The sequence below is a fragment of the Sesamum indicum genome, linkage group LG6 (genome assembly GCF_026168435.1).
Source record: "Sesamum indicum cultivar Baizhima isolate 11 linkage group LG6, ASM2616843v1, whole genome shotgun sequence".
Taxonomy (NCBI): Eukaryota; Viridiplantae; Streptophyta; class Magnoliopsida; order Lamiales; family Pedaliaceae; genus Sesamum; species Sesamum indicum.
The window spans coordinates 14,787,546-14,931,724 of NC_142662.1; the positions used below are offsets into that span (position 1 = coordinate 14,787,546).

At 35.6% G+C, this 144,179-nt stretch overlaps 5 protein-coding genes, 1 long non-coding RNA gene and 1 pseudogene across 17 annotated transcripts; 3 read left to right on the forward strand and 4 right to left on the reverse strand.

Moving 5' to 3' along the window:
• The first annotated feature begins 13,168 nt into the window (after nt 1-13,168).
• On the forward strand, nt 13,169-18,985 carry LOC105155515 (NAD(P)-binding Rossmann-fold superfamily protein). Of its 4 annotated transcripts, none has more exons than XM_011071403.3 (7): nt 13,169-13,467; nt 14,617-14,707; nt 14,806-14,894; nt 15,057-15,112; nt 17,379-17,525; nt 18,052-18,177; nt 18,436-18,985. In XM_011071403.3, the coding sequence occupies exons 1-7, from the start codon at nt 13,355-13,357 to the stop codon at nt 18,714-18,716; spliced, it is 903 nt and encodes a 300-aa protein (XP_011069705.1). In that variant the 5' UTR covers nt 13,169-13,354; the 3' UTR covers nt 18,717-18,985. The 4 variants fall into 4 exon arrangements, with proteins under 4 accessions (XP_011069705.1, XP_088738356.1, XP_011069704.1 ...); XM_088882230.1 differs by having other exon boundaries at nt 13,171-13,467; nt 14,608-14,717; XM_011071402.3 differs by having other exon boundaries at nt 13,171-13,467; nt 14,608-14,707.
• A 15,868-nt stretch (nt 18,986-34,853) lies between these two features.
• Nucleotides 34,854-40,419, reverse strand: LOC105155514 (uncharacterized). Its single transcript, XM_011071399.3, has 5 exons — nt 40,251-40,419; nt 40,060-40,175; nt 38,875-39,485; nt 36,154-36,268; nt 34,854-35,308 (listed from the first exon to the last, which is right to left on the reverse strand). The coding sequence occupies exons 1-5, from the start codon at nt 40,323-40,325 to the stop codon at nt 35,257-35,259; spliced, it is 969 nt and encodes a 322-aa protein (XP_011069701.1). The 5' UTR covers nt 40,326-40,419; the 3' UTR covers nt 34,854-35,256.
• A 12,945-nt stretch (nt 40,420-53,364) lies between these two features.
• Nucleotides 53,365-59,431, reverse strand: SKL2 (shikimate kinase like 2). 2 transcript variants are annotated; one of them, XM_020699228.2, is made up of 9 exons: nt 59,123-59,262; nt 58,503-58,681; nt 57,863-58,050; nt 57,592-57,786; nt 57,139-57,200; nt 56,035-56,101; nt 55,793-55,911; nt 54,098-54,274; nt 53,365-53,641 (listed from the first exon to the last, which is right to left on the reverse strand). In XM_020699228.2, exons 2-9 carry the CDS (start codon nt 58,503-58,505, stop codon nt 53,541-53,543), a joined length of 912 nt encoding a protein of 303 aa, XP_020554887.1. In that variant the 5' UTR covers nt 58,506-58,681; nt 59,123-59,262; the 3' UTR covers nt 53,365-53,540. The 2 variants fall into 2 exon arrangements, with proteins under 2 accessions (XP_020554887.1, XP_011069700.1); XM_011071398.3 differs by lacking the exon at nt 58,503-58,681 and having other exon boundaries at nt 59,123-59,431.
• A 2,840-nt stretch (nt 59,432-62,271) lies between these two features.
• Nucleotides 62,272-71,161, forward strand: LOC105155547 (uncharacterized; annotated as a pseudogene).
• Nucleotides 71,162-82,596: 11,435 nt separating this feature from the next.
• Nucleotides 82,597-90,522, forward strand: RCD1 (WWE protein-protein interaction domain protein family). Of its 7 annotated transcripts, none has more exons than XM_088881705.1 (8): nt 82,597-82,761; nt 82,837-82,984; nt 86,143-87,359; nt 87,794-88,035; nt 88,600-88,673; nt 89,450-89,584; nt 89,671-89,766; nt 90,231-90,522. In XM_088881705.1, the coding sequence occupies exons 3-8, from the start codon at nt 86,269-86,271 to the stop codon at nt 90,273-90,275; spliced, it is 1,683 nt and encodes a 560-aa protein (XP_088737831.1). In that variant the 5' UTR covers nt 82,597-82,761; nt 82,837-82,984; nt 86,143-86,268; the 3' UTR covers nt 90,276-90,522. The 7 variants fall into 7 exon arrangements, with proteins under 7 accessions (XP_088737831.1, XP_011069697.1, XP_011069696.1 ...); XM_011071395.3 differs by lacking the exon at nt 82,837-82,984 and adding an exon at nt 83,436-83,558; XM_011071394.3 differs by lacking the exon at nt 82,837-82,984 and adding an exon at nt 83,436-83,545.
• An 8,841-nt stretch (nt 90,523-99,363) lies between these two features.
• Nucleotides 99,364-100,950, reverse strand: LOC148787840 (uncharacterized). Its single transcript, XR_016066175.1, has 2 exons — nt 100,662-100,950; nt 99,364-99,715 (listed from the first exon to the last, which is right to left on the reverse strand). It is a non-coding gene; the product is annotated as an uncharacterized LOC148787840 (long non-coding RNA).
• A 19,859-nt stretch (nt 100,951-120,809) lies between these two features.
• KAN2 (Homeodomain-like superfamily protein) lies at nt 120,810-129,034 on the reverse strand. Of its 2 annotated transcripts, none has more exons than XM_020698591.2 (6): nt 128,033-129,034; nt 127,613-127,689; nt 126,345-126,390; nt 126,045-126,213; nt 123,662-123,728; nt 120,810-121,496 (listed from the first exon to the last, which is right to left on the reverse strand). In XM_020698591.2, exons 1-6 carry the CDS (start codon nt 128,634-128,636, stop codon nt 121,362-121,364), a joined length of 1,098 nt encoding a protein of 365 aa, XP_020554250.1. In that variant the 5' UTR covers nt 128,637-129,034; the 3' UTR covers nt 120,810-121,361. The 2 variants fall into 2 exon arrangements, with proteins under 2 accessions (XP_020554250.1, XP_011069693.1); XM_011071391.3 differs by having other exon boundaries at nt 123,662-123,731.
• Nucleotides 129,035-144,179: the final 15,145 nt, after the last annotated feature.

The following is a 144,179-nucleotide window of genomic DNA, read 5'->3' on the forward strand; positions in this document are numbered from 1 at the left end:
ATTGACGACTGTATCGACATCGGAAGAATAGGTGTGTGTGTGTCTCCACCTCATCCTCATCACATAATACACATCTACCTAAGTGATATAACCATGGTTTGTTCGTCATAGGTAGTTTCTCCAATATAGCAAGCCATAAGATAAACATGTGGCGAGGTATCTTTAAAGCGCCTGAAAGTAGTAAAGCCCAACCTACTTTCAAGCCTGGTGGATCAAATAATCGATATAGAGCCTGGATCGTGGGGATTCCACCGGCAAATCTCCAAATAATTCGATCATTATCCCCATGAATCGGTGGAAGCGTGTGAGTAATCTCCAAGTACTCTATGTTGGTAATGAGAGGCCACTGCCACTGACCTCCCTGGATGATAGAGCTAAGTCTGATGGATTCATGAAGACCAAGGGTGATCGACCCCCTCGGGAATCTCTCCATAAGAGGACCGAGATGATGCCATGGGTCCTTTCAGAGATAAAAGTCACCTCCATCTCCAATATGGTATTCCACCATTGGTCACAGCCACATTCACAAACGGACCATTTTCTTCCAACCCCACGAGCCTCTATGATCAGGGATAGTCCATATTGAAGCATCACGTAGTCGCTCCTGGTATAGCCAATCAACCCAAATGGAAGTCCTATCACACCAGATGACATCACATAATTTTTTGCATATGAGAGCACGGTTCATTGTGCTAATATCCCTCAGCCCTTGTCCTCCCTAAACCAGTGGTTTACAAACCTCCTTCCACGCCACTTTGGTGTAACCACTGCTCCCTTTTCCTTTCCATAAGAAAGTCCGCAGACGCTTCTCAATGTTCTTAATAACCCCTTTTGGTAATATGAATGCCGAAGCTCAGTAAACACTCAGAGCTGTGAGTACTGATTTAATAATTTGCACCCTCCCTGCATATGAGAGTGTCAAGCCCTCCCAACCAGCAATACGTTCATCAATTTTTTTCAGTAAAGGTTGACAGTTAGAAATAGACAGTCTAGATGAGATCAAGGGAAGGCCTAAGTACCTCATCGGTAGAAGCCCCTCCTAAAATCCAAGCACCACTAACATTTGCTCTTTCAGTCCTTGTGCAGATCGGGAGATAATAAGATGACTCTTCTCCACATTAAGTTGTAGTCCTGACCACATCCCAAACTGATCCAATCCTTCTTTGAATACTCTAATGGAGTCAATGTTAGCACGTCAGAACAATAAGAGATCATCAGCGAACCCCAACTGAAAAAGACGAGAAGGCTCACATTTCCAATGGAAGGTAAAGCCCCCGTCTTGGTCAATCATCTATAAGAATACCAGGTGCATCACCTCCATCACAAGTACAAATAGGTATGGCGAGAGTGGATTGCCCTGTTGAAGACCCCGGGCACCTGCCAAAAAACCATGCGATTTTTCGTTCATCCCCACCGAGAATGAGGTAGTGGTGACACACTCCTCAATCCAGTAGTGATGTGGTATTGACCATGGGTGGCCCGATCTTTACGGCGTAGGCTAGAAATGGATAAAGTAGTTCGTGACCTGAGGAATGTAAATAGTCAACCACGTAATATGAACGTGACCTACTACTTAGAACATTCAACCAACCACGAGCACGAGTAAACCAATCCACACAACGACACACTTGGGTCGAGCACGAATTGGAGGCTATGTGAATTTGAATCACCAATCTAATAGACTAGATTGACAAAGCAAAGGTTTCACAAAAGCTAAAACAAGTGTATAACTCTCCAAAGTAAGAGAACACTCAATATTTTATAAACTAGATCAATTCTTGAATATTTCGATTGTCTCCCGCATGCATGGCTGGTATGTGCCTTTTATAGGCCTAAAACACTTCCAAATTAACCTTTCATATCCCCAAGTGACTCCTTGGTGGACGTACATTCAATACTTGGTCAAAAATAACTAAAAACTATGCATTCTTGGTCATAACCGAGTAAAACCCATGCATGACCATGTGAATCCGTGAATTGGTGTATAAATGCACTTTGAATGTAGTTGAAAGGTCTCTTTTGACCACATGGCTGCACTTGGACGAATTGGGCTCCTATTGTGGGCTTCCTTGGGCTTGAATTAATGAAATTAAGCTCACATGTTGGGCCTCCGATTGTGACTTGATCCCATTAGCAAGGACTAAGTTGGATTGGGCTTGAATTACTTCTTGCATTCTCTTCAACCTTTCTCTTGTCATTGGCCCACTTCCAATGGTTAAATCTTGGTCCATTGGATCTTGAATTTCTTTTGCTTGTTGGACGCCCTCGATATTCCTATCAAGTAGTACCACTTATTTTACCCTTAAGCAAGATGGTCGGTGGAATCTAGGTTATATATTGGGTGCTCACCGATCGGTGGGAAAGGAAAATTCCGTTCCTATGATATTGCATGGTCCAAGACACAGGCATCGACCGCACTTCCTTTTCACCCAGCATACACATAAGTAAAACTCATATCGAAATCATATATTGCTAGTATGTTCTGTGCTAGGCGGCTTTTCTGCAACCGATATCGATTTTGGTCAACTCAAGGGACCCAGGCAGGTACCAACGTCCCGTCCATCGTTACATGCATGAAATAGTACAGGGAACCAACTTGCATTAATTGGACATACAGAAGCACAATCTGCAACAAGTATCTCTGTGAGAATACTAATTGGAGACAAGAACATCCAATTACAAATTCACTAACACTAAATGCTATTTTTGTTTAGTATTCGATCCACACATCTTAATCCAATTCAAGGTCATTCTCAACTTCCAAGTAATTGGAAGCACATTGTATCATCATTAAACCATCATGTCGACAAGCCTCAAAGATGTTAAAATTTTCAATTTATGACAAATAGAGTAGACACTACTGAAAAACATCTCAATAGAAAATTTCAATTTTTTTTGGTATAAAAAGCTAACTTCTTAAAGCAAATTGCACCGATTATCACGAACAATAAAGGAAAAATCAACACGACCAATAAACCAAAAATTCTAGTTTCGCGTTACCTTGTTGAGATTGAGATTAGCAGGCCAATCATTAAGAAGCTTATAGAAATAATCAAACATGTCAACAGAAGATTGGAATGTCTTTGGGTTGATGGTGGCTCCACCCGCTTCTTCCCCACGTAGTTACTAACTTCATTGCACAGATTTTCTACACACACACACACACACTATCACCAGTGTCAAATATGAAAGTTTGAATGCAGTATTTCTATCACATTCTATATATGAGATATATCAAGTGTATAACGTCACAAATTGTTGCAGATTTAAACATGTTCCATTGTGCAACGTGTGAATCAATAGAAACCTTAGGAAAATTCAAAATCGTCCAATAATTCATTGAAAAACTTAGCTGTGCAACAAGTGAAAGAATAGAAACATCAGAAAAAATTCATTGCAGTATAATAATTTACTGAAAAAAATTACTGTTGAATCGTACATACTTTTCAGTATACTATACTGAAAAAATTTCTCAATAATTGTACTACATCCATACCCACTTCTCAAAATTTTAGAAAATTCACTATATGCAATTTAATAAAAAAAAGTGGGAATTAAATTAAAAGACCACGAAAGAAATTCTCAGTAAAATTTACAGACTCAAATTCGCCTTTTTCTTTTTGCTCGACGCAGCGTATGGAACGGGGACTAAGCGGTGCGTGAGACAGAGATTCCAATAGCCCATGGCCAACTATTGACGCAATTGGTGAGCGACGATGGAGTCTGACAAAATGTGTAGCGAGTTCATCTTGACGGTAGGGGGGGCAAGTTCATCCTAACGGCAGGGGGGAGTCTAACGCGCGGTGATGACAATTCTGGGTGCTGGGGTTGCTAACCGAAAAACATGCCTTCCGTCTCGGCCGGTGCTGGCGATGCTCAAATCAGTAGAGTGAATGGGTGGGGAGAGAAGGGACTCAACTAGCGATTGAGAGGAGAGGAAAATCTGCAAAAGTGAAATTAGGGAATAAATTAATGGGCTATGGGCCTATAACAAATAAAAAAAATAGGTTCAGTCCACAAATATTGTGTTTTTACACCCAGTCAAGGTGTAAAAATATAAAATCAAATATTTATAATATTTCGGCCAATCTCGGGAATGGGCCAAAATACAAATCCAAACACAGTGCTTGATCTTTGCTTAAGTTCTACTTATTTGTTTACCATTTCAAAATTGATCAAATGATTGATTTTGATTCATTCCTCAAAATATATGGAGAGTGAAATTAATATTACTATTTGTCAACTTTTTCAGTGGATTGTGAATTGACTTCAGAAGTACGTGTTAAATCTTTCTTTGAGCTTTTTTGAAGTTTCATTGAGTTTCAGGTTTGACAGAATTATTACCTTTTTTAATTTTATGATTTACATGTACTCTTTGTTAGGGGGATATATATTTTTTCTTTTCTTTTGGGTACAATTTAGGGGCTTCTGATATAGTATATTGTCCATTATTTAGTTGGTGTCAAGTTACATAGATTTACATATCCGATCCATAATTTGCTTGATATGCTATGCAAGTATATGGATATATATTTAAGTTATTGTTGTCAAAATCCCTAAATGCCTTAGACCTACTTTCACAAGTAGAAAATAGAAAAATCAAAACCATCAATGCACAACTTAGTAGCTCATCTGTTGAAGTTGAACGTAAAAGAGAAAAATGCGGAACTCATGCAAGAGACAGAAGAAAATCAATGAGTACTGGCGAGCGGCAAAATTATCTTACAAGAAATCACTAATAGGCTATTGATGCTTTATTAATATTATAGATTTACATTTTTTTATAATTTCTATATTATTGGTAGAAATTAGTAATTATTTAACATGTTCTTTATTTTGTTAAATTTTTAATTTTGGAATAGATATTTTGTTTCATAGGCAACAATCCTATTTGAATTAGGCAATAAAAGTATAAGTGAATTTTACATTAAAAAAAGACTATGTGATTGAATAGTTGCATCATTAATTTCACAGTTGTATCTAACTATCCCGTTTCAATGTGAATTAGTGGTGCTACTTTGAAAAGTAGCAACATCTACACATTCGATATGTTTGCTTAATTTTTTAAATTTAGCATCATAAACTAGCACTTCACCCACACGTGATGTATGAACAAATAAAAAAATTTACGATAAAAATGTTAGAAAAAAAAATATTAACATCCCCTAGACTAGGCCAAACTATACGAACACTCTTCTTTTTGCAAAATTTCAGCTACACCCCCTAAGGTTATAGTTGTAATTACAACTAACTCGCTATTCAAATCTAAAACTTACACAAAGACTCATTGAAAAATATTACACTGACACACTAACACTCCTTAGGGGGTGCTTGTGCAAATTGGCCTAACCTTGAAGGGTGTCGATGTAATTTACCTAAAATGCTAATATACATTAATCAATGTGTTTAAATTACATATTTTGGTCAATTATAATACATTATAGCATCAAGTGAAAATGACACAAAGTGTGAGTTAGGGAAAAAGAAAGAAATTTATGAGAAAAAAAAAATAGCGGTAAGGTGAGAGAAAAAATAATTGTAATTGTAGATTTATTAAATATATAAAAATTTTTGGGTTATAATAGTATAGATACAGATAGACATAGATAACTATCAAATTTATTATGAAATAATTTTGTTAGTTTCCTAAGTAAAAATAAAATCATTATGAACAGTTAAAAGTAAAATAAATGATAGATGGGAAAATAACAACTTAAACAAAAAAAAAAAAAATTGAGATAAAAGATAAGGGAGGAAAAAAAGAATAAATAGTGGAAAAAATGAAAAGAAAAACAAAAAAAGAGAGAGCGACATTGATTTCATTTTATCTTTTTAAATAGAAGAAATTTTGTCAATATATATATATAAAAGCACACCTATATATTATTGATGCTTTATTAATACTATAAGTTTGATAAAGAGATCATTTTAGTTAATTAGCTACTTTTATATGCCCGTTGAACTAAATTCACATGACCTAGTGCTTGAAACTCAATTATTATAGGAGGAAACATAAGTAATGGAAGCAGAACCACTAATGCAAGATTTATCAGTTGCATCTGTTGAATCTGAACGTAGAAGAGAAAGACATCGAGTTTGTTATAGAGAGAGATGGCAATCAATGAGTGTTCAAGAGTAAGAAAATTTTCTACCAAGAAGACGTCAATATTATCAGATACAAAGAGCAAGTACTAGAACACTTGGAGGTGAAGAAATTTGAAATGGTGTCTCTTAAATCATTAGTTTGTGTAAAAAAAAGATTATGAACATAAGATTAGAACACTTTTTTTATTTTGAATAATCATTATTGGAACTCAAGAGATTAAAAATGAACATAATAAATACAAATTAAAATGTTTACAGCTTATTTGAGGGATATATATAATGATTTTTTCTAATTCAAGCACGTGTGAAGTTACAATAACAATAATGCACATGTCAACGATGATTGTCGACATGTGGACAAAAAGGCCATTTGACTATCTCAAATATACTTTCCCTTAAAATCAATTAAATTTTAAAATCTCTTTATAAGTCTCAATTTTGTTTGGATAAATTGCATGTGATGCGTGTCTAGATAATATTACTATCGTTAAAAAGTAACATTAAGTGTATTATTAATCTTTATATGATTCTATCTTTACAAGTTAGTATGTATTTCATAGCCAACAAAACATTATGTGCATTAGTAATTCTTACTTTCAAGTATTTGTTTGTCTTACAGCTAGAGGGAGAAGTCGTCTGACTCCTTTGAACTATACAATATTTCTTTCCAATATGGATCCAACTAACCAATATATAGGGTCTACTTCCGGCGCTCTTACTTCACTCAGACAAGGTACATACAATTATTAGTTAAACAAACTAATAAAATTGTTAATTTAAATTATCACATGTTTATATCTTTAAACTATTATATTAAGACCTTATAAAATTTTATTTTTCAATTTAATTTTTTGAATACTTTTTTGACATTGAAAATTGACGGAACTTCCCTAACACAGGTCTTCATAGAGTTGTTGGAACTAATTAATATATAAACAAATCTTGGTTGTATTAACAAACGTGATAACTTGAGCCATGATTTTAGTCGTAGATCAAGACTTAATTGTGCAAGAGATTTTCATAAAAGGCAACAAAATCCTCAATTATTGCTTCAAACTCCTATAATTTGCCATCATCGTCAGGCAAAGTTATTTGGTGAAGAGACACAAAATTTTTATTGTAATGGAGAGACACCGATGCCTTTAGAGCTCAATCTCTTTACCGATCAATCTGTTGAGGATTGGATATTTAGACAAAACATCCGGGCATTTAATCATGTCTTTTCATTTACTTCATTGGGTGCTAAGTTGGATGAAAATGTAGCTGGGTCGCCAAGGTGTTTTTGCCTTCAGAATTCCATGGTACTATATATCACAAGATTGGTACATTATTGCCCGTTCCCCTGAGACAAGACCAAGATATACTCAAATATTTATCTATGACAAGGAGCATGAGACTAAAAATCGATTATTGGAGAATGATAGTTTGGAAAGAGAATTAGTTGATAAGATTAAGCGCACACTTGATGCATATAATCCTTTTGTCCAAACATTATGCCAGCTTGCTCAACGTGATGATACACTTGACTTTAAGTTACTGATCAAGGAAAGACCTTTTGCACATAGTCAATACGCACTTCCAACTGCATCACAGGTTGCAGCTATTATAGTTGGTGGTGATGAAGTAGCTGTAGCTAAGAGGGATATAATTGTTCAAACTTCAAATAATTGGGGGTCAGCTAATGAATATCAATAATTTTCAAGCTATTATGATCCTTTGTAATATCCCCTACTACTTCCTTATGGAACATATGGATGGGACAATGACTTTCGTACATCTAATGGTACTAGAGTCACTTGTTGCGATTATTATGCATATATGTTGCAATAAATATTTAATATTAGTCATTTTTCATAGTTATTAGTAACAAATTTTAGTTCTCAAATTTTGTTATGAATTACATTAGTCAATTTTGTTGTGAATATTGAAACTCAAAAGCTTAAATTTATAAGAACACATCAACAAGAAATTAGAGTTGAATTATATCAAGGTCTTCAAGATTGCTTAAATGTTGGAGAAGAAGATGCTAGTTAATTAGATGAGTTTTTTTGTCATATAGTATATTTACTTTATTATAGGATGAATTTTCATTCTTCAATAAAACTGATTTAAGAAATGTACGCCGTACAATTTTGCCGTCATCATTCATTCAAAGTCCTCAAGATATGAATCATTGATACCAACATGCAATGTTAGTGGTTCAAAATTTTGGTAAACCAAATGTGTTTATTATGATGACATGCAATCTATCATGGGAAGAAATACAGAATGAGCTTAAGCCTAGACAAACACCTCAAGATCGGCACAATTTGTTGATTAGGATTTTTTGAGCCAAATTTGAAGAACTAAAGAAAGATATCTATACTAGAGGTGTTTTTGGAAAAGTTGTAGCACATGTTCATGTAATTGAGTTTCAAAAAAGAGGCTTATCTCATGCTCATGTGTTGGTTATCCTAAATGAAAATGACAAGTTGAATACACCAGATAATTATGATTGCATAGTTTGAGCAGGGATACTTGAAAAGGATGAGGGACCTATGTTGTATGAAGCTGTTATACATCACATAATACATCAAGTGGAGAAATGAATGTCAATGCTCCTTGCAAGAAAAATTATCCTAGATCATTTGCGCATTGCACCATATAAGGAAGTGAAAATAATTGTATGGAGAACTCGCGGAAGAATTATACATGGATCAATCTGAGGGATTTGTAGCTCATGGTAACGAGTACAAAGTTGACAAACTTGTTAATCTCTCTATGTACTTAAACAAGCACCCAAACAATGGCATGAAAAGTTTGATAAAACTATTCTTGCGTTTGGCTTCACTGTAAATGAGAGTGATAAATGTATCTATTGTAAGGTTAAAGGAGATAAAATTATTATTTTATGCCTGTATGTAGATGACATTTTGTTAATAGGATTATGTTTAGATATAACAATCGAAAAACCAAGTCATTTTCTAAAAAATAAGTTTGAAATAAAAGATATGGGTGAGGCCGATGTAATTCTTGGTATCAATTTAATTCGTTCAGCTAATGGGATAGCCATTTCTCAATGTTGACAAGGTAATTGAGAAATTTAGTTATTAGAACATTAGAATTGCTAAAACTCCATTTGATCCTTCTATGGATTTATTCATAAATGAAAGTGGTGTTCCGATAGCACAATTAAGATATACTAGTTGTCTCAAAGCTGGCTAGATACACTAGTTGTCCGGACAAAATCCATTAGGAAGCTTTGGATAGGGTATTAAGGTACCTGAAGGGCATGGTGTCACTAGCCATATATTCTGGCAAATTCCCTATTGTTCTTGAGGGATATAGTGATGCTAGCTGGATAGCAAAAAACTTCGGTAGTAATGGATGTTCAGGATATGTCTTTACCTTAGGTGGGGCGCAGTTTCCTGAAAGTCTGCAAAACAAACTTTGATTACACGATCTACCTTTAAAGTCGAGTTATATGTGTTGAATACGACTGGTACTGAGACAGAATGGTTATATGGATTATTATCACAACTTTTCATTGTAAGTCAGCCTTTTCCATCTATTATTGTACATTGTGATAGTCAAACAAAAATTGCAGAGGTTCAAAGTCGTAAATACAACCAAAAGATTGAAGTTTATAAGTTTGACATAATTTTAGACATTGGCTTTGTGGGAACAAAGGACAATGTGGTGGATCATTAGATGAAAGTATTAGATCTGTCACAAGTACAAAAGTTCAGATTGAGGATGGGACTGAAAACCCATCAGTGATATATCTACGATAGCAACCCAACCTTCTAAGTGAAGATCCCTCAATGAAGGTTCAATGTGGTATCAACAAGTCGCAAGATATATCAGAGCATAAAAAATAGACTGATACTTTGTATCTGGAGTCTATTCCCTGAAGTTTTGGAAGGTATTAATATTGCAAGTATAGTGAGAGTTTAACTCTGAATGAGGTCAAACCTATTAGACAATACGCTAGCAGTGCATCCCTAGAGATGCCCAACTAAGTGATTGCAGTTGTTTGGCTACAACTAAGGAATTGGGTTATTCTTGAAAATATTCATGAACAGAATTAGGATACATGGCCTAAGTGTCAACCCTAAAGATCAATACAAAACCGGTGGCTTGTTGTTACTGACAGATGTTGTCACATTCACAGGCTCAAATTCGAAACTTAGTTACATTTGACCTGGTGATAGCTGAGGTGAGATAACTTAGACAGTGGTTCAAACCAAAAGGTATCATTGTTGAAAGCAATCTATAGAAACTTGAGTTCAAATCTATAGATTTGTAGGGGATTGTTGTAATTTGAATAAATTTACATGTTAAATCCATAGATTAGAAGTAAGAAATTGAGAGATGTGGATATTTCATATAGGAAGATGAGGAAAATCGGAAGGACACTAATATGTATATAAGGTGAATGTGGGCGTGAGTGTTTTAACACTCAAGTTGTCCCACATTGAAAATTTATAACCAAAATAAACTCATTACATTAAGTTCAAGTCCAAGTTGTATTTGAAATGTTATGAAGACTTGAGTGAATATAGGATTGCCCCACACGCACGCGCCCCCATTGCCGCCTGCCCGTCTCGAATCCTGAATCGGGCTTTCGGGTAATGTCTCAAAATATATCATTTTGTAGCAGAAATATTTGAATTTAATTGGATATGAACAAAATCAACAGTTTTCAATCAAAATAGTTTTTAAATTGCTTTTAATACGTTGACAGGCCATTTTTTAACAATTCCACCTTTTCAGCCGTTTTTGGCCATTTTCTGGCGGATTCAACTAGAGGTTTAATGTCCGGCTTAAATCACAGAATTAATTGCTACTTTTGGTGTGCCTATATAAGGATATATCCACTCCCATTCTCAAACATATTAACACCTCAAGTCGGATTCTCTCTTCCTCTAGCTCTCGAGTTCTCTCTCTAATTCCAAGTTTTGAGCTTTAGTTTCGGCAAAAAGCTACTGAGTGTTATTCGAGGTGTTTGTCACTATAAGTGCAATACTGAACAAATTATAATCGTTTTATTCTGGAAGGAATTGCGTAATACTTGGTGCACTTTTGGACGGGACGTATAATTTCTTCAAGGCAAGCAGATTTTCTGCGATTCGATTAGTGTGTGCAATTTTCATTGGACCGAGAGTTGTCATGATACAACTCTCATTGTAAATTTTTCTTTATTTTATTGTAAAACAACATATCCAATTGTTAATTTCAAAATAAAATTATAATTGTTTATGCAATTTTCCCAACAGATTGGGCCCGATTCTAGTCTAAATAAATAGGTTGGGATTTAGGTCACAACCTTGAATAATATTTATAATTAATATATTTGGAATCATTTTTATGTGATACATGTATTTCTAGAAAAAAAAAAATAGTTTTGGTATGATAATAGTTTATTAGATATTTATACTAATTGTTTTATTTTCATTAAAAATATTATATTAAAGGTTTGACCTATTGGATCGAGAAGCAAAATACTTCACAGTCATACTATGATCAAACCTGCAGGATGAATTTCAAATTTTATAAGTAATTACTGGATTAGGGTTCACACCCAATGATACCACCCCGTATCCACCCCAAGCAGTCATAATATGCATACCACGTATCATCAATTCAGATAATGTACAATGTAGAGAGAAAAAGAGTGGAAAAAAATTCATCTTTTATCACTTAAAGAATAGTCGTCCTTCGTCTTAGGAATGTTTGCAAGTACTGAAAATAAACACTAATTAATATATATTGCTGAAAATAAGTTGAGATCAGTGTTTTATAACTTTTATTTTTGAACTGCTTAGATTAAATTAATTTTAAAAGTTATAGTGATTTATTACCGACTTCTGCAACTTATTGATAAAATTATAAATATTAAGTTATTTTCTAAAACACCCGAACTTTATTTTTTTATACACTTTTTAACTTTTGTTTTCAAACACTCTATACTCCCAACTTTTACTGTTATTTAACTAATAATTTTCTCTATACTTAGGCAATGTTTGAAAAAACTTTTACTTTTGGAGAAGTGATTTTTATAGAAAAAGTTGAAAGTTAGTGTTTGTAAAAAAGTGAAAATCAGATAAAAGCTAAACGGAATAGTCTTTGGGAAAAATCACTTCTAAAAGTAAACTTAATTGATCAAAAATCATTTTGTCCCTATGTGTTAAAAATATACTATTTTTTTTGCTTATTATTTTACTTGTTATTTGTCGATGACAATTATTTTTCTGCAAAAATAATAAATTCTATTTCGATTTGTATATTTCATATTTATTTTTAAAGTATTATAAAAAATGTGTTTAATCAAATAATAATATGTGAATGGAATAATATAATTAGATTATATAGCAAATAAAATATAAAAATTTTAAAATATTAAATATCTGAAAGTGTAAATTTGATTATTGTCAAATTTCTATTTAAAAACTCCAACTTCAACTTTAAATATGCAATTTTAAAAATAAATTTAAAATAATGGAGCTGAATTAAAATTATTATAATAAGGGTAAAGTAGTCAAAATAAAGTTGGATTTACTTACAAAAAAATCAAAATAGCTAGAAGCACCGTGGCTTTTAGTTTAAAAGCGTTTTTCTTAGCCATTTCAAAAGTAGAAGCTGACATTCCAAATACTTTAAAAATACTTTTTGGGAGCCAGAAGCTAAAAAGCACTTTTCTAAAGTACTTACAAATACTCCCTTACCCATTATAAAAATAGAAGCTATCGCAAACACCCTTTAGTCATTAAAAAATATTAGAATTTTAAATTTTCGATGTAAGAAGTAATCCCTCAATATTAATGCCAAAAATATTGATTTATTTAACTAATTAATAAGATAATAGAAAAAAAGGGTAAAGGAAGAAATGTGAGTGAAGTGTATAATTCAGAAAGTCAAAGGGGTATTTTGCAATTTTCGTTTCTTATTTTAGTTTTATACTAAAATCTTCAGCCAAACACGAGCACAGGAGTGAGTGCACAGCACCACAAAAAGATTGTACCAAACACGTTATTTTCTGTCCAGAAAACAGAAATTTAAACAATAATAATAGCGATTTTAAGGGGAAAAAGAAAGAAAAGAAAAATAGCAATCACATGCCTGAGCCTGACTGAATGAATATTCACAGCTAACTCTAATTCATAATTGCTGCCTAAAAGAGAATTCTCTCACTCAATTCCTTTGCTTTCACAGTTAATCACACACCAGTTGGCTGTAACTTCACCAGAATTGTAAAGGGTTTGGAGGGATGGCGTCGCTTTCCTGCATCGCCTCCATTTCCGCAGCTTCTTTGCAATCCAGGAGAGCCCTCTTCTCCTCCTTTTGTAGGAACCCGCATTTGCTTAGATTCTCTCACCCTCGGTTCGTTTCCTTGTCCTTTTTCCGCTTTTTTGTTTCCGTTTTCCCGTCTGAATTTGTTTTCCAATTTAATGTGTTGTGTGAGGAGGATGATAGTGAACTAGAGGTGGGATTAAGGGAGAATGTTTCGGATTTCTATTTGTATATTGAGTTTGTGTTTGGTTGTTGTTGCTCTAATTTGGAAAAATTGCAGAAGGTGAAGGTAATGGAGTTTTATCAGTTGCTATGTTTCTTTGTTCACCTAACTTTGGTGTTTGCCTACGATTCTTGCCGATAAATGGAATTTGGAAGAGTAGGTAGCTCTTTTTAAGTTGAAGTATGCTGTTAGATTAATAATTAACTGTTTTTGTTAGTATTCTTGAAAAACAAATAATTTCTTTGGAGTAGTTCTTGTTTGTTACCTTAAATGAGTATGATTATGCCTTTCCGGGGACTTATTTGGTTGGCACTATCACAGCTCAAAATTTGAACTTCATTTGCTTGAACTTCAAGAGTTAAGTTGTTGATTAATTTGCTAGGTCAGTGTAGATATTACTGAGAACAAAACCAAATTAGAATGGTTTGTACTTGCACCATTCTTGGGATGGCAGAATATTTGATTTTTATTAGATTGATATGGGTGAGTTCTTCTACTATTGTTTTCTCACACATCTATCGGACCTATATATATGGCAGTGATGTTGTCACTATAATGATAAGAAAGAATAGTATAGCTTACCCTTTTGGGCATTTCTCCAAAGATGTAGGACAAATGGTCAGACCATGTAATTCTTTGTTTCTTCATGGCATGATGTTGATTTGTTGCATATCATTTCTTAGTTTTTATTACCCTTTAACTATAGTTCCCATGGCTTTTTCCATATTATAATCATCATGTGTCATCCTCTGTCAAGTTCCTCTGGCTGTGGATCTTTTACTATCAAAATGTATCTAAGATTTTATTGAACTCCTTCCAATTATATCAAGTTGAAAATGAACCTGCCACTAATCCCTTGTTTCTTTTTCCATGGCATGAGGATTTGTCTGTACATCTACCATGTATTTACTGTCTGGCTACTTTTCTGTTGATTTTTTGGCTGCTGGTTTCTGCTCAATGGAATCTGCAAATATCTTAATTATTTCTTAAACTTCCACTTCTTGTAGATCATGCAGGGTTGATGTCAAGTGTAGCTATGCTGACTCTAGCATTGAGAGTTCTAACGTTGGTACGATAGATGTTGTGGCTGATGTTAAGACGGAGCGAGTATTATCTTGTGATCAATCTCACTGTTATACTTCAGATTAGAACTGCAGCTCTCATAACTTTGTAAAGTAACTGTCCCTTACCTGTTTCATTATCAGATTGTAGTATTAGGAGGCAGCGGTTTTGTGGGTTCTGCAATATGCAAGGCTGCAGTATCCAAGGGTATAGAAGTCATTAGTCTTAGCAGGTGCAACAATGTCTCACCAAGAAGCTTTAAATAATTTCTCTTGTATTATGAAAGTAAAGTCAATTGTTTAGTTCCCATGCCATATTATTGTTGATTATATGGATTTGCATCTTTCTCTGTGATGACATCCATTGGCATATTCTGAATTTTATATTTCAACAGGTCCGGCCGGCCTTCTTACTCAGACTCATGGGTAGATCAGGTCACTTGGCTGACAGGCAGGTTCTTGTTTCACTTTGTATCATAAGTATTTATAGTGCATGTTAATCATTCAAAAGTACAAGACAGGTATATAACAACTCTAGATCTTACTGAAGTTCCCAAGAAATTAGTCATATGTAACTACTAATTAGGTTTTGGTGAGAGGTCTTCTTGTTATGAAGTTGTGGCAATTCATCCTATTATTTTGAGGAGCTAAATTATGACTAGAAAAGTTGTTCAACCATTAGACAATGGCTAGTTTCTCAATATCCATCTTAACTTGAATCGTTGATATCTTAAAAAGTAGAAACACTTCATAGTATTTTAAGTTTTGTTTATAAATTTCAGATAATACACTCAGAAATGATGACTGATTTTCAATTTAACATTTCTTTCTGTATGGTTTCGATTCATATTTTGTAGTTGTTGGTCTTACATACATACATGAGTCACATGATAGAGTAAGACATCTGATGCCTAGACTTCCCAATATAGCCATTGTTTTTAAAGTATTAAGCTCAAGTCAAGGTGCACATTGGGTGGGGCTGGCCTAGGACCGGCACGAACCAGTGTGGAAAAGCCCGGACTATTACTAGCCCAATACTATTCATGGTCGATCCTGTGGTGGTCCTAAGCTTTTAATTAGGCCCCAATTGGGTCCATTTTTAAATACAAGCAGATCAAGCCCGGCACACGGACCAGCCCAGTTGAGGCCCGGTCTTGGTTGGGCCTATTTTGTTTTTATGTTTTATGAAATTGAGGTATCTTTAAATACTTAAGTTTATGATTGTTCCAGTCCAGGGGCGGGCCAACCCAGCTCGGTCCACTGCGCATCTTGAAGCTCAATCTATATGACATAGACAAGTTTGAGCTTATTTTCAAAACCATTTTCACATATCATGTTATTTGCACATTCCAGTTGTTCTTTGGAAGTTGAAAAGTAGAACAGAACAACTTCATTCAAATATATACATCTCATATTTGTCTTCGTCAAAGTGCTGCCAAATTTAGGAAATACTAATTTCTTTGTTAGTGAAGGAACTAGGTTTATATAACAAGGAGTATGTTCTATAATATATGACATCCTAGTTCCCCAATACTGAAAAAATGTCAATGAAATCCATTGGTTAACAGTCGAGCATTTAGCTTTAGCATACATACTAAATCTTGGAAAAGCTTCTGTGGCTGTGCGTGTTGAGATGGTTGTGTATTAGATTGTGCTGAAAAAGTATGGCCACCTTAAATTTTATCTAGACTATACGTGAAATACAGGAAACTTCAAAGTCATAGTGTACAAATCCAGAATTAAAATTTTAGCATGTGAATCAATTAATACTTAGCTCGGGCTTGGTTGATTACAGGAGAGCATGTGTTCTCTGCAAAAATTTATAACTGTACAGAATTTTGCTGTCACGGAGGACAAGAAAAACCTCAAGCAAGTGAACAAATTGAATTATTAAACCCAAAATTAGTTTTAGTCGATCTAAAATAGACAAATATGGCCCTCGCTAACGCCCTTTACTCTAAGAACTCCAAGTATTGGTCTTGTGTCGGTGGACTTCAACTAATATCCAACTACACTATAATTTTCCATGAAGCCAGATTAACTAATGTTGGTTAATGTTGGACATGTCATGCACAACTAGTAGTTTCAGTACAATGAACTCCTAGATCTCCTCATAAGTATGGTGAAGTAATATTACATTAGAGCTGCTTCGTAAGAGTAACTACCATTGCTATAATATATGTTAACATCAATATTTTTGAGTTTTAGCTTTGAAAACACTTGATTGTTTTAGAAGAATTTCCAAGTTTGCTGGTTATTTATTGGTTAGCTTAAGTTAATATGTAACAGTTTTAATTCATATATAATATCTTGTATTTTAATTAATCAATAAAATTAATGAGAAAGAGGAATCTATAAGCCTATTTACAAGTTTGAATACTCAAAACACTCATTTCATATATCTTTGAAGAGTGAATATTTGGTTTGGGTAAAAACCAAACAAACAATAATAATAAATACTGTGACAACAACAACAGTAGTAATGGTCTGAGCAGAATTCTGATCCAATTTGCACCAGGGATTCTCTGCTACAAATATACCTCCTTTGCCTTTTCTTTGTCTCCTTTTTCTTGAAAAAATTAATAATGATAGTGGAAACCTGTTACCACTTCCCTTGACATGCGCTCTGGATAAACCATTAGGTCATGACCAACAGCCTAAAAAGCTTCCTTATAACCTTCCATCTAAATTGTCAAAGTGATCATTGAATCATGTAGGAGATGTTTTTTATGCAAACTGGGACGAGGTGCTCGCTGGTGCTACAGCAGTTGTTTCCACACTAGGAGGATTTGGTAGTGAGGAACAGATGCAAAGGATCAATGGCGAGGCTAATGTGGTGGCTGTAAATGCTGCTAAAGATTTTGGTGAGTTTGTTCATTCTCTGTCCTGTTATTTTCGGATGGTAACTCACAGGGGTTCATATAATGTTCTGCAGTTATCAACTGATTTTTGGTTCTTATAAGAAAGCATCACATTTTTGGTTCATTTAGTGAGTATTTATATATTGATTCAGCTGTTCATATATTTTATCCCCAGATAAACTGTGTTACTTTCTTGTCTGCTATGTGGGTTGGGTTTGAATCCTCTCGAATGTTGTTTCACATGCAAAACTAAGTTGTAACAGAGCAGTTATTGCAGTACTGATTTCCAGAATTGTTTCCCCTTTTCTTTAGTTTTCTTGCTTCTGATAGTCGGGCCATGCACTAGTTTCCTTTGATTTTTCCAGTTGAGGCTTATGGATAAAGTTGAATTGAAAAAGTGTTATCTTTAGTTAGCTACATCATGATGGTTTAACTTATCACCGATTTACCCTTTTTGGATGGTTTTATTAATAGAATTTTCAACTTCATAATCTATGTTACAATAGTTATCTGTGTCTGTGCTCTACAGGTATTCCCAAGTTCATATTGATCTCAGTTCATGATTATAATCTTCCATCTTTTCTACTCTCAACGGGTTACTTCACTGGGAAAAGGAAAGCTGAATCGGAGCTTCTATCCAAATATCCAACATCAGGTTCTTGAAAGTTACCTTTATTCTTTCCCACCGATTTTGCATGGATTGATAGAAAGAGTGCAACTTGCAAGTAACAGAAGTCGTGGGATAGTTAATTCTTTCATCTTGTTTATCAAATATTTGCAAGTTCACTGTAGCCATATTTCTTTCTCCCCGGCCCACATAAGATCTAATTTTTTCGATTTAGACCTTCAGTTTCTTCTCTCGATACCATCTTTCTGATACAAAATTGATGGTCCTACGGTTCAACCTCAACAGGTGTTGTCTTCAGGCCTGGATTCATATACGGGAAGAGGAAGGTTGATGGATTTGAGATCCCTCTGGACCTGATAGGGGAACCAATAGAGAAGTTTCTGAATGCTGTGGAGAACTTCACCAAACCTTTGAACTCTCTGCCTGCCTCTGATTTACTTTTGGCCCCTCCAGTCAGTGTAGACGATCTTGCATTTGCCGTGGTGCACGCTGTTGTTGACGATGATTTCTTTGGCATCTTCACAATTGAGCAAATCAAGGAGGCCGCTGCATCAGTAAAGGTGTAAAAATTTGTAAGGCTTATGAATCCACCATTGTTGGAAGTGCCTACTGATACAACTTTACTATGAACTCAACTTATATGTCAACCTTAGACTCTCTTGATTACTAGAAAGAATTACACCCATTGGCAAGTTTACTGAAGAATCAACACTATGAGTATTCTTGTTGTCTTGTTAATGGTTGTAAGTATTCCTTTTTTTATTGTAGCTAATTTCAAAATGCAATTTATGCCAAACTCTTTTATTTATTGTTGAAGAGAACCTTGATGCCTCAATTTTTTGGTCTTTCATATCCTTCTAAATATTTCACCAAATTTTTCTCTCTCTCTCATCAACTTCAACCTTCCTAAGTTCCTATTTTTGAAAAGGTCAAAGCCAGACACCCCCAATGTTTGAGGTGTTTTGTATTTTGTCCCTCAATCATCTTTTTTCACATCCGACAACCCAATCTTTGATTTTTACAGCATATTGCTCCTTTTTCACTTTTCGGAGAATAAAATGGAAATATTCAGGGAGATGAAGACACATGCTTTAGGTAGACATAGGGTGAGGTAAAAATAATTTCATGCCCTACTTTAAAGGAAAAATAAGAAAAAGATTTAAAAATAATGTCATCTTCTTCCTTCACCATTGTTGATGACCTTCATTCGCCATTGTAGCCCCCTTCAACCGTTGCACAACCATCTTCGTCCAGTTCTTTCACCTCCCAAGGCAGCTTCTGCCCACCTCCTTCACCCTCCCCTTTTCTCACGAGGCACCTTCCGCAACGCGCACCATGTGGCTAGTAGCCCGCTGACTACTTTCGCTAATCCCAACACACTCCCGCTCGGCACTAATGCAATGCGCCAACAGGAACCGCAAGAAAGGGAGGAACAATCCCACAACAACAAATTGCACACGCGATTTCAGAAAGGAACTTTTATTAATGCTGAAAAATGCATATACAGTAAACAACGATGCTAGAGCAAGGGGATCGCCTTGAGGGGGACTCTAGCACGTCACTAGACCAGGCTTCTTGTACTCATTCCCCCCTATAATAGGCTTAAAAAAATAAATTTTAGTGAACACATAGATACTAAAAAGGTTGAAAAATTCACCTCATGAGGCCTAACGTCCCCTGACCAATTTAAGCAAAACAAAACAACGTAATAAAGTAAAATACAGACCAACGCCTAAAACTCTAAGGTTGCGGTAGTCCAGCGTCTGTCGGCGAAGGTTGATTGGCCGGCCATGTAGAATGGTTGAATGGCCGAAGTGTGCGTCAAGGGTGCCCGAGTGCGTGGGAAGCCCGTGACACCCTCCCCCATTTGAGATGGCGACGCCCTCGGCGCATGGGAAGCATGGTAAGCTTCAACAAGTGGTATAAACGCCTTAAGTTTCGTCATCCGCTCCCAAGTGTTCTCCTCGCTGCTGCATCCTCTCTATTTTACCAAGTACTCCGTGTGATCTCGCTTTGCGATACTCGTAACTCGATGATTCAGGATCGCTTCAGCCACCTTCTCCTTAGTCTTCGTCAATTCAAGCTGCGGGCGGCTAGGTTGATTGCTGGTATCGTCTTCCTTGTCTGCTGAGTATTTCTTCAATTGGCTTACATGGAAGACGTTGTGGGTTTTCCGCCAAGAAGGCAACTCGATCTTGTAGGCCACCATTCCAATACGCTTGATGATAGGTAAAAGGCCAATATACTTCTGCATCAACCAAGGATCTCTTCCCCTAGCTGACTTTGCTAATCTCGGGCCAGGAACCTTCACCATCACAAGGTCTCCCGCGTTGAACTCGAGGAAGCGGCGATTCTGATCTGCATACTTCTTCATCCGATTCTGAGCTTTCTCTAGGAAACTCCTTGTTATATCAACATTCTGCTTCCATTCCTGAGAGAAACTCCGAGCAAGAGGGGATCTCACACTTTGTGGGGTGTCAAGAGTGTGAGGGAGGAGCTGATGTTGCCCAGTGACGATTTCAAAAGCGCTCTTGTTGGTGGAAGAGCTCTTTTGAGCATTGAAACACAGCTGCGCGACATCTAAGAGCTTCACCCAATCTTTTTACATACCTCGCACAAAGTGCTGAAGGTAGTCCTCCAACATCGAATTAAAGCGTTCTGTCTGACCATCGGACTGTGGATGATAGCTCAAGCTCATACAAAGTTTGGACTCGAGGATCTTGAATAGCTCGGTCCAGAAGGCGCCAGTGAAACGGGAGTCTCGGTGGCTGACGACGTCCTTCGGCAGACCTCAATACTTGACAATGTCTTGAAGAAGAGATGAGCTGTCACTTCCGCCGTAACGTGTTGTGGGGCTGCAATGAAAGTAGCATATTTGGACAGTCGGTCCACCACGACGATGATAGTGCTAAGGTCTCCCACCTTAGGCAGCAGAAACATAATCCATAGAAACGCTTTCCCATGGTCTCTTTGGGATGGAAAGTGGTTGCAGCAAACCAACTTTCTTCTGATTATCTGCCTTGTCCTGCTGACAATCAAATAGGTGCGGACATAAGTCTCGACATCGTCCCGCATCTGTGGCCAATAGTAGGCCCTCTGCACCAAAGCATACGTGCGCTCCTCTCCTTGATGTCCCGCCCAAAGGGTGTCGTGGCATTCCGAAACAAGTAATTTCCGTAGGTCCCCACCTTTCGGCACATATAGGCGGTTTCCCTTGGTCATCAATAATCTATCTTCACTCCAAAACTGTCGAGCCTTGGCCTACTCTACAAGCCGAATCAGACCTTGCGCTGCGGGATCTCTCGGTAGCAACTCCTCTCGCACGGAGGTAGCCATCGCGCTAGAGGAGAGCGCTGCTGTCGAATCCAAACTCGCCAAATCCGCCCTGCGGCTCAGAGGTCTGCCGCATGATTGCTGGAGCCGACACGATACTCCAGCACAAAGTGAAACTTTGACAACAACTCCTGCCAACGTGCTTGCCTACTGGTCAGCTTCAGCCGCGACATGAAATGACTCACTGCAGTGTTATCCGTCCTAACCACGAAGGGAGAGCTCAACAAATAATATCGCCATAGTCGAAGGCAATGAACTACGGCTAGCAACTCCTTCTTATGCACCGAGTATAGCCGCTCAACATCCTTGAGTTTCCTGCTCTCAAAGGCAACTGGGTGGCTGTCTTGCATTGGACTCCTCCTAAGGCAAGGTCTGAAGCGTCTGTCTCCACCATGAATGGTCTTGACATATCTGGTAAGGCCAACATAGGATCTGTCACCATTGCTTCCTTCAAATTTTCAAAGGTGACCTGGCATTGGGGCGTCAAATTCCAAGTCTCCGTCTTCTTCAGTAAATCCGTCAAGGGCCGTGCTATCTCGGAGTAGCCCTTCACAAAGCGCCGACAATAATTGGCGAAGCCAAGAAATGAGCTCTAGTCATGAACATCGCTCAGTGGTCTCCACTCCTCAATAGCCTGTACTTTCTTGGGGTCCATCCGAATGCGTCCTCTCTCCACAATGTGCCTCAAGAAACTGATGGTCTCCCAAGCAAATGAGCACTTCGACACCTTCGCATACAGCTCGTGCTCGTGGAGTCTTGTCAAAACCTGCCACAAATGGTCTATGTGCTCAGCCAAGGTTCCGTTGTAGACCACAATGACGTTCAAGTACACCACCACAAACTCGTCAAGAAAACCATGGAGTACCTGGTTCATCAGGGTGCTGAAGGTTGCGAGAGCATTAGTTAGGCCGAAAGGCATGACAAGAAATTCGAAAGCTCCGTACCTCGTGACAACTATCGTCTTTGCCTCATCGCCCTCCTTGATTCGGACCTGTCAATAGCCTGATCTCAAGTCTATCTTCGTAAAGTAGTTCGCCCATCTCAAACGGTCGAAGAAGTCTGCCACCAATGGTATCGGGTACTTGTTCTTCACAATGATCTTATTCAGTACCCGATAGTCAGAACACATGCGTAGGGAGCCGTCGGCCTTCTTCTAAAATAGGATTGGCACTCCATACAGCGACTTAGCGGGTTTGATGATTCCGATCTCCAGCATATCCTTCAACTGCTTCCTAAGCTCCACTAGCTCAGGTTGCGACATCCTGTACGGTGCTCTGGCGGGAGGCTTCGTGCCTGGCACCAACTCAATCTCGTGATCCACTGCCCTCTTCTGCGGTAGCTTCCAAGGCAACTCATCTGGCATCACGTCCTCAAACTCTCTCAGCAACTTCTTTATCTCGCCAGGGATGGACCCCTAACGCCTCCTCTATCTCCTCAAAGTGAAGAGTGCTCAAGTAGGATGGTTCATTCCACTTGCGACCCTTCTCAAACTGCATGGCCGTCAGATTCTTCTCTCATGTACTCCCGGCCAAGGTAGGGATGATACACGGTTTTGCTCCCATCATCATCAGTGAATCAACATGTGGTAAGATCGCTGTGCGTGTATCTCTAAAAAATTCAAGCCCGATGATAAGCTTGAAGTCGTCCATCACCACGACAGAAAGATTGGTCTTGCCCTCATAAGCACCAACCGTAATCAGCATAGATTTAGCTACACCAGCAATGGGTTGTGCAGCCGAGTTAATCGCCTTCACTCGCCAACTCCTTTCTCCAGCACGAGCCCGAGTCTCGCCACTTCGGCGCTCGCCAGGTAGTTGTGAGAGGCTCTAGTATCAATCATGGCACGGATGAGCTTGCCATGGATCTTCACATCAACGAACATCAACCCTTTCTTCCTAGGATTCCGGGGCTGAACTTCTTCTTCTGGCTGCTTCACAGTAAGAGTCGGAACAGTCTTTCTCGCAAGGGGTGGCACAACCTTCTTCGCCGCTAATGTGGACAACGTACTACACTATTGGGAAACGACGCCCAAGTTGTCCTCATCCTCCTCCTAGTCATTCCCACCACTCACAGGTGCTTGTGGCTCCACACTCTTCCCAGGCGATGCCTTGTCAGTAAAGGTTGCCAACACATTCAACAATTGTTTCTTCGGACAGTCTCAAAATCTATGTGGACCATCGCATAGGAAGCACCCACTACTCTGCAGCGCTCCCTACCTGTTTTCTTGGGGCTTGCTCCTGCTTGAACTGCCCTGTGAGTTACTCTGAGCGTGGGGCTTCTGCTCTCCCCCACCTTTGTTGGAATTACTGCTGAATGATCTCGCCCCACCCGACTTACTCTGTGCGGGGCCAGACATCGTCTGCCTATCCCTCCGAGTCTCTGGGTTGAATCTGCCAAGCGTTTGGCCGCTGTCATGGCCGAACTCAAATCGGTCACCCGTTGGCGCTGCAACTCAATTCTCGCCCACGGTTTTAAACCTTCCATGAAAATGAACAGCTTATCCTTCTCCGACATGTCTCTGATATTCAGCATCAGTGCCGAGAAAGCTTTCACATACTCTCGCATGGAACCTGTATGCTCCAGTTTCCGCAATGCTCGCCTAACATTATACTCAACGTTCTTCGGGAAAAGCTGCTCTCGGATCGCTTTACGAAGAAGGGCCTAGGTATCAAGCTGCACTTGATTGGACTGTATCTCCGCATAATTGGTACGCCACCACAACTTGGCATCACCAGTCAGGTACATGGTCGCAATCGACACTTTCCTTGTCTGGTCCTGCACATCTGCCGCAAAGAAGTACTGTTCCATGTCAAAAAGGAAGTTCTCGACGTCCTTCGCATCTCGAGCACCGCTATAGGCCTTTAGTTCGGGAATCCGAAGCCTAGCACTGAGGTCGTGAGCAACAACAGGGGCGTTACTCACTGCACGCTAGAGCAAACTAATCTGAATAGACATCTGCTCCATGTCACGCCGCATATCGGCAAAGCCATCGCCTCCAAAGGCACCGGCCATCTCTTGAATCACCTGCCGACACTCGTCCAACTCTGAATTCAGCACCGTGATCTCAGATTCCAGGGAAGAGACCTTCTCCTCCAAATTCATCACCAATTCAGTCAATCGGGAGTGTCCATCCTTCGGGTACTCAGCTCGCTCGCTGGGCGATGCTGCGTGTGCTGGCTCTCCGCTTCTTGCCCCGACACCTTCGCAGCAGGATTTGCTTGTGTCACCGCAACCCGCCTCGGCCCCATCGCGACACGAGGCTCTGATACCACTTCTCACGAGGCGCCTTCCGCAACGCGCACCGTGTGGCTAGTAGTCCGTTGACTACTTCCGCCAATCGCAACACACTCCCGCTCGGCACTAACGCAACGCGACGACAGGAACTGCAAGAAAGGGAGGAACAATCACACAACAGCAAATTGCATATGCGATTTCACAAAGAGCTTTTATTAATGCTGAAAAATGCGTATATAGTAAATAACGATGCTAGAGCAAGGGGATCGCTTTAAGAGGGACTCTAACACGTCACTAGACCAGGCTTCTTGTACTCATTCCACCCTATAATAGGCTTAAAGAAATAAATCCTAGTGAACACAGTAGATTCTAAAAAGGTTGAAACACACACCTCAGGAGGCCTAATGTCCTCTGGAGCAATCTAAGCAAAACAAAACAACGTAATAAAGTAAAATACAGACCGACACCTAAGACTTTAAGGTTGCGGTAGTCCAGCGTCTGTCGGCGAAGGTTGATTGGTCGGCCATGTAGAACGGTTGAGTGGCCGAAGTGTGCATCAAGGGTGCCGAGTGCGCGGGCAGCCCGTGACACCCCTTCGCCCAGCTACCCCAACACCTGTATTCCCCAAGATCGTCGTCGCCCTCTACAACTATTGCAGAACCACCTTCGCCCCCAAAAAAACTTTTGTTCACCTCTTTAACCCCTCATAGCTTTGTTCCTCAAGACCACCATCACTTCCTTCGCCCTCTATAGTCGTCGCTGACCCCTCCGCTCCCCAAGGTCGCGTCCACCACCTTTCCCCCCAACAGTCGCTGCCTACCACCTTTGTCCCCTCTCTAGTCGCCAATCACTACCTTCGACCCCCTTCCCCAAGATCGCAGCCACATTTACAGAAAAATAGGGTGAAAATCGGTGTGTGAAATCTACCCACACAATTTTTTATTTTTCTATTTTTTTCTTAAATTATGGTGTGAAATTACAATTTTTCCCAATACTAAATCGCTTTTGGATGTTTATTTTTCAAAAAGTTAAAAAAAAAACTACAAAGTGCTACAAAAATCAAAAGTTGGGCGGTTAAGTATAAAAAAAATGGTTGGAGGCAAAATGCAAAACACCTCAAACGTTGGTAGTCTGTATTTAACCCGTTTTGAAATTGTTTCACCAACTTTTTATTTTTCTCCCATTTTAACTTTTGTATTATTTTTTGTTTCTCAATTCTCTCAATAACTTTTTCTATATATATTTTTATTTAAATACTTAAAAATATTATTTAATTTTTAATTAATTGTAAACACTACTTCTCTTATTATTATTGAAGATCACCATTTTGGTGTCTCATTTTTTGATTTATTTTTACCTTTTAAATACTTCACTAATTTTTTAGTTTTTTTTATCTTTTTCTAACTTCTTTTCTCTCAATCATCTTTTCCTATTCTCAAAATATCTCTCAACTTTCAGATTCGGTGTTCTTCCTTTTTTCAATAATTTCCATATCTATAGACTCTGCCATCCTATCTTTAAAATTCTCAAAGTAGCCACAATCTCTATGGAGTTCAGTTTATATTGAGCTATTAATTTCAAACCAACTTGTTCTATAAATAATGTGGACACAACTTGTGGATCGTTCGCATCCTGTCTAAATATCCTCATGGTTCTTCTCTATTGCCATATGTGGTTAGCATGGCCGGATTAGCCGCATTAATTAGATGTCTACCTCCCCATTTTCTTGCAGCCCACTATACTCCTCGTGTCCAATCTATCATTGGCCGTCTCCACCAAATCTCCCTCCGAATCATAGTATTACAAGCTACTGCAAAGAGACATTGGAAAAACTATTAGTACATAAAATACAATAAGCGCCAAATTGTTGAAGCCATGGTTTATGCAACTTAGGCAGTCGTCCTTGAATAGCCATTCACAAAATGAATGAGTTCCTCGGAATGAGGTCCATGAAGCAGCACGCTCCAAAACATTGATTGACGCCGCAACAGACCTTGTCTTCACTACAATGATTGTGTTCCTCGGAATTCTGAGAGGTCTATAGAAGTAGTGAATTGCCCTGACGAGCTTCGCCAACAAACCTTGTCTTTACTACAATGAATAGATAGCAACACATCTTGAATCTCCAACTTCATCTCCGATAGCGAAGCACGCCCATCTCCAACTCCCGTTCTCAATGAAATCCGCCAATGTAGCATCTTCTTCCAAGCGAGAAACAAGAGGACCGCATGGTATCGTTGCAACAACACCCCAAAAGTATGCCACGACTCCTTCCATAATTTTATGTGAGCCCTGTATCCGGACTTGGTTCAATCAAATCTCAACCAATTAAATAAAAAATGCAATTGTTGGGTTTTCACCTTATCGTAATCAGCCCAAAAAGTACAACCAAATTCAACTATAACAATAATAAGAGTTATAACAACAGTAATATTAAAAAATAAAGCGAAAACATAAAAAATCGGAACATTATCAAAGAGACTCAAGGGGACGAAGCACACATCCTCATCGCCGACAACCCACCACCGATTGCACCGAGAAAACACGGCCACCAAGGCACAGACCCACTTCTCAGAAACCCACCAGTGTTATCTTTTCTTATTATCTTTTCTTATTCTCTTCTTTTCAAGCAATATTAATAGAAAAGAAGAATTGAAGATGAGAGAGAGGTAGAAGGTGATTTGCAAGAAACTGAGGGAGAAGAGTTGAGAAACCAGAAGACATGAGAGAGAGGAAAGAGAGATCGACTGACTTGATAAATGAGGAGGAAGGAGAAATAAACTTTAGGGCTAGGGCCTTTAAAATGGGACCGGGTCGGGTCATGGGTTGTGGGCTAGGTCGGGGCTTGAGCCATCAGGTGGTGGGTTGGGCCTACCAATACAAATTGGTCTTGGGCCAAAATCTAACAAATTCTCCCTTGGACTAGGACCCAAAATGGAACCTAGTCCAAGAACTGATCTGGCAATCATCATCGCCATTTATACCTGCAAAACAAAGATGTTAGTAACAATATTCGATTTATGGTATTTCAAGTACAAAGCATAGCACACAACATAATTAACTTTTGTACACAACAATTAGCACTAAAACCTTTTTGCACAACAAACACCTTTAATATTTGCACACAGGAAATAACACTAAGTTAATAATAACCAAGTTATAGCCCATTGTCGCCGAGGCACATTCACAAAGACTCAACCTGCCACCAAGGCTCAACAAGCCACACAGGCTCACAACCACTAAGGAGCACTTATTATACACTAAGTATAAACTTGCACACAACATCCACAAAAGAACATCCTTAATGCACTAAGCATTAATATTGCACACAACAGAATGCACATAGCGATCGTTTGCACAAAGCCAAAAATATTCTTTAATAATAATGCACTTAGCATAAAATTGGACATAGTATTCACAAAGCGAGAAAACCAAGGATTCCTAGGCCAAATCTCGACCAGATACTCGTGACCTCAAGGGTCCGGCCAGGTGAGGGATTAGCACGGAATTAAGCCTCAGTTTTAACAATATTTTAACAGTATAACAATATTTCAACAGATACACTTAGTGGAATAATGTTGCAACATATTTTGCACTAAGCAAAATAATTTCACAAAATAACAATATTATCAACAATACTCTCCAATAGTTAACTAATTTCTCAAGAAAATATTACAATAGGAATTTTTCATTGAGCAAAATTATTAGCAGATTTTTGCACTAAGCAAAAAAATAATTTCAGAAATATTTCTCACAATTTTCAGAGAATAATATCCCAAAAAATATTTCGCACAAAGCAGAGATAATAATCTAAAAATTTTCGCACCAAGCAAAAACAATACTCGAGTTAAACTTTAACAGAGATATCGTCAGAGCAATGTGGCAGTTTTTAGAGAAATATTTACAGAAAAAATTACTAAAAGTAATGGAAAAATTGCAATAAAAGAGCGAGAGTTAGAGGTTTGCTACCACGTCAGAGCTGGAAATAGAAACCACGGCTCTGATACCACTGTTGGGTTTTCACCTTATCGTGACGCGCTCAAAAAATACAACCAAATTCAACCATAATAATAATCATAGTTATAACAACAGTAATATTAAAAAATAAAGTGGAAACATAAAAAGCATAATCAAAGAGGCTTAGGAGCCAAGATCAGGGGGATGAAGCACACAGCTTCATCGCCGACAACCCACCAGCGATTGCACCAAGAAACCACAGCCACCATGGCACAGACCCACTTCTCAGAAACGCACCACTGTTATTATCTCTTTTTTTCCTCAATTGCTCATCGCCCTTTTTCTTCCGATTCGTATCTATCTTTTTTTCTTCTTCTTTTCGAGCAATATAAATAGAGAAGAAGAATTGAAGATGAGAGAAAGGTAGACGGCGATTTGCAAGAAACGAAGGGAGAAGAGATGAGAAATGAGGAGACATGAGAGAGAGAAAAGAGAGATGGACTCACTTGATAAAATGAGGGGAAAGGGGAAATAAACTTTGGGGCTAGGGCTTTTAAAATGGGAACGAGTCGGGTCATGGGTTGTGGGCTGAGTTGGGGCTTGGGCCATCAGGTGGTTGGTTGGGCCTACCTACAAAAATTGGTCCTGGGCCAAAATCAACAAATTTTTCCTTGGACCAAGACCTAAAAGAGAACCTAGTCCAAGAACTGATCTGGCAATCATCATCACCATTTATATCTGCAAAATAAAGATGTTAGTACCGGTATTCGACTTATGGTATTTCAAACACAAAGCATAGCACACAACATAATTAACTTTTGCACACAACAATTAGCACTAAGACCTTTCTGCACACAACAAGCACCTTTAACATTTTCTCACAACAAATAACACTATGTTAATAATAACCAAGCTATAGCCCATTGCAACTAAGGCATATTCACAAAGACTCAACCAGCCACACAGGCTCAACACCACAAAAGAACACTTAATATATACTAAGTATAAACTTACACACAACATCCACAAAGGAACATCTTTAATGCACTAAGCACTGATATTGCACACAACAAAATGGACATTATGATTGTTTGCACAGTGCCAAAAATATTCTTCAACAATAATGCACTTAGCGTTAAATTGCACATAGCATTCATGAAGCGAGAAAACCAAGGATTCCCAGGCCAAATCTCGACCAGATACCCGCGACCTTAAGGGTCCACCCAGGTGACGGATTAGAGGGGAATTAAGCCTCGGTTTTAACAAAATTATAACAGTACAACAATATTTCAACAGATGCACTAAGCGGAATAATATTGCAAAATATTTCGCACTAGCAAAATAATTTCATAAAAATAACAATATTGTCAACATTACTCTTCAACAGTTACCTGATTCCTCAAGGAAATATCACAATAGGAATTTTGCACTGAGCAAAATTATTAGCAGATTTTTGCACTATGTAAAAAATAATTTCAAAAATATTTCTCACAATTTTCATAGAATAATATCCAAAAAAAATATTTCACACAAAGAAGAGATAATAATGTAAAATATTTTGCACCAAACAAAGATATCGTAAGAACAATGTGGCAGTTTTAGCGAAATATTTTTAGCAAATATTTACAGAAAAAATTACCAACAGTAATGAACATTGCAATAAATGAGCGAGAGTTAGAGATTTGTTACCACGTCAAAGCCTGAAATAGAAACCACGGCTTTGATACCATTGTTAGGTTTTCACCTATCGTGATGAGCCCAAAAAATACAACCAAATTCAACATAACAATAATCAGAGTTATAACAACAGCAATATTAAAAAATAAAGCGAAAACATAAACAATCAAAACATAATAAAAAAGGCACAGGGAGCCAAGATCAGGGGATGAAGCACATAGCTTCAGCGCAGACAACCCACCACCAGTTGCACCAAGAAACAACGACCACCAAGGCACAGACCCACTTCTCATAAATCCATCACTTTTATTTTCTCTTTTTCTTCCTCAATTGCTGCAAGAAACCGATGGACAAGAGATGATAAAAGAGGAGACATGAGAGAAAAGAGAGATCGGTTGACTTGATAAAATGAGGGGGAAGGAGAAATAAACTTTGGGGTTATGACTTTTAAAATGGGATCGGGTCGGCTCATGGGTTGTGGGCTGGGTCGGGGCTTGGGCCATCAGGTGGTGGGTTGAGCCTACCAATAAAAATTGATTTTTGCCAAAATCAAACTGTAATACACTTATCATATAATTGGTGTTTTGTTCTATTATTACTAATGACGTCCCATATGTGCCTACAAGTCAAAGCCTTATTAACATCCGCCACAGGCACAATTCTAAGTCCCCCCACATCCATCGGCCTTATTAACATTGGTCGTTTTTCCAATAATTTCATATATATTTTTTTATATTTCTTTTATTTATCTAATTAAGATAAAATAATATTATTTTGAATTAATTGTGCTTGCACATTTGTGTATGCCACCCATACTAGTATTAGAAATGGACTGATAACTCTGCAATTGACATGATTTTATAGCGATTTAATCTTCCTTTTTAAGCCAAAATATTTCTAATTATGTGATTTTATTGCATATTCAGCCAAAAGGGAAGATATGAGACAAAGATAGCAAAAATCAAGCTAAAGTCGGAATTAAAGGCATCAAAAAGGAAAAAAGAGATTACAAGACAATTACTGTAGGATTGACTAAGCGTGCCCACGCTCAGTGGAGTGGTCAACTCGGGTGAAGAAGGAAAATGAGTGATTTCCGCAAGAGAAAAAGGAATGAATTACTTAGATTTGGAAATGTTTCTTTAAAACATGTTATTTGTGATTTATTTACCTTTTTAGAATTAATTATGTATTTATCCCCCCTACGTATAAATTCGTAGAGACTTTTATTATAAATAAGGGGATCTCTTCATTTTGAAAGGGGGGTTGGTTGTTCGTTGATTGGTGGAATTCAATAGAATACTTTGTTTTAGCTTATTTCATCCTCTCTCGTTATTTTTAATTTATAACCGGAGTTAATGGAATTCCACTTTTTAGTGTATTCTTCCATTAACATGTCCGGCTAAATTTCTTATTTTTTGGTTAAGGTATGGTGATTGCTTGATTCGCAATATGTTGTGAGATCTAATCTGCTCTTTGCACTTGTTAAATGAATATTCATGCTATTCTCTGTGCTTTTATTACAAACATCTGATTTTTGAATAATATGGCCAGTTGTTCATTATCAAGAAGGTTTGCTTAGCTAATTGGACATTATAAATCCGTGTAATTGTTTATTTAGTCCAATGCTTAGTAGCAACGTAGCATGATTAATATGTCATAGTAATTAGTTGTGTTATGGGAATGCATGATTTAGTTTAAACGAATTATCCTCATAGGAGTTTGTTGATTAGAATTAGGCCTTTCTAATTCTTAATACTGTTAATAGATTAAATCTTGTGAACGTTCCCAGGGTTGTCTATTAATTAGGAATCTAGTCAACAGTCATACCTTGGCTGACAAGGTAAGGAAAGGTAAGGTGTTAGGTCGTACCAACACTATAACTGATTTATTCGTTTATACATGTCTTATTCTTGCATCGATGATCAACTCACAAGAATCAAGGATGATTCTAGCCATAACCGAAAAATTCCTCTCTCGTATCTTCGACATGTAATTTCAATTGTTTTCTAGTTTATTTAGTTTTTAATTATTTTCTTTTATCATCAAATCTCCCCCCATTATTTTTCTCTTCTTAAAGAAATAACTTAAATTCAGTTTCTGTGGAATTGACCCTACTCCCACTTTCACAAGTGTTGTAGAAATTATTTTTTGTGGTCTCGACACCCATCATGGGCAAATACCCATTCAAACGGCCTAGTGTTCTATTACACAAGTAGGTAAAATTACACTTTTGGTCGGGTACTTTTAGATCATTAGTACTTTTGGTCATGTAATTTATGTTATTCACATGTTTAGTCATTTTTTTTATGATTTTGGTCATGAGCATCTTACATTTGGTCCTTTTTTAGCAAATTTAGTCCTGTATTGACAATTTTGATCCTAACGACTCATAGCTACAAGACCAAAAATGAGATCCATTTCTGTGTGAAGGGGACCAAAATTATTAACAAAGGACTAAACTTGTCAAAAAGGACCAAATGTGATATGTTCAAAACTAAATTCGTAAAAAACAGACTAAATGTATAAATAAAATAAGTTATAGGACCAAAAATACTAACGACCTAATATTACAGGATTAAAAATATAATTTACCACACAAGTATCATATGATGGTGTGTTAACAATGTGTCCATTTTAAAAATTAAATTAGTTTGTATTAAAAATGGGCCAACATACAATACATATATACATGTGATCGTACGATACCAAAGTGGAATGGAAGATTCTTAAGGAGTGAATAAGGCAATAAGAAACAAACAAAAAGTGTGATGGGTTAACATTCAAGAAGGCACATTTGGCACAAGATTTAACATCACACAAACTGAAAAATTAGAATAGGAAGATGAGCTCTCAATACAATTGTCATGCTTGTAATTGTTCTACTTATGTGTTGGGTTAATAAGTGACTAAATCTTAGCCGTTCATTTATAGGGGGGAGCAAAAAAGAAAGAGCCGATCAAATTATTAATCCCTAAACTTCAGAACTAATATAATTTCGTCAGTCTCTGGGGGCTTTTGTTTTACACTCTTTAGACCATATTGCCTTTGTGTTTTTTCCTCCTAGAAAGTCATGTTATTTGTTAAACAAAATTAATTTCATTTTGGGAATTTTTTAATACTAACGGTATGTGGCACATTTGATGTATGTGCACAAAAAATTTAAAATAATTGATCATTATTTATTAGTTTTTCTTGTGGTAGGAAAAATGATAATATGAAAATGATTATGTTTTGCACTTCACTCAAGAAACTAACACGAGAAAGCTTTACCATGCAGACCTAAAACTAAAAATAATAAGTTCTAAAATGAATAAAATGATCAATTTTGTTTTTGTTGGAATAAAATTGCTATCCATGTGTCTCATCTCATTCTTTGCTTAATAGTTATAATGCACGGACATTTTAAAAAAATATTCGATGTATTGTCAAATATATATTGGATATGGACACAGTCATTCGCGTATTCAAAAATATAATATAAAAAAAAAGGATAGGACATTAGACACGCCACGACAGACTTGCCCAACATCTTTTGAATCTTTTTTTACAATTATAAAAAGTTATGGGCTTTTTTTTAAAAAAAAATTAAGCTTAATAAAAAAGAAAAAGAATTAATTCTGTCTCTCAGACTCAAAGTTTTAAGATGGAATTGCAAAAGTTTGAGAGATAGTTATGATGATTTAATTTTGAATATTAGAAATATTTCATCGCATACTTTTAAAAACAAACTGATAATGTATGTTTTTGAAATCACATTTGGTCAAAAATATAAATGTAAGACATACTTATTTTATATTTTATTTTGATACTTTTCATATTGCAAATTTTAATTTTATGACAAATTAAGAATATATATAATAAAAATATATATTATGTATAATTGTATCAGTGTTGTATCGTGTTTTAATTTTTAAAAATTTTTCGTGTGGCCATCTCTGTATTGTATCGTGTATAGCTTAACTGTAAATAAATATTATTAGCTTCCAATAACAATACAATTTGAGACACCATAACTTCTACTCTAAGTTGAGACAGTACCATCAAATCACACTATTCCAAGACCCCAAGTGACATTCACCAAACAGTAATATAATAATAATTGCTAATTATATACATTATCACTATCATGGTTCTATAAACTTTTGGAAAGATGATTTAAATGTTGGGTAAATTACATCACCACCATTAAAGTTAAATCTAATTACACAAAATTTTTAAATATTTATAAAATTACAAACACCCTCTAAATTGTAATTCTAATTTACATCAACACCTTCTTAGAGACTAAAATTTACATAAACACCCCTGAGATTTACTTTGACACCCCAAGGACTACTCTTGTAATTTTACAGATACAAAGCTATTTTCGTAGTTATACACAATCTCATATAGTATCAATATAATTTACTCTAAAATGTCTCGTTTATTTCCCCAATGTAATAATGGATAAAATGTCAACATTTTCTTTTCTAAAAAAATAATTTTCTGGATGAAGTTTGGAGTTGCATCAGCAATAAAGAAAATTTTAACCAAACAATGCTCGTATCTTTAGAGTTTCATGGTTTTCCTGAAACCACATCACCAACTGAACTACAAGGACTAGCAGCAAGGTACCAACATTTCCCCTCAGACAGAGTGTATGTCAATATAACAAACACCATACCGAATACTTACAGTAGTGTGTTGATTCTCTAAAATTTTCCAAAATGATAGGACTGCAAAGACAATGTAGAATGGCAAATCAATGAGAATCGCATATTCTTATCTTGATATCATAGCCGCCGACCGAATTGTATTTCCTTGACTGAAAATACCAAGCTCTTCAATGGGTGAACACTTGTGATAGCTACTATATTAACAAATTTTTCCCCCAAGATGATGGCATGCCTGCTGATTATTGAAGGCTCAAGAGCAGTGAGAGTGCTTTCTCTTTTCGAAAGACTGCTCAGAAAGATACCTTGATCACAAAGCAAAAACAAACCATGTGGGTTTTGGTAAAGAAAGCAGATACATTAAGTGAAATTGCTGAAATGCAGAGAAATGCATTTTTTGGATGAAAAACCAGGGAATGCTTGCACGCACAAAGGATCAACAATTATCATAATCAATTTTACATTGTTCACTATCCATGTCGATTCAAGCTTATAAGTATCTCAAGTCAACAGTAATAATGATCACTCGTACAAAAGCCACTGACATCTATGTAGACCCTGGAAGCAACATCCATAGTTTTGCAGAAGGCGGTAAATAATCTTCATTGCTTATTTGTTTACGTGATTCAAGATTCTAGGAGCATTTCTCTTCCTTCCACGGATTTTATTTCTTTATTATTCATGTAGTTCTCCATGTCAACGAAAAATAGACATTTTCCCCTCTTTTTTAAATAAAAAATAATTAATTAATTACGATCTCTAAGACAAAAATAATCTAATAGGAGTGAAAAATAGGTGTTTCGCTAGCCACAATTGTGGGTCATAACAACTGTTCTTCACTTTGTTAAAGGTTAATAATCAGGTACTAGACTACAAGCTTCTCAATCCATGTGGTAATTAGATTCAGGAAGCCACTCTTTTGGGTTGTTGTCAATAGCAGCACTGATTAAAGATGCAAAAAATAGAGTTATATGTATAGACCATGGTATAATCAGACAAGAGAGTGTACTCATAGTCGAACGGGTATTACAAATGTGTTTTAAAGTACACAACTCTGACCCAATTTTTTCTACTTCACTTAAACAGTGGTTTGTCCAGCAAAGAAGCATTTTAAAATAATCTATAGAATATTGAGATTATTAATACTCACTTTCCGGTATAAAAGCCTGCACAATACCAAGCATTCAGAACCACATCAAGATCTGTAGTGGACTTGTTGCTTTCAGCAGAGTGGCCCATCTCCATTCCAAGTGGTTTGTCCTTCACTGAAATTCACCAAGGATAAAATGATTTACTCAGAGATCATAAAGTAAGCTTATTCATACTTTATCATTATTACTTAACTGAAACCAAAGCGACAATAATATTTGCAAGCTCGGAAAAGCATGTTAATTAGTGCATAAGCAGAAAATATTCCTAGTGATTTGGAAGGAGAAAATTATATGCTGAAGAACCTGAGCAGCCAGCTACACAACTAATAACAAGACAGCACAAATTTCTTCATAACAAGATTGCCGGGTCTTGAAACTGGATTTCTAACCAGTGTCACAGTGGCATAAAGCACATATAGAAAATCACTAGCATGTGAAATTCATATTATATTGTTTAGAAAGAGACTATGTAAGAAGGTGTGCAGAAGGATATACGTAAAGTACTTCTATTATTTTTTCCACTATTGACTTTCAGGGACATGTATTACTCAAATCGCACAAAGGCAGAGCATAAGCTTAGGTTTTGAGTGCTTAAATCGCTGTCAGGCTTATCATCCCAAACAGTATAGTAACTCCAATAAGCTATAAATTTCTTTGGAATGCACAAAGCAGAACAAAGCGCCCTTGTCAGGCAATATCCGCCTACGGATATATGTGTTGCTCAAATGGCAGAAATGTCGAGTATAAGCTTAATTCTGAGTCAGGCTTATGATCCCAACCCAGATGTAATTTGACAAGCTATCAACATTCTTTTGTATGCCAAGTCCATAATCCATTAAAGTTTCTGGCATGTGGAAGATGACAAAGAGAAAACATCTAAGAAAAATATGAAATGTAAAACAGAAAAGAACAGCTTTTGCATTTTGTAATTCTATCTTCAAGAAATATGCGGTCAAATGCAAGAAGACTATTGCCATACCGTAATTTTCATAAATCATACCAAGCAACTAAAAGAATACAGTAACTTGTGTTAAGAATCAAGATGTTATCTTTGATATTGATTACAAGAGACTATCGGTGGATGTAAACCAAATGGTAGAATAACATAATTCTTTTGTTTTCTTCTTTTATATTCACCTTTATCAGTATATCATAAACTTTAACATGGTACAAAAGCAAGTTGCCAGGTTTCTAATCCAGCTTTATCTTTGTTTCAATTTCTCATTCACAATGTCCATCCCCTCCATATCAATCTTCATGACACTTTACTAATAGCGTCTAATGGAGCTTATTATAGTGCAGAATGTGTCATTTTGTGATTATTTCTCCGTATCATGAATCTTCAGCCACAGACCTGAAGTGGATTCAGGAATTTCTTGAAGTACCTCAGGTTATTTCAAGTTGAAGACAACAATCAAAATCCAGTATTCAACTTGAGACGAATCTTAAGAATCAAGAAAAGATTGTTTGAAAATCATAACAGATATATCTAATAGATTATTAAGATTTTGATTTGATGGTGGAGCGATTTCATCTACTTGTGATAATTACATACGTGCAATTCACTTGTAAATGGGTTCAATTGAGAACAAAGATGTTACGGCCCTTTGGGTGTTTGTCCGTGGATGTAGGCCAAATGGCAGAACCACATAATAATTTTATTTTCTTCTTTTCTCTTCAACTTTATCAACATATCATATATTTTAACAAGAGATCTAGTTACAACATTAAGAATTTAAACTTAATACGAATCTCTGGATGGACTGCATAATGAAAAATATCATTGGAAGACATAAAGAACGAAAAGATAACTAAAGGAAATTCTTCATCTATCATTTCCAGTTTCGATGACAAGAAAAAATGACTAGCATCACATCTCCCTAATCTGTCTTACTATTTTATGGGGTGATTTTTTTAAAATCTCGTACTTGAAATAGAAATCCAACAACTTCTGAGGAGAAACTCCTACCAAATCTATTCCTCTTGAGCTATTAGTGATGATTGAATGATATTTTGATACTACAAGAGTAGAGAGATAAAAGTATGAAAAGGTTGAAGACCATAAACCGATGATGTTTGTAGGTCACAGATCATTATTAGAAAACACCATAGGTGATTTCTTTACGGTAATTAATAAAGTCATTTGCTGTCGGTAGGTTGAAGGGCTCTTCTATAAGGTATTGCAACTAGCCACTTGGTCTACTGAATGTTATCCGCTTGATGCATTGTCATGAAGGTAAAACTCGTCATCTTTCCAGTACTTTTCTAAAAGACATACCTACATATTTAAATGGATGATCAGCAAGCTCACCACCAGTGAATCTATTTAAGCAGATGGAGCTTTGTTTTTCAGCTGTAGCGCTTCTTCAATGTTAGGCCACAGGACCTAATAGCTGCCTCCATTCTCTTTATTTTTTAGTCTGTCTGATTTCTGTATAGCAGACTTCTTAAACAATAATCTAGCATATCCATAAGACGGGTGACTCTAGACTCTAGAGTAACTTGTGACCCAAGAGAGGAACTTGATATTTTTACTCTGCAATTTACATCCATTTAACTCTAAAACTTGCATATACCAGATATGATCATTGCTCTGTGAAGGAATTCTTTTAATACTCCACTAGTCCACTTTCTAGAGAATTTGAATCCCATAGCCAAAATTTACACCCAAAGAATTAGAATAGTTAACAAGTATATGAAAATTTGGATAGATATCTCACCTCCATTTGCTTCCTTTAAAGAAGACAATGCTTTTTCAGCAGCAACCATTGCTGTCTTAACATAATCAGAATCTTGTGGAGACATAGAATTCCTATTTTGAGAACCTTCTGGTATAGCATCACAGCTTTTATCATTACAAGCACCACCTGAACAAGAAGCAGGTAATGAATTGCATGGAACAACCCAATTTTGGCAGCCATATGGACAGTAACAGGTAACAGTGTCAAAATGTTGAGGATCAGATGCTTGATACTCTTCAGAAGTAGATGCATTGGGAATAGGGTGTTGATAATTCCAATTGCTGTATTGGTTGAGTTGCTGGAGTATCTGCTGTCGCTGACCCTCAAGCTCATAATATTTGTTCAACAACTGGCTGTATTCTTCTGGACCATTTGAATACCATGTTGCCTGATTATGACTTTGTACATTAGATGAGATCACACAATCCCCTGGGGAGCCTGCTTTTGCAGCATGCTTTTCATTGATCAGTCCATGGGTATCATTTTGAATATTGGAAGAACCTGCACATTTTGCAGAAGAACCCAACTCCAAAGGAGAATTTTCCTTGACTTGTAAAAGGTTAGCAGTCTCTCCAACATCCTGTACATGTCTTCAGCAACATAAAAAGTAATAAGAAAGTTAGCATCATTGAGTCGTAAATTACAATAGCTTTTCAGTTGAATTGTCATTTAAGGCAGGAACATTATGCTTATGCTAGTACCAAATATTTGAGAGCATAATCATGCAAAAGGGAAGAACAATAGAGTATATACACTGGGATGAGTTAAGAGCACAAACCCATGAACTGAAATCTCATTTCAAGGAGACAATGGGCGTTTCTAGTTTTTAAATTTGAAAATAAGATACTGTAATCCTTTCCTTACCAAGGAGTTGGTACTACTGTGGAACACCAACTAAATCATTTTCAAAATACAAAATTATTTTAGTTCAATGCTCTAGGTACTCACATTATATCATAAACTAGGGAAGAGCTGATCCTTCTGCTCACTTTCTACTTATCTACTTATCTACTTATCTACTTATGAAAGAACACTGCAAAATGCTTGCACTAATTAATACACTATCAACTGCTTTACAAATCCATCTAGCGAATTTCCGAAATTTTTAACAGATAACTAAGAAATAATTACGCCACAATAATATATTAGCCTTCAGGAATTTACACAGCGTGGGGGCCAAACTCATTGCTTCCATTATCAGCTTCAGCAGCTGATAAACTTTCGTCTGCATGACTCATGCTCTTCCCTTCCGTGGTCGACCCACTCATTCCATGCATCACCTGCCGAAGAATTCGATTGAAACAATGAAAGCAATACAAAATACGCAAATTGAGTATGGGAATATAGATTATTGCCTTATATTTGGTAATAGCGTGGTCGAAAGCTTTGATGAGGGCAGAATCGTCCCAAAGCTCTTCCTCTTTCCCCATTGCCGGCTTATGAATTTCTCCACTCGAAGTTGCCAAAAGCTAAAACCCCTTTCCCCTTTAGTCCGCGAATTAGGGTTCTTCTTTTTCTTCAATATTTGATCAGCCGTATATCTTTTTTTTTAAAAAAAAGAAAAAGATAAAGTTGATCAGTACTCTTATTATCCATAGAAAGTAATCCACCTGTAAAAATATATTTTTATATGATTATATAAAATTTATTAATTACTAAAAATATTAAAAATTATATAACAAGAGATTTTATACAAAAAATTAATTTAATATATAAAAATAGTGCTTTTATCTGAGAATATATTAATCATAACATCCTATAATTATATTCACTACTCTATACAAATTTTAATGTGTATATTCTTTCGATTTTATTAGTTTTTAGCGCATTCTTATATACAATATTATTCTTTCAGACGGGTGTTCACATGGTGTGTTTCGTTTCGAAACGTAGATTTGTATTTTATATTCTTTCGTATGACCTCATAGTACTGTATTTACTTTTATCAAATTTTTAATTTTTTTTAAAAAATTATAGTATATATTGTCATTGCAATTTAAATATTAAGTCTGCTTATTAGTATTATTTTAACTCCAATATATTATGGAAAACAAAGAATAAAAGTACAATCTAAAAAATGTTACCTAATACTAATATTAAAAATAAAATCAATTAGTTAACTCACTTTAAAATTTCTCAATGGATTTCTATAATAAAATTAATGATTTTTATTTGGAATTTTCTAACTTTCCAACTTTCCATTAAGAAAAATACTTTTTGCTTTGATAGAATTTGGTTCTTATAACAATTCTTATTTAGAGATAATTATATTTACACTTTGTAGCCTATGACCTGTTTATATCGATCATCTATATCTTTCGGATAATTACACATATACCATCAGAGACGTCAAAATTATTTACACAAATTATCACTGCTTTTTGCAAAATTACACATCCCCCCCCCCCCCTAAAAAATAATATCAACATCATCACACAACTATTCTTATTCTTTCATTGTTATTGGTGGTTTATGTAATTATGCAAAAGGTAGGGGTAGTTTGTGTGAACACACCATAAATTAGGAGGCATAAATGTAATTATTCCTTTAATTTATTATTGAAAAGAGAATCACAGTAAGGATATGAATGTCTTCTCATAATAGTAATAAACACTCAAGAATTCTCAATATTATATACTTAACCAAATTGCATTTAGTAGTATTATTTTATATCCAGTATATTATGGTAAAAATCAAAAGTATATTGAAGTATAATCTCAAAATAATTTTATACTACTAATATTAAAATAAAATCAATTAATAAGAAGTCACCCATGTTAAGTTTTTCGAAAGCATTTCTAATTTAATAAGATTGATTATTTTTATTTAAAATTTCATAATATTTATTCTTTCATATATATATATATATATAGTTTTTGAAGTTTATTATTTTATAATCATTTCATTGCTATTCATTTTAACTTATATTTTTCCCTAGTATAATAATAATTTTATAATATTTAAAAATATCTTCTAACTAATTAATTGCGCGGACATATTATTAGCCTATTTCTTTTAATAGGATATATTTATTATTGTCTAAGTAGTTTAAGGTATTAGAACTGTTCAATAGTCTTCCCCTAATAGAATTTTATATTTTTATAACTAGTTTTCATTTAATATTATAAAAATTACTTAAGTAAGGGTATGAATATCTTTTTACAATGATGAACAAACATATGAACGATTCACACTTTGATATATAGTATAGATATAGATTAGAAATTATGCCCCTAAAAGTTTAGTAAAAATTTGTTATTTCTTGATGAATAGTTATAATGCTGAATAATATGATATAAGAATTAAGGAGAATTTGGTTATGTAGAATATTAATTTATGAGAATTGAGCAATTCATATTGTTAGCAAAAATGAAATAAGAAAATATGAACAAGGATTAAAATCTTTGTCTTTAATCAAAATGTAACTAAAAGTTACGTCAAAATTGCGTTTCTTTCACTTGGAGTTTTATTTTTAAGCTACTTGAACTTATGCCATGATTCGGTCCAATTTTTTAAATATAAATTTCATATCCATAATTCATAATAGAAGCTTATATTTATAGAAATTTTTTTCAGAGGAATATGAACTTTAGATTCAGGTAGTACGAAACGAAACAATTGATCGAATGTAAAACAAAAATCAATATTCCTAATAAGGAATCCCTTTGAAGATTTTAGCGAAGCAAATCTTGATCACACAAATTCAAACTCAGCAAATTTCAATTATATGATAGATGATAACGTCATTCTTGGTATGAATCTGTGGTATTTAAAGAACAAAAGATAAAAACTCAACACCAGAAGGAAATTATTCATATAAAGCTGATTAACAACAAAGGAAGTGATAAGTTTATATAACATAACGGGTTCTTAGACCCCGTAACAACATCATGTCAACACTAGGAAAAGATTTAAAACTAGAAAATCACTAAGTAGCAAGTGCATGGACAAAATAGATCATCGAGGCTAACTGGTAAAAGAGGTTACCACACATGAAGCCTGAACAAAAACCTGATGAGTTATGTAGTAGCTGTTTATTTATAAATTAACAGGCGAGTTACACCTGCAAGCGCAATCACTTATGACTTTGGAGGTGAAACTAATAAACTTGTAACATCAGTTGGATCATTGCTTGATTGGAGAAGGTGTACGTCCCTTGATGTAGTAACAACATTAGAATCATTATTAATACCATTAGTTGACAAATCTGATATTTGACAAATCAATACATAAGTAAAAAGTATCCAATTATTTTAGTTTTGAAAGTTAATGAGATAGAAAATTGGTACATATCACTAACATGAGAGTGTGAAGCTGAACATTCTTCAAATGAACTTTCGGGGGCTAGTCGACATATTCTTCAATCAGTGAAGAAATATTGTAGAGATATTCGATGCCATAATGAGTGTCCATGACCTTTTTAATCTAAATAATGAATCCTCTTTCATTCAAACATTTATTTATGGCATCACAGGGCTACGTTTTGTTCTGTTTTGGAGAAAATAAACCAAACTTTATTCAAGTAAAAGAATAGCCTTAATATGAGTACTTTTATTTACTAGTAGAAACTACGTGCACTGCATGTAATATTTATTACTTTAATAAAATAATTATATTATTTGAATTAGTTTAAGTAAAAATATAAGGTATGTCATAAGTTAACAAACTTTTTAGAAAGTTAATAAGTACTTTATAAATAAAAAAGAACCTATTCATTCAACTTAACGATTTGAATTTTTTGAAATTATTATAAAAGCACTTTATCCAATGAAACATTCAAAAGCTGAATAAAAATAAAACTAAATAATTGTTATATAAATACATGGTTATGTTATTCATTTATTTGTTTGATTTTGTTGGCAGGTGAAAAATCCTCTTAATTGGTTTAATGGATTTCTTGAGTTTCCTCAATGAAATGATAAACTACCTCACCATTGCTTAGGCTTTGAATTACAATGTCATCTTTCTTATCCATTATTTACTATTTTCGTCGTCTTCTCAATACACTATATCATGTTTGTTATCGATTTGATGCATTGAATTTATTAACTTTGTTTGAAATTTTAAACTAATCAAGATTCTGGAGACATTACTAATACTGCAGATAGAGAACCAATAGAGGAACGACATGCACATCATTCACAAGTAGGCCACCAAGAAAAAATTAAAAAACATGATGGTTCAGAAACTAGTGTTGTTTGGTTGAGGTAAAATGATAAATTGGTTAAATTATTGCTTTTCAAATAAATAACTAAAATATATTGAAAATTTTTATAAACATATCAAAATAAGGAAATGCGGGGACCTATTTTCCGTTGCAAAGACCTTCAATTGGATTGATATTTCTTAGTAGCATAATAGGACATCATACTTTTAATGTATGTGGTTTGTAGTCCAACTACTGTGATAGAGTTCAAGAAATCCTAATATTGACCTTGTTGTGAAGCGTCATGGGTTTTATCGAGACTAACAAAATGTTTCAATTCACGTGAAAACTTATCTCAATCGAAATTTCAGTTATCCCATCAACACAATCATTCTTAGGCACTAAATGGATCTATTTATTACAAGTGAGGACGAGCCAAGAAAAGATCCAAACATGGAAAAATAAATTCAATCAGATCACCCAAGGATTTGTGAGACTCAACAAAAGGTAAAATCATGTTATTTGAAATTTTCTATCATCAAGAACATGAGTTTTAGTCCCATTACCCACTCATAAAAAATTCAACGAACATTGGATCATCTTTAGCACGCATATTTTCTCTTAAAAATAATAGTGCAATTTGCCTGTAATGACCACCAAAGACAACGACTTTCTCACCAAAAGGATTTCACAATTAGTTAAATCTTGTAAAATATCATCCAATGTCTCATGATCTGCTGCCTAGTCATTGAAATCTCATCCCATATTATCAACTTCGACTTAACAATGACTTTGCAAGTGTAGTTCGATTTCTTACTTACATTTTGTTTCTCATCAAGATTCATAGGTATATTAAATCATGAATGTGTTGTTTGACCTCTAGGCAACACCGCAGCTACTATGCTAGAAGCTGCTACGACAGGTGTAAGAAGGTTTTTCCACTTCAACCTGGTCCATCTATAAGTAGGTATCGCTTGAACTTGAGTAATCCTTTTTAGTGATAATTTTAAATGCACGCCTGTAATCGTCATTTAATCTCTCAATTGAAAGTAGATCGACTTCTGAAATTTCTATATTTCTCTCATGATTGTACTCTTTTGTAAATTTATCTTAATTGAAAAAGTTCATGGGCATGAAGGAAGATGGAGTTCTTTCAAAGATGTGCATAAAATTCCAAAAAATTCATTAATTCCTTCTAATGTCTTTATCTCCATTTCATGTTTAGATAAATAACCTCGCCGATAAAAATCTTCAGACATATGAGTTTTAAAATTTTCCTATAATTTCGTTGGATCTGTCATAGAAGAGTATATTAAGATTAAGGAGAATAAGTCTTCTTAAACTATAAGCTACTCAATCATATCCCTTAAAGACATATACTGATATAAGTACTGAAATAATTTCATGTTAGAACAAATCTCAACATTAATGTGGCAATCAAACTTTGCTAATGAATATGGACAATATGGCACAACCCAACAATTATCAAGTAATTTTATTCTAACTAAAGTAGCACTTTCACAACTCTGTTTCCTATAATTAGGATTTAAATTTTTCCATGGGATGTTACACCATAAAATTCGTTTGGATAATGATTTTTACGTGTACCACCTATCATGCAAACATTATTCTTATTCAACTTACCATAAAGACCATGTATCGTATGCTTGACAACCAAAGAATAAAGATAAGGATATCTTGCTTTATCAGACAATTCAACACATTTAGATTGATCATATGCATCCGGAGATTTAATTTTGTACCTATCTTTCATTCTTAATGGCCGACATGCATGGGGAAAGCTTCTTTTTTGAAATTCAATAACATTTCTATAAGTTGCAACATCTTCGAAAATTTTCTTATTTATCAATTCATCTTTTAATTCTTCAAACTTTTCCCTAAAACCTCGAGCTAATAGATCATGCATGTTATGTAGTAATTCATTATCAAGTTTTTTGTTAGTGATTTCGGTCCAATTAGATTACATGTCATTGTCAAGAAAATATTTGGCTCCCATACTTTTGAATCAATGTCGTTGCATCTACATATCTCTAACGCATAGGACCTCCTATAAATGATGCTAGAAGTATGAATCATTGTCCAATTTTACTAGGGTCATTTTTACCATATATTTCAAGACTATATACTATACCCTGAAAAGACTCATGTCTAGCAATTTTTTATCTTTGTTCATGCAAAAAATAATCAAGCCTTTGTGTCTCAACCTTAATATAAATATCATGCACATATTGTAGCAATAGTCTATTAGAGTGCGATAATAGTGATTTATCAATAATATGCATCTGTAGTCTATAGCAATAATATTCTAAAGCAGATATAGTCTCCCTTTTATGTTAATATTATTCAACACCTGCAGGCAATAAAAGATAAAAATTAAATTAAGTTAAATAACTAAAGAAAATATATGGTGTTACTCGCATGCTTTCTGCCTCGGCTTGCAACAATTGAACACCTGAAAAGACACGTGAAAGGATGGCCAGGTGTTGACCTTCACAAGATCTCATTCTTTTTTGATATCTAATTCTCTCAGAATTATATTTTTGCTTAATGCTAGCATGTCAACCAAGTTCACATAGGGGAAATAATAAAGGATGTTATAATGGATCATAGCGTCTGTAATAATACTATATCTTTTTAATTCTACCTGATTTTGGATAATATATATTGACATTGAGACTATCACACTTATCAAAGTCCTTTCATATTGCGACCACTTGATCAATAGTAGGAACGTTATATAAGCATTTATTTAACACAGGGTTAGCTCTTAGAACAACCCTACAGTCACGTAATTCAGGATTTTCTTGTAGGCAATGAAAGAAAGAAGAGTAAGGATTAACCTTTAGAAGTTCTGATAACTACGCAAATCGTCATGATTTTATAGTGATTTAATCTTCCTTTTTAATCTAAAAATATTCATAATCATGTGAATTTATTGCATATTCAGCTAAAAAGGGATGATATGGGATAAAGATGGCAAAATCAAGCTAAAACCGAAAATTAAAGGCATAAAAAAGGGAAGAAAAGATTTCAAAGCAGTTTTGCGGGATTGATTAAACGTGCCGCTTAGTGATTTAGTCAACACGGATGAATAAAAGAAAACCGTAATTTCCGCAAGAGAAAAAAGGAATGATGTGCTTAATTTGAAGGCGGATCTTGGAATTGAATAAACTACTTTATTTTCCTTAGCTTAATTCACTTTCATACTCTCTCTTTTAGTTTTGATTTGTTGTCAGGGTTAATGGAATTTCACTTCTTAGTGTGTTTCTTTCATTAACATGTCCAGCTAAATTCTTTATTTTTTGGTTAAGGTATGGTGTTTGCTTGATTTGTAACATATTGTGAGATATAATCTGCTCTTTTTACACTTGTTAAATGAATATTCATGCTATTCTCTGTGCTTTTATTACAAACGTCTAATTTTTGAATAATATGGCCAATTGTTCATTATCAAGAAGGTTTGCTTAGCTAATTGAACTTTACAAATCCGTGTAATTGTTTGTTTAGTTTAATTCTTAGTAGCAACGTAGCATGATTAATTATGTCATAGTAGTTAGTTATGTTATGGGGAATGCATGATCTAGTTTAAACGAATTATCCTCGTAGGAATTTATTTATTAGAATCTGGCCTTTCTAATTCTTAATGTTGTTAATAGATTAAATCTTATGAACGTTCCCAGGCTTGTCTGTTAATTAGGGATCTAGCCAACGGTCGTACCTTGGCTGACGAAAAGGTAAGGAAATGTGAGGTTCTTAGGTCGTACCAACAACTATAACTGATATATTTGTTTATACAAGTGTTATTTTTGCATCAATGATCAACTCATAAGAATCAAGTATGATCCCGACCTTAATCGGAAAAGCCTTCTCCCATATTCTCACTAGGTAAATTTTGACTGCTTTCTAGTTTATTAGTTTTCAATTATTTTTTTTTATCATCAAACACCCCCTCGTCCAATTATTTTCTATTTCTATTTAAATAAATCAACTTAAAACCAGTCTCTATGGAATCGACCCTACTCCCACTTTCACAAGTGTAGTAGGAATTATTTTTTGTAGCCTCGACAACCATCAAGTTTCATAATCATTTACCAACTCTTCTTTTATTTTATCATACACAATTAAACTATTATCAACCTTATTCTCAACATCATGAAATATCGCGGCAAATTGGTTAAACCAACCCTAGGATTCTAAATGTGTATTTATTTTTGTCATTACGGCAGAACTCCTTATCATAAGTGACCACGAATGAAGTGAAGGCCACAACATGTTGTATGTGCCGTAAAAAGCTAACGGATATGAGAACTACCAAAGAAAGAATCTCATAGTTCTTCAGAAACATCGAGGCTGAAAGTTTCACTTGACAATTGGAGCAATAGAAACCTGGTGGTTCTCGTTGAAATCTAATTGCACCACACTGCATACAAGTTGGTGCATCTAGCAGATTGTAGCACCCCTATAACACTATGCTTTAATACCACTAATTGTAATACACCTCCATAATTATAATCCATTTTATAAAAAATTTTCATTATAATCAATAAAGTAAATTCTGTTTTTATCAATATAATATGTCTTAAACAATAGTAGACATCGTTAACTAACTTAAAATACAAATTTAGTTAAAGACTAGTATCTCTATAATTATATAGCTAGATGTCATAGTTGATCCATCTAGTAAGACTAGTGTCACGACTTATGATCTAATTTGACTAGTCACTATAACTTATATCCTAAAATATATCTAGCAAAGAATGAGCTACCTACTCAATAAGCATATCAATTTATATATGGACACATACTCATACCCATTAGGAGAAATTCCATACAATAGATACCAACCAACAATACTTTATCATATAATTACCATAGAATTACGAAGTAACCAATACCAACAATATAAAATCGGTCTTACTGCGTATGTATATGCATATGTATATATATAAGCTAATTAGTTATACTTATTGAGTAGAAAACTCACTTTTTGCAACATATTTTTTGAGAGATAAGTCACAACAACTAGCCAAGTTGGACCATAAGTCCGATTACTGATATTACTAGACGGGTCAGCAGTGTCACCTTGATGGGATTGTAGCGATGTAGCTACAAAAATATTAGACTTTGACAGAAATTATATTTCAAAATTTATTATAACTAGAAATTTCACTTTTCTTCTTTTTATATATTCCTAAATGCTACAGTAAAATATTAATTAACAAATATTAGTGTAGTGTTTAATTTCCTAATGTCTATGTAATATATTGGTAGAAAATAGAAGTTGTCTTATTGGTTTTTATGAAAATCTCATTAAAATGAGTTTAATTATGGAAGATGTATTATAATTAGGGGTATTAAAGTGTAGTGTTGTAAGGGTGCTAAACTTACTCTCATGTGGTGGATGCAACTATTTTTCGACACTTAATTTGTCCGATAACGAAAGAAGCACTTGATATGTGTTTACTTGATGTAGTTACAACCTATTTGTATGGCTTATATAATGATATCGATATAAAACTCCTTTAAGGATTTCATTTGCCCAAAACATAAAATTCACCCTCTCAAGAATATTATTCTATCAAATTAAATAAATCCTTGTATGGGTTGAAGCAATCTGTATGAATGTGTTATAATCGTCTCAGTGATCATTTATTAAATGAAGGATATAAACTAATTCCCATTTTCAAGAGAAGATTTGGAAATGAATTTGTTGTAACTGCAGTTTATGTTGATGATTTAAACATTATTGAAACTCCAGAAGAGCTTATAAAGGTTATAAATTTCTTAAAGAAATAATTTAATATGAAAGATTTAGAAAGAACAAAATATATTGCCTTAGATTGCAAGCTGAACATTTAAAGAATGGTACTAAAGCAATTCTAAATGGACAAATCACATTCATTGAGCAACCCAATGGTCGTAAGGTCGTTAGATGACCTCGAGAAAGTGATGAAGAACTGCTTAGTCCTGAAGTACCTTACCTTAATGCAATTGGACTACTAATGTATTTTGCTAGTCATACAAGACTTGATATAGCATTTGCTATTAATTTATTAATAAGAAATAGTTCTTCACCCACACAAAAACACTGGAATAGAATTAAGCATTTACTTTGCTATCCTGGAAGTACAATGGATATGGGTTATGCAGATATTGTATATTTATTTGGTCCTCATAATAGTCGATCACAAACGGGCTATTTATTTACATGTGGCGGTACAGTAATTTCATGGCGATCTATGAAACAAACAGTAATAGCCACATCATCGAATCATGTAGAAATTATAGAAATGCATGAGGCAAGTCGAGAATGTGTTCGATTGAGATCCATGATTCAACATCCGAGGGACTTGTGGATTATTATTTGGAAATATTATCTTGACGATCTTATATGAAGATAATGCAGCATGTATTGCTCAACTGAAAGAAGGATACACCAAATGGGATAGAAAGAAACATACTTCACCAAAATTCTTCTTCACTCATGATCTTCAAAAGAATGGTGATATTGATGTTCAACAAGTGTGTTCAAGTGACAATCTAGCATATTTGTTCACCAAGACACTTCCCACTGCAATATCAAAAAAATAGTCCATAATATTGTCGTTCGTCACCTCAAAATCTCAACTGATATTTTTAATGAGGGGCAGTCCATACGCACTGCAATCTTTTTTCCCTTGACCATAGTTTTTCCCACTTGATTTTTCTGATAAGATTTTTAACGAGATAGTATATAATCGTACTGCATTAAATAATAATGTACTCTTTTTCCTTCACTAGGCTCTTGTCCCTTAGGATTTTTCTTAATAAGGCATATTATTGATTGATGAGCATATAAGAAGGTTATGAATTTAGAATTTGTAAATGTTCATCTTCATCTCCCATACTCTTTACCTTTCATAAACTATTGACTTTGGTAATTCATCTCCCCTCATCCTGATGAGATCTTTGACTGTAATTTTGGAGCCTATAAATAGGCCACTTCTTTTATATTGAAATCAAGAAAAAAAAATGATACAAGAATACTCTTCCTTCATCTTAACTCTAATTCTTATATTGTTGCAATTTTAAAAAGAATTATATTTTTTTTACCAAAACTCCTCTTGCTTGTAACTTTCAACCCGTCCTTGTTGTCAGAATTATAATTTATAAGAATCAATCGTACTTATAATATTATATTTCTTTAATTTGTAATGATTATTATAATAATTTATTTATTTTTAATTAAATATTATTATTTACCATATAATTAATTAAAATTTGATAGGGCCAATTCAAATTTCTAGCTTGGCTGCTGTTTGTAAGAACGTATCTCATAAAACAACGATGATGATAGTGATGACCATCAGTTGGTAACGTCAAAAGCTTTTTACATTTATACTTAATTATTAATTTATTTTATTTTATTTTATCCGAAGATCCACATATTTTTTTAAATAAATAAATAAATTATTATATAATTTAAAACTGTTTTTATATCTAATAATATTTTTGTATTCGGTAACATTAGTTATCTTGATTTTAAATTTTCAATAATTCATAAGTTATTTATTTATTTAAAGACATAATCTTTCCGGAGCCAAACTAGTTTGAAGAAAGATTTTCAAAATGACTCTATATCCGTATCAATATTAAATAAAATATAGTTGAAAAATAAAAATGAAGGACCCATGATCCTTTATATTTAAAATGATAAATTCAAAAAATTTATTATCAGGAACTTGAAATTCACAATTTCAAATCCATCAATTTAAATAACTCAATTAATTTTGAGTAGAAAAATATTATGAGACTTATAAAATATTAATATTGCAATTCTGTAATCAATATGATTAAATATGGAGGGGTTTGTTAAGTTTTTAAAAATAAATTGAGAACTCCTTAATTTTCTAAAGGAGTTTATAAGCTCTTACTTTTCTATGGGAGTTTTATAAGTTCATAAAGCTCATTCTCCAAAAATATTTACCAAACACTGTTTAATATTTTATAAGCTCTCAAACATGATTTGAAATAAAATGCGTTTGGTTAAACTTATTTAAAAGATCTTATAGAAAAAACTTTTAGAGCTTATAAAAGGTTAAATCTTATTTTTAAAAATAAGTTTGTGAAGTGTTTGGATAAAATAAAACTAGATACGGTGGCATGCAGAATCTGCCAGAATAAGTTTCAGTAATATTTTTATTTATTAAAACTCATAATTTAATTCTTTATATTAAAATTTGTCATTGCGTTGCAACCTCACATGCAAACAGTGTCTGCTTACTTTTTTTAAATGCAGTAATTATTAATACACATTTTACTTAAATTAAATTAAAAATTAACACTTTGTACAATATATGTTGCATTAATAACAATGGTTATATATGTTATTTCAATTTCAATTAACAATAAACTTAAATAAAATGAAAGTAAATTTAATTTGTGAGTACACGTAAATGCATGGGATTAATTTTTTAAAGGAAATTGATTGAGTAATTAATTTAACATGAGCTGAGGAGTTGAAGGGTATTTTTTGTATTAAAATAATTTAGTATCGTGGTGTCAAAACTACCACTTTGAGTTGGTAAACGCACTTCTTTTATAATAGTATAGATGAATAGAGATTGTAAGATGTCAATAATCATAAATTTATAATTAATTAGAGGAAATTTGCAAAAATCTTAAAAATAAGGGTTAATTACATTTGTCATCGGAACTATAACCGTTTTTACACTTGAGCATCTAAATTTTTTTTCGTGTCAACTTACCATCTCAACTTTACAAAATTCTGCATTTGCCATTTATAATTATGTTTTAACCAAGTTTTTTTTTTGAAAAAATCATCACATGCAATGTGCATATAATATTTAAGACTTATATAATATGATATTTGTCACATATATGTGATGTTTTTTGGTAGAAAAATCAACAAAAAAATAATCATATACGGCAAAAGGCGAATTTTGCAAAATTGAAATGGTAAGTTGATACAATAAAATTGATGACAAAATGAAAAATTAAACATAATTCGGATGGCAAAATATAATTTACCCTAAAAATAATTTGACAACTCTATTTTGTTTTGATAGAGCATATAAACTCCTAATTTTATATTTAGACCTAATAAAATTTTCAAACACTTTGTAGCATCTTATAAACTCTTAAACATTTTATAAAATATTTGAAGGAGCTCGTAAGCTTACCCAAAGAACCTCTTTGTTTATAAACTCACCCAAGCAACCTCTAAGAGTTTTTCCAAGAACTTCTCAAATCATACTTTTGCAATTTCTTCTAATATTAGCCCAGAAGACAGCACACCAAGCTGTGAAAATTGACAAATTTCTAGAAAGAATCAATTGTTATGAAATACATATACAGTATGATCCATTCCATTTCATCAAGAACATGGAGAACTTGAATCAAGAACAGCTGAATATATACGTTTAAAATGGAGGAAAGGGGAGTGTTCTCCGTTGATCTTCTTGTATTCTGTCCAGCCTTATGATGGAGGAGCAGCTCCAGTCGACGGATCCCAGCCAGGAGGTTTGATATCCGGCCAATCCCCTCGGCATCCCAGTCTTATATACAGACTTTTCCTACCTTCAAAGGAGTAAACTTTTCTCAGCAAACAGAAAATACTGCATATCAGCTAATATGAACTTGCATTTCTTGATTTTTTTTCTTGTCGTTTGCTCAGCAACATCAGAACTGAATGTAAATACAATTAAAGACGCAACATGCGCAGTCACTTTTTTGTTTATGTTTCCGCTTGTCTGCTGTTGTGAATTACATACCTATATCTACATGGGGACACATAGTCTTTATTAATATGAAACAGACAAATTTTTGACAAAAGAACCTCATTTATTGATATGTGAATAGGATATGCGATAGAAAAATGGAAGGCCTGTTATAACTCAATTTTGTTACTAATCTCCACTGCCAAATACTAGGGAGAAGAAGAGTTGCTCAAAGAAAACTTAATCAAGTGTGAAACAACATTGAAAATATTCAATAAGGATAACGGGGAAAGCAGAGACTTGAGTATCAGCACACCTGTGAGATTTTTATCAGACAAAACCAGGCGTTTAAGAGCACTTAATGATGCCTGAGCCACAGTTTTGGAGTAAGTGGCATCCCAACCTTGAAGCTTCACTACTACTTCCGAGTTAGTGTAGCCTTGAAGACCGTCTCGGATGTTCTTCTTGGCCTCTTCTTTTGCTGATTCTTCATCTGATATCACAATTAATAGCAAAAAGAATTTGTTTAACTGTCCCCAGTTTGTCTATAATGTACAATGTTCATGAAAAGAAACTATATAACTAGTGCTATGCAAGGCTTTAAGTTCATAAACTTTGGCAGGAATATGTGAATGCATAATGCTAATTGGTTAGTATATATTTCATATTTCTAACAAGTTAAACGACAAAAAGGGCAAAGAATTGTACTGTAACAATTTGACACAACCTTTAACACATAGACTTCATCAGTGTATGGATAATCATGTAGCAGTTTCTACAACTTCATCATTTTTTCTCCCCATTACTTCACAAATGACTAACATCATATGTCGACAGAGAGGTATCAATACAAAATTACAATAAAGAGAGCCTCCGCAGGTTCAAGCTAACAAAAAGAAATACATAAATTCAAAATTCCATGAGAACAAATCATGCCATGCACCCAGTAACATCACTTCTGGACTTCCAGTACATTAGCTCTGGTGAAGCTAAAGTGTAATATGGATGAACTTGGAAAAAACTGTCTGGGAAAGCATAAAAGCAAGTTATCAGGGGGAATGATATGGTACTTCATTTTCAGTACACGTCCTCCATTAACTTTATCCAACCAAAAGTGAAGTAGAGGTCCCACAGGAAGATGAAGAGCTACATCAACTCTCACCAATTTCTTGGTCATGCATATGCTTATAACTTAATGATCAAAGACCTCAAGTTCTAGTAGATAAATGAAGAACATTGGAAGATTCTTTAATTGCAAGTGACGCGTAATTATGTTGACAGACTTTGTGTCTCAATTTGGAGATGATGCTTCATCAAGTTGAAAAAAGAATAAATGTCAATTAATCTAGTGATTGTAACTAATATTAAAAAACATCCCAGATGGACAGAGATCATAAGAGCTCCTACATTAATGATTCACCAATAAACAAATTGAAGAAGGATAACTACAGTAATATGGAAGGATTAGGAAAAGCAAAGAGTTGGGAAGGATCATTTATTTAGGGTTCATCATAGGAGTTCGCTTCATAACAATATGCGGATGTCAATCTCCTGATGCAGCTTTTACATGCTTGGCTGCTTGCATCACTATCATACCATACCGTTTGAGGTGAGATCTAGTTGTCAAATACATTATTGATGTACTGATGGAAATTCTCTCCACTATGGTATTCCACCTTATCTTTTCTTCTCTTGGTTTCTCACTTGCTATAAATTATACTATATCATTTTTGCTTTCAGGTTTTCAGGTGTACTTGTGTAGATTGGCAATTTCTGCAGGTTTCCCTCCTCCCTCCTTTTCACTTCCCCCAAGAAAACTTTTAATAAGATATAATATCTCTGAGAAACTTTCATCATCATAATGGTTTCTGACAGATGGAGTATGGCTGAAATATATTCCCATGGAACCAATCAAGAAATAGAACTTACTATGCAGTTGACCCTATGCTGTCGATATAAAACGTCTACACTACTTTCACACTTAAGAACACTCAAGAGGAATAATCATCACCTGCAGCTTCAGATTGTGATAACCAAACTGTAAATCCCGCAAAAAGATGTTGCCATTTGTTGGGCCTCCTGGCGGCACCATGTTCCCCTCCTAAAGTTGCAACAACTGCTCTGGCTTGACTGGAAAACCCATCATTTACAAAACGATTAGCTTAGCAGCATGTCATCACCAAGCGAAAACTTGTCGAAGGTAAGAAGTGTATAACCAAGTAATGTGATTGGTGGATGATGTCCTGGTGTTACCTACTAAGACTTTCTAGTATAGCACCTTCTGCTTCTGCCACAGCATCCGGGCCCTCTTCAGTTATCCCTGGAATTGTTTAAACATATTAATGTAGAAAGCAAAACGCATAATCCAAGCTAATAAGGGATAACTTGACTCAGTGCAAGATCTAGAACAATTGTTTAAAGCAGTTTCCTTGAAACTTGAAAAATGTTAACAAGACATAATTCAAGTCGCAGGTGCTAAGAACAAGTCAAGAAACCTGAAAAAATGTAGAACTTTTGATGTTATCTATTCTTAAACAACTCTGACTATGGGATAGAGAAAGAAAATAGAGCTCTAGCCATTGATATATCATCTTACCTCGTCTCATTGAGAAAATGATATAGAAGTAGTTCCATTTAGATAGAGAGGATTTTTTAATATGTATTAGAATGTAAGATAAGAAGCAATAATGATTTGATGTAATGTGTAAGACAGTAATGATAAAATGTAATGATTAAGGTTGATATGATATTTCTTTTCCAAAAGTAGAAAGTGTGTTTTAAGATATGTTCCAAAACATATAACACAAGGAAACATATGCAGAAAGACATTTCAAGAAATCAATTGAGGGAAATGTGTGACAAGAAAGCACAACCCATATTTTAGCTTGATGACAGGAGAAACTTTGACACAGGATGTCAGATTCAAAAGACAACTGAAGAGAGATGAAAAAGCACTTCCACTAAACTAGTTGCATATCATTTTCATACCTTGTTGATACATGCAGAGTATTGCAAAATAATGAAGATACAACTGAAATTGGCATCTAGAAATAGACAAGAAAGGCACTTGTATGAACCTTGTTTCTATGAATCAACTCATTTGGATTATCCCTTTCTATGTCAAAGTCACACAGCTTTAATATTTTTGGCCAAAGCTTCACCTTTTTATAGCATCTTGATTCCACAATAGATGAGCCCATTTCATTCACATCTTAAACAATGTCTTTGAACACATTGTTTTCTAGTTAGAGTCATATTAGACCTCCAGGATTAATGAATTGCATCAGTAAACGACAAACATTGCATCTGCTCTGTATGTGTGTGTGCATGAGAAAGATTCACGACTCTTCTACTCACATGAATCAATTGTTTGCTTGGTGCATGCTTCCAGAAGCTCCTTTGTGCTGAGTGGAGTATAACTATCAAGATAGAAGTAGAGAACTCTTTAAGGAACATGCAGAAATCAGGCCAAGGAAGTGAGCCAACTAAGCATAATAGTTTCCCTAGTCAACAATAAATACTTCATACTGCAGATACATTATAGCAATTCAGTTGAGATTAAGGGGGAATGAAAAAACAAGTTCAATCGAATATAGAAGTCAGGCTCAATATATACATTAAATTACTTATCTTTCCTTCTTTTTTTCATTCTAAATGGAGCAAATATGATCATATTAGGACCTGGGATTCATGAACAATGCCATGTCAAACTAATAAAGCAAGAATGAATAATAGACGATTTTCATTAATTAAAGAGTTCCATTATCTCTATATATCACTTTTTAGTCCATATAAAACAGGGAACCATACCCAAGACCAACCGCTAATTCTCGAGCAATCTTGTGGTTTATTTCTGTTGATTCCCCAACTAAAAAGACTGATGTTCCTTTTAATAGCTGCATGACCCCTGTTGTTAAGGACTCCCAGGATTCCATGATGTCAGGCCATTTTAGTTCTGGATCTTGCTTCTTCAAGTTAACAACCAGCTGAGCCTCATCTATATACCTGTTAAGACTCCAATGTTCAATTCAGTGATGAAATGTTTGTTTGGTGGCTCAATTATCAAGAGCAGATATGATACCATATTGTTTCAGAAGGCTTTATCATTCCATAGAGAGTATTGCTATCCAAGAGAGTCTTTTGATATCCAGAATGCTGAACTCTAATTACCAAAGAGCTCTCCCTTGCATCTACAGAGATCTGCCCAGGACTTATGTTTTCATCCTCAAGTTCCAATCTCAACTCTACCTCAGATGAATCATCATGAAACTGCATGAAGTATCATTCTTATCTCACATCAGTCATATCCAAATTTGGTTGACAAATGCTGATTTATGGATTTAAAACTGATGCCAGGTTAAATAGGCTAACAAAATATTAATAAGTAGTCAGCAAACTTTAAAAACTCTACGAAGGACTTCATCAGAATATTTCAGGAATCCGTGGAGTCGCCTCCATCATAATATAGTAATTGGACTGCGAGCTTTTCGATTCAGCATGGAACATAATGTATTTCCTGAACTTTTTCTCGAGCTCCCAATAGTTCAGAAAGAGTTTTACAGGATAAATTATATTATGGATGAACTGAAAAATTGACTTTCATCTCAGAGCTTCCTTTCATTTATACAATTTATATATTAAAAGGTTCAGCCATCCACACATGAATGTAACAAGTAACATCTAGACATTAGTTTTGTCCGATTTTCAGAATTATCGCATACCATCTAGCTGGCCCGAGCAAAAAATTCTCTCTCTGCTTCTTAGTCAAGGTTCCGTAGCTTCTCTTTCTCCTTTTAACTTCAATGAGATGTTGTGCAATGCAAAGTTACTGAAATTCGTTTCAAAAGTTGATTCTCGATTTATCCCCAGAAACGAGGGGACCGAACGCACTAAAGGTAAGCTACACCAAGCAAAATAATATTCAAGAACCATGAGAAAATTAGATTCACGAAATAAAGACCATGAAACAGAATGTTGAAGTTTCTTCCCCAACCAGCATGGAATTCATCGTAAACACAAAAACAAAGAACCCTATGAATCCAATAATCCCAGCAAAATATCAAGAAAACTTGTAGAAATTATAACTATCTCACTTTAACAATGAACTTAAATTACTACACAACTTCCCTAACACTTGAAACACTCCAAAAGTTCAACCTTCAAACACAATTTGGAGCCAACATGTATTTTCCCAGCATTTCCTAGAAAAGCCCAATTGATAAATGAAAGCAACAATTACTATAAGCAATAAACTTGCTTCTTCTTTTTTCCTTTTTTTTTTTCACAATTAAGTTTGGTGGGCCGGTCAAATAACATAGCTTTCAGCAGTAATGTTGATTACCTCATAATGGGTTGTATTTGTGGAGACAATAGGAATGCTGCTACAAAGTAGTATGTGCTTTCGAGTCTTCTTGACTCTTGTAGAAGCCAAGGGAAGAGATGAAGGAAAATGAGTTGCGAAGAACAAGAGTCTTGGTGTATTAGAGCGAGAGAGGAAAGAAGTCTTGGGAAATGAAAGTTGAGGGTTGGTTGTGGTGGGGTTTGGAAGCATGAAGCTCAGAGTTGTGGCCATTCTCTTGTGCTGTGTGTTTGTGGGCAGTGTTCGTTCTCCCGTCAGGTCTTCTTGAGTATTTTGTAAAACTACAGATAGAATAGTGGACATAGAGACGGTTTGGATTCTATATTATAATTTTTTTTTATTTTCTAATTTTATTTAATATATATATATATATATATGTTAGAAATATGCACTTTACCTTATGTTTGGATTTATGTTTTGTTTTGTGTTTTGGAGATAGAGAAAGAAAATAGAGATAAGAAAGTGTGTCTTGAAAATAAATGATATATTTGAATTTGTGTTTTGAGATAATTTAAAATAGTTTAAAATAAGTGGTGTAGGTATGATGTTGGGATTTGGAGACAAAAATTACTGTTTATTGTCAAATCATATTATTTATATATATATATATATTATTATATATAAATATGTATATATATATTGTATGTTTAATGTTTTATTTTTTTAAGACATAAATCACTGTTTATTATTAAATTATGTCCCTTTTATATTATTAAATGTATATATATATTATATAAGAAAGTTGAAAAATAAAAAAACACACAAATAAGGTGTAAAAATACAAAAACAAACATTAAATGTATTTTATCTTATCTCAAAAAATACGAAAATATGAATCTAAATATTGCCTTAATATTTTTTATTTATAAATATAGATAAAAATGTTCAACCATCTGTTTTTTTAAACCTAAAAAAGTTTAACCATTTTGATTACCTGTTGTGTTTTTGCATCCATTGTTATTACCTTTATAATTGTTAGGCTAAATTATAGCCACCTCCTCCGAGGTTTGTACGACGATAAATATTTTTTTGAAAAAATTATAAGTACCTCTCAGTTATAATTTTATTTAATACTGAGTCCATTTTGTTAGTTTTCGTTGTATTTCTGTCTAATTTTTGTGATAAACTGGTCAAAATATTCTTTTGGATTGTGAATTATACTTTTATATATTTTTTAAATTTCTAAACTACTTTTATGGACTAATATGATTTATGAATTATTTACTTTACCAACCCTCATATTTTTTTTTATATTTTCTCAAATGTTTAGGATAAATTAGTAATTTTTACCTCATTATTTAGGAGCTACATTAATTAATTTTCATTTGAGGGGATATTTAAATTTGCCAAATAATGAAGTATAGACGTAATTATGTCAAATTTTAAGAAAGTAGTTAATATTTACATTTAAAATTGAAAACTGGGCAAAGATTTCTAATTTTTTTTCTTAATTAGGTTAAGAATTTTCAATTTTAGTATTTATTGCCCCTCCATTTATTTTAGTTTCTTCTCAATGTGGTAATGATAAGAGCCTAAAGTATCAAAGTTCAATATATAAATGTAAATGTTTGAAATGTGTCAAGAGTTTTTAAGGTTGTCTCTCTATGAGGGTTCTTCCATAGTTGATTAGGGTTCTTTTCTTCCTCCTTTGGCTTGGGAGACTTCATGAACGGGTCATATACCTTGCTAATTCGGTATTTTCAAGCACTTGGAATCGCATTTCTTCTCCTGTTCCTATTTCTCTTTTTCTGCTTTGCTTTACTATTTGGGGAAATTGCAAAATCAGTCCCGTAATTAAAGGGATGACGTTCTTGATCCTGTAATTTTAGGACTGACAATTTTAGTCCTGTGAGTTTCAAAAAGGTCACAATTTTAGTCCTTCGCATGGCTTTCTCAGCATTAAAATGAGCATTTTAGTCCATTTTTAATTATTTTGCATTCTAATGCATATATTAGCACATGCTCACCTAGAATGGTCTCAAAGCCAAGGTTTATTAAAAAAATATTTGTTTATATTGCGTTTAGATATTTTTTCCATTAACATTTTTCCCATTAACGGAGGAGACTCTTTAAGAGAATGGAACCGAACTAAAGTTTGAGTTACAACAGGGAATACTTTCAAATTCTGAAAGATCGAAGATGGAATTTTTTATGGAAATGCTAGAAAAGGAGAAAATTATCTCCAAACACCGAATAAGGGTTCGAGTGACAACAGGAGTATTTCTGGATCTTGAAAAAAAAAAACAGAGCAATAATTTCGTCCTAGGAATTCTAAAGAAGGCCATAAAGCCGGATCCTGAACCTCTTATTGAGGAGGAACAAGAAGAATTGTGGAGAATTCACTAGATCCAAAAGGCTACCAGGAAATACAGTAAAAAATATATATGCAATCGAAGTCCATGGTAGAATATCAACAAGGAGAAACATAACAGGTAATTTCCTTCACTAATACACTTCTATAGATTATGATTAAAGGAACTGATTGTAAAGAACTCGAGCCGGATACCTCGAAGATCTCCCAAGATTTGAGAGAAATTCAAACGACAGTGCAAGATTATAGACATAGGTTAACTTACATACCTATAAAAATAGAAACTTTGAGTTAAAAGGTGGACAAGATCCTTTAAGATCCTCTCAAATCTACATAAGGATCTTACAGATCTGAAGAGAGAAGTTGCAGATCTAAAGAGAAACCAAAGGGAAAGGCCTGAGACATCCAGATCTAGACAAGAGCGGAACAAGGACGCCCTTGGAATAGTATCTCTTGTACATCAGAAGGAAAAGGTGACGGAGATTCCAAAGCTAAAGACCAAAGATGATATGATCCGAGAAGTCATTAGGTCCATGAAATAATGGAAGTTACAAGGGCAAATCTATCATATTTACAAGAATTAACTGAATTCTTTTCCCAACTTGGGATTGTAGATTTAGTCAATGTTCAAACCAATGAAATCACTAGCACTACCACTGCCGGAGGGAAGTAAAAGTTTCAATGATCCTCCACAGGATTATCTAATAAGACAAAGTACAAACTTTCACACCAACGCTACACTAAATTAGTGGGAACCAGACTTAAAGAGAATCTAAGGAGAAATCCAAGAGTGCCAAAAAATACACCTTAGGCAAGGACCATGTTCCAACCCTTATATCCATATAACGTTGTACTCAACCTGGATGTTATCGACTTTCGAAACATTGAGAAGCTGATAAATGAGTGGATTGCAGCCATAAAGATAGCAGCAACTACCCTAGAACTCGACAAAAATAACTTCATAAAACTAGTAGAGTTGAGCTTGGAGGGTTCAGTAAAGATCGGATGGGACAACACCCTAGAAGATACAAAAGCCAATATCCTTGTCGGAGATTTGAAAAGTATAATAGCAGATCAGCTAGAAAGGCTTATCAAGATACACTTCATCGAAAATGGATATTTCGAAGGAAGTAGAGCAGAGAAAGCTAGAGAATATGCACAAGCTCTCTTTGGCCTTGAATTAAGGAGTATCTGCGCAGTAGATGAATATATCTATTGATTTAACAAGTATTTCTTCCACAATGAGTAGCAACAGAGGTAGCATGTCCAATTTTCTTTGCAAAGATATATAGTCCATGGAGGTAAATGTTGATCCAGTCATACAAAGTACCCACAAGACAGTTGGACTCAGTTGCAAGGAGGATATCTTTTCTTAAAGACAAACTGAGATTAGTATTATCAAGCATCCATCCAGAAAATATGAAGAGACTGAGGGGTAAGATCAAATGGACCTCTCTCTATTGTGATAACAATAATTTTCCGATAATTATATGAGAATCAAGCGAGCCAAGGAAGAGACTCCTACCCTAGGAGTTCCAGAAGAACTTGTTTCAGGTGGAGATCATGGTGGTCCAAATCAAAGGCCAGATCATACAAATTTGAAATAGAAGACTGGACCAACAAGGCTTCATCCTACGGATATACACGAACAAATACAAGATCCATAAAAAAAGAACCCCTACAATGAGTACTTTCAGAAGAGCCCATACCCGAGCCAATGATAGTTTTAAATATTGCAACTTCTGGACATGCGGAGCAAAGGGACATATATCTCCAAATTGCCCGCAGAAATGTGGTGAATTAAGAGTATTTGAAGCCACGGATGACATCTAAGACGCGTCTACTATGGTGATTTGGTACCCATGTACCAATTCAAAGATCTTCCTTCATATGAAAGTGTATATGAGGAAGAGATAGAAGCTGATTCGAATGGATCTTCAACCGAGTCAGAATAACTACAATGAGGGAGATAGACTTCAAACCTCTGAAAGCCTGTCGGGATTCTTTTCAAAGATGATGGTGTCAAGCAAAATTATGAAAGAATCATGCGTCAAGACTCCAACCTCAGCCCATATGATGGATTTAGGATTGGATGAATTGGGAGAGTCCTCAATCAGATAGGGTTGAACCAAAGGAAACATCACATACTCTACAAAGTAAGTTCAAGTAAGTTTGTTATTCCCATTGAGCTTAGGGGTAATGTAATGGAAATGCAACTTATTCCTAAAGAAGAAATTCTTGAAGAATTAAGTGAGCTTAGAGAAGAGGAAGTTGTTACTATGAAATAAATCTATATAGGAACTATTGAAATAGTAATAAAAAACAACTTTTAAGGAAGAAATTGATTCAGAAATATATATAATGGATAGAACAATCAATAACTTAACACATGGTTGTTTTGGGACAATGATAGGTAACTTGTATGCAGAAAAATTAATATTTGATATTTATCTTAAGATTGCATACAATCTAGCAGACCAAGATTTCAATAGAGTCTTGACCCTTCATTAGGATTTTAAAAAGAAAAGATCTTATGAAAGTAGGTAATAGACCATATTCTATAACTTATAGAATAACTTATGCTCTTTCCAATACACATCATTTTGATATAATTTCTTAGGAAAGAGTATATTGAGATGTCTAGAATTTTTAAGGAATTTTCCATGATAATGACACCAGACCCGATTAGGATACCTAGAATGGGTGGTGTCGACATCATAATCAAGGATCACCTAGTTTTAGATCGAACACTTAGCTTTAGAACTGAGCTTAGTAGTAGAATGTCCTTTTTGAAAGATAGGATTACACGCTACAAAGAAAAAGAGAAAGAGTTGATAAAAACATTTACTCCACAAGATGAGGGTAGATAACGTAAAATTTAGACACCCTGAATGATGGAAAGAAATACAAATTATATTTGACATCACTAAGAAGAAAAATTATTTTTCTTCTGACGACTTATATCATTTGCAGCAAGTTGTTATTGGTAAATATGAAGGCATGCTAGAATAGCAAGCCATGAGATCATGATTTGATAACTCTGCAATTGTCACGATTTTATAGCGATTTAATCTTCCTCTTTAAGCCAAAATATCCCTAATTATGTGATTTTATTGCATATTCAACAAAAAAGGAAGATATGAGGCAAAGATGGCAAAAATCAAGCTAAAATCGAAATTGAAGGCATTAAAAAGGAAAAAGGAGATTACAAGGAAATTTCTGCAAAATTGACTAAGCGTGCCCACGCTTAGTGGAGTGGTCAACTCGGGTCAAGGAGGAAAACAAGTAATTTTCGCAAAAGCTAAAGGAATGAAGTGTTTAGGTTTAGAAAGGATTCTTTAAAACTTATCTCTTGTTATTTATTTAACTTTTTAGAATTAATCACGTATTTATCCCCCCTACGTCTAGATTCATAGGAGACTTTTATTATAAATAGGGGGTTCTCTTCATTTGAAGGGAGTCAGTTATTGATTGGAACTCTATAGGATTCTTTGTTCATTCTTTCTCTTTATTTTTATTTTGTAACCGGAATTAATGGAATTCCACTTTTTAGTGTGTTCTTCCATTAACATGTCCGGCTAAATTCCTTATTTTCTGGTTAAGGTATGGTGATTGCTTGATTCGCATTATGTTGTGAGATCTAATCCGCTCTTTTTACACTTGTTAAATGAATATTCATGTTATTCTCTGTGCTTTTATTACAAACATCTGATTTATTAATGATTCGGCCGGTTGTTCATTATCAAGAAGGTTTGCTTTGCTAATTGAACTTTATAAATCTGTGTAATTGTTTATTTAGTTCATTGCTTAGTAGCAACATAGCATGATTAATTATGTCATAGTAATTAGTTGTGTTATGAGGAATGCATGATCTAGTTTAAACGAATTGTCCTCGTAGGAGTTTGTTGATTAAAATCAGGCCTTTCTAATTCTTAATGTTGTTAATAGATTAAATCTTGTGGACGTTCTCAGGGTTGTCTGTTAATTAGGGATCTAGTCAACGGTCGTACCTTGGCTGACGAAAAGGTAAGGAAAGTTGAGGTTGTTAGGTCGTACCAACAACCATAACTGATTTATTTATTTATACATGTGTTATTCTTGCATCAATGATCAACTCACAAGAATCAAGCATGATCCTAGCCTTAACTGGAAAATCTCTCTCTCGTATCTTCATTAGGTAATTTTAATTGTTTATTTATTTTTCGATTACTTATTTTTATCATCAATCTTCCCCCATTATTCTCTTTTTCTGAAAGAAATCAACTTAAAACCAATCTCTGTGGATTAACTTTTTGGTGATCTCGACACCCACCAAATTTTGGCGCCGTTGCCGGGGATTGGCGATTTTAAGTATATTTCTTTATTTTTAGTTACTTGATTTTTATCACCATTGATACCAAGGTCTTCTCGCACAGGTAAACTGGTATACGACCCCGAAATCGAGAAGACCGCACGAAGACTTCATTGGGAGACTAAGCAACAATCGGAAGGAACATCCGCTCCCTACGAAAACGAAAAAGACATAACCTTGGAGTTTGAGGAATCTCTAAGCGAATCCGAAGAAGAGATAATGGCTTTGATTCCTGAAAGATCGATCAATGACATGACGTTGCCTGATCTGAACCAGCAGCCACTGTGCATTGAGTACCCAAATTTGGAGGTAAACTTTGAATTGAAATCTGGATTAATTCATTTACTTCCCACTTTCCATGGCCTCGCAGGTGAAGATCCACACAAGCATATGAAGGAATTCCATGTGGTATGCTCTGGAATGCGACCACAAGGCATAAGCGAGGAACAAGTCAAACTGAGAGTGTTCCCCTTCTCTCTTGCCAATCAAGCGAAAGATTGGTTTATTTTCTACCTTCAGAATCCATTACAAGATGGAATGATCTCAAGAGGCAGTTTCTTGAGAAATATTTTCCTGCCTCAAGAGCCACAACAATCCGGAAGGAGATCATTGGGATTCGTCAATTCGCAGGAGAGAGTCTTTTTGAATATTGGGGAAGATTCAACCAACTAGTGGGAAATTGCCCCCATCATCAGATCCCGAACTACCTGTTGATCCAGTATTTCTACGAAGGTCTATCAAGTATGGGTAGGAAACTGATAGACGCGGCAAGTGGAGGAGCACTGTTCAATAAAACCCCCACAGAAGCGCGTAGCCTGATCTCGATTATAGCATCCAACACGCAACAATTTGGGATTAGATACGATGATCCACCAAGGAGAAGCAACGAGGTAAGTAATCTTGAAGATCGTTTAAATCAACTCACATCTATTGTTGAAAAAGTTGTTGCAGATAAACATCAACAAGTCAAAGCGTATGGTATTTGCACTTTAACAGGACACGCTACCGACATGTGCCCAACTCTTCAAGAGTCAACCACCGAGCATGCCGAATCCGTAGGAGGATTCGCCAGACAACAACAGAGAAGATATGATCCTTTCTCCAACATATACAATCCCGGATGAAGGGATCATCCGAATTTGAGTTACGGTAACCAACACCAAAACTTTCAAAAACCCCAATACAGACCACCTCCGCAGCCTAATCCCTCGCCCAGCCCTTCTCTCAAAGACATGATGAAAGTACTAGTGACCAACACACAATAGTTCCAGCAACAGACCCAGACGAGCATTCAACAATTCCAGCAACACACCCAGACCAACATTCAAAACCTAGAATCTCCAATCAGTCAACTGGCGTCGTCTGTTGGTAAGCTAGAGTCCCAAGGTAAGCTACCTTCTCAATCTGTCATTAACCCTAGACAAAATGCTGGTGCTATTATGCTTCGTAGTCGAAAAGAATTGCAGGAAAATGTGAACGAAGATGGCACTAAACCTGGGCACAATGTGAAAAGAAATTGAGGTCCAACAAGAACAAGCCAAACCCGAAGCGGACCACCTGAAGCCTTTGGTAAGCAGACCACCCTTCCCAGAAAGATTCAACAAAACAAAGAAGGAAGAGGAGGAAAAAGAGATTTTTGAGACGTTCCGCAAAGTGGAGGTAAACATCCCTTTACTCGATGCCATCAAGCAAATACCCCGATACGTGAAATTTCTCAAAGAACTATGCACTAGTAAGGGTAAACCCAAGGGAAACGAACGGGTAAGTATGAGGGAGAACGTCTCTGCAATTCTTCAATGAAAATTACCCCCAAAATGTAAGGACCCAGGTACGTTCTCTATACCTTGTAAAATTAGTATGATCGGAATAAAGAGGGCTATGTGCGACCTTGGAGCGTTTATAAATGTTATGCCCCTAACCATTTTTGAGTCCTTAAATGTTTGTCCTTTAAAGGAAATAGGGGTAGTCATCCAACTTGCAGACCGCTCTGTAGTTTACCCGGAAGGAGTCTTGGAAGATGTTCTTGTACAGGTAAATGAATTGGTGTTTCCCGCCGATTTCTACGTGTTGGATATGAGGGAAGACAACTCCCCCGATTCCACATCAATCCTGCTAAGAAGACCGTTCCTCAAGATAGCTAGAACAAAAATCGATGTGCACAGTGGAAGTCTCACTATGGAATTCGACGGTGAAATCATAAGATTCAACATCTATGAATCCATGAGGTATCCAATTGATTTACCTACTGCTCTTCTTGTAGATATCTTTGACCCTCTCGTGCAGGATTCCATAGCAATTGGCGGCGAGGACCATGTGAAGTATGCATTGGAAGAAAGCCTCACGTTAGAGAAAGCAAAGATTTTGGAGGAAACAATGATCATAGACCCAAATATCGGTGATACCGTTTTTGAACTCGAAGCCCTTCGAATTTTACCCCCCAACGTTGCTTTCATCGAATTACTGCATTATCACACTAAAATTGTTCCCTCTATATTGCAGGCACCCGCATTGAAATTAAAGGAATTACCAAAACACCTTAAGTACGCATTCTTGGGAGAGAACAAAACATTACCGGTGATCATTTCAAGCAAGCTCACTGATCTTGATGAGGAAAAACTGATCCGAGTGCTTCGCGAGTTACGAGAAGCCATTGGATGGACTATTGCCGACATTAAAGGTTTAAGTCCTTCAACTTGCATGCACAGAATACTCCTAGAGGAAGGCACAAAACCTTCAAGGGAAACACAACCCCGGTTGAATCCTTTGATGATGGAAGTGGTAAAGAAAGAGATTTTGAAACTCCTCGATGCAGGTATGACTCAAGTAAGTCCGACTCAAGTAGTATCTAAGAAAATAGGTATTACTGTAGTCGAAAATTCTGTTGGAAATTTAGTACCCACACGTGTTCAAAATGGGTGGCGAGTTTGTATTGACTATAGAACGCTTAATGTCGCCACTAGGAAAGATCATTTTCCACTTCCATTTATAGATCAAATGTTAGAAAGGTTAGCCGATCGATCTCATTATTGTTGTCTTGATGGATATTCAGGTTTCCATCAAATTCAAATGGTGCCGGAAGATCAAGAGAAACAACATTCACATGCCCATTCGGAACCTTCGCCTATAGAAGAAAGACCTTTGGTCTATGCAACGCACCCGCTACCTTCTAAAGATGTATGGTTAGTATTTTTTTTGACTTTGTTGAACACTTTATTGAAGTTTTCATGGACGATTTTACTACCTACGGAAACTCATTTGAAGATTGTTTGGAAAAATTGACTAAAGTACTTGAAAGGTGCATAGAAAAAAACCTCATTCTAAATTATGAAAAATATCATTTCATGGTAGATCAAGGTTTAATTCTAGGACATATCGTGTCTTCTAGGAGGATAGAAGTAGATAGGTCTAAAATAGAAGTCATAAAATCCTTGCCTTACACCGCTAGTGTGCGGGAGGTTCGTTCTTTCCTTGGACATGCAGGATTCTATCGACGATTTATAAAGGACTTCTCGAAAATCGCCCAACCATTGTGTGCGCTGCTGCAGAAAGACGTAACTTTTGCATTTGATGAAGATTGCATGAAAACCTTTAACAAGTTAAAGAATTCCCTAACATCAGCATTGGTGATTCGTCCCCCTGACTGGAATCACCCTTTTGAGATAATGTGTGACGCTAGTAATCACGCCATCGGGGCTGTCCTAGGCCAAAAGATTGAAAAAGATCCCCACGTGATATACTACGCCTTACGGATGTTGGACAAGGCTCAAAGCAATTACACAACAATGGAAAAATAACTTTTGGCTATTGTTTTTGCTTTAGAAAAATTTCGCCATTATTTACTTGGAACTAAATTGTTGTGAATGCAGCGTTGAGATACCTGTTGTCAAAGAAAGAGGTAAAACCACGATTGATAAGATGGATACTGTTGCTGCAAAAATTAAATCTAATGATTAAAAATAAGAAAGGGGCAGAGAACCTCGTAGCTGACCATCTTAGCCGATTGGTCACCGACGAAAACCCACCACCTCTAAATGACAAGTTCCCAGACGAACATCTTCACACCATTCAAGGAGTCACCCCATGGTACCCTGATATAGTTTATTTCTTAGACACTGGTGTTCTACCACGAGATTTGACTAGAGCAAGAAAAGATAAGATCAAAAGTGATGCCAAACACTATGTGTGGGATGAGCCTTACTTATGAAAATTTTGTTCGGAATAAATCATTCGAAGGTGCGTTCCTGAAATTGAAATCCCCTCTATTCTTGAGTTTTGCCATTCATATGCATGTGGAGGTCACTTTGGACCAAAAAGGACAGCACGAAAAGTGCAAGAATGCGGCTTGTTTTGGCCAAGTATGTATGCATATCTATTTTGTAAATTTTGTGAAAATTGCCAAAAAGTAGGGAATCTCGGCCGTCGTAATCAAATTCCCCTTTTCCCAATACTTGTGTGCGAAGTATTTGATGTGTGGGGATCTACTTTATGGGCCCCTTTCCATCTTCTTTTGGCAAGACTTACATCATTTTAGGAGTAGATTATGTGTCTAAATGGGTAGAGGCAAAGGCCACTCGTGCCGATGATGCTAAAACTGTCGTGGAATTTGTCAAGGCTAACATTTTCTCTAGGTTTGGTATGCCAAGAGCAATTATAAGCGATCGAGGGACACATTTTTGCAACAAGGTGGTCGATGATTGTTCAAGAAATACAACATCACGCATCAAATCTCAACCGCCTACCACCCTCAAACGAATGGCCAAGCGGAAGTCTCCAATCGAGAGATCAAATCCATTCTCGAGATAACGGTGAATCCTAACCGAAAAGATTGGAGTACACGCTTGGATGACCCACTTTGGGCTTATCGTATGGCATACAAAACACCGATAGGTATGTCCCCATATCGTTTGGTTTATGGTAAATCTTGTCACCTCCCTGTCGAACTTGAGCATAGGGCATATTGGGCGATCAAGCAATTCAACTCGTCAATGGATGAAGCGGGAGGGCAAAGGAAGTTTCAAATACAAGAGCTCGAAGAGTTACAAAATGATGCTTATGAGAATTCAAAAATCTACAAGGAAAAAGCCAAAGCATTCCATGATCGCACCATATCTCGGAAAGAGTTCGTTGTCGGGCAAAAAGTTCTCCTCTTTCATTCTAAACTCAAGTTGTTCCCGGGTAAGTTGCGTTCTTTGGACCTTTTATTGTTACTAATGTTTTCCCCCATGGTGCAGTCGAAATCAAGAGTCCCACAACTCAAAAGGTGTTCAAGGTGAATGGACATCGGCTCAAGCCTTTCTACGAGAACTTTCAAACACCAACAATTGAGAAAATTCAACTTGTGGATCCCGCCTTCACCTAAACGAACTTCTCTCAATCTAGCCAAAGACGTTAAAGAAAGACGCTGCATGGGAGGCAACCCATGAAATCTCTATCCTTTCCTTCTTTCATTTGATTTTAGTTTTTGTAATTTTGTTCAAAGTTTCTACTAAGCGTACCCATGCTTAATGAAGCATCCAAATCTGTTTGGATGGCTAATTGGACAGATTTGAAATTTTCACTAAGCGTGCCCACGCTTAGTCGATCTTTCAAAACTGTTTTAACTTATTTCATCAAAATAGATTGGAGTTTCCACTAAGCATGCCCATGCTTAGTCGCACTTCGTACTCTGTTATTCACTTCATTTACCTTCAAGTATTATTATTATTATTATTATTATTTTATATTTACGATTTAAAAAAAAGAAGAGAAAATTCAAAAAATCAAAAGAAAGAAGGAAATCAGTCAAATCTTTCCATCACACTTCAAAATCTTTGACCGATTGTTTTATTTATCTCTCTCAGCTCACCCACATCAACTTCAAATCTGCCAAGAACTCTCCATCTCTGTCAACAAAGCCATCTCACCGAAAAAAACTCTTTGCCGCCGTTTGTCGTCGTCGCTCACGAAGTTCTGCTGCTGTTTTGCTGTCGAAGAGAACCCAATTTCATCGTCGCCCAATCCCGCCCTCGACGTTTGCCTCCCGCTGTCGAAACACCCATTCACCACAACAAGAAGCCGTTGTTCACCGACATCATTACCGTTCGTGTCTCACCGTCGCATCGTCATTCGTCGTCGCTGTTCGCAAAGCTACTCGCCGTCTCACCTCCGACACCGAAAATCGACAACTCAAGTTGCCGTCTTCTATCTCAGTTCAGTCACCGTTCGCCATTTACCTTTCGCCGCCGCTCCGACGAAGGAAACCCAGATCCGCCGTTCCCGTTCTTTCTCTTTTCTGATAGTCACACAACCACTCGATTTCTCCCTCTCCGCCGCTAATCCGCTGCTATTTCTTATCTCCTTCATGACGCCGCAGAAACCCATCTCAACCGTTGCTCGACATGCACATCCGAGACCATCAGTGCACGGTTTTATCTATCTCTTTTATCTCATTCTTCTTCTATTATATCTTATCTTCTTCTATTTTTCTTCAGTTGATCAAAGATGAGTAGCCGAAAAAGAATCCGTGAAGAAGGAATCTCTTCCAGATCGGGACCCCGTGGCCGTAGCACGCGCTGTGCAAACACACTTCCGTCATATCTGAAGCTCTTAGCAGAATCCTCAGATTCACAACTCGTACGGAGAAGGATCGCTACGCACTACTTAGCAATCATACTATTCTACCATGCAAAATATTGAACACTGACACTCTACGTACTTTGCATGCTGTTATTAGTAGTGCCTTACAGATTGATAATATTGGTTGGAAATGTTTCTTTGATTGTACCGAACATGCATATGTTGAACCCACGAGAGAATTTTACACCACCTATAAATTCACCACTCCATCATCACTCACATTAGACACGCCAGGAGTAATCAAATTTCGTTTGATGGGGCGTCACTTTTCCATGACTTTGGCTAAGTTCAATATTGCATTGGGTTTCACTACCACTGAAAATGCACGCACTCACGAATACGTTAATTCTTTATGTGATTATCGTGAAGATTTTAATCCTATCAACGAATGCCGTAAACTGTCTACTGATCCCCTTGTCTATCACCCTAGTAGATCGAAAAGGCATTACTTGAAAAGCCCCGTGCTCAAGCTTGTTCTTCGTTTCCTAGCTTTCAATTTTTCCGGTTGTAGAGATACGTCTGGAATTTGTTCTAAAGTTGAATTGTTTTTCTTGTAGTGTATGTTACATGGAATCAAAGTAAATCTTGGATTTTGGTTGGCTACGCAATTTCAATCCTCCATTAACCGAAATCGTGCTTTAATTCTTGGTTCATACATTACTTTGATTGCGATCAATCTTGGTGTTTTTTGCCCTTCGTTCCATAACCTTCACATCGCTTGTGAATCGGAACCATTGGACATGGCCAACTTAACACGAATGGGCCTTGTCACTAGAAATGGTAGTCTTTTTGAGTTTGTGGATGCAGGACGGTCGCCCATCGGAGATACGCCCTCCACTTCAAGACTACTTCACAACAATGCACCAAACGAGGACGTAAACACCGAGAATGAAGAGAGCGATGATGGAGACGATGCGGATGAGAATGAAGGAAGTGATGAGGATGAGGATGAGGATGAAGAAAATGATGAGGAAGGCGAAGCCAACAAAGAAGCAACGGAGCAAGGAGAGGATATGAGCACAGCTAGACCACAACCGCCGCCACCGAATCCACAACAAACAACATTGGACGACATAGCTCGAAAAATCGCTCGCATAGAAGCCAATTTGATGGGCTTATTTGAACACTTCGGGCTGACACCAAGGCAACCACCCACACCATGACCTTTTCGCGACATGCACTCAGGAACGCTTCCTTAAACTCTCTCCTTTTAATTTTTCCTTGAAATGCATGTCATAGTCCACATTGAGGGCAATGTGGATTTTAAGTGTGGGGGTATTATTGTTGAGCATGCTTCTTGAATTGGGTGTTGTTGGTTGCATGTTGAAAATGGTTGTTGCTCTTGGTGATTGTTGAAACTGCTTGAAAAGATATTTTTTGTGCTTGATTTTCTTGATTAGCTTGATCAAAACTTTTGAAGATTGAGTCTTGTGGAAATTTTTTTGCTTGGTTTTGAAAAATTTTGGCATGATAAATTCCTTTCAATTTTTGGACTAATCTTGGCTTGATGATGTTATGTGCAAAAAGAATACATGTTATATGTTTGAGGATAATTCACTAGTTGAAAGCTTGTTTTTACCAAAATGACTTGAGTTAAAATCTTCTGATGTAGGATTAGTGGACTAAAACATATCTCGTGAGATTTTGAGCTTGATATGTCTATAAAAAAATCTTCATTCTTTCTTAAGAGAATAACGCTTCTATGGCTTTGTCTTCCTAGAACTTGCCTTGAACCACATCGAGGCCACACAAATGTGCATTTATCTGGATATGATAAAGGCATTAGAAACCACTTTTGGCCTTCTTTAACCACCCAACACATTTTAACTTTAGAGAATCCCTTTGAGCCTTTTGACCTATTTTGTTGAGTAACCCGTCATATACGAACCTATCCCGTCATTTGTTTAAAACCTTGATTTTGATCCCTCCAAGAACTATTAGAGCATCAAGGGAAATGGGTTTATGTTCAAAAGAACAAGTTCTCAAAATGGGGGATTTTCAAAACCTTTGTGATTTACATGCTTAAAAGATGTATCTCAAAATGAGTGTAGGGGTTCCAAATTGTGGTCCTCTTTACTTTGTGGAAGCCGACATCAATTTTCTTGTTCTATGCCTATCACAAAAAAAATGGAAAGGATAAAAAGAAAAGAAAAAAAAAAGAAAAGCAATTTTCTTGCCACCAAAAAAAAAAGAGAAGAAAAAAAAAAGTATGAACTCTCCAAAAGAAAGAAGAAAGGCATAGTTCAAGATATTGTCGAAAAAAAATCTTGAAGGTAGATGAGTAAACTTTGAGAGCTTCGCATTATTGTTCACTCAAATTTTTGGTGCTCTAATTAGTTTCTTGGAATTTAACCTCATTGTCCTTTTATCCTACCCCAAAGTAAAGCTCCATTACAACCAAAATTAAAGACCTATTGATCCATATATGTGCATATTTCAAAAGTGTTGGAGATGTAGTGTATAGGCAAGCCTATGGTGAAGCATTGTCGTAGTAAGTGTCGAGAGATACACTTGAGCTATATATACACTTGAGAGAATGGAAAGCGGAGAGAAAATAGTCCACTAGTTTTATGTGATTGATTTTGATAATGGCTATCATGTGGAAACTTGTTTGATACATGTTGAATTATCTCCTTCATAAAGTATGTCATTTACTTTGTACATGATTATAAATTGCCTTGAGTAGTTCAAAATTTGGAAGGAATTTTTGAATGAATCTTGATTTTGCTTGAGGACAAGCAAATAGCAAAGTGTGGGGGTATTTTATAACTCTACAATTGTCATGATTTTATAGCGATTTAATCTTCCTTTTTAAGCCAAAACATCCCTAATTATGTGATTTTATTGAATATTCAGCAAAAAAGGAAGATATGAGGCAAAGATGGCAAAAATCAAGCTAAAATCAAAATTGAAGGCATCAAAAAAGGAAAAAGGAGATTACATGAAAATTTCTGCAAAACTGACTAAGCGTGCCCATGCTTAGTGGAGTGGTCGACTCGGGCAAGGAGGAAAACGAGTAATTTCCGCAAAAGATAAAGGAATGAAGTGTTTAGGTTTAGAAAGGATTTTTTAAAACTTATCTCTTGTGATTTATTTACCTTTTTAGAGTTAATCACGTATTTATTCTCCCCCCTACGTCTAGATTCGTAGGAGACTTTTATTATAAATAGGGAGAGTCTCTTCATTTGAAGGGAGTCAGTTATTGATTGGAACTCTATAGAATTCTTTGTTCATTCTTTCTCTTTATTTTTATTTTGTAACCGGAATTAATGAAATTCCACTTTTTAGTGTGTTCTTCCATTAACATGTCCGGCTAAATTTCTTATTTTCTGGTTAAGGTATGGTGATTGCTTGATTTGCATTATGTTGTGAGATCTAATCCGCTCTTTTTATACTTGTTAAATGAATATTCATGTTATTCTCTGTGCTTTTATTACAAACATCTGATTTATGAATGATTCGGTCGGTTGTTCATTATCAAGAAGGTTTGCTTTGCTAATTGAACTTTATAAATCTGTGTAATTGTTTATTTAGTTTAATGCTTAGAAGCAACGTAGCATGATTAATTATGTCATAGTAATTAGTTGTGTTATGGGGAATGCATAATCTAGTTTAAACGAATTGTCCTTGTAGGAGTTTGTTAATTAGAATCAGGCCTTTCTAATTCTTAATACTGTTAATAGATTAAATCTTGTGGAAGTTCCCAGGGTTGTCTGTTAATTAGGGATCTAGTCAACGGTCGTACCTTGGCTGACGAAAAGGTAAGGAAATGTGAGGTTGTTAGGTCGTACCAACAACCATAACTGATTTATTTATTTATACATGTGTTATTCTTGCATCAATGATCAACTCACAAGAATCAAGCATGATCCTAGCCTTAACTGGAAAATCTCTCTCTCGTATCTTCATTAGGTAATTTTAATTGTTTATTTAGTTTTCGATTACTTGTTTTTATCATCAATCTTCCCCCATTATTCTCTTTTTCTGAAAGAAATCAACGTAAAACCAATCTCTGTGGATCGAAGTGTAGTAGGAATTATTTTTGGTGATCTCGACACCCACCATGATTGCAGGGGTTGCATGAAGAGAGAGCACGAATATGACTTTGGGGTTAAATTTTCTTGAAGATTATAAACCATGGGAAAGAAAAGGTAACAGAATGAAATTCAGTCTGGATGGTGTTACCATAAAAATTGAATGATCAGTCCCTTCTCTATATGCATATCTATTAGTATGTTGTATGATTAATATAAGACATAACATTTTGTAGCTATATTGATTCAGAATTAGGGATTTTCACAACAAAGCCAAGAGTTTTCCTATGGAAGCTATGAAAACCTTATCCGTTATTGCAGGTATTTTTCATAGAAAATCCTAATACTCAACAAGGGTATAAGAGAGGCCAAAATCATGATTGCACCAACATTTGGGACACCTTAGTACAGGGTGAAAACGCCTCCTATATACTTTAATGATACAGGTGCTGATATCTTGCTAGGTAATAATTTCATTCAAACATTTGCAAGATATATGCAGGATAATCAAAGAAATATGTTAATCTTTACTACTAACTGTGGTAGTGTCATACAGGTTTTGCATAGAGAAAAGGTATTTAAAAGGATAATGCCTATAAATTTGCGCAGCAAGTGTGGTGATTTGGATGCTTAAGAAAATGTAGCTTAAGAAAAAATTGGGTAAAGTTTTTCTATCGTTCAAGTAATAGAGACTCATTGATAGCGATAGCTTCTACGAGGAAACTGAGGAAGAGATTAAGAACCTAAAGAAAACATTGCAGGAGATAAAGTCGCTAGATACTAGTGAAGAAAGCAAGCTCTCTCTTGAGAACGTCAATAGATTTATCCAAAGGAACTTCAGTGAAAACCCTCTACCATGGTAGGATAGGAACAAAATTGAAGCTACTCTAAAGGTCAAGGAGGAATGCAAATATGAGTATGTTCAATACAAGCCTATTCAGATTAACATAGAGGATAACAAGGATATGCAGATGATTACTAAAGAGCATACTGGTTTTCTAGTAAGAAACCATGGTAAGATAAAAAGGCTAAACCCAGGTTGGTAATTAACTATCAAGGCATTAATAAAATATTAGAATTTGATGGTTATTATATTCCGAGTAGAGAGCACTTGATTGAATGCATTAAAGGTGCAAAAGTGTTTTCCAAATCTGATTGCAAATCTGGGTTTTATCAGATTAAGATGGAGAGTGAATCAAAGAAATTTACGGTATTCTCCACACCATAAGGACAATATATCCGGATTGTGCTTCCAATAGGTTTAGCTAATGCACCCCAGATATTCTAAAGGAAAATGGATAATCTTTTGAAAGATTATTTTGATTTCATATTCGTCTACATTAACGACATATTGATTACATCTAAAAATATGAAAGATCATATTAACCATCTTGAGATATTTTTCAATGTACGCCATAGAGAAGGTTTAGTGTTTTTTTAGAAGAAAGCTACTATAGATGTCAATAAAATTGAATTTTAGGAATTCTTATTAACGAAACAGGTATTGAGTTACAGGATTACATTATGGAAAAAAATCCGCAATTTTTCAAATGTACTCAAAGATAAAAATCTTTTGTAGAGCTTCTTGAGAGTTGTTAATTTTGCAGATATCTTTATTAAGGATCTTACAAGATACATAAAGGATTTCCGACCACTCTTGAAGGAAAACAGAAAGCTCAAAGTGGAAATGGGAAGAAATCCATACTCAAAGGGTTCGTGAGCTGAAACAGGTTTGTAGTAACCTGTCAAAGCTTGCCATACCATAAGACAAGAACGAATTGATGGTTTATACGGACGTCAATGACTATAGATGAGCAACAGTGCTCACGAAAATGACTATTACAGGGAATAACCTTGTAGAAGTCTGGCACATTAATGAGAAGGAGTTCTTTGCAGTTTGGAAGGTTTTTAAAAAATGACCTTTATTTTAACTTGCTAAAGAATTCACGTTAAAAGTTGATAATACTAAGTTAAGGCTTTCTTAAAGAATAAATTAGAATCTAAAACTGAGAAGGTTCGCATTATCAGATACCCAGTTGAATGCCAATATTATTGTTATAATATTGTCGTTATAAATTCTCATGAGAATGTTCTTGCAAATTTCCTAACTAGAGATGGAGACATTTGAAGCAAACTCCATCATGTTGAGGCCCAAGAACCTCAGAGAAAAACTTGAGGAACTTGACAAGAAGTTCGGACAGCTAGTGATAAATGCCTAAGTTGCTAGACAAATTCAAAAAACTGGTCTAGATACTGTCCAGGCAATAATTAAGGAGTTCCTTATTACCATCCACCTGGCTATGGAACGATTTATGAGAACCAATTTAGAAGGCATCACCCTCGAGGATGATTCACGAGTTGAGGGAGCATGACCCTAAATATACCCTTAGAGTATAGAGCTCTAAACTTATAGCGTCAAATTCAAGTACTGATTGCACAAGCCATCGCTAAACTTTGGTGAAACGGCAACAATTGAATCACAAGAAGTGCAAACTCTTGATGAATCAAGTCAGCTCAACACTTCTGGGGTAAAAAGAGGGAGAGATTAGCCTTAGGCCGATGATAGACACCTCAAGGGCCAGTACTAATGAGTTAATATCTTCATCCTCTTTTGCTTGGAAGGTATACTAGCGAATATGGGAAAAATTAATTTCTCGTAAAGGAGTAAATTCAAGCAAAACCATAATTGAAATATCAAGAAAATACAACAGAGTTTGGATGTTAGAAGGTTCCAAACCAGAAGATGTTCGAGAATGGTATAATTTTGGAGCCCTGAGTTCAGTTTATACTATGTTACCAAGTTTTTCAAAAATTTCAAAGCTTCCGAAATGGATTAGTGGGGCGTTTATGACTCTTGGCAAAACAACCCCCCACTTGAAAAGAGGAGATCTTATGAAGTTAAAATTCATATCAGCAGCTCCAAAAACAGTATGAAAGAGGTCTCATCCAGCTTTCCATTTCATCAAGCTGCAAAGATCAGACATGGTAGCTTTTAACAAAATTAAAGCTGCCTCAGAAGAAACTCCCCTAGTATCAACTATTAGTGAAGATGATGTCTCCACTAGAAGAGTTTGGGATTATGGGTTTGTCTTACTGAGATGGACAAAGTCAAGTATCCAATCCAAATTTTTTCAAACAAAGTGAATGGATCATTCATGTTAAACTCCATGACAGGAAAAAGTACTGAGATCGCAGAAAGTTTATTTGAAAAAAAGGATGCTGATTTGGGAAAATAAGCAACAAGGATGAAAACGTGCAATATGATGCATATTGGGCAATGGCATAACTATGTACGCCCTTGCTGCGAGAAACAAGAAAGACCCTTGTTCGGGACAAAAATTCAGGTCACCCAAAAGAAACTCGAACCAAATCAGGGCAAGGGTAAAAAGAAGAATTTCACAAAATGAAGCAAAAGTTGAAGAATGTAAAAATTCAAGAATAAAACTGTAGGTAGAAAACAACAAAGGCCAACAGTTAAAAATGCAGGTAGAAAACAACAAAGGCCAACAGTTAAAAATGCAGGAGAACCAACTAGCAATCACATGGCCGACAAGCCATCATGACCACCAACTGGAAAGAATGCAGAAATGACAAACACAATCACGTCATCCAAAAAAGACAAAATGATGATGAACACAGTGACATCATCAGAAAACAAGTTTGAAGCTCGGGTTTGAAGTCCCCAGACACTTATAAATAAGGAAGCAATAAAGCAGATAGGGATCATCAGAAAATTTCTCCAACTCTTCAAAGCATGATAGTGTAAGCTTTCAAGTCTTTGTAGTTTTAATTATCAATTTTATGGGGGTTTCCACAACGAGTCAAGTCCTCTATCATATGAAAAGTAAATAGTTGTCTCCTCCAATGGAGGAAATAATATCTATCTAATATTTCATATATTTTTTCAATAAGAGTAAGGCTTCTGTTCAATTTGTTGTCCAATATTCTATTAAGTTCCTATATTGGAGTGTCTTCTAGTCCTAAGGTAGGAAATGAAATAGGACTGCGCTATTTGTTGCTGAATGAGCCAAGTACCTGCGAACCATATGTTGTAGTAGTGGGTTGGAGAAAGTCCGTAAAACCCAGGATTTGGAATAATTGGGAACAAGGCGGTCGAAAAAAGGTATAAATTTATGAAGGCTTAATTTATGTTGGAAGTATGTTGGGCCTATCTTAGAACATGTAGTGGACTATGGTTTATTTTCACTAGAAGGAAAGAATGGTCATAAAATGGGTTGAAGGACCAAAATTGCAAAATTTGAAAGATATAGGACCAAAATTACCACCTCGAAAGATAGAGGACCAAAATTGCCAACCCTTTATAGATTCAGGATGAAAGTTGCAATATTGCCTTACTATTTTTTTCCCTTATTGAGCTTCCTTTCCCTCTTTTTGAGCTTCTTGTTTCTTGTTTTCTAACGCTTGCTGCTATTTTGCTTTCTGTGAACAGGTTGAGCGATGATTGGTAGTAGTCAGGTGGTGTTCCTTGCCCCTCAATTTTCCTGGGAAAGATGGATCAGGACATTCATTGAATAGGAAAGGCATTTAATTTGTCTAAGGATGAGGAGAATGGAATCATCGTTCCTATGGGGGTCTGGCATGGTGAAACTGAGCATCAAGGCTTCTTTCTAATGGGTCAACTCCTCAACTCTAAACCATCCACACTTATTCAATGCAGTTAGTGCTACAGGCAGTTTTCAACCTGATGCGGGGTACGGTTTTTAATGCTCATATATGATTGCAATCGGGTATTGGAATAGACTCCATGTGCGTACTGGAAATGCTTATTGATCTTAGCTAGGGTTGAGGAAAATCAAAGTCCAGGAAATATAGACTTAAATTGGTGTGGGTTTCATGTTCTAGTTCAAGGGCTGCCATTGGGGAAGATGACATGAGAGATGATAGTGTTTACCTGGATCTTGATACGAGTGATAATTGGAGTTTGTGGGGGCTCCTCGCTGCATATTCGTGTCTCTCTTAACGTACGCCCACCTCTCCGTCGTTTGCTGAAAATCCGAGTTATGGTTGGGAACGAGCGTGTGATCTACATACATCTATACTATTATAAAATAAGGTCATGTTGTCGTACCAACTTTTAAATGTAAGATTCATCTTTTAATTTATTACATCCATTCAATAAAACTTGATCATAATAGTAATTACAATATTTTTTAATGAATTTACGAAAAGATTCCTCAAACTTGCACAAACATCAAATTTTGGCACATTATATATTTTGTAGTTGCTATCTCATGACCGATAACCAACCCAGAAATAAGAAAATTAATTATTTGTGATTTTAAATGTTTTTGGACACACATCAAATATGTCGTGTACTGCTAGTAAAATAAAGGGATAATTACATTTTCATCTTCTGAGGTTTGGTATAATTATACGTAGACCCCATGTAGTTTTAAAAATTACATCTAGCACTTTGAGGTTTGCTTCCATCTAACAAATAAGTCCCCATATTAGTCAAAATTCACTGAATTTGCTAATATTAACAAAAAAAAATTATATAAAAATTGATATTTATCCTTGATTGATTAAAATTGACTTATTGCATTGCAGGTCAAATAAGATTTTTCCGACTAAACTACCCTTACAATAGTGAAGATATATCTCCTCACATACAGTAACACGTGAAGCCGTATACGGGTAATTTGGTCACAGAATATTTATTGATCTACTATAAGTCAATAATAAGTCATCGAGGGTAAAAACAGATTTTTTTCAGATATTGTTTGGTTAATATCATCAAATTTTTTTGAATTTTGGATAACGAAGGGACTTATTGTTGGATGGAAGTAAATTTCAGAGGTGATACATATAATTTTTCAAATTATAAAAAAATTATGTATAGTTACATCAAATCTTATTACAGGGTAATGTAACTATCTCTAAAATAAAACAAAACTGAAACATACTTGCCAACAATATAAAAGAAAGTAAAAAAAAAAAAGAAAAAGAAAAGGAAGGTTAAAACTGGGCTCCTCAAATTCACAACTTACCAGCAAAATTTCATTTTTACTAGAACTTAATGATGGAATAGACAAAAACACCCTTATTTTTACAGAACAACCGGAAGCATATCTGTAATCGGAGGGTCAGACTCGTAAAAGCATATTTGTCTAACAGAAATGAAAGGCGGCGGTTCCGTTTTCGCTACTCCATTATGTTATGCCTGATTCGACTTTTTATTTTTTATTTTATTTTTATCTAGGGTTTGAAAAACCAGAGCAGCAGAGAAGAAGGGGCACGAAAAAAGGAAAAGAAATTAATTCGACGACTTCTCTCTGTGTGTACCTATGTAAGTATCGTTTTTAGCTTCTTAATTTGTTTATATTTCTGTAATTGTTTGTTTGATTTTCATGGTGTTATGCAGCTTGAAACTTTTTGATGGATGTGGACTTTTGTGGATCTGTGGTTCCATGTGACTGCTTGTGGATTTTTTGTTTGAATCGTGAATTTTGTAGCATGAGGAGTGATAATTTTGATCAAAACGGAGGAAACTGATAGCACTTTCGGAGAAGGCATGTGAAAGTCAATCAGTCAAATTCCTGCTAATTTTTATATTTTTGGAGAAAATTATGTGTTTGTTAGTGATACGGGGTAATATTTGTGCTTTTGCTCGATTCTTATCCTATTTATTTGGATTTTTCTTTGAAGTTGGGGGTGATTTTATTGCATTTGTTACTTTAAAGTTTTGGCCTTTTAGTTAGATTTTCTTAACTGGAGTTTTGGTTAATTACTTGGGATTTAGAGGTGCTCGTTTTCACTTTAAAAATACAGGAGCTTTTGCCAAATTTCCTTTACTAGAGTTACGGTTGAGTTGATTAAGATTGGAAATATTCTGCATATGTCCACAATTATATTTAAATTCTGTAGAAATTATTTTGCTTGCGCGAGCAGTCGTACTTTCTTACCTCTCACATCTTTTATTGGGGAGTGGAAATTTGCAATTTAAATAAAGTGTGTTTACAGTGGCTTACGGACAATCATATTTACTTTATGCTATTTATGCGGGGAGGTATGGAACCTTGCAGAGTTGATGACTATCGAGGCCATGTGATTACAGTACCCTGAAAGATCAGGTCTCTGACAGTGGTTAGCTGCCTCTACTATGTTGTTATTGACTATTTTTATTTTTCTTTTGATGGGAGAATGCATGCAGAAAGACAGAAGGGGATAGACGGGTGGAGAGAGAGAGAGAGAGAGAGAGGGGGGGGGGGGGAAGGGAGACGGAGGGTTAAGAGACTGTTTAGCAAGCATGACTTGGTTGAATGCCCGGAGCTCTGAAAAACCAATCCACCTTGTTTGTCATAATTTATAAATCCACCTTGTCATTTACTGTAGGTGCCTCTTGATGCATTGCTGTGGGATTTGAGTTTGGTGTTTGTTTAGTTGTTAGGATTTGCCAAACAAAAAATCTCTGTCGAGAGTTCTGATTGGTGGTAAAATCCAATGAATAGAAGTATAATAGCATTATGTTACAGGCTAATTGAACGAATTAAAAATTAAATCAGCATTCTTTCAAGTGGGTTTTGGTGTGGCATTTACTAGCTTATCATTTTTCTTGGGACCATAGTTCTGATTTAATTTGTGAACAACCACCATGTGACGTGTGGAAGATGGGAGATACAACTGATGATTCCTTGCCTTACATGGGAATTAATGTGAACAATGAAAATGCATTATTCTTTCTTCTGATCCCCATTGGGTCTGTATATAGCCTCTTATGAAGTATGTTCTCCTGCTTATGATTGGAGTAGCAGATAGCAATGAAAAATGATTATGAAATTCTTGGTAATATGTCTATTTATGTTCATCATCTGCTGGCTCATTAATGTTCTCAGGGTGGCGGAGTTAAGCCCATACCATAGGTTATTATATACCAAGAAAAGCTAAAAAGAAGGATATTATTTGCAGTAAATAATGGTGATGAATATTTGGCATGCAGATGAAAATATGCTTACTTGTTGCTTATATTATCATATTCTCTCTTTGTCTTCTATGAAAATTGTGCTTCTGCGTATCTAATCTTTCTTTTTTTGGTGAATATCTAATCTTATATTCCTTCTGTCATCGCTTGAGTTTGTTTTATTCTATGTACACGCATGTTTCATTGTACATCAGAATTTGTATTACTACAAGCCGGCTACTGGGTACATGTAGGGTTGCGGTGGTGAATCTGATGTAAGGACATCGGCGGCGCAGGAGCAGAACTAGGGTTTCAAAGAGCTCTTCTCTCTTTTCTTTCTTTCTTTTTTCCATTTGAAAGGAGAAAAGAAAAAAAAAGGAGAAAAGAACAGAAAAAAGGAATGTTCATTTAAAAGACATTAGCAGAAAAATGTAGGGTTTTCTAAACCTTTTTAACTTACTTTTTTTAAACAAAGTAACAGAACAATATATAAACAAAAATAGAAAAAGAAAGAGAAAATCCCTCATTAGTTGTTTTCAATATATTTTTTTATGGTATAATGATTAATATAATTCTAGTATTTATATTTAATTACTTGTGTCATACTGATGTTAAAAGATATTAATGTATGAATATATAATTTATTTATGAAAATATGCACCGAGCTTTAAAAACCCGTTCTCCGTCATGGCTCCAAGACACCTTTACGCGGCGAGACGCCGTGCGCTTTTAAACAGCTATGGTTGTATCTATTTCCTATTATTTTGGACAAAGATTTTTGCTTTTGAAATTCTTAAGGAATTGAATAAATAACAAGTTATTTGATGAGCTCCCCCTCTTTAGTTATGCTTTATGGTAATATTATATTTCTTCTTTGTTTTTGCACTATAGATTCCTCTCTTTCATGAGGATTTTTACAGACTGTATTACTGTCTGCACCTCCACTAGATTGAAATTACTATTTGGAGAAAAAAGTATATCAAGTTTTACTTACGAACATTTGATAAGCTCTATACTACATGAAATGCCTATTTTTGACGAGAGGAATGAGTGCGGCTGATGGACAATCTGATGTCAGATCAATTTCAACATAAGCTGAATGAGTATTTGCTCGTGTATCTGTTTCTCTCATTTTGGTTTTGTTGGTGCTGTTATCTATATTTATCTTGGAATTTGGTGCCGCTTGCTTTTGCTAGAATGGTTAAGAGTTTGTTTTGCTAGAATGGGTAAGAGTTGGTTTTGCTAGGTTAGTTTCCTATAGCAGGAACGCTTTTGGCGCTATATCTCTGCTCGTTTATGCCTGTCTCCTCCACTTATATTTATTTGTATTCCAAGTCAACAAGATTTCTCTTTCAACATTGCAGGCGGAAGGGGGAACACAAAATATTGGATATATGCTTACCCATGTTGCTGAAATTGTGTTGATTGATTTGCTTGATGCTATAATGTGTGTTTGGTTAATCAAGTTAGTATCATTACATGGCTATGGACTAGAAAATGTGTAGCTAGAATCCTAGAATGTCTTTTCCTCTAATGGAGCACTTCAGTGCCAGGTTTTTCTCCTCAAAATGTGTGAGCGTTAAAGAAAGTCGCCAGTGCATTTTGTCTGCACCGCATCGGAACTGCTTTCTTGAGCTTTGTTCTATGCAATATTGTGGCTTCTGGTTGAATTGATTGTTTTGACTGTGGCAGCTGTTGTTGTTGGATTTATTCTTGTGACATCATGAGAGAGGTTTTTACCTAATCTTTTAGCCGTATTCTTATGTTCAGGCTTTCCCCAGTGGTGCTGATGGCTTTGCTTTTTTGAGGCGAAACCAAGAGTAACCCGTACAAGACTTTTTGTCTTTGAACTTTTGGCTGCCAATTGGTGGATAGGCATTGATCCATTAGGCAGACATGAACACAAAGTTAGAAAAGGTATTGGATAGTGGCCGACATGTTGTCGTTGATCTGAAGAGAAAGCGGTCAGATCGGTGCACCCTCTCTTCAGGGGGTGCCACCCAATTCCTGGTTCCTCTGCAATCCTCTCCCAGTTCGGCCATCTTCAATCTTGCCAAGCGGAGGAAACTGGGCGGATCTGAAAGCAAGCATTGCAGTTGTGCTTTTCCATCAGGGAAACGTATGCTTAAATATTATTCCAACTTCAAGAAAAGTGGGATTGTGCGCCGGTTGATGTATTATTGCAATGACGAATGGAATGATTTCTCCCAGGATATTGTTACTTTTATCAACAAAGACCTTGTGAAGAAGCCTGTCTTAGAGGTGGAGGTTAATGGAAGTAAGATCTTGTTGGATTTCTTGCATATGTTGCAGTTGGACATGGATACTGGTTCGCATCAGCCTATTGCTTGGATTGATGTCTCAGGGAAGTGTTTCTTCCCTGAAATTGTTACTGATGATGAACCTCGTGGTTGTTGCTATCAAGGAGCTGAGTCTCAGGAGTGCAATGATATCAACTTGCATTTGGAGATTGAATTGCATGGATTATATGATGAATCTAGTGGGGAGTCCAATGCTATTGTTGAGCAAGCACGAAGTCATGACAATGCTGCAAAAGATTGTGAGGATGAAATCAACAGTTGCGCTAAAGCATCATCAGATGTGGAAGTTGATGAGAAATATGACGGTAATAAACAGGTGAAGGGGAACATGATACTAGCTGTCGATCATATGCATGACTCTTTGGATTCTGATGCTGTAGAGCAGATGTTCTTTAGAGTTATTAGCTCATCTGTTGCAAAAATTGTTGACATACATCGTTGTACGAGCATTGCAATGAAAACTCGATTGGAGCTTTTTGAAAAACAGGTTGAAATTACTAAAAGGTACCGTGGGGATGCAAATGTCCAATATGCATGGCTTCCTTGTGTGGGAGGAGCAGTTCAAACCATATTAAAGTATGGGGTTGGGTATTATGAGCCATTGAAAATTGAGCGCATGCATGGTATTGGAATGCATCTAATTCCTGCAAATGGCACTCCGATCAGGTTTGGTTTTTCTACTTCTCTTTGCAATAAGATTGGCTTTAATTTTGTTTATGCTCTTCTAGTGTCAAATGATGATTGCATTAATTGTGCGAGGTTTGATACTGTTATTCTCGTGAGTAAATGCAGCTTTGATGTTTTCTTGATGAGGTAGCACGGTTGTTCTTTCTTCATCTCTTACCCTCGTCTAGTGTTTTGTTGGGTAGATCAACAAATCCATTTGGTTTTGTAGTTGCGATTTTTGGTGCACTAGATTTCTACATATTCTGTGTGCTTGATCTCTAAAGGATGTTGCTTAATTGCTTCTGATTGACAGTTCACCATTGGGCTATTTAGCATTCGTAGCTATATTGCAATGTTTCCATCTGGAATTTCGTGCTAGTGATGTATTTTTTATTCTGGATTACAACTTGTTTGGTATCTCTTGTTTCTTTCAGTATCAATTATTTTGATGTTGACGAAAATGACACACGACATTTGGTACTATGTCGTGTTATAATGGGGAACATGGAGCTAGTTCCCTTGGGATCGAGTCAGTTCCATCCTAGTAGCGAGGACTTTGATAGCGGTGTTGACAATCTTCAAAATCCAAAGCGTTATGTTGTATGGAACATGAATATGAATTCTCATATCTACCCGGAGTGTGTTGTTAGTTTCAAGATGACTTCTCATGTTGAAGGTAATAGTTTGCCCTTGCATTTAACATTCTCTTATCATGGTATGTGCTGAAATCTTCTTTTAAGGTAGTTATAGTGAGGTGATAGTTTGCCCTTGCATTTAACATTCTCTTTTTGTGGTATATGTTGAAATCTTCTTTCAGTGGCAGTTATAATGTTTCATATCATAGCACCTTACATCCTTACCTAGGACTATGTTATTTGCTTGCTCTCATGAGTTTTCAGATTCAAATCAATGACGTATTTATTACCAGAAAATTTCACATGTAGTTCTTAAGGAGGATGAAGGTTTTCGATAGATATACTCAAAGAGAAACTGTACTGTCAAGGCAATGTCTCGTAAAAATTGCTAATCTTTTCTGTCACACCTCACGCTCCCTGCCATATGAAGCAACCTTATTTCCAGAAATTGGCTTAACTTCAAATGCAAGTCAGTTGGATTTTTATCTTATTTACACTCAAAGTTCTAGTAATGATTGTGAAGATTTTTATCATTTTACTATTAACTGTTCACTTCTCCATAAAATGTATAGTGCCTTATATCTCATTCTATAATTCTTTATAAGGGACTGTTTTTGGAAAGGAGTGCAAGGTTGATATTCCTGGAACCGGTGCCTGTTATGGAGGACCTCAATCTCAGGTATGGTCTTGTTCGCAAGAGTTGGTAATTTTGTTATGTGGTTAATATATGTGGAGTTCAGACTTTATTTGTGTGTTTTCCCCTCTTTTTCTTCTTGATGTGAGTTTACCTTCTTAATATGTTATGTTTGTGTTTTATTAATCGGACACTTAATATATAGCTGTCTCATGGGAAAGGGGAAAAAAGGTGTTACGAGTCTTATGACTTTGCTTTTGATGTGGTAGTACTCATTTTCCTTTCCATCTGATAAGAGGTTAGAATCTTCGACCGTTGCTCAAAGATAATTCATGGGTTTGCTAGTATTCACTTTTTATGGAGCAAAATATTGCGGTTCATACTTAAGCCCATTATGAAGCAATATGCAGAAAGCTAAAGCTCATAGGAGCAACCCTTCAAAATTTTTATTGTTTAATTGTTGTACTTTTGAATGTATAGCTGAGGAAATTCCTCTTTCCTGAAGACACTATTACCAGATATGGCCAGTTTTTGCTTTGACAAAGTGCAAATTTGCTCAGTCACATATCCTTTTGTGGCATGAGCTACTTACCTTATTATGATTTTAGTGAGTACATGTACATTATAACTTGCTTCTCTTTTAATTCTTCTCAAAGTGTCCTGACACAATGGCTATTGGTACTTTCGAGAACCACTTTAAGCAACCTATAACTTGATCAGCTGTTTATGTTGCATGATTTTGAATTATGAGCTAAATGATGTTTCAGTTCCATTTTCTCAGATGACCCAGTCTCTATACTTAGTGAAGTTATTGTCACCAGGTACTAGGTAAAACTTTTCAAGCAAGGACTCCCAAGAGCCCTTGGATGCCATTTCCTATGCTATTTGCTGCCATTTCAAACAATATCACTTCTCAAAACATGGACCTCGTGAAAACCAACTATGCTCTGTTCAGGGTACTTGTGTTGGACACTTCAATTCTTTTCAACTGTTCTAATTTTGTAGTAAATTTCAACAGCTGTTTTTCCCTGCTGTTTGGCAGAACAAGAAGTTGAGTCGGGATGAATTTGTGAAGAAATTGAGGCTGATTGTTGGTGACAATTTGCTCAAGTCAGCAATAACAAGTCTTCAATGCAAGGTGTGTAAACCTTTATTGTAATTGGCTCAATGAATTGTGCTTTAAAATATGTGAACTATTCTGCTTCTTGCTTTAATCTCTATGTTTGCACTTGCTAGTTTGTCGTCAAATGTGTGTGTTATTCTGCTTCTTCCTTTAATCTCTATGTTTGCAGTTGCTAGTTTGTATTCTTAATGAGGTGCTGGCCTTTTATTCCTTGGCCAATCTTTTCTGCGATCTCATGAATGATCTATCTTTGTACCTTCCGCGGATGCACATAACTGTTCATGTATATGACAGCCTTGTGCCAACCTTGTCATTGTTATTTTCTCAGAGCATCTCGTTCCGGTTCTTGCATATGGATCTAACATTACATCTCGCTCCGAAGTGATCTATACTTTATAGGCTTTCCAACTATTAAAGGGTTTTGTGCTTTCAAGCTTATATCTACTTCTTTTCATATCAGTTAATGTGGCTTTCTGCAGATGTCGTCCTGCTCTGACGTTGACGTTAAAACAGCAAGCACTTGAACAGGCACCTGGTAGTGTTGAGCCCTCATAAAATGTCGGTGATGTGCAAAATGTTATAGTAGTGTATATGGTTGTTGAGATGCTTATGCTCATTGTATGCTCTAAACTCTAAACCGCACAGTGCTCTTTGCTATTTGGCCTTCACCATATAACTGTTGAAATTTGGTTTGTGGCGCCTACTATAATTGCTGGAACTGTTTTCATCTTTATATAAATGGAACTTCATATGCTCGTTGATTTTGTGAAAGGGTATATGCCACACTTAGTCGAAGGAGACATGCAACCTACTACATTAATTTATTTGATATTACCCCTTAATATTTGTATAATTTTGTGAAGGGATAAATATCAAGTATTTGTCAAGAACTAACGGTTCAATCGGTTGACACACTTTACATTGATATTTACCAGCACTTGATACATGTATATATAATACATATATATCAGAATATCAATTAAATTAATTATTAAAATACATACTTTTCTAAAACTTTTCCAGGCACAAATCGTCACAAGTACCGATCAGTACTTGGAGTCATGAAGGAAGATCCATTTGGAGATATATGATACAAGCAGCTGCAGCTGGCTGCCTTCTAATGCCCTTTTAAATGTCCCCACCAGCAGCAGCTGCAACTAGCTCCATCTTGTCCAATTCAATCTCATACTCACTCAATCCAACTGCTAATGCTGAAAATTTGGCATGCATAGCAGAAGACTACATGATTATTGTGTTGATTTTACACCAACAGTTCACACCATAAATCCAAAAAGTAATTTCATACAACAGCCGAAACAAGCAAAAAACAGCAAGCAGCAGGAGACAGATTCTAGAAAAATGATTGACTCAATAGGAAAGAGCATAGGCTACATCAAACTCCTCAAGCTACCACACTTTAGGAGGTTAATGAAAGTTTCTCTTGCTCGGGGATTTTCAACTAAAGCCAAAGCATAACAGTAGAGGGTTGGATACCAAATACTAAGGCATTTGGACCCAATTTGTCCTGTATGGTTACATAATTGATTGAGAGAGAATTGATTTTAAAAATAATTATTATTGCTTGATTTTACGGTTACATTATTATGCAAACGTAGATTGTAGTTAAATTTAAAATTAACCTCATCTGTAAGGTTAATTAAGAAATCAAAAGAAATTACTTAATGGGCATAACGAGTAATTCGATGTAATTACAGTGGGATCAGAAGTTAGCAATTGTAGCTTTTAGTACATGTAGTTTTCTGATGAAATATAATTCCAAAAGTGATTATAGAAAAATAACCGAACCGCAAAAAGAAAATTCATGTCTGCGTTGGAAAAGATATTTGATTTGTTTGATCATATGGCCGAACGAGCACTTCAAACGAGAATTTTCAATTACTTCATAACCAATATTTCTCTACACTTAAATGATTATGAGCCCAAACTTAAAGGGTGAAAAAATAATATTATGAGTATAACATAAGTATAATAATACAAAGTATAATGTGAAAATAATTAATAAGTGTAAATATGAAACGTAATTAATAAGAATAAATAAATGTAATATAAAAGTAATTAATACAAGTAAATGAATGTAATTTGAAAGTAACTAATAGAAGTTAATATTATTTTTATATTTTTATCCTTAGCAAAATAATATTATAGGATTGAATTAGTTGAATAAAAAAATTAAAGAAATTTCTAAACGCATTCATACTTTTATAGATATATAGATAGATATAGAATAGATATATGATAGATATAGATTTAATTGTTTTATTTACATATAATAGATAGAGAAATATAATTCTAAATTTGATTTTTCTATGAAAAGTTTTAAGTAAATAGATTTTTTGATTGTGTTAGTTGTTTATATTATATACGTTTGCTACCAAGTTTATTATCTTTTTTTGGGGTCACTTTATGTTAGGTGTTTATTTCTCTCTTAGTAGCTAAGTTCATGTTATAGTCTACATTTGGAGTAAATTTAATAATTTAGTAAACCAAAACATTCTCTTACTTTCAACACTATTAAGTAATTGTTATTAAAATACATAAGAAAATCTATGTCTTCTACTCAACTTTACTTCAATTTTGACTTACTCAAATTCATTTTTGTGCGTTCATTTACAATCAAATAAAACTATTTTTAAAACTTGAACAAAATCAGTTAACAATTCTTCCATTATATATTTTTATTATGTTAAAATCCAAACTTTTGAAAGAAAATCTTTAGACTCAAAAAGTGCAATTTTTTGGTAGTACTCTTTCTTTTAGAAAATTTTTAATCAATTGTATTGTTAATAGCGTATTTGGGGTTAAAAATGAGTGTATAATGCTCGCGAACAATACAAGATGGGAAGCAAGAATTGTTTATTCATGTGAGATAATGCTTGATTTCAAGGATAGCAAACCATAAATTGAGTAGAGATTCAGGAATAAAATTTCTTGAGGTTATAAGCATTCCATGGTCGAGAAAGCCTCCTACCTTCAGTGTCCTCCAACTCGTATGCGCTAAATTTGGTCATCCGAGTCACTTTGTAAGGCCCTTCCAAATTGGGAACCAATTTTTCAACTGGTTTGAGAGCCCTAGCTCGTCTGAGTACCAGGTCCTCCACCTTAAATTCTATTCTTTTTCCCCAGTTGTAGGAGTTGACCACGTTTTGCTTGTATCTTTCTATGCGATCTCGAGCTAGCTAAGGGCGACTTATATCGAAGCGTGCTCCAACTTGGGGTGACTTACATAAGTGTGCGGATCAACTGGTGGCGGTTTATCAGAGTTAGCCAGGAGGTGAAAATGTAGAAGCGTACGCCAACTAGGGGGTGCCTTATGTAAGTGTGTGCACAAGTTGGGATCTAGCTTTCCGACTAGTTTGAGAGCACTAGCTCATTTGAGCACTAGGTCTCCCACCTGAAATTCTCTTCATTTTACTCGTCGTTGTAGGCGTTGACCATCTTTAGCTTATACCTGTTTATGCGGTCTCGAGCCTCCTTTCGAACTTCTTCCACTAGGTCCTAGTTAACAAGCAATAAGTTATCATTGCTTTCCTGCTCGTACTGCTGGATTCGAAATGTTTCCAGCCTTGCTTCGACTGGAATAATGGTCTTTGGTTTTTACACCAGGTTGAAAAGTTCGATTGGGATAACGGTCTTTGATTTTTACACCAGGTTGAAAAGTGTTTCTCTCGTGGTACATCTTAGGGTGATTCTGTAAGACCACAACATGCTGCGTAGTGCATCCACCCATTGCCCTCTTACTTGGTTTAGCTTGGTTTTGATGCCTTGATCTAGGATTTGGTTCATAAGTTCTACCTACCTATTGGCTTAGGCGTAGGCAACTAATGTGAAATGGTGTTGGATGCCCAGGTTGGCACACTGATATTGGCTTTCCAACCCTGAAACTGGCGACCATTAAATAATAACATATGGTAAGCCATACTTGCAGACTACATTTTGTCAGAGGAATTTTAGCACTTCATTTTTTGCGATCTTGCCAAAGGGTTCAGCCTCCACCTACTTGCTAAAGTAATTTACTGCCACTAGGAGGAATTTCCTTGGTCCTTGCGCAGCTAGAAAAGGACCTAGAATGTCCATCCCCTACTGAAAAAATGGATAAGTTTTTGATAAGGCCTTGAATGGTTCAGTTGGAATGTGAATGACTGGGGCGTGCTTTTCGAAACTTCTACATCAAGTGCCATCCTGATGCCTACTATGAGTGCTTCGTATTCGGCTTCGTTATTTAAGGTCTTGAAGTTCAATCGTAAGGTGTACTCCAAGTCCTCTCTCTTTGGGCAGGTGAGGAAAATTTTGGCTTTGTTGCCAACAAGGGTGGAGGAGCCATCAACATATTGAAGCTATTGTCTTTCGTCCTCCTCAATATGCGTGGCCTTATTCACGAACTCAGCTAGTGCACGGGCCTCGATAGCCTATCTCGGTTGCTAGAGATTCCCATACTAGCTGAGGTCAATGCACACTTAATCAACTTACCTGAAGTTTCAGCCTAAGGGTACCATTATTTGGCCCCATGTGATACCTTGCTTAAGTAGTAGATGAATTTTTGGTCCCCTCCTCTTCTTTGATGAGCAAAGAACTTACTATATGCTACCCCATAGCTACATATGGGAATAGTGGCTACCTTGGTGCTAGCTTGGTGAGTAATGGTAGCTTGGCCAGGTAGGCCTTCAGGTCCTAGAAAGGTTGCTAGCATGTCTCATCCCAAGCAATGTTGTGGTCCTTTTGAAGACTTTGAAGAATGGCAAATTGAGCTCAGTTAAGTGGCTTATAAACCTGCTAAGGATTGCTATGAGACCAACTAGTTTTTGGACCTCATTAAGGTTGGTAGGTGGTTTCATCTATTGTATTGGTCGTATTTGTCTGGATTGACTTTGATGCCTTGTTCAATAACCATGTATCCTCGAAAATTTTCATTCATGACTCCAAACGTGCATTTAGTCAGATTTAGTTTCATATGGTACTTAGTATGTTGGATGTTTTAGCTAGGTTAGTGATGTGCTGATTGCTTGCCGGCTCTTCAACAACATATCATCGATGTACACCTCCATATTACGTCTTAGCTGCTCTAGAAAATGTGGTCTGCTAGACATTGGTAGGTAGCACCTGCATTTTTCAGCTCGAAGAGCATAATAATGTAACGATAGGTCCCCCGACGTGATGGAGCTAACTCACTTCTGGTCATCGGAGTTAAGCATAATTTTGTTATAACTTTGCGAGGCATCCACTAGACTTACCAATTCGGTGATCAGAGGTGGAATCCACCAGCTGGTCTATACAAGGTAAAGGATAAAAATCTTTACAGACATGCTTTATTAACACCTAAAAAATTCAACACACATATGCCAATTGTTACCTGGCTTGAGTACAAGTACCACATTTGACAACCACTATGGAAATTGAATTTTCTTAATGTGTCTGACTGCAATTAGGACAAAAGTATCTCTTTTTTTACTTCATACGATGGAAAGCTGGATCAAGATGCAAGTTGTGCACTGTTATGCTAGGGTCAATGCCCATGAGGTCGTGAGCTGACCATGCAAAAACATCAGCAATTTCCTGCAACAAAGTGGTTAATTGCCCTGCTAGTTTGGGACTTAGGTGGGAGGTGATTCTAGTAATCTTCGGTTCTCCCGGTATTAGTTGGATGCTCAACAGCTCTTTAGCTAGCTGTACACGGGCAGGACAATATTTTCTTATTCGTCCTATTGGATGGGCATCTTGCCTTTCTCCCCATTAGGAGGATCTATTTCCATATCCTTCTAGTTGCCCCCTCTATTTACTCTATATAGCACTTTCACGCTACATACAAGTCACTCGCAACTTCTCCTATTTCTGCTCCAGTAGGAAACTTCAACTTCATGTGGTATGAGGAGGCAACCGCCTAGAATACATTCAAAGCAAATCGGCCAAGAATAACGTTGTAGGCCGATGGCATGACCAAAATAAGAAATTGGATGATCTTGGTTTTCCTTGCGGGCTCTTTTCCTAAGGAGAGAGCAAACGAGACTTGGCCTAGGGGGTGAGGTACCATATAGCAAGGTGTCCATCAGCTCTAGTGGGGTATCGCCTAGCTCCATCTGTTGGTAAACCTTGTAGAAGAGGATATTTGGAGAACTGTCTGAGTCCACAAGTGCCTACAACTATCCTTGTGCGTCAGCAGGATCGAAGTGGATTATAGGATCCCCTGATGGCTTTTTATGATCTACATCCATGATGGTTGTGGCGACCCAGCATGAGTGCGTTTAGCTCGTCCAGAGTCCCCATCAGTAGGTCCTCCTACTATCATATGAATCACACCCTTGGAAAAGGTGTTCTCTAGGCTCTCCTCAACTGGGAGCTTCTCTTTTATGCGTTCCTATCTAGAGGAATCCTCTGCTCGCTCCTCGCTTTTGTTGGAGTTGCAGTGGTGATAGTGTTCCTCTTTTTGCTCGCGCATTTTTCCTTTGTCCTTGTAGTCGTTCAAGTTGCCATTTTGGATAAGCCTTTCTATCTCCTACGTCAGTTGGCGGCACTGGTTGCTGTTATGCCAATACTCCCTATGATACCTAGAAAATATATAGATTTTGAGGGTTGGGGACATTCCTTAAAGCCTTTCGGCCATTATACGGTAGGATGCTGGTCAATTACCATGGTCATTCTAGCCGGACTATTAATGAGCAGAGTATAGTGCTTGTTCTTTGGATCGAGGGGGTTGAAATATCCTCGAGGCTCTCGTGATTGTTTTAAGATTATGAAATATGTATCAATCATTCATACGTCAGTGCACAAAATATAACATGAATTTAACAAGGGGATACGATGACACACTAGAAAAAAATTACTAATGACTATAATAATAATTACTATGGTTAAAAATCATGATAAATTACTATTATTAACCACAGTTAAATTAAATCAATGCCAAAAATTAGTTTTTTTAACTATAAAAAATTATTTGTTACAGCTAATATAAGAATCATGGTAAAAATATTTGTCATGACTTTTAGTCACCTTGACAAAAACCACGCCAACAACAGTTGAATTATCGTGGTCAGTGATTATTTTCTGCTGCTATTTATTATTAATTATAATAATTAGTTATTAAATATTATATTTTTTGTAGTATCGGTGGAGGTCTAGTTGCCCGTCGAGGCGGTATTACAACAATTTATGTAAAGTTAACAAAATTTAATCTTTTACGTATTCTCCATGAAATCTTTAAATTTTTATATTATTAGAGTCATATAACGTTTATCAATTTGAAATCTAAATATTAGTTTGACTTTATTATTTCCAGTGGCTGTCTAGATGCAGCATTTCCACCATTATTTAAATTGAATTTTTTTACTTAGTTTTCATATGGCAACGAAAACTGTATGTTGGACTAATTCAAAGTATATGGTAATTAATAATTCAACTGGAGTGGAAATAAAATATATTCGTTTTATGTAATTTTTCTTGTATGGAAATTTGTGCATCTTGAAAAATAATTACTTATTTTATTATGTTAAGATGGTAAAGCAGTAATATTATTTACTTAATGTCAAATCTATTTGATATTCGATAGTCTATCATAATATTATTAATGAATAAATGATTGAAACAAGTGAGTGAATGAAAAATTATGTAAAAAGAATGAATATATGACTTTTGTAGTATGACGAAAATGCCGTATTAGAATTTTTGGGGAAAAAATAAAAATAAATGATATTTTTGAGGTATATTATAAATTTATCATTTTGTGTTATTCGAAATGTTTATATAAGTTTCTATGGGAAGTAAAACATCATTTTACCTCCTTGAATTTTTAAAAATGAACGAATTAACCCTTCATCAGAGAGGCAATATGCTCCTTTTTAAAAAATTCAAGAGGGTAAAATGATATTCTTATTTTTTAAAGAGACTTATGTGAATATTTAGAACATTATAGGAAGGTAATTTGCAATTTATCTAATATTTTTAGTGGGAAGAAAAGGGTAAAGCTAATGAGAATTAAATTTTAAACAGAAAATCAAAATTAACGTGTAGAAATGAGAACAAACAAGATATAAAATTATGACATATAGCAAAAACTTTTGGGGGGCAAAAATGTAAATTCAGCACCCTACAGAAAAGAAGCATTAATTTCAGCAGCTGCCCTTTTGTTTTCCTTTATATCATCTATGTATAGGGAGTGAGTACTGTTGCATGGGTGTCACTTCAACCTCAACTTTCTTCATGCATAAAGTGCCTCGAGCATTGCAAAATCCCTGAGACAAAAGTCACACACTCACAAATCACTGTCCCAAACAGGCCCTTGGCATCCCACGGTTCCTAGTCGACTGTAGGAGCCATCAAGATCGTGACACGTGTAAGGGTTCGTGGGAGGGACGAATGATAGTGTAATGATGGTGTAATAATTTTGATATTCTTGGCCTGCACTGCACTGCACTTCACCTACTGATGAGGGTCTCTGCTGTACTGCATTTGTATCAGTATCAGTCTTTTCTTTTCTGTGTCATAAGCCACATGCATTGGCTTTGGGTTTCGGGGGTGAAAAAGGAACATAAAAAATGTGAACTAGTAAAAGTTGCAAGAATTCTACAAATTCATGTTAAGTGTCTTCTGCTTAACTATGCTTTGATGAGATTGCACTCAATTGAAAGTTTTCAATTCGGATATCATTTACCTTGTTTGATTGTTTCTTGGATTTTGGAAGGTAATTACACGCAAATTTTCTGAAAAATCTGATTATAACAAAGTAATTGACAATTAAAATTGCCTATTTATGGAAATGTAATAAATACCCCATGAAAAGAGGCAGAGGAAAAACTTTTTCTCACAATGAGAGCTTCTGTCCCTCTACACGAGGCTTCTTTTGTAGTTTTTATTTTGGGTCATTTTTGCTATTGTAGGTCACCATTGCTCTTTGATGTTCGAAGGGTCCTCCTGTGTCGTTGCTTGCAGCTGATTGGGGTTTTGAGCTGTGGCCGACACTGCCCCGATCACTCATCACCATCTTTATTTTGTGCTCCTTTATAACACTACAAGAAAATAGGGCATCAGAGACGGAACTTTTCGTCTCTGAAAGTAGGATTTCCGTCTCTAAAACAAATTAGAGACGGAAAAATCCGTCGCCGAACTCCGTCGCAGAAGGCCGTGTCTTTAATAATTTAGCAACGGAAATATTCCGTCGCTAAATCTGAGACCGAAAATTCGGTCGCTAATTCTGTCGCCAAAAGAGAAGAAAATTTAACTGTAATCCATCTCTGATTTCCGTAGGTAATCCGTCTCTAATTCCGTCGACAAAGGTAAAATAATTTCCGTCTCTAATTCCGTCTCTGAACTGAAGAAAATATTCCGTCTCTAATCCATCTCTACAATCTTACAAATTTTCGTCTCTAATCCGTCGCTGATTCTGTCTCTAAATTTTCAAAGTTTTCCGTCTCTAATCCGTCTCTGATTCGGTATCTAAGTTTTCAAAATTTTCCGTCTCTAATTTTTTTTGGTTTTTTTTGGGCAGATTTTTAATTTCTGTACCCAAATTAATATCCTGCTCATTATACCATCAAATATACATTCCATCAATACCAAAATCTGAATTTCCCAAACAAGAACAACAAAAATTAACAAAAAAGATACTCAAAATACAATAAACACTAATATAATTGATGTCAACATCCAAATACTACCAAATAATATCAATGTCTACTCCCAAGTCAACAAACATATGTCAAAGTACAACCCCAATCAACATACACTAAGTGATAAACAACCAACAGAAAAAATAAACTAATTATCTTTCCTAGAATGTTGTTACTCCTGTTGTCCCGACCCACCAGCAAATTGATGGTTTGTGTATCCCACATCTTGAAGTAATTTTCGAACAAGTTCTTGTAGGTCTGCCTCCCTCTTCCGAGCCTCTTCATCTAAAAGAAACCCATTATCATCCAAGCGCCTCCACATCCAACTACGGTCAATATTCATTATTCTGCAATTTTTAGAGAAATGAGGCTAGATGAATTATAACAAATGATCTCAGATTAGGCCTAATTATAACATTTAAATACATGTGTAAATTAAAGTATCTCAATCTTAATGAAGAATAAGATAGTAATCAAAAGATTCAGGAAAAAATGATTTTTATTTGATGAAGAAACTATCACATACATGCACATGACATTGTCTATGTACTGCTAACTAGTACTATTTGAGAAATTCATACTACTAATGTTGTTGGTTAACAATTTGAAAAACAGAGGTTTCGTATTAGTTTCCCAAGTTTGTGGATAGAAGCACTAAAACGTATGGGTGGACTGGAGAATGAATAGTTGGAGGAATTGGTTCTGAAGTCTCCTTCACACTCTCAAACTATCAACCTACTATTCATAGTTACAAATGGAATATTATCCTGCTCAGCAACATGAGATTCATTGGCCTTAGAGAACAACATTTTACAAGCAATATTAATGAATAACACAACATTTTCAGTGAATCATATAGCAGAATAAAAATAAGGAAAACGGCAGGCCTGTAGTTGAGCTCAAGCATATTCATCCAATGCAGCATTTGTCATCAGAATATTTGCAATTTGCATTGATTCTTTGATCCTCATAATATAAATATGTAGGAAAAGAACTTAAAGGAAATTGGTTCAATCAATTAAAATACATCACTATTTATAAATTGCAGAAATTGCAAACTGAAACAGAGGGGAAATTGCAAACTGAAACAGAGGGAGGGAAATTGCAGAAATTGCAGAAATTTCACACAACGACTAGCATTTTCCAGAAATTCCAGAAATTTTTCAGAAATTCCAGAAATTACAACATTACATACAACATTAGATACAAAAATTTTCAGAAATTTTGCTAAAAACACACCCAAACACAAAAAAAAGAAGAATAAGTAAAATGCAACAAAGAAATAAGGATTACCTGGAGAAGCCGTACTCGTCGCCTTCCTTGTTGCCGATTTACCGTCCTTGTTGCCGTGAGTTTAGGGCTAGGGTTCTAAGAGATGGGTTTGTAGAAAAAATGAGAGGAGAAAGATGGAAGCCGTACTCGTCCCCGTCCTCGTTGCCGACGTGCCGTCCTTGTTGCCGTGAGTTTGGAGTTAGGGTTCTAAGACATGGGTTTGGGGAAGAAATGGAGATGGGTTTGGGGAAGGAATGAAGAGAGGAGAAGCTGGAATGGAAAAGAAAGAAAGAACGAGGAAGAAAGAGATGAAAAGAAAGCTGGAATGAGTTTTTGAGTTTTGACTTTTTGTATAATTATTATTATTATTATTATATTATTAATATATTATTATTATTATTATTATTATTATTACTACTACTACTACTACTGTTATTATTATTAGTATTAGTATTATTATTATTGTGACTATTATTATTACTATTATTGTTATTATATTATTATTGTTGTTGTTATTATTATTGTTAGTATTACAATAATAATAATAATAATAATAATAATAATAGTTATAATAATAATAAGAATAATAATAATAATAATTATTATTATTATTATTATTTTAAATCATGAGATCGAATCATAAAATTTTTACATAGATATAGTTGAAATTAATATATGCTCACAATCTGCAAAATTTATATATTTATAAATGTTAGTATAACATTGATATAACTATAATCATATATTGTTGAACAATATGGGTTAATCTGGCCATCAAAATTCAGATCAGACCGTTAGATATTTACAAAAAAAATACATTTGGTAAAGTTTTAGACTTATTGGATATACGGATGTCGAGATATTGTACTCGAAACATAAGAGTAATCATTCAAGAAGGTGTATCGTTGAATCAGACCATGTGATTTTAAATCATACCGTCCGATATGATCTAATGGACATAGTCTTGTATATATTTAAATTTCGTATGAATCAGGGGTCCGGATTTTAAGTTATCGTAATTATTGATTAAACTTTTTAATCTCATTATATATAAAATAAAATAATAATTAGAATTATTCAACTATCATCATCATCATTATTATTATTGTTGTTGTTATTATTATTATTATTTTTTAGATTAATTCATAGGAATTACTAAATTTTGACATAAATTTATAAATAATAAAAAATTATAAATGAATTACTTGTCAATTTAAGAAAAATATAACGTAATACAAATATATATTAAAATATAACATAAAGTTTATATATGTCATATTAATTTTAATTATAAAAAAAATATAATTTACTAAGTTGTTGATTAAATTTATTTTTATATAAAGATTAAATTTTGACATAAAAGTACCATAATTTATTATTATCCAAATATGATATTGATTAATAATTATAATATATGGTCAATTTTGATTATAAAATTTATCAAATATTAAATATAAAATAATATATATAAAAAAATTCAAAAATAAAAATATATATAAAAAAATAAAAAAATTAATAAAAAGTTTACTTTTAGTTTTGTTGTAATTAATTAAAATTAAAAATACATTATAGTTATACAAATATATATATTATCATGTCATATAATTACAACTTACTTATTATTACATAAATAAAAAAATTCTTATTTTTGTGTTTTAATCCTATTTAGACCATCAGAGACGGAAATTTCCGTGCCTAAATTAAAGAAAAAATTAGCTACGGAAACAGAGACGGAAATAACCAATTCTCAGCCATTTCGATTTTTAAGCAATAATTTAACAGTATCAGAGACGGAAATAGAGATGGAATTTCGCGAAATTATAAATTCGTCTCTAAATCCGTCTCTAAAATAAAAGTTATTAATAATTTATCATAAATAAGATTTCCGTCTCTAAATCCGTCTCTAAATCCGTCTCGGATAAAGACGGATTTTGTTCCATCTCTAAATTTTGGTCTCTGATACCCTGTTTTCTTGTAGTGTTATTAGTTTGTTAATTCTTGTCTACTCGTATGTTTAACTATCCTCTCTCTCCTTTTCATTGTAAGTTTCTCGGGCAGATCTTACTCCACCTAATAGTGTTGGTTTACTATCTTGGGTTGTCTATTCTCTAAATGCTATCATCATGTAGTCCGACTTGGATAGAATCAATAATGCTATCATAACATAGGTTTGGTTTTCTCTATCGAATTTTGGCATGTAGAAACAATGGATCAAGGCTTTTATATGGTTAGTGGAATTTTATCTTTACAGTCAATTTTTGTCAACGGCTTTTCATCTACGTTCTTTGCAACATTTAATCTAGTTCGAGCTATGGAGCTTAAACTCATCGAGGGTAACAGATTTTCTGATTAAATTTAATCACATCGATCTTAGATTAGGATAGGGCATATGACCACAACACATGGGTTTTTGCTAAGAACTTAGTTGTGTTGGCTAAGGTTGATGATAATGAGAATCCAAATCAGATCTCGGCATCACACTGAACTACTAAGACTTTCACGTCCACATGCACAAGTTTCCGATCGGGAAGATGAACAATTCTGATGGGTATAATCCTAATTTTGTCTAAAAAAGATTATTTTACCCTTTGAAGGGCTTCAAAATTGCAATTTTACCCAAAAGACGCGCATTCTCTCTACCAGGGTCGGGTCCAGCGACCCGCCTCCGATAACCCGAGATACGTGGCAGACGTCTATTGGGCAACAGAACCCCCCTTGGTATACTATAAATACTCCATGCTCAGTACATTTATGGTACGCCGTCTTGACTCACTTCTTTACTTTAGGTCGCTTAGGCTCGCTAGCTCGAAAGAGACCAGTTTATTTGTGACCTTGATACTGACTTAAGCATCCGAGGATCTTAGTTGGGGGCCACCCAACAAACCTAACGATCTGCTTTTCTTTTCTCAGGGCCCTTACTCTAATTTAGGAGAGGTAGCGACCTCGAACTGCTTAGAGGATCAATTTATCTGATCAGGGAAGTCGCATTGATTTCGACTCGGATCATTTGGCGCCATCTATGGGAATATTGAGAAAAGAACCTTTTTATTTGGTCTCAAGGTGGTCGAAAGATTCAGATCTTCAAAAAGGAGAATTCGCCATGTTAGATCCATCAAGGCAAGAGCGATGGGAACGAGTCCCTCTGCGACCAGGGGAGAATGTTGCATCTAATGACTGAAGAATTACAACGAATGGTCGAAATAACTAGCAAGAATATTATAGTAGAGTATGAAAGGAGAACGGTCACACTTGCTGTTAGGGAATCAGCAAGGAGAAGGTTGCTTGAAGAAAAGAAAAAAATGATAGCAGATGACCACGAGGGAAGGACAAGTCACACAGAGCAGAGCATAGTGCTAATACTAGAGACCAGCCAAGCGAGAGAGGTGGTGGACACGACATCTAGTAGGAGCAAGACAACGAGGGAGCCAGCGATATCGAGAGCAGAAGTAGAAAATATGGGGAAGCAGATAGAAAGATTGAGGCAATAGATAGATGACTTGAAAAAGCGAGGCAAGTTGGTGACACGGAATAGGAACTCACCTTTAGCCAATAAAATTCTAACTGAAGTCGTGGATCCAAGTTTTCGACTACTCGATCTACCCAAATACGATAGGTCGAAGGATCATGGGAGCACGTTTCTGCCTTTGAATTGGTAATGAACTTGTACGGACAAACTGATTCAATCAATGCAAAATTATTTAAAACTACTTTGACAGGGAAGGCACCAAAGTGGTTTTCTAGTTACCAGGTGGAACCATCGAATCGTATAGACAGATGGTTCAGAAGTTTGCATTTTAGTTTGCCAGTAAAAGGAAAGCGAAGAGGTCAGCTACCTACCTCTTCACAATCCGACATAAAAGTGACGAGTTCCTTAAGAGCTTCATAGGGAGGTTTAATAATGAGACACTTGAGGTACACGATCTGAGGATTGATATGTTGACGAGCATATTGATTCATGGGTTGAAGAAGGGACCGTTTGCGTCGGCATTAGCAAGGAACCCTCCTGAAGATGTAGAACAATTTATGCGATTATCTCGAAAATACATCGACGAGGAGGAGATGAATGCAATCAAGGACAAGGAATGGAGTGGAGGTCGAGATAGGCAAAAGCAACATGAAGAGGAGAGGTCTATCTAGCCGAAATACCATAGTTATACATTGTTGGTTACTTCTAGAGCTGAAACCATGATGATGGTGGAAAGAGACAATTTGCTGCAATGGCTTAGTAAAACTAGAGGAACGCCTGCGAAGAGGGATTCCAAGAAGTATTTTAAGTTCCAGAAGGATAAGGACATAATACTAAGGATTGCTATCAGTTGAAGGACGAGATCAAAAGATTGATCTAGTAGGGGATACTTCAAGGAGATCATATTGAAAGCATGAGGTAGGGATAAAAAATTCCCTAGCAGAGCAAGAAGCAGATCGTGGAGTAGGTCGCCAAGTAGGGGAAACTCGAGCAAGAAGAGCAAAAGAAGGACGATGTGACAATGGTCCTGTAAAAAGAGTTATTTGGTGAAGAAGATAGGAGTTCCAGGATACAGGTACATTAATTTGTATCCCCATTGTTTTTATATAGGGTATTAGCTTTTGCAGGAATTAATATTTTTTCTAGCATTAAAATTAAGGGATTATGTGCACACTTTTGTAATATCTCGATAAAGATCGATCGTGACTATATGTATAAGAAAACTTGCGTGAAATGAAAAGCACCTTCTAGATAACTTACATCGGAATAAAGCAGTATCGACCTAAAAGGTCATTATTTTAATAACCATATTTGATTTGAAAACGATCGTGCGTTTGGAAAGACCACGCAACTTGAAAAAGGTAATCATATGGGGAACCCTATTTGATCTGAAAAAGATCGTGCACCTGAAAAAGGCCATGCGACCTGAAAAAGGTGATCATTTCTGTGCATCTGAAAAAGGTGATCACACGACCTAAAAAAGGTGATTATTTCTGTGCGTTTGAGAAAGACCACACGACTTGAAAAAAGTGATCATTTTTCTGTGCGTCTGAAAAAGACCATGCGGCCTGAAGAAGGTGAAGATCGTGCGTCTGAGAAAGGCCAAAAGACCTAGAAAATGTAATCATTTCTGTGCGTCTAAAAAAGACCACGCGGCTTGAAAAAAGTGATTATTTTTTTGCATTAAAAAAAGACCACGCTACCTGAAAGAAGTGAAGATTGTAGGTCTAAGAAAGACAACGACATGTAAAAGGTGCCATTTGAGGAACCCGATGATCTGGAAAAGATCATGTGCATGAAAAGGACCATGCGACCTGAAAAAGGTGATCGTTTGAAGAGCCCTATTTGATCTGTGAAAGATCATATCTGGAAAAGACCATGCAACCTGAAAAAGTGACTGTTTGAAGAACCCTATTTGATCTGTGGAAGGTCGTGTGTTTGGAAAAGACCTTGCGACCTGAAAAAGGTGATTGTTTGAACAAGATCATGCATCTGGAAAAGACTTCGTGCTTCTGGAAAAGACTTCGTGACCAGAAAAAAGGTTTATCATTTGAAAGAAACCCTAACTGGTCTGAAAAAGATCATATAGACCTTTCAAGTTCGAAAATTATGACTTTATTGTTTGCAAGAAGGAGGTTGTAATCGTATCTAGGAAGAAACTGCAACATAAATTCGAAATTCGGAATTCGATTCCATTTATTATGCAAAATTATGAGTATGCAAACAGAACAGGCAATATGTTTTGTATTAAGTTGCCATACTATGACAATTGTTTGAACAAGTCAAATGGAGGTAGAGAAGAGCAGCCCTTATTACAAAAGGATGATATGATCTACATCAAAGGGCTAAATTACAAAGTCTTTACATTCATACATTGTCTTCATTTTTCATCCATCTTTTTGATCTCCTCCACCAAAACCCCGAATTCATCATCTTCATGATTTAGGGGTGGTTCTTCAGGAATGCCACAAGCTTTCCATCCGAGGTTGGATCGAGCCAGTTGGTATCGAATCCCTCCATGAAGCCTTTCAGTTTTTAGATTTGTGAGGTACATTGATCAAAGCCCTGCATCAGGAAATCGACAGACTTGATCTCCACAACGACCAGAAATGCGTAAGATTTCAAGAAATCTCTGGCACCCTGTAATCAAGTATCCAATAGGATTTTTCTATAATCATCAGATGCTAGATATTGGTCACGACCTTGATTGCGATCAGCTTTTAGTTGATGCATGTGATCTTCTGAAATGATTTAGTCCTCGTGACCTTCAAGTCGGCCGGCCTACAGAAAAGCCTTTTGCCTTAGCCGATTCCTCAGCAGTGGCGAACTTAGCTTGGAGTTTTCAATATCGTGCCTTGAGCTTGGTTTTCTCCTTCTCGCAGGTTGCAAGCTTAGCTCTCTCCTCTTTTATTAGTTTATCAACAGTCAACTTCTCATGTCGCCAGTATGTACACTTCAACGATAGTTGTAGCTGAAGGCTTCTACTTACATGTATCTAGTAGAAAAGACTTTAGTTAGTCGATAATAAGGGACAATATGCGACCTGTATTTCTTAAAAAAGGTTACTTGAGATATGGAGTGAGCTAGGTTTTGCTAGACCTGAATGTGCGATAGAGGAGTCAATAGAGCTTGGTCGCATGGTAGAAGGGTGGATTTTTGTACAATTCCCACGAATCTTGGCCTACATGGGTCTTCAGCACGGACCTTTGAGCATATATAGCCTAGTCGGATATCAACCTATCACCCTCCATTTCAGCAGATTTAAAGGAGGGAGATTGAAGTTCTACCTCAGTTTCCTTCCACCAAGCAACGAGCTCGCTGACAACTTTCAAATTCTCTTCCTCTTCAGCTCTTGCAGCAGCAACCTTAACTTTCTTGAGTGGTTAGATCAAGAGCTCTTGTGTTTTTATTTACACCCTTCAGCGACCTCCTTACCCTTGGATTTTCTCCTGAGTGGTTCAGGATCGGATTCTTCGATAGATTCTTCAACCAATGGAGAGGGGTTTTTGGTCACAAAGTCAATATCTCTGTTGGCGATCTCGATAGGACCTTCGTATAATGGACTGTGGGATCAGTGTCTGAGCTCAACCTCGAGGGAAGTGGAAGCACGATCTCCCTGTGACCCTTTGTCTATTTGGAAAAGTTCTCAACGTTCTATTTTGCTGCCCTTTTGTCTCCAATTTTGGTGTTTATAAAAAAGGGGTAAATGCAGACACCTCCAAATGTATGGGGCCATTTGCACTTTGTCCCCCAACCTTTTTTCTTTTTTTTTTTTTTTTGACAAATCACCTCCCAACCTTTGTAATATTTCCACTAGACCAAAATTTGCGATATTGCTGTATTTCTTCTCGGAATGAGGCTCCTGGCTAATCTTTAAGCTAGATGAACCCTACAAACACCATGATCAAAAAAAATCAAGTAACACAGGTACATATGTCTGCTTCTGTCCGATCTTTTTTAGGAGCGAAACTTGGAATCTAGGGTGGATATTTGCTGAAGGTTGGAGTTTTATCTTATAAGCAACCTCGCCTATCTTTTCTAAAACTTGAAAAGGTCCATAGTATTTTGGTGCTAGCTTCAGGTTCCTCCTTAGCTGTAAGGAGCTCTGTCGATAAAGTTGAAGCTTCAAATACACATAATCCCCTGCCACAAAACACTTTTCACTCCCGTGCTTGTCGTTGTATGTTTTTATTCGATTTTGTGCTTCTGTTAAATTGAGTTTAAGTAGCTCCATAAGCTTACTTTGTTCCTGCAAGTATTCCTCAACTTCAGGCTAAACTATAGGAATATATGGATCAATGGTAAGGGGCCCAAGAAAATATTCATAGAGGGCATGAAATGGAGTGAGTTTTCAACTAGTGCGGGAATTGGTGTTGTACCAATACTCTACAAGAGATAACAATTTATTCCATTGTTTGGTCCTAAGATGACACATGCAACGCAGATAATTTGCCACGCATTGGTTACCTGTTCAATTTGTTCATCAGTCTGAGGGTGGTAAGTCGTTGAAAGACTAAGTGTCGTGCCCAACAATTTGAAGAGCTCCCTCCAAAACGATCTAGTGAATATTTTGTCTGTTAAGTTGTGAAGATTGATTTGAAGAAGAAAAGGATAACCTGATTCAACTTAGAATTCCCAAGTTGAGTTGGAAAAAGGATAAGTCATGGCTATATATACTACTCTTATTAGCATTGTTTCATAGAGCAGAGTAGAATAGAGTAGAGAGAAAAGAAAGAGTTGAGACGAGGGTGAGTGTTGTCTTTCACGTGTGGTGAAGACTTGCATACAAGTGTGTGTGTGTTGTACTCCTCAATTTTCCTCCTCTTTGAGTGTTTTCTCCTGGCTTGGTATCGCCCCCAGACATAGGATTTATATCCAAACTGGGTTAACAAATTCGTGTGTCTTTTATCGCCTTCATATTCCACCTGTTATCCATCTTAACCCGATCCATTTCCTAACAACTGGTATCAGAGCCTGGTTCAAGGAGTTAAGATGGAGGGAAAGTTTCCAGTCGAACGGTTCAATGGTTCCGACTTTGGGTTTTGGCGTATGCAGATGGAGGCCTACCTGTACGGGAAGGACTTGTACGAACCACTTGCAGAGAAGTCCGAGAAGACGAGTGATGAAGAATGGAAGGTGCTCGATCGAAAGGCGATGAGCGCAATAATCCTGTCGCTCTCTCGAAATGTCGCCTATCATGTGAAGGGAGCAAAGAGCACGAAGGAAGTCCTACAGACTCTTGCCGATATGTACGAGAAACCCTCAGCAATGAACAAGGTTATGCTGATGAAAAAACTATTCAGGTTGCAGATGGAGGAGAGGAAGTCGGTGGCCGATCACCTCAATGACTTCAACCAACTCACGACACAGCTGGCGTCTGTGGATATCGTGTTTGATGATGAGGTAAAAGCGTTAATTTTGCTTTCATCTTTACCTGACAGTTGGGATGTGGTTGTTACTTCGGTGAGCACTTCGTCTGGGAAGGAGAAGATGAAGTTCGACAACATCAGGGACATGATGTTGAACGAGGAAACCCGTAGAAAGCAAACGGGTGGATCATCTGGCTCTGCACTACATACAGAGTCCAGAGGGAGACCTGACACACGGGGTAAATACCGTGGAAGGTCAAGGTCAAGGTCCAGGGGGAAGAACAAGGGCAAGAAGGAGATGGTGTGCTGGAACTGCGAGAAGTCCGGACACATGAAAAGCGAATGTCGGGCGCCAAAGAAGGAAAAGGAGGGCCGGACAGCGAATGCCGCGACGGAGGAGATCACGGATGCACTCTTGTTGAGTGTGAGCAGTTCTTCCGATGATTGGGTTGTGGATTCAGGGGCCTCATTCCACTCATGCAGCAACAAAGACATCATGGAGCCATACACCTCAGGTGATTTTGGCTTAGTTTATCTTGCAGATAACAAACCCCTCAAGATTGTAGGAAAGGGAGATGTGCGGATCAAATCAACGAATGGGTCATGCTGGACCCTACATGATGTGAGACACATACCAGGACTGAAAAGGAACTTGATCTCAGTCGGACAGCTGGATAGTGATGGATTCCACACGACGTTTGGAGACGCGAAGTGGAAGATCAGTCGGGGAGCAATGACTTTGGCTCGAGGACTAAAGTCGGGAACGCTCTACATGGCGGGAGGATCCAGTTCAAACATCCCCTTTGCAGGAACTGTATCGCAGGCTAACCTGTGGCACAATCGCTTGGGCCACATGAGCGAGAAAGGAATGAACGTGCTGAAGTCGAAAGGACGGTTGCCCGAGTTAAAATCGGTGGAGGTGGGTCATTGTGAACACTGCGTGTTCGGAAAGCAGAAGCGGGTGAGCTTCTTGACCACAGGAAGAACTCCGAGGAAAGAAAAGTTGGAGCTTGTTCACACTGATTTGTGGGGACCAGCACCAGTGTCATCTCTTGGTGGATCAATGTACTACATGACATTCGTCGATGACTCCACTAGAAAGGTATGGGTGTATTTCTTAAAAAGAAAATCTGATGCCTTTGATACATTCAGGAGATGGAGGGCACTAGTGGAAAATGAGACAGGTCTACAAGTGAAATGTCTCAGATCGGATAACGGTGGCGAGTACAACAGTGAAGGTATCAAGAATTACTGCGCCGACCATGGAATTCGAATGCAGAAAACAATCCCGGGGACACCTCAGCAAAATGGCGTTGCTGAGAGGATGAACAGAACACTGAATGAGCGTGCGAGATGCATGCGATTGAAGAGCGGACTACCAAAGATGTTTTGGGCAGATGCAGTCAACACGGCTGCTTTCTTGATCAATCGAGGGCCTTCTGTCCCGTTGAACAACAGGATACCAGAAGAGGTATGGAGTGGTAAGAAAGTGGATCTTTCTTTCTTACGTACGTTTGGTTGTTCAGCCTATATTTTGAACGATGATCGGACTAAGCTGGATGCTAAGTCGATTAAATGTACATTCATTGGGTATGGGACTGACGAATTTGGGTATAGATTCTGGGATGATCAAAACCGAAAAATAATTCGTAGCAGGAATGTTATATTCAATGAGGATGTAATGTACAACGACAGGAAGGTAAGCCCGGGCGATGACAAGAAGGAAAGGGAATTTATTGATCTCGACATTTCAAATTCCGGGATCATGAGACCAGCAGATACGGATTCAGTGGGAGTTCAGACGGACGAAACCGAACAGACGGAGATAGAACCAGAACCAGTATCGGAGGAACCGATTACTGAAAGCAGCACACCCTTGGCACTGGGTCGAGAACCGAGGCTGAGAAGGGCCCCAGATAGGTACTCCCCCTCTCTTTATTACTTGCTTTTGTCTGATTGTGGAGAACCCGAATGTTACGCAGAGGCAGTCAATGATGTCCACAAGAGCAAGTGGGAGCTTGCGATGAACGACGAGATGAACTCGTTGAAGAAAAACAACACATGGGAATTGTGTCAGCTCCCAAAAGGAAAGAAGGCCCTACAGAACAGATGGGTCTATCGGGTTAAGGAAGAATCAGACGGGAAGAAGCGGTACAAGGCAAGACTCGTAGTAAAGGGATTCCAACAAAGATACGGTATTGACTTTACTGATGTTTTTACACCTGTTGTCAAGTTAACTACTATTCGTCTTGTGTTGAGCATGGTAGCGGCAGAGAACTTGGAGTTACAACAGATGGATGTAAAGACAGCCTTCCTACACGGGGATCTTGAGGAGGAGATATACATGGTACAACCAGAGGGGTATAATGGAGATGATCAGCAGGTGTGTCGCCTGAAGAAAAGCCTGTATGGATTGAAACAGGCTCCGCGGCAGTGGTACAGGAAGTTTGACAACTTCATGCTAGAGATAGGTTTCTCTAGATGCAATGCTGATCATTGCTGCTACGTGAAGAAGTTCGATGAGTTTTTTATCATTCTACTCCTGTATGTTGATGACATGTTGATAGCAGGATCAAATGTCAAGGAGATCAATAGGCTCAAGGATCAGTTATCGAGGAAGTTTGACATGAAAGATCTTGGCGAAGCAAGACAGATATTGGGCATGAAAATCACAAGGGACAAAGGTATTGGTAAATTATGGTTATCTCAATCTGATTATATTGAGAAGGTATTATGCAGATTCAAGATGGAAAATGCAAAACCGGTTGGAACGCCATTGGGAAATCAGTTCAAACTATCCAACAGTGATTCGCCCCAAACTGACTCCGAACGTGCAAAGATGAGAGTCACACCGTATGCTTCAGCAATTGGGAGCCTGATGTATGCTATGATCTGTACTCGACCGGATATAGCACATGCAGTGGGAGTAGTTAGCCGTTTTATGAGCAATCCAGGAGTGATGCACTGGGAAGCTGTGAAATGGATTCTTAGGTACCTAAGGGGTACTAAGGACCGAGCATTGGTGTTTGGTAAGGGCAAGCTTACCTTGTTTGGGTTTGTTGACGCTGATTTTGCAGGGAGTGACTATGACAAAAGGAGGAGCACTACAGGGTACGTGTTCACATATGGCGGTACAGCCGTATCCTGGGTCTCAAAGCTGCAGAAGGTTGTCACACTGTCCACGACGGAAGCTGAGTACGTGGCAGTTACTGAGGCAGCTAAGGAGCTCATTTGGCTGCAACACTTCTTGGGTGAATTAGGGAAACCTCAGGCAGATGTGATTCTTCATAGCGATAGCCAGAGTGCGATCCATCTGGCAAAGAATCCCGCGTTCCATTCGCGGACAAAGCACATCGAGATCAAGTACCATTTCATCCGACAACTTCTGGAGAAGAAGGCACTGCAGTTGGAGAAGATCCAAGGAGAAAAGAATCCTGCGGACATGCTGACCAAGGCGGTTGCGATGGAGAAGTTGAAGCTGTGTACGGCTTCGACTGGCCTTGATGACTAGAGTGGACAAACCCGGCGGTACCAAGAAAGAAGTGGAGAAAAGCTAATCAATCTTCAAGTGGGAGATTGTTAAGTTGTGAAGATTGATTTGAAGAAGAAAAGGATAACCTGATTCAACTTAGAATTCCCAAGTTGAGTTGGAAAAAGGATAAGTCATGGCTATATATACTACTCTTATTAGCATTGTTTCATAGAGCAGAGTAGAATAGAGTAGAGAGAAAAGAAAGAGTTGAGACGAGGGTGAGTGTTGTCTTTCACGTGTGGTGAAGACTTGCATACAAGTGTGTGTGTGTTGTACTCCTCAATTTTCCTCCTCTTTGAGTGTTTTCTCCTGGCTTGGTATCGCCCCCAGACATAGGATTTATATCCAAACTGGGTTAACAAATTCGTGTGTCTTTTATCGCCTTCATATTCCACCTGTTATCCATCTTAACCCGATCCATTTCCTAACATTGTCCCTGTCTGATACAATGTTGACAGGTAGACCATGACGCTTATAAACTTGATCCATGAAAACTCGTGCTGCGTTAATGATAGGAAATGAGCATATTTAGTAAGACGATCCACCACAACTAATATATAATCCTTCCCTTCAAATTTGGGTAAACCTTTTATAAAGCCCGGGCTTAAGTGGGGATGTACAATGGCTGCAATAATCGGGGTAAGGCATATGTTCGGCCTTGAATCTTTGGCAAACATCGCAGTCTTGGACCTAACAAACCACATCTTCTTTGATCAATGGCCAATAGAACATGCTCTTGAGGCAGTAATAAGTGCCATTAATGCCCGAGTGTCCTCTAATTGTGGAATCATGTAGTAAACTGATAATTTTGTTTCTTAATTCACTCCCTTTTCCTACACATTTGCGATTTTTTATGAGAAGTCTTCCTTGTAACTCGTAGGTTGGAAAGGATGTTTCCTTAACAGCTTTAGCCTGTATGATAAGGAGTAGCTCTTCATAGTTTTCATAGCTCCTTTGTATGACTGTCACCCAATTTGGAATAATTACAGTAACGGTGGAACATCCTGCTCGTTTTCTTCGTGATAGGGCATTTGCTGCTCTGTTTACTTGCCCCTTCTTGTATTGCACCTTGTAGTCTAAGCCCAGTAATTTGAAAATCCATTTTTGTTGAAGTGCGTTGTCAACTTTATATTCCAGTATGTGTTTGAGGCTCTGGTGGTCTGTTTTAATGATGAAATGGTGGCCTATGAGGTAGTGTTTCCACTTGTGAACTGCTTGCAGTATTGCGAGAAATTCCTTTCCATAAACTGATAGCCCTTGGTTTCTTTGGGCTCAATGCCTTACTAAGGTAAGCAATGGGTCTATGCTCTTGCATAAGAACAACACCTACTCCCTTGTCGCATGCATAGGTCTCAATGACAAATGTTTTCGTGAAATTTGGTACTGGAGTAGTGGTCGTAGCCTGTTTCAATCTTTCAAAATCATCACTAGCATTGTCAGTACATCTAAAATTATCCTTTTTTAACAATTTCGTGAGAGGCTTGTTGATCACTCCATAACCTTTTATGAATTTCCTATAATAGCCAATTAATCCCAGGAATCCCCTTAACTCTTTTATGCTTTTAGGTTGTGGCCAAGTCTTCATGCATTCAATTTTACTGAGATCAGTAGACACTCCTCCTTTTGTTATGATGTGCCCCAAATATTCAATGGTTTCTCTTCCAAAATCACACTTCATTTATTAGCATATAATTGATTAGCCCTGAGCAATTCTAGAGTGATTCGTAATTGTTCCAAATGATCACTCCAAGTCCTACTATACACTAAGATATCACAAAAAAATAGCAAAATGAACTTTCGAAGATAAGAAACAAAAGCCTTCATTAGTGATTGGAAGATTGAGGGGGGCATTACAAAGTCCAAAGGGCATTACTAGAAACTCATAGTGCCCATGGTATATGACAAAACTAGTTTTTGAAATATCTTCTTCACTCATTCTTATTTGAAAATAGCCAGAACGCAAATTAATTTTTGAGAAGTTACAAGCTCCATGTAGCTCATCCAATAGTTCAATGATCGGAATTGGAAAAGTATGTTTAATGGTGAGATTGTTCAGGTATCTATAATCTACACACATATGCCACATACCATCTTTCTTCTTGGCTAATAGGATAGGGGATCCAAACGAGCTTTGGCTTGGCCTAATGATGCCATCTTTCAGGCATCCCTTTCACTATGGCTTCAATTTCATCCTTTTGAACATATGAATGTCTGTATGGATGCATCTTTTTGGGGACTGCATCATGCTTCAGCAGAATTTTTTGATCAATGCTTCTGTTAGGAGGCAAACCTTGAGGTTCCTGAAACATATTAGTATAGGCAGCCAACATTTGATCAGGATCAGTCCTATGCTGAATAGACTTGTTATGTGAAGAAGAATTGACAGAGATTGAATACAATTGTCCCTCTATTTCTCTCTTCCTCACTCTCTCTGGGTGTATATATATAATTATATGTAATATATTACATATAAATAAATCATATATGATATATAAAATATATTCATATATTTATATAAATATATTATATAAGAATATAAGTTTTAGATCCCGACCATTGATTTAAATTAAAATAAGACTTGGACCATTTATTTACTAGTTAAATTTGAACTTCAGACTCATAAGACTCAACGTCCTTAAATAATATTATAAAAGTAATTTTATAATTTAAAATTTTAAAAAAAGCGTGTGCATCTCACGAAATCACGTGAGTAATTTACTTCCTTTTGAAGAACACAGGTAAATTGAGTTTTTTTGACAAGAGGATAATTTGTTCATTTCGAATATCTCAGTGGGTTGTATCCATTTTTTCCATAAAAAAATAATAATAATTTATCTCCCTATATTTTTAAAATGAAGCAGTTTACCTCACTGTCTAAGAAGGTAAAATACTTCATTTTAAATAATATAAAGGAATGAACTATAGCATTTTAAAAATACAAGAAAATAATTTTTTTTTTGTCATAAAGAATAATTTACTGATTGAAATATTATAAAGAATAATTAGATTGAGGTCCAAATCTTGCAGACCAGCAAACTGCGTTTGATGACAATATCATGTGGTTTTGAATGCAGTCACTCGTTGGAGTTTTGAAAGCATTTTCTTGGATATGGGGCATTTTTATACCAAAAAAGTCAAGTTATTTTGTTTCAGAATAAGTATTTACTAATTCATTCATATAATTTTTGGTTTTTCCTTTAAGGATCTGAATAAAACCATTTAATTAATCTTGAGTTACATGTATAAATTTGGAAATTTTGACTTGCACTTTAAGATTTCTTGGTGGAATCAACATTTTGATATTTCCATTAATCTCTCTAAGATTGACTTATTCTTCCACAATGTTTAAAAATTCATAGAAGTTTAATATTAATCATTAGACTAAAACCTTTTGATTGACACATTTTAAGTCCTATATTTATGGGATGGTATTCTAATCCTACAAGAATTGATTTTCATAATTCAGTTTTGTAATTTCAAAATTTTGACAAATTTCTTCTAAATTGGCCGAAAATTTGTATGTGGCTTGCACAACGATTCAGTTAAATTGCAACTTTAGTCTTGTAACTTATGGAGTATTGGCATTTTTAGTTCTATAACTTTTTGGAGTTAGCAATTTTGGTCCTATACAAATTAATTTATAGGACTAAAATTACAAGTTAATCTAGTCATGTACAAATCAGATGCAATTTTCTGGTCAAATTAATCGAAAAAGACGAAAATTATAAAATTATAGGACTATATTGCGAAAATCAATTCGTACAGGATAAAAGAAATGATACTCGCCTTAAATTCCAGAACTAAAATTATAATTTTCGCAACTTAAAATCATGCAAGGTCAAAGCCGTTTGAGTTGTCCTAAAACAAAGTCTCCGACACTCAAATTAATTGATGGAATATATATAGCGATTGTACATAAAAGGAAGTGCACGTGAGCATAAAAGATAACAGATTGAATGGAAACACTTGGGAGATATTTATAGTACGCACATAAGCAATCGTATGGCCGACAACTGGTGATTACTCCATCTACAGTTCACACATTTAAGGTTTTAGATTGGTTGAGTGGCATAGAAACGGGAAAAATGTAATTTCAGCTCTATGTGATATTGTAAATGTGCAAATTATCCTTTATGAAAAAAATTAGTAATTCATCCTCCCTATATTTTTAAAATGCAGCAATTTACCTCTTTGTGTTTTTTAAAATTAAGCAATTTACCTCCCTAGATAGGGGGGGGGGTGAATCACTTGATTTTAAAAAGGGCAAAAGACAATTTTCGTCCCACAGCTATAGGCTATTTTCGTTTTAGTCCCATAAGTTTCTAGGGTTTTAATTTGGTCCCGTAAAACTGAAAAATTCGCAATTTCAGTCCAAATTTGGCCGAAAAATTTTGTGGGTCGCTGGAAAAAGTCACATGCGATGCATGTGACTTTTAAAATTGGGGGCTCGATCCTGATTGGCTGGAGAAGTTGACGTGGCGCATACGTGGAAATAAAAAAAAAAAAATCGACGGGAAATCAAAGTCCTGAAATCCCCACCATTCGCCGCCACCTTCTCTCTTCAATTCCACCGCCGTTACTTGGAATTTCTAGCACCACATATACCATTCGATTACCCATAATAAGGAGAACAAAACCCCTCAACCAATTTTGCGATCCGACCACGACAGCGACTGGGCTTTGAAATTGACCGCCGCGGACAATTCCCGTTGATTCGCCGGCGACAGGACCACCCACGATCGCGGATTGGTACCATTGGATTCGTCTCTTCACTGCAGTTCTAATGGGACTAGTCTCATCCATTTTCATCAACTAGGTGCAAAGACCCATTGTTTTGAAGATCTCAGTCGTCGTTCGCCGTGACTGCACCTTCCGCCGGCATTTTCTCTTTCGTCTGAACGAACCACCGGCTCGGAAGACCATCGTTGAACGCCTCTTGTTCTGGCGAATCTTTTGAGACCAGTCCCATCAATTTTGATCACCTCTGTGCAAAGATCCGACAAAAGCCGTCCTCCGCCTTTGCCATTCTTTTGAGATTGTTTTTTTTTTTTTTTAATTTCCACGTATGTGCCACATATGCGCCACATTAGCTTCTCCAGCCAATCAGGATCGAGCCGCCAATTTTAAAAGTCACATGCATCACATGTGACTTTTTCCGGCCAAATTTGGACTGAAATTGCAAATTTTTCAGTTTTACGGGACCAAATTGAAACCCTAGAAACTTACGGGACTAAAACGAAAATGGCCTATAACTGTGGGACGAAAATTGTCTTTTGCGCTCTTTTAAAAAATATAGGGGAATAAATTTCTATTATTTTTTTATAAAAGTATAATTTACTCATTTACAATATCAAAATAGAATAAATTACATTAATCCTGCATAGAAACACACGAATTCTCGACCTGACATTTAGCTATTTCTCGGGGCATTTGTTAAGGCATTTACACATTTTTACCAATATCAAATCCAAAATTCATTATGATGCATGGATTTGATGTAATTTTTGCATAACAGAGAATTATAAGTATCATTTACATATTAGTCACTATAAAAAATATAACATTATTAGTCATAGTTAAAAATAAAAAAGTCGTAGTAAATAGTCATGGATCACGGTTGTGAAACAGTTGTTGGCCGTAGTATTTGAGAAGGTGACTAAAGCCGGGACAAATATTTTATCATGGCTCTTAGTCATGGCAAATAACTTTCTCTTTAATAAAAATCTATGTTTTTGCAACGATTTTATCTAGCCGTGGTCAATAGAACTTCTTTACCATGATTTTTCATTCATGGCTATTAAAATTATGGTCAATAGTCATTTTTTTCTCGATGAGTGAGGCTACCCTTCACCCATTAATTAACTTAATTTTTTTTATGTGTAAATGATTTATATTTCCAAATTTTGAAGCATAACAACTTTCGTTCTGGAAGATGAAATTATAAGAGACGATATGAAAGTGCCATGAGAAAATTGCACTTTTTGTTTCATAACTTAGATTTTGTACATTTTTTTTTGTCTGATTGATTATTAAATTATTGAAAGTATAGTCTCATAATTATTTAAAAAAATTCTGACTTTCAATTCTCCTACCAACTTTTATTAGGAAATTGACGGCAAAAATTATGCGCCGTGTAACCATTTTTCTCCATTTTGAAAAGAAAACGGCCATGTGATTTATAACACGTGTTTTTTCCGTCAAATATTCTTGATAAAAGTTGGTAGAAAAACTGAAAATGAGACTTTTCATAAGTTACGGACTATTTTCTAAAACATCCTAAATAATGAGACTATTGGGTTTAAGTTATGAAACAAAAACTACAATTTCCCGAAAAGTGGCAATGTGTTGTTTAGTAATATTTTTTTTATTAATATAATAAATAAATTGCAATTACTCATCTCAATATAGCAATATTTCAATTCAATCAATGAGTAGCAACGATAAATAAATTATAATAACTCATGTAAAGTAAAACAAACACCCATACGTTCGATGGAACTGAAATTCATGACTTCGAACTTGTTTTGAAACCTTAATCACTAAATTAAGACATCATCATTAGTGGGTTAGTAACATCATATTTTGCTTACATTGAAAGGAAAATTCTTGTTAGCTTAACATGACCTTTTTTTTCCCTAAAAAATTGTTGTATAAAGGGACTTAAAGTTGGTAATAGCTAATGCCAAAAGTGGGAGGAGTAAAGAAGAATGTATTTCCTGTAGAGAATATTGAAAAGATGAAATCTTGATATGCTCTTTCTTTCTCAATAACTTTTCCTTTTGTTATATATAATTCCCAATTCTCTTGTTTCATAACACTTTTTCAGATCCTTTACCAGTCCAATATGCTGATTAATTATGCTTTTTCATACGTTTCCTTTGATAGTATTCAAAAAAGAGCAAAGTACTTGTAGCTTTAATGCCTAGGAAGAATATTAGGTTATGTATTCAGCTTGACGGGAAATTTTAATTTAAATCGAGTTTGATCGGGTTTTAATCAATTATATGTTAAGTGCAATATATATGTTTATTGTGTGATTGATTTAAATTTAAGGTGAGTGGCTAATCACATGACAAATATATCGTACTTGCTCTATAATTGATACGATCTAGTCGAATGTAGTTTTAGTAAGAACTTCTCAATTGACTTGATGCAAATTAAGTTTCAAATGAAGGTGCTCTCATGAGTAACTTTTACATATTAATTTTTAAGGGCTAAATATTGTTTTAGTCCCGTAAAATAAAGATAATTTTTTTTTGGTACCACAACTATAGCAAGTGATGCTTTTAGTCCTATAAAATTAAAAATCACATATTTTTAGTCCAAAATAAAATTATAACTTCGGGACTTTTTAGTCCAAGAATCCACAAAATACTTTTTTAGTCTCAAAACCACAATGTACATGATTCTTTGAAACTAAAGATGCGTGATTTTAAGTTTTATGTGACTAAAAGCGACAACTATCATAATTGTGGTACCAAAATAAATTCTACCCTCATTTTATGGGACTGAAAAAGCATTTTGCCATTTAAAAAATAACATGATAATTGAGAGTACTAAGGGGTGTTACGTCATTATATTATAAGAAAGATGGTATTTATGGGGCGAAAAAAATCCATCGTAAGATATAAAATCTTATTTTTAGACGTTATGAGAAGGAAATAAAAATCATAAGTTTGAGACAGATCGAAATTCAAATTGAACCTTTTACTGAATATATACATATCACGTGTATAATTTGTTTCGTAAATAAAATAGATAACATCATTCTTGCATAAACCAAATGAAATAGAAAATCCGAATAAGTATAAAAAGAGCTCAAACTCTTTTTTCAAAAATATAATACCATATTTCTTTTGTCAAAATTAAAATATAAAAAAGTGCCTCATCATACAATTATCAAGGATAACTTAATTAATTCTCAACCCCTCTAATTGACTCATCATCCTCATCAAACCCTTTCTCTTTTCCCTCTTTTTTCTAGCTATATATATAAATATATATATATATATAAGTTCACAACAAATACAAAAATCAATTAGGTTTTTCATAATATATAATATTTACTTAGGAATAATTAATATTATAATAAGATATTGATTAATACTGAATCTCAAACTTTGACAGCAACCACATGCATGCATGGCCTTTTCTCTTTTTCCTCTTTTTCTCTCCCTTTTGTTTGCTTTCTGTCTTTCTTGTCGCCTTGTCTTTCTTTAGCTCTCTCTCTCTTTTCCCTTCTGATTTTTCCTCAGTGGGCACCTGATTCTCTCTCTTTCTCTCTCATCTCTCTTCACCAGAGCTGTAATGATTTCACTATGAGTAGTTGTACACTGCCAAACACAAGATTTTTTTCAGTGTGGCCTGCCCAGCGTGAACTCCAAATTAGGCTTCTTCTTTGGGCTCGTCTCTGATGCACTTGATGAGCTTGCTTCTGATATTCTGTCATAATTTAGACATTTCGGTTCCATCTCTTTCTGCATGCATGTCTACATATATACATACACATATATATACATGAGACTGTATGTATGTGTGAAGCACACAGTACTGAAAACCCAAGAGAGTGTGTGGGAATCTGCATGCATGGACATTTTGACCAAGGGGATAATTCATTTTCATGTGATGCTACAGAATTTCAACAGTATATATATAGTACTACATTGTGAAGCTTTACTATGTTGTTTTCAGTGGTTGTCTTGGTCTTCCCATGTCCAAACCTTCTACAGCTATTTCCTACTATGATGTTTCTAGGCACTGATAAGCAACTTATTTATGAACTCCATAAGAAAAAATAAAGCTATACATAGGTTCCAAGAACATCAAATCCGCATCAGATTGTAAAAATCCTATCGATTTTTCTATTCTAATTACCATATATATATGCCGCGTGTACAAGTTGCAAAAAACAATGGGTCAATCGCTGCGAAATAGATAAAAATTGCACTTTTGATCCCACAGTATACAAACTTAGCACATTTAGTTTCACAAATTGAAAAATTGTAGCATCAGGGACAAAAGATGCTGCAATTTTTCATCGTGTGGGATCAAACGTGTCACGATTTTCTGTCCTGTGGGACAAAAAATGCTACAGCATTTTATCAAATCATGTGCTGAGCCTGTATATATTGTGGGACCAAAAGTACAACATCTCCTGTCACGTGGAACCAAAAGTGTATTTTTCTCTACAAAAAGATTTAATGCTAAAATTCTTCATTTAATTAACAAATAAACTTTTTTATTAAATTCGTCGCTATTCTAAATTAGAAACAAATTTCACTATTTTTCCACGAATATATGTCATTGTTAATTATGATGCTAGTTCTTACACCCGCGTAATAAGTATATATTAATTGAAATAGCAAATGAAATCAAATTTGGAACAAAATAATCAACATCATATCAGAATTAATGATAAAATGTGATATGATTTTCAATTCGTCATTACTCGATATATTAAAATCAAGTGTATAAGTATATATACTCGAATTTGTGGTGATCATATATTTAGGCAGTTTGAAGGATCGATGCAAGTGGTAGCTTATGTGTCTGGTGCTGAAGTCTACTTAATACTTAGGACAGAAATTGTTGGCTAATTATAATGCTATGTAATGAAGTACGAGGTATGTATGTATATATGATGAAAATTGTACTAAAAGTTGGTAGTGGGTTGCACTCGTGTTGCAAAACCCTTTTGCAAAAGCTATTAAAAGGAAGTTCATCATATTTTAGCTAGGAAGAAAGGTAGCTATATATCCCCACACCACTGCACCTACTAAAGGAAACAAATTATCATTATCTAGGAAGATTATCTTTCCTTTGCTCTTTTTTACTTTGTTTTTTTCTCATCAATGACTTCCCTCGCTTTACTTAGAAAAAAAGCTTTCTCAATTTTCTAGCTTTTTGCACACATGGGATATCTATACATCTCTCAAAGGGATTAAATGCAACAAAGAATTTCTCTTGAAAAATGGAAAAGACAACGCAACCTCTCTCTAACTTTTAAAAAATCGTAATGTGAACCCTTAATGTCGGGTTCCAGTTTCATCGGACGTGTGGGTGTTTGCATCATTTTATACGGGTTCTTATAATTTATCCAAGATTAAAAGTGATTTTGGTCCACTAATTATAATCAAATCTCATTTTAGTTGTTTAATTTTTTAAGGTTCCAAAAAGATCATCCAACTTTTGAAATTGCTCAATTTTGGGACACTAGTTGTCGGATTTTATCCAAAGTCAGCGGATTTTGAAATGCCAAGTCAGATTCAGGTGTCATGTTCCGGCGACTTTGGACAAAATCTAGCCACTAGTGTCCCAAAATTGAGCAATTTCAAAAGTCAGAGAATCTTTTTGGAGCCCTAAGAAGGTAAAGGACTAAAAAAGAAATCTGACTATAGTTAATGAACGAAAATTGCCTTTGATCCATTTATCTATCATTATGAATTAGTCATATTGTTTTATTGAATGAATAGAGGTGTACTATAATTTATCAATCGTTTTTAGCCATATTATTTTATTATACTAACTAAATATAAATATATTGTAATTTATTTATTATTATTACCTACCCAAAAAAAAAACAACATATATACAAAAGGAAATTATTCAGAAAAGGGCAAGAAGTGTAATTTGCAAAAGAGTTGAAAAAGTGTACCTCAAATGTAGAGGACTGTATGTTCCCTCCTCCAGAGTCAGTGGGTTTCCCATGCAACCGGTCTTCCCTGCTACAAAATTTGGGGGAATATTATTACAAGCCATGCAGATAGCTAGATCTAGGACAAAACTTGTAAGAAATAAAGAAAAGAAAAGCCATCTTCTTACTGTCTTATTTGAACTTCTCCCCCCTCACTTTTTACAAAAAATAAAGAGAAAAAAACACCACCCATGTGACACCCCATATGAAAAATGGATTCAAGAAAAGTAAGTCTCCAATTAACCAAAATTTCTACATTAGGGCCCATGTGATTTGAACCCACAAATTCCAAGAGAAAGACATGTCTCTATGTTTATATTTTTATTTCATTATAATTCAAAGATTTTTATTACATAGTTTTCATCATGAATTGGGGGATGTGTTTATCAATTTGTTTTGAAATTTTTTTAAAAAAAATGTCTTTAATTTAAAGTTTAAAATATATCAGTTCACAACTTTTGCAGCTTAATTATTGGTGAAATCGTACCCTAAACACTCAGACTCCAGTGCTTCTTTTCCCTCCAAACTTTCATTCAACTTTGTCTGTGACTTATTCCCATTGCAAAAATATAAACACAAATACTCTGCGTAGTTCGCATACCAAATGGGTAGTTGATATGCAGTATGAAAAAGCAAAATTATATTTTTGGTCCTCTAAGTTTAGGTTGTTAGCGCTTCAGGTCTCGTGATTTACTCTATTTATACATTTAGCCCATTATTTCGTGGAATTCAGTTCTGAATATTTCACATTTGATCATCTTTTCACAAATTTAGTCATGTGTTGACAATTTTGGTCTTTTTCACATAGTCATAAATCTCATTTTTTGTCTTGTAACTATAAGTCGTTGGGACCAAAACTAATTTTACCAAAAAGAACAAATGAGAGATGTTCAGAACTAAATTTACCAAAAAAAAAAAGACTAAATATACAAATAAAATAAATTACGGGACTATTTGTCCTAACCACCAAAATTAGAGAACAAAAACTATAAAAATGGGACATTCTTAGGATATATTCAACTTTTTCTGACTATTACATTATGGGAAATTAGTAGGATATACTGCACTAAATCCAAGTTTGACTAAAAACAACAAAACCCATTCCATCCTCTTGTTTTCGTATCTTGGCTGTTTTTTTTTATGTATTAATTCGTTAATTATTATTATTTTTTATTTCTGGGGATCCATTTTCGTAATTAAATGAATCAAGGTTGAATTATTGATCTTTGAATTCAAAGTGGGAATGGTCATATACCACTTTATGTGTGTTGGGTTGCTAAAGACCATTTAAGTGTCGGAAATTTATATCTTAGATCTCTTACCTTAAATTCTCCCAACCACCAGCACTGTAATTATTGAGGCCTTTGATCCATCATTAATGTCATTTTAATTTTTCCTGAATAAGCTACCTATGTAGTTATGAAGGTAGGTTATAATTATTCTCATGTTTTATTGTGAAAACGCACCAAGAAAAAAGGGGGTGGGGGGGACACTATTTTCTATATGATAAATGAAGGGCAAAATATTTTTTTTAGTCCCATAAAATAACGCATAATGTTTTTTTGATACCATAATTATGGTAGGTGTCGCTTTTTATTCCATAAAACACATAATCATGTATTTTTAGTCCAAAAGAGTCACGTGCTTTGTGATTTTGGGACTAAAAGGGCAGTATTTGGGACTAAAAAGACGTAATTTTAAAATTTATGGGACTAAAAAGTATCACAAGCCATAGTTGTGGTACCAAAAAAAATTCTTGTCTTGATTTACAAGACTTAAAATAAATTATTCCCTAAAAATTAGGATAAATAACGTTGACACTAAAGTTAGGCCAAATTAAATACACACACTCTGTATTTTATAAAATTACAGCTATACCCTTTGAGGAGTGTTAGTGTAATATTTTTCAGGGATGTTTGGGTAAGTTTTGCATTTGAATAAGGGGTGTTAATGTAATTTATCCTAAAAATTATGATAAATCACTACTATGAATGCAATAACTAAATTTTGAGCACGACCAATAAACATTTATCATGACCTTAACTATGACAAAAAGTTTTAGCTATGTCTACTATTTTGGCCTTGCATACTGGAACATCGATTAATATCCTTCGGCCTTGATCACAATCAAAACAAGTCATATTTCTTGTAGCGACAGTAGACGGATATATCGTAAATATTAATTGGTAGATTTTCTTAATGATAATTATGGTATTTAGCTCTTTTCTTATTCTCTATAGAAGATCACAATAGTATAAGGGTAGATATATATATATATATATTAAATATATATTAAATTTCTTGGGAAATTTAATTAAGACTGAGTAGAATAGCTGAGAAATACCTTGAGGAATAGCTCCACAAACCATGGTAATCCATGTCATTTTTCATAGTAGTTTGTCTTCCCTGTTGGACTGATGATGATACCTCAGACTTCTTACAATTCTGAATCTCCAACAGAAAATCATCCGAAGTGTCTCCGAACGACCCGTTTTCAACTACATCTGATTGTCCTAAAAAATATGCCAAAATTTTCCCAATTAAATAAATAAACACCCCATTAATTACGCCATGAGTATAATTGCTGAATTACCAATTAAAAGAAAAATAAAAATATATATATATTTAGAATATTTGAATTAACCTGAAGTAGCTGCAGCTCTATCGGTTGATTTTACCGTACGATACATCTACAAAGAAAACACCAAGTAAAAGAAACTTAGATGATTTATGATTTAATAAAGGAAATGAAATTAAAAGGGAAAAACACAAGCAACCTCTTATATGATACTACAAATGAGCAAATATTATCATTATGAAAAAAAAATAATAATTTACCCCATATGTTTTTTAAAATTAAAAAAATTGACCTTCACCTGTTTTTCAAATGACATAATTTACCTTTCTATTTACAAAATACAGCGGGTAAATTTTTTTTAAAGGGAAGTAATTTGCTTATTTGTATATCACATGAATAAATTACATTAAACCCCAAATTAAAATACAAAATTTCAAAGTACATTAATTTCAGTGAAAGATATATAAGTTTTATTTCTGATATATATGAATGTGGCCAATGCATGTACATGCATGTTCATGTACAGATATGTTATGTATAGATTTAGAGGGTTGGTTAAGTAACCATGGTTAATTTGTGAAAGGTATGGTTTCCTGAAACCCAAAGACATGCAGCAGATGTATGTATATATATACATATATGATGATTGTGTGATGATAGGGTTTGTGTACTTTTTGCTCTTCTTTCTAGCCACTAATTTGGCTGAGGGAAGAATAGGGCTGAGGAAATTTTTAAGAAATAATGGGGAAGGACATGACTATTACTACTACTGTTGGAACTGTGTGTGTACTGTCTTGCACTGTTTTCAACTCCTTTGTGCTTTGTCTCATTACTACCATCATCATTTTTCCTCACTATTAATTTCTTGGCAAATGCCTCTCTCTCTCTCTCATCGCTTTCTCTCTCTGCTAATTGATTAATTATATATAAGCCCACATATATATATGTATTTATACTTTTCTTTTAACATGGAGAGGTTCGTTTTTCGAAGCAGAAAAGCTGGCAGCAGAGCAATTGCAGAAGAACCCTCAGATCTAGTAGAAAAAAAGGTGTGCTGAGGATTTTCAGACAGGAGAAAATGAGGAAAGAAAAACAAAACCAAGCATTGGAATTTGAAGTTTTATGTGCCCAATATTTCTTCCAAACACACCTTTGTTTTTTTTTTTTCTTAAACTTTTGGCATCTTGAATTCTGTGAAAAGAAAGGAAATCTACTACAGGGAGAAGGGTTTATTTCTTTTTTATTTTTTTCCTTTTTATTTTAATTTTTCTAATTTATTTTTGGGTGATGAAAATAAAAAGAAAGAGAGCATATATAATTAATTAATACTTTACCTGTAAATGAGACTTAACATGAGCTAAGGTGAGATCTTTGACATCCATGAGTTCAAGAACTGACTTGGGTGTTGCTCCTATATATAAATAATACACAAATATTAGTTGAGATATACATCAATGATTATAGCACAATAATCTATGAGATATTTTCTGAATTAATTAATTTAAACAAAATACCAAGAAAATAAGTATTATAAAAAATTAAATTTAAATACTGTCACAAACCTAGTCAGTAGAGGGTTTTAGGTAATGATCTTGAGATTTACATGAAAATTCACAAATATTTTTGCAGTTCAAATTAATCTTGAAATTTCCCTAAAAACTGAGAATTCTGACTCCATTATGGCCCAAATCAAAATTTTAAAAAAAAAAAGAAAATTAGATATTAGAAGATAGTGAAAGAAACATGAGACCTACTTTCATGGCCCCCCAAGAGCTCAACAGCATGAACAAACCGAGCATGAAGCGTCGTAGTCCACCGCATTCGGGGCGCCCGCATGCTGCGTTTGGCCGGAAACCTCGACAGAAACCGGGATCGCAGTAGTTCTTGAGAGTGGTAATTGGTAGGAGTGTGTGAGGGAGTTGTGTTATTCAAAGTGTTGGCAGAAGTAGATGGCACTAGAACTGGCGGAGAAGTGTTTTGGTAGACTGGAATTCCTCTAATAGGCCTCAAGAAGTTGAGCTCTTGGCTAAGTCCTTGGTGGGGCTGGTGGAGGAAATGGGCTGCGCCTCCACCGCCGTGGTGGAGGAGGTAGCGGAGATGGTGGTTGGAGGAGTTGATACTGGCGTTGTGGTCTGAGAAAACCCTCCTGTGATTGGTCGAGGAGAGGTCGAAACGCCGGTTGTCGGATTCCGGCGTCATTGGAGTTGAGATGGGAGTTTTTGAGTCGAGGGCCCTTTTCCAGAAGCCCAAAGTATCCATACCGTCTTCAGCTCTTCGTCTCCAGCTTGTGGATGAGGGTTTGGTGTTTGGTGGGCTGATTTGGAGGGAAAGGTCTGGTTGTGCAGGAAAGAGCTCCATACAACTGAAACCCTTTTTCTTCTGGTGTTTGGTTGCTGTGAAATGTCTATCTTAGGTTCTTGCTAGCTACCTCTGTTGCTCTGTTTATCGCAATAGTATGACTTCTTCTTCCTCTTCTTCTTCTTCTCCTTGTTTGGAGCAGTTCTGAGTTGCTAGGGTTGTAAGAGGATTGGAAGAATTCAGGATTCTTGGGGGAGTTTTGGGTGATAATCAGGAGAGAAGGACACAATTTCCGGGTTTGAGATGGGTATTTTCTGACAAGAATTGAGGTAGTAGATGCAGAGATTTTTGAGGCTGAGGGAGAGAGAGAGAGAGAGATGGAAGTAGGAGAAGGGAAGAGAGAAGTAAACAATGTAGTGAAGTGAATGGTTTGTTTTTTTTCTTGTGTGAAGTATATGTTAGAAAGTGACACTTAAAGGAGCCATTTGGAGGGGTGTTTGGGAGTTCGAATTAGATGTGTTCGAGCTGAATTAATCACTTAACAAGTAAATTATATTAAATATAAAATTAAAAAAGGAAACTATCAATTATTACAAAAACTATACCCTAAAAAAGAAAGAGATACTACAAAAAGATTAATTAATCAATGGAGTCAATTCAAATCAATTCTAATATATAGGGCCAAGAATTTTTCAAAGATAGTGGTGTTTGGTTTTATGGAAGTAGGGTAGTATGAGAAAGGGGGGGGGGGGTGTGAAAGATAGGAGGAAAAGAAAAGTAATTAAAATAGGTTAGAGAGGTTGATTGTTTGTTCACTCTTTTCTTTTTCCTAAGTACCCTTTGGGAGAGGGAAAAGGAAATTTTAGTGTAAGCTTTTGATTGTGTATGTGCATTTGTCCCTCAACAACTCATACTTACCTTTCTAAAAACTACTCTTCACTCTTACAAAAGTTGGCACCACACTCTTCAAACCCTAAATAATTTTTTTTTTCTATTCTTTTTTATGATTAATGCATCTCTATATGATTGATCCTACACAATTTTCTGTGTCCCTAATGTACATATAATTACCTAATGATTACATCTCAAGTAAGAGGGCAGGTGATAAGACCTAAGTCAATTATGGTCTGCCCCATATGTCTTAAACAAAAATATGGATTTTACACAGTAAAATTCGTTTAAATATATTTTTGATTCTGTAATTTTAATACTATGATTTTTATTTTTTAAAATTATAAAATAATGCTATAATTTTTTGACGTTTTGTGATTTTGGTCCTTTTGGTGTTGAATTTTGCAAAAGTTGCTGGAATAAATTATGCGTTTTTCACGTGGTTATTTAAATTGAGATTTTTATTTTAATTGGTTAATTCACTTTTTCTAATATGGACGAAAAATTAAAAAAGAATGATGTGCCCCATGATTTATTCTGGAAAGTTTTACAAAGTTCGGCATCAGAAGGACCAAAATTATGAAATGTCAAATAGTTACATGATTCTTTTGCAACACTTGAAAAGATAAAGGATAAAAATGCCAAAGTCACGAGGAGCATATGATTATTTCAGCAACTTTTGTAAAATCCAGCATCAAAGGACCAAAATCACAAAATGTCAAAAAATTATAAGACTATTTTTTGCAACCTAGAAAGATAAAAATATCAAAATTATAAGATCATAAATATATTTAAGCATAGTAAATTTCCTTTTTTAGTTCCCAAAACTTTTTCCTTCAGAAATTAATTTAGTTATGATTTTTACAAATATATAGATCCTTCCCAAAATGCAAAGATATTAGGCAAATGTATTTCCAAGAAAACACTCGAGTATATTTATTTTTCCTTCATATCACTCATTTCTTAGTTGTTGTCTAGTTCTTCGTATATTATTACATGCTTTTATGATTAATTTCTTCCTAATTTAAACACAATAATTACATAGAAAGAATTTTTTAGGTAAAATTATATATTTGGTCTAGTAGGTTGTTAGCATTTTTAGTTCTGTAATTTACTCCATTAACACATTTAGTTCTTTTCTTGATGAATCTAGTCGAAAATATTTCATATTTGGTCCTTTTTTTTTGGCAATTTAGTCATGTGTTCATAATTGTGATCCTAATTACGACTTATGGTTACAGAACAAAAAATGAGATTTATTACAGGCCGAAGGGAACTACAATTGTCAACACAGGACTCACTTTGTAAAAAAAAGATTAAATATGAGATGTTTAAAACTAAATTCGTAAAAAAAATTGACTAAATGTATAAATGAAGTAAGTTACGAGACTAATTAAAAATGCCAACGGCCTAAAGTTATAGGACGAAAATGTAACTGTGCCAATCTTTTATATCAGATATCCAACAGAAATTAAAACCCTAATAACCTTAATTATATCTCTTTATTATACTCCTTATATTTTTCACATTCAAACAATTCGACTAATTATACAATATTGTTAAAAAGTTTAAGTATATTGTTTCAAAAAAGTGATTTATGGTGTCTTTTTCAATTTTGGAGACTTCTTTTTACATTTTGGATTTTCCATCCTAAGTTTCTGATTCCAACAGTCACATAATTAAATGTCCTTACATCTCTCACTGCTTAAACTCATTTCACTTCTTTAGTATTTCTTGGGAAAATTGCATTTTTTTTTTTGTAACTTTAGTTTCATTATTTTTAAGCATCATATTGTATTTCTAATAGTGGAATTTATTGTCAATTTAAGTTAGCGATGAATTTATCAAGAAAAATATTTACTTGATAATTTATAACTCATCATTAATTTTGGGGTAAATTATATTTTTGGTCTCATAAGTGGACTTGTTTTCAATTTTGGTCCCATACTCAAGCCAATTCGCACATTGAGTCCCATATGTGGGTTCTTTTTTTTCAATTTGAAAATCATTGAGGGATTTCCGTCCAATTGATAACGGCAGCTGCTCTCTCAATTAGTCAATGCAATCAAAATAAGGTTAAATTACATTTTTGGTCCCATAAGTGGACCTGTTTTCAATTTTGGTCACACACGTAAATGTATGAATTAGTTTGAGTGTGGGACCAAAATATAATTTACCCTTAATTTTTAGCTGTCGAAATTTTTGTTGTTAATACTAGAAACATTACTAATGAAAATATTTGTTAGTAAAATTTTGTGGGGCACTTTTCAAAATTTTTTCCAAGGTCATCTATGAAGTCTTACAATATTAAAATTCTTTTCTAGATATAGCAAGGAAATATTTAATCTCTAATGTTAAATTTTGAATTAATATGAACTTAAATTCTTATCCCTCGCTAAATGCGCGTGTTGCCAATTAACAACAAATTCACACTCTTCCCTAATTTTTCTGGCTATTAGCATAATTTCTTGCAGTGCCTGTACGTGTGATGCATTTGTTGTTTTCGTGAGAAATTGAAAAAATTAAATTTAATCGAATTAAAATTTGAAATTAAAATTATATTTTTTTTTAGACTTATGAGATCCAATATAGTGAATCGGAAAACAATGGAGTCGAAATCACAAAAGAATTAATTTGTAGTATGCATGTAAGATATAATTTTTACATAATTTGTACCTTGCTTTTGATAATACATTCATTTGTACCTGTTGGCTTTCTATAATTTCTAAAATCAACGTAGGGTAAAAATAATTGCTTTTCTCAACCATGCATTACAAACAATGATGTAATAATATCGTTCATTATACTAATTATTATTAAATTAATTAAGATATTAAATATCAACATAAGACCTAATTAATTGTTAGTACCTGGAAAAAACTAAAATGGTATTATATATTTCACAAAAACATGTGTAGTATTCAAAATTAATGATATGCTGACATTGAGAAGAAATAATTAAATGATGGAGGATTTTAACTCGTTATGCAAAATAATTCCCACATAGAATGAGTGTCCGATTTTAGTGAGTTATTTTCATATCTTTAATGCTTGGTTTCTTTTGGTAATTCCGTTAATTATCGGTAAGAAAAGTTTCCCATTTGAAGATGATTGAATCATTGATCGAGCTAACTTAAATAGTGACAAATTCCGTTGCTAGATAATACGGAAGGGAGAGGATAAAAAATTACATGTAGGTCAAAAGTTTTTCTTTTTCTTGATTTTAGTCTTGTTATTCTTGAACTTACCGCATCGCATTTCGTAACTCTAGAGAATTTATAATTTTAGTTCTAAGTCTGAATTCCATTAAGTTTGCTAATTGGTGGGACAAAAACTGAAAGAAAATACGAAAGTATTGGGGGTCGACTGTAAGATGAATATGATTTTATATTAAAGTTATATGATTCTTGATCCACGTCACAAACTGGAGTCTGTAGATTTTTCTTTGATAAATTAATATAGCGGTATTGGAAAAAGCGATGCAATAAGAGAACAAGCGAGGGATGGTCTTTATGAATTGTTTAATGATTATAAATTAAGATATTGACGTACCATTTTGCCTTTTAGCAACAGATTTTTTGATAGAATTTTGTCTCTTTTTAAATTTCCAGCGGATTTACTGACACATCTCTGATGGATGAAAGGTCGCCTCAAAAGTCTAGTGACCACTATAAGAAATATAATATTTAACCATAGCTAGTTGCCATAGTTAAAATAATAGACGTAACAAAAAGTCATTGACCATGGTAATGCAACGATTGTTGGCCGTAATTTTTGCTAGTGTGGCTAATACATTTCTAATAGCTAAAAGTCATGGCAAAAATATTTGTCATGGCTTATAGCTATTAGGATAGATGACAAAAAAATCAATTAGATTGGCCTGGATGTAATCTATTTTGACAATACTCGATGTTATGGAATTATTATTCAATGAATAAAATATCGCTTATCAGCTTCTTTATTTGTTGTGCTCATTCTGTATGTTTATATCTGCTTAAACATCACAACAAAGCTCACATACCACTTAACAACCATGCAGTTGAACTGCATTGGATGGTGGTCATGAAATCAACTGTCGAGGGGTTGGGTCTGAAATGTTCTTTGTCGAGAACCTCGAGATTAGGCATCGAGTTTCTTAAGGAGACTTGCACTAAGAGTTGCGTCCATTTGATGAGTTCCGCATTTCATCAGTAACAGACAAGGTGTGTCTATGCGATCTTAGTGGGTTGATTGACTAGGTATCAAATTGACTGAATTGACTGACGGAGATCATCATATGGAAGCTAACAATTTGTGCTTATGTATTTAATTAGATTAAATACATGTTGGGCTCAAGTAAATGAACTTTACTGGGACCAGTTAAAACATTGGGCCTTGAATTTTATTTCATAAAAATCGGCCCCTCCCTTAGCCCATTAAAAAATTCCATAGAAGAAAAAATTGACCAACAAGTTGCAATTTTGTAAAGTGCTATTTTGGTCAACTGAGGGATCCTCTTTATTTGGAATAAAGAAGAAATACCTTGTAGATGAAAGAATGTATCTTGACATATTGTTTTTCATCAATACAAGATATATATAGACATGGTATATAATTATTTCAGAAATAATTGTCACACAATATTATACAAGAAAAAAAAATTCCCTCTCCTTCCCTAGCATTTGGAGTGCCCTCTCTCTATCTTCTCTTGGAGTATTTTCTATTGTTCTCTTCTAGCAAAGAGATCAAGAGATCCTAATTTTCAATGTGGTGTGCACGTATTGAGAGCTGCTAGTTGGAACCTCGGGTGAACGTTTCGTCTAAGTAAATGATTCCTAAAAGGTATCATTTTCTCCCTTTTACTTGTTTCATACACAGTCTCGTATAGTTTTATTTTGACCTTTTTTATTTTCATACTACATCGAACACTTGGAAACACCAAGAGTACATCCTTTGATACGTTGGTTTAATTTTTATCTTCTACATATTTCGCTTTCCGCTTCTGCTGGTGCGTTCTCAAGCCAATCCGCTTGTCCCTACAAGTGGTATCAGAGCCCGGTTCGATGTAGAGACTGTTGGTTCTGTGTGATTTGCATATTGACATGTCTTTTATGGCTTTAAAAAGTATGTTTTATTGCTTTTCTTATTGGTAGTTATATGAAGAAAATAACTTGTTTGAATTTTGCAATTGATTGGATGATTGAAGTATTTTAAAATATTTTTATTTTTTGAAAAATGCTTGTATTTTATTTGTATTGGTGAAACAAAAAAGAATATTTGCAGCAGCAGCAGCGCTGGCGACCGCACTGCATGGTACGCGAGCGGTCGAGCGCACGCAGGGGCTGGCCGCGCGGGCTACAGGCCGACGGCCGGCGGTTGGGCCGTTTTTTGCCAATTCTCTGAAAATCAGATTTTTTGGATTTTATTAATTTTGCTATTTTAATTTTGGAATAAAATTGGATTTTTTTTTAAAATTAAAACTGCACGATTAATTTGGTGTAATGTGTGCATTGGATGCACATGGTTTTTGGAATCATCATTTTAATTGTGAATTTTGAACTTGTAGTTTCTTCATATAATTTATTTTATGATATTGGATATAATTTGTGATGATGGATGGTCACGGAGCCCTTGACTACTTGTATGCATTATGTTTGTTGGATGGGCTCGTATGCCCTTTTAATTTTTCTTCTCTCTCCTTCTCTCATTTTTTATCTTGAAACAATAAGGCTTGTTATCCTTTCTATGTACTCCCTTGACTTTTGATCAAGGGTTCTTTTCAATTGTAATGAGAGTAGTATAGGATTTTTTAGCGAGGATTTTATTTTTTGTAATAAAACATACCCACAGAGAAGGAGGCCCATGGAGCAATTACAAAGGTCATTTATATGTTAATGGGTAAATTACTTTTGTAATAGCATAGGGCCACCTTATACAGACGCTAGACTCACTACGGGCTCAGTGGGTTGCATACGATGGGCTCGTGATCATCCCACAGGGGTATGCTAGGCTATCTTGCATGTGATGCGCTTAATTTTTTTTTCGTATTTAATATTTAAGCATGCAATGTTATTATGTGATGAGGTTTTGATCAAACACTCAAACTTAACTCTCACTTGATTGGACCAAATTGAATATTAGGCCTATAATGGACTTGTATCAAAATTATTTTGGTCTGTCCATGCCTTCAATCTACAATAATATGGTGAGGAAACTACCACTACCCAAGTGTGGTCTCACGAGTCGTGGCACACTTGAAATAGAAAAAAGTTGCACCAGCTCATCGTTTTCCTGTCTCACAAGTCGTGGAAGGCGAAGAGTGAAGTGTGATTTGATTGATGGTTCGGACTTAACACCGAGTAACATGATTCGCTTGGAATCTTCGGGATCATGTGAAGAGGTGGGGCAAAATATCTTCTAAATCTCATGGAATGAGAATGGTAGTAATTACCTCCCACAAGGCTTTTTCCATGTGAATCGTAAAAGCGGGACATGGTAATGCTCTTGTGGATTCAAGCCCATTAGAAAATGATTTTCTGAAACTCCACTTGAGAGTGGTGGACTTTCGTATAAATAGTGGGAGAGTTAAAGACTAAAGACTATGATCTAAACTTATTTATCATATTACAATCATTTACTAATTTCTATTTTTAATTTCTATTATGTAGAAAATGTCTAAAAACCCTTTAACCCCTATTATGAAGACTAACGAATTCAATGGCACGAACTACAATGACAGGCTTAGGAATTTTAGGATTGTCCTAAATTTCGAGAACCAGAGTTATGTCCTAGACAAGCCACTCCCGACGGCCTTTTCGGAAGGGTCCTCGCCCGAAGAACGTGTTACGTTCGAGAAGTGGCTTGAGTCCAATATCATATTAGCTTTGATGACGAATGACATCCAAAAGCAATATGACAAGATAGAAGATGTTTCCTCGATAATGCTTCACATGAAAGAGGATTATGCGGTTCTTGATAGGCATATAAGATATGCCGCCACAAAAGCATTATTCAGGACCAAGATGACTGAGGGATCTTCTGTAAAAAGTCATGGGTCAAGATGCTATCTCTAGTGGAGAAGCTCGAAGACCTCAAAGCTGGGCTTAACAATGACATGTACATCGATGTGATCCTTTAATCACTTCTTCCATCCTACGACCTATTTATTATTAACTAAAATATAACCGGACTTGAGAAGTCTATTCATGAGTTAATTAATATGCTGGTTCAATACGAGGCAACGATCCATAAGTCTGCGCCGGTAGTATTGGTAGGAGAGGCTTCGACTTCCAAGGCGAAAAGCAAGAGGGCCAGACGTTGGAAGTGGAAGAAGGGAAAGGGAAAAACTGTCGCAGCTACTGCTAATGCTCATAGCACTTCCGCTATCCTGGTGGGAAAGGCAAAGGAAAAGGGAAAAATGGCAGGTCACAGCGTTCGAGGGCAAATGATGTCTGCATTTATTGTCATGGAAAGGGGCATTGGAAGAGAGAGTGCCCACAACTCCTCTCCAACCTAGGTATGTTTGTGATTGAGGTGGATATGATAACTATTCTGCTTTTTGGGTATTGAATACCGGCTGTGGAGCTCACATCTGCAATGATTTATAGGTGCTGGAAAGAAACAGAAGACTGCGTAAGGACGAGATGGTATTGAGTCTCGGTGATGACATGGCCGTGAGATCTCTCAACTTAACTATTAGTGATCATATTCGGATAGGATTAAAGAACTATTATTATGTACCGAGCATGATCAATAATATTATTCCATTCCTGTTTTAGACAATGATGGTTATGCATTTACAATCAATAAAAATAGTTTTAATTTGATGATAAATAACAACCTTCATCTGCTTGGTACATTAACTAATGGTCTTTATATTCTCCAACAGTCTAATCTGATTATGACTGTCCAATATAAATGAATATTAGATAATCATGACAACACACAGATTTGGCATGCATGGTTAGGCCATATCTTTAAGTTAGGATGGGAAAATTGATGGAGTCCAAAAGTCTAGAGGTAGATGAATTGGACAGCTACCAACTTGCAAATCCTGTCTGAAAGGGAAAATGACCAAGAAACCTTTTATTGGACAAAGTCCGCTTGCCAGTGATCTGTTGGATTTGATCCATTTGGATATATGTGGACGAATGAATACTCCAGCTAGAGGAGGATACTCATATTTCATAACCTTCACCGATGATCACTCATAGTACGATTATGTTTATCGTATGAGGTACAAGTTTGAGGCCTTTGGAAGGTTTAAGGAATTCAGACTTGAAGTTGAGAATCAAACTGGCTGTAAAATCAAGACCCTTCGGTCAGATTGAGGTAGAGAGTATTTAAGTGGTGAGCTCATGGATTACTTAAAAGAGAATGAAATTCTCTCTCAATGGATTCCTCCTGGAACACTTCAGGTTAACGACGTGGCTGAAAGGAAGAATTGGACCTTGTTGGACGTGGTTTGATCTATGATAAGTTTTACCGACCCTGCCCCTATCCTTTTGGGATACGCTATTGAGACGTGGGCCAAGTTGCTCAACATGGAGCCATCCAAAACAGTCCAGACGCCATATGAGATATGGCATGGCAAGCGTGTGTCCTATAAATACTTGAGGGTATAGGATAAACCCACATACGTCAAAAGGCTAGTGGGAGACAAACTAGAATTCAGGTCTACTTTGTGCAGGTTTGTCAAATATCCAAAAGAAACTATAGGGTACTATTTGTACGACCTCTTCGAACAAAAGGTTTTTGTTTCGAGAAACGCAGTATTCTTGGAAAGAGGTTTTCCTGCGGATAGCTAACGTGATGAGGTACTACTTGAAGATTCAAGTGAGACACCAGTAGGATAATGCGACACCATATAAACCTGTAGTTTCAGTTGATAGTGCTCTAGTCCTCCGTAGGTCAACCAAATTATCCGAACCACATGATAGGTACGGATTCTTAGGGATGATTAGCTAATTGGATAATGATCTAAGGATATATGAAGAAACAATGTCTGACATCGACTCGAATAAGTGACTTGAGCCATGAGATCCAAAATGGACTCGATGGGTTCAAACTAAATTTGGACCCTCGTAGACCCACCTAAAATGCATTAAGCTGGTTGGATGTAAATAGGTTTACATCCATAAGCTTGGAGCTGACGAGGAGGTTACCGCCTTCAAGGAAAGGATTGTGGCAAAAGGATATACTCAACGACCGAGGGTCGGCTTTGAGGAGACCAACTCACCTGTAGCCATGGCCAAGTCCATTCAGATACTGCTTGCTAGTGCAGCATAGTATGACTATAAAATATGACAGATGGACGTGAAAACGACCTTCTTTAACAACTTCATTGAGGAAGATATCTACATGGATCAACCATAGTGTTTCACCTTTGTTGGAGAATAGCAGAAGGTTTGTCGTCTCCAAAAGGTCCATTTATAGCCTCAAACAAGCTTCTCGAAGCTGGAACACGCATCTTGATGAAGTTATATGGGGTTATGATTTCATCAAGAATGAGTTTGATCCTTGTATATACAAAAAGATCAATAGGAGCTTAGTTGCTTACCTTGTGCTTTATGTTGACGATATCTTACTCATTGGAAGTGATGCCAAGATGTTGGGAGACACTAAAGCATGGTCGTCCAGTCAATTTTTCATGAAGGATATGGGTGAAACGTCCGACATCCTTGCATTAAGATCTACAGGGATAGATCTAAGAAGATATTAGGATTGACCCAATTCTCGTATATTGATAAAGTCTTGAAGAAATTCAAGATGAAAAACTCGAATCGAGGATTCCTTCCGATGAGGCATGGAATTAAATTGTCGAAGAAGCAGTCTCGCAAGACTAATGAGGAACTTAAGCGGAAGTCGGACATCACCTATGCTTCAGCCGTAGGCAGCATTCAGTGTGTTGTTCAATACACTAGGCCCGATTTCGCCTATACTTTGAGCATGATGAGCAGATATTAGGCGTGTGCCAGGTAGGCACACTGCATGCAGTCAAGACCATACTCAAGTACCTGAAAACAACAAAAGATATGTTCTTGATCTACGATGGTAGAGAGTTGATACTGGAAAGCTACAATGACGCTAGCTTCCAGTAGGATGATGATAATGCCAACTCTCAATCGGGTTTTGTATTCAAATTGAATGGTGGTGTGGTTACTTGGAAAAGTTCCCAGCAGGCCACCATAGCGAATTCCACCATAGAAGTTGAACACTAGCAACTTCAGAAGCAACTAAGGAAGTGGTTTGGATGAAAAACTACATCTAGGAATTGGGTGTGGTGCCTAGTATTGCTGAATGAATAGTTTATCTTCTGCGATAACAACGGGGAAATAGCACAAGAAAATAAACCGAGATCCCATCACCGTTCCAAATACATTCTTGGACACTACCATCTGTTCAGAGAGATGGTGAGCAGAGGTGACATTTAAATGGACCGAGTCAGCTCAGCAGAAAACACAACAGATTCACTTACTAAACTAGTATCGCAAATTGCACATACTTAACATCTTGATAGGATGGGTTTGAGGTCAATCAGTGATTGACTTTAGGTTAAGTGGGAGATTGTTAGATATATGAACAGAAAGCTAATTAGATTGGTTTGGATGTAATTTGTTTTGATAATACTCGACGCTATACAATTATTGTTCGGTGAACAAAATGAGTATTCACTTATCATCATCTTATTTGTTGTGCTCATTCTGTATGTTTACATCTGCTTGAACATCACAACAAAGTCCATAGACCACTTAACGACCATGCAGTTGGACAACTCATTGGATTGTGGTCATAATTTTTGTCAAAAAAAATTACATGCAATGTACATGAGATATTTAAGGGTTATGTGATATGATATTTTTCACATATGCACATGTGATGTTTTATGCAAAAAAATCAACAAAAAAACATCCACATATGACGAAGTGTAAATTTCGTAAAGTTGAAAAGATAAGTTGGTTCAAAAAAAAGTTTCGATGGCAAAACTGTAAAAATGAGAACAGTTCAAATACCAAAATGTAATTTACCCTATATTGAATTTTCAGCAACTTATACATTACATGTGGCCACTAATATTGACCGACCATTATTTAAATATCAAATTTCTAAAAATATATATATAATTTTCATATTTTATAATTTCAATTGAAAAATTACATTATGGTTACAATACAAAAATTAGTACAGTAAATTCAATTTTCCAAATTAAATATCTATATGAATAAATACTAATTATTTATAAAAAATATATTTCTTTAATTAATTTGAATAATTATTTAGTTTAGATATTTTAATAAAATAATATTATTTACTATACTATTAATTAACTTAGATTTTTCAATTTTTTTATTATTTTTAATCAAATTAATTGAAATTAAAATAATTTTTTTTATATTGCTGGCAACGACGATGAAGTTGCCACTAGTCACCGATGCCCCCTCACATTCCATCGCGTAGTCCTTACCTGTATCGTGGTCCACCACAGCAGAGGGGAGGCCATCGCTCTTCACCTTTGGGCGACACCAATCGCCCAGACTAGAAATAGCATCATATAGATTGTTGATGTCGCCCCCTTTGGGGGGGGGGGGGTTGCCGGGTGTAGGGGGAGGGCAAGTGGTTGTGGCCAGGGGGGTTAAAATATTTTTATGTAATAATTTTATTTTTATAAGTTGTTATATAACTGAAAACATGTCCAACATGTTTTCCACCTCATTTTCATTTCCAGATAGGCTTAAAAATATTTAAAATATGTCCAGCTGGCCTGCCATATAACACTTCAGCCAAGAAAGAAAAAGTCGTCCATGGAAGGTCCTTCAATCTATTTTCCAATTTATAGGACTCCAAAAAATGAATATAGTTATAAAACTAAACTAATATTGTACATACTTAGAGGATTAAAAAAATAATTTTTTCATTTCATAATACAAAAGTAGTCATCATATTTATTCACCATGTTCAATCATGACCTTTGAGAATACTAACCATATTAATAAAATGTTAAGAGGTTGATGATAAAATTTAGGAGCCGTTTTACCATAGATGCAAATTAAAGAGTTAACCAACTAAAAATTTCTATTTCTAAATCCACGCTTGGAAACATTGTGAAGATGTACTTAGTAAAATAAAGCAAAATTGGCCTCTAGTCACATTCACATCTATAACTACCGGAAGCTAACAGTCGGGTACTCGACTAATACACGGGTTCGGGCTGGGTGTGGTTTTACACTACTTTATTAATTGGATATTTGGTCCGATAACCCGAATCTCGAGAAATGCAACCCGACGTCCACCTCTAATTTCTACAATGGTTGATTAATGGTTTTATTAAAACTTCTCTTTCAGTCAATTAATCAATAAGAATCATCCCAATATCATTTTCACCATCTTTCAAGGGTATGAAAAACCATGTTTGACCAAATAATTGTCTGTGATACATTGAAAAAACGCACGGGTCCAATTGATATGGACTATGCTCAACGCTTGGGCCGCAACATATGCTAATTTTGAAAAGGGGACCTGCAAAAAAAGCGTTAGCACTCCAATATCCAAGTTAGTATCGAATGTTGGAGAAAAATAATCGTAAAAAATAAAATATAATGAGAAATGTGATAGAACAAGTAATTTTGTGAGAGAAATCATGATAAAAGAGCAATTCGAATGCTAAAACAAGAAGAGAGAGTGGTTTTTCAAATTTTGAAGGGAGTCCCTGTAAAGGGATTGAAGGTGTCCCTATTGGAGGACTGAAGAAGGCGTCCCTATTAGAGGACTAAGGCGCCCCTGTTGGAGGATTGAAGAAGGTGCTCTGTTGGAGGATTGAAGAAAGCGTCCATGTTGAGGAGTGCTGAAATGAGAAATTAAAATAAAAATAAGGATTTTGTGAGTAAAATATGACAAAAGCATGAGTTGAGAGTTGCAGCGAAATGGGAAGATAATTCCCAACTTCTTGAAGGTTTGTCTGCTGGAGAGTTGCTGCCTGTATTTACAGAGAAGGAGTCCCTCTTTGTAGGGACTCTGTTTGTGAGTTGCATTTCTAAAAAAAAAAAAGGCAAAAATTTAGGAATAAGGCACGATCTTATCTCTTTTTTGACTTGAGCAACACGTCTTTAGTTGGGGGAGAACTCCTTTTACATAAAAGCTCTTACTTCTGCAAGGAGTCCTTCTAGGTCAAGGAGTCCAGCTTCTTAGGGGCGCTTTCCTTTTCCTGTACTGGGCTTGGAAGGTGGGTTTGAGGTCTGGTAGGCCTTGTACCAGACCTCCTTCTTGGTCCAAACTGGGTTTCCCTCTTGAGTTGAGCCTAGTGTACTGGGCTTCCCTGTTGGGCTGAACCTAGTAATTTTCCAGCAGGCCATCCTCATGATGTTGGCCTCCTAGATAGTTACGACCCTCTTGTTTTTTTCTTCATTTTGGATTGTTTGGACCTCTTTGGGCCAACCTATTGTTATGCACATCAGTCTATTTTTATGAAAACTAATTAAACCATTTGAGATCTATGATAATTTAGGAAATCCTCACAGGAACTAAGCCTATTATCATGGTTAATTCTTTTATTTAATTCCTAATTTTTTAATATGGAACTTTACCTAGTACTTTACTGGACATCTTAAACATGTAAATAGATGGCCAATTGTTCACAAGGCAATAAAGAACTTAGGAATTAAATAAAATTAATCAACACGTGATATGAAGGAAAAGTAAAAATAATTCCATTAATATACCAGAAGGTTGAATTTAATTCTAGGACAAGAAACTACTTACTCATCCATGAACCTTGCAAACAAAAGCGACAAAAATCCTAATTTAAACATCGAAGAATATATATAAAAACGGTATCTGATTCTCCTAGCTGGCTTGATGCTTCCTAGAACTTCTTGCGTCACTGCAAGCTCTTTGAAAGTGATGAAACGTGTGTATGATTATGAATGTAGTGTTTTTCTCCAATTGGAACGTCCATCCTCACCCCTTTATATAGCTGAAAGACTATGCAAACAGGGAGAAATTTTGATTAAACTCTATTTCTACTTCATCAACAAACCTTTGCAAGGGGAACACAACAAGGCAGTGTTCTAAACTGTTTGAAACTTAAATTCTACATAGAGGAAATACGGACATGTAACTGATGGTTTTTTATCTGAAAGAGGAACACGATCGTGTACCTCTTCCGAAAATTCTAATTCTAGTACTCTATGTAACATGATTGTGTCCTATGATACGGCCATACTATGTTAAGCGTAGTTTCTGACTGGTTCTTCATGTGTTTTCAATTTTAACTCTTTTGTCCCTAATTATGCTAGAAAAAGAGTAAAATACCCAAAAGCAGTACCCCAAGAAGAAAGGAGACTAAAGAGTAGTAAATTCTACGAGAAGGATGATGAAATATAATTATTTTCCTATTATAAATACATAAAACTAAGAGAATCAGCTGCACAGGGCCAGGCTTACAAGTGCCTATGTGGAAGACATGGCTTATTTGATGGTGCTACAGAACAAAGCTTATTGATGCTTGTGTGAAAGACGGTACTTGTCTGAGTGTGCCTGCTTTGAGTAAGGCTTATTTATTTTTTGTATGGAAGACAAGGCTTGAGAGAGGGTGCCAGCTCGAAGCATGGATTATTTAGGCATAATAAATCTGCAAATTAGCCATGTCCCATAATCGACATAACTTTCGTCCTTCAAGATCTTCCAACTCACAGATCTCATGCTCTAGGACTCCCGTAACTTTGTAGGGATTTTTCT

Bases quoted from the DNA above. Each gene is read 5' to 3' on its own strand.
- LOC105155515 (XM_011071402.3), top strand. From the start codon at position 13,355: ATGGCGTCGCTTTCCTGCATCGCCTCCATTTCCGCAGCTTCTTTGCAA. The intron at 13,468-14,607 runs GTTCGTTTCCTT...CACTTCTTGTAG, and splicing joins CTTAGATTCTCTCACCCTCG to ATCATGCAGGGTTGATGTCA. The intron at 14,895-15,056 runs GTGCAACAATGT...ATATTTCAACAG, and splicing joins GAAGTCATTAGTCTTAGCAG to GTCCGGCCGGCCTTCTTACT.
- LOC105155514 (XM_011071399.3), bottom strand. From the start codon at position 40,325: ATGGGGAAAGAGGAAGAGCTTTGGGACGATTCTGCCCTCATCAAAGCT. The intron at 40,176-40,250 runs GCAATAATCTAT...ATTCTTCGGCAG, and splicing joins ACGCTATTACCAAATATAAG to GTGATGCATGGAATGAGTGG. The intron at 35,309-36,153 runs GTGAGTATTAAT...TTTGTGATCAAG, and splicing joins GCAGGCTTTTATACCGGAAA to GTATCTTTCTGAGCAGTCTT.
- SKL2 (XM_011071398.3), bottom strand. From the start codon at position 59,353: ATGGCCACAACTCTGAGCTTCATGCTTCCAAACCCCACCACAACCAAC. The intron at 58,051-59,122 runs GTAATCAACATT...TACTTCATGCAG, and splicing joins CAAATACAACCCATTATGAG to TTTCATGATGATTCATCTGA. The intron at 57,201-57,591 runs GTATGGTTCCCT...CTATCTTGATAG, and splicing joins GAATTAGCGGTTGGTCTTGG to TTATACTCCACTCAGCACAA.
- RCD1 (XM_088881705.1), top strand. From the start codon at position 86,269: ATGAACACAAAGTTAGAAAAGGTATTGGATAGTGGCCGACATGTTGTC. The intron at 87,360-87,793 runs GTTTGGTTTTTC...TGTTTCTTTCAG, and splicing joins GCAAATGGCACTCCGATCAG to TATCAATTATTTTGATGTTG. The intron at 89,767-90,230 runs GTGTGTAAACCT...GGCTTTCTGCAG, and splicing joins TAACAAGTCTTCAATGCAAG to ATGTCGTCCTGCTCTGACGT.
- KAN2 (XM_011071391.3), bottom strand. From the start codon at position 128,636: ATGGAGCTCTTTCCTGCACAACCAGACCTTTCCCTCCAAATCAGCCCA. The intron at 126,391-127,612 runs GTAAAGTATTAA...TTTTCTTTGTAG, and splicing joins ATGTTAAGTCTCATTTACAG to ATGTATCGTACGGTAAAATC. The intron at 123,732-126,044 runs GTATTTCTCAGC...CAAATTTTGTAG, and splicing joins TTGTGGAGCTATTCCTCAAG to CAGGGAAGACCGGTTGCATG.